The sequence below is a fragment of the Sinohyriopsis cumingii genome, chromosome 16 (genome assembly GCF_028554795.1).
Source record: "Sinohyriopsis cumingii isolate HCF-2022 chromosome 16, ASM2855479v2, whole genome shotgun sequence".
NCBI lineage: Eukaryota > Metazoa > Mollusca > Bivalvia > Unionida > Unionidae > Sinohyriopsis > Sinohyriopsis cumingii.
In genome coordinates, this window is record NC_142976.1 from 55,324,302 (window position 1) to 55,468,480 (window position 144,179).

The following is a 144,179-nucleotide window of genomic DNA, read 5'->3' on the forward strand; positions in this document are numbered from 1 at the left end:
ACATCACTACAAACTACTACAACATCGTAGCAATAAAACTGAAAAATTGTTAAAGCTACGTTAAAAATCCAACTCTCTCTCTCTCTCTCTCTCATACACACACGCACTCTCTCTCTCTCTCTCTCTCTCTCTCTCTCTCTCTCTCTCTCTCATACACACACGCACTCTCTCTCTCTCTCTCTCTCTCTCTCATACACACACGCACACACATTCTTCTAATACGATATTTGCCCCCACTAAAAGTAACTTTTTAAAAGAAAAACCAGACCAAGAGGCAGGGCCTGAAAGGAGATTAGTACGGATCTATAACCTCAATCAAAATCTTGTTTCTTAATTAAAATAATAAAGCCCTTGAGCATTTTAATGTCGGTAAAAGGTTCATGAGAGCTTATGCTAAAAAAATTTCTTTGAAATCATACCAACGTTAAATAACAGACAGACAACCACATATATACACAGATAGACAAACCTACAGCCAGGCAAGCAACATTGCAAATCTGGTAACATTCCAGAGGTATAAATGGAATATAAGAATACAATGGTAAGAACACGATAGAAGGAATGACTAACTGTATTTGTGATTAAGACGATAATTACAGTACGGGCCGAGCAATTTTTCGATTGCCGGTTTACCTTAATTCTAGCAAATTATATAGATTGAAAAAGTGTATTCATTTTATTTCTTTATATATGTCTGGGGTGGCTTGGAGTCGTTTTGTGGTGTTTCGAAGGTTTGGGGAGGCTCTGAGTAACTGGGTTGTGGTGTTTCCAAGGTTTGGGGAGGCTCTGAGTAACTGGGGTTGGGGTGTTTCGAATGTTTGGGGAGGCTCTGAGTAACTGGGGTTGGGGTGTTTCGAATGTTTGGGGAGGCTCTGAGTAACTGGGGTTGGGGTTTCTCGAAGGTTTGGGGAGGCTCGGAGTAACTGGGGTTAGGGTGTTTCGTAGTCCTACATGTAAGACATAGCACATTTTGATTTTGTTGAGGTGCCCACAACATAAATATCAGCGTCGGGTCTTACAGGTAGGACTAGGGTGTTTCGATGTTCTGAATGGAGGCGTATTTGGTTAGGCATGTGTATGACAGGGGAGATAATTTGCATAGTTTGACAGGTTTTCATATAAGAGGATAAACTTGCATGTGCAGTTTGACTACACGCGGCAAACTTCAGGATCTTCACGGGTTAGATACTTTCGTGTAATGACTATTGATCTTCAAAACCAACAGCATTAAAATCACACAAGGTAAGATAAAGATTGTGGTCAGCGGTGGTGGTCAGTCCGTTCCTGTAATTTGTAGATAAATATAGTGTAATATGTTTTCGGATCACAACTGAATTTATTTTCCAACTTGAGTTTTGACCTAGACATAAGAAATACATTTTTAGCATAGTTGTTCACTTGAGCTAAATGTAAGCTTTGTGTCTGTGAATAAAACCTGTAACGTCTAAGACATAAAGAAATAGAGCTTGTTAGTTGTGGACAACATTAATATCAAGGTCAATGTCTTAAAAATAGTACTGTTACCATAAAAAAGGTGGGTGTGTTTAATAATGTTACACTCTCAGGCATAGATAAGAAATTGAAAGTATCCTTATCATAATCATCTATAGTACAAGCCACATGGGTCATGTAGGCATTCAACACCGACTATTTCAGTAATGGGTGTCTTTTATTTTAGAAATTGATTCTACAAACCATTAAGTGGCAATTACTTAGTATTCACTTCATTTGGATTTGTAGACAACCATATTCCTTCGGAATCGGAAGTTCATTAATCAGACTCCTTGAGAGGTGCATGCGGCAAAGTCAATGCTAAAGTTGTTGTTGTTGTAGGGTTTAAAGTCATTTTCAGCACTCTATAGGCTATACTTGGCGGCCAGTATTAATGGTGGAGGAAGAACCCAGGAAAACCCTGGAAAAAACCACTGATGCACGAAAAGCTACTGGCAAGCTTTCTCACATACCCACATTGGCTGAATCCGAGACTTGAATTCATGCAGACAGGTGAGATGGCAGTGATCCGTAATGGACAGCACTTCAGACCACTCGGCCACTCGGGGCCCCGGTGTTGAAGTATATAGACATTTTGTGGACAAAATGAACTTAAAGGTGTGATCCAGTACAATCTGGATTGAACGTGATGTCACAATGAAAGCTACACATTGATTAACAAATTCTTACTACCCTCAATTGTGACGATTCCACTCAATGCACTCTTGTTTTGACCCAAGTTTAGTACATGGCCACTATTGTAAATGTCCATAGAGATAGATAATTTTCGTCTGGAAGTTTCTTGGTGACAGCTAAGGTGCAGAGCATTCAATAATCAGGATTGAATAGATTTTGGTTAAAGAAAATTAGTGTCAAATTTTGTTTATAAATGATGACATTATCAGGTCTCTGTTTATATTTGTAGTACAACTTTTTACCAACCACCTACACATTTCCTCTTAAATTGTATCGTGTGACAAAAAACAGTGAAAATAAGATCACCCCAGTTGCTTGACTGCCTAAAAGTGCTGAAGTACGTTATCATAGAATTTGCCATTAGGCAGTTTTTGTGGAATCTATCTTATAATCTTCAATGGATATTTGATGGACAAGGTACAAAATAAAGTGAATAAATGGCAATTAAAGGTATGTGCAGTCAAATTCCCCAAAATGAAACCTATAGCTGTAAAAAGTGACTTTGAGCGCATACATGAACTATGTAAGTTGTACTTTACTTTACTTAATTTATGCGCATGGTAAGTAAAAGCCCTCTTATTTTGACCCATGGCATTAAATCCTTCAGAATACTCCTTTTTTTTAAAGTATTTATTTCATCAGAACAAAACACCCATATAACCATTGGTAATTGACCTGGAATAATGTTTAAATTGCTGATGTATGCTTGGAGGCAAGTGGCCCAATAGTTCAGGAGAGCTAACGACTGAAAAAACCCCAGCACAAATAGTGCCAAGCAGTGTTGATCTCGGCCACCAGTACTGTCAGAAACAGAAAAGGTGGAGAATTATGTTTTGGTCTAAATTTCTAACCTGATTGTCACCAGTGGGACCCTAATACTGTCAACTTATTTTTTTAATCATGTCTTCATACTTAGTTGCTGATGACATCTGCAAATAGGAGATGTTCCAGACTTGTTCCCCGATTTATGTACTTTACAGATCATTTAACAGCCACTTTTGTGTCAAGTTTCTCTGTCACTTTGTATCAAATTCAGTCAGATTTGGATGTGATATGTTTGGTGTGTCTCTTAGTTACAAAAAAAGTAGTTCTGGTTTGTGGTGATTGTTTTACTTTGGACTTGAACAAACAACCACCAATCAGAATTTAACATATTTCCCTGTGTCACACACTGGAAGTGTATCCCTAATATTCAGTACAACTAGATAAGATGTAAAGCAACAGCAAAACTCTGCATCATAGTGGTTATTAAATGACCAGTAAATTATATACAATTATACATGGGGAACAATACACCTGTTTTTTTGTATCAATACTATTCATGATACATAGCCAGCGATATGATGTATATATCGATACACACATAAACTTGATGGTCTTTCCATCTCTAGAAGGTAGGTGGTGTCCTTTTATGTATGTTGACATACAAGGTGTATTTCCAATATGCAGATTATAGATAGACATATAGTTATCTTATATTTATATGCAGTTCTCATAGATGACAGGATAACAAAAATACTTTCAAACAGGTCTGCTCCAGTGACCTAAGTGGTTAGAGCATCCACCTCTGATGTGGGAGGTTGCTGGCTTAAACCCTGGCCGAGTCATACCAAAGACTTATAAAAATTTAGAAATACCGCTGAAAGGGAGATTGACTGTCATGTCATCTAACCATCTGACATTTACATCTAACTCACATTTAGCACCATTTTCAGGCTCATCAGTATCTCCATTAACACTTTCCCAGATCTAATAATCTGATATACTTCATGACTTTAAAACTATTGTCATTGTCACTATCATCAGCCAGTATCTGCTGAACAAAAACGTGTTGAACCATTCTGGGAATCAGACATTTTGGGTATTCTAGGTAGCCCGTATTTAAAGCATGTATTTGTAAAACATTCTTTATGGAATGTTCAAACTATGCCATGATGCTTATTCCAGGGCACAATGTACCACTCAGATGAACATGCCTGCTACAGCTAGCTCAGATGAATCCTCAGTTTAAAGAATAAAAAGCAAATCAAATGAATAATAAATGACTAATGAAGGTGAAAGTAACTTGTATAAGGTAAGTATAGTTTTGATTCTTCACCTGTTGTATGTATATGAAAACTGATATGGTAAAAATAATTATGCATCAAAACAGAGATTAATAATTTCACTCCTAATGTTTTGTGTACAACAGTTTTTAAATTTTGAAATAGATTCCCAAAATTATGAGATAAACTTGTTTGATAATTGACTTGTGTGGTGACTGACCCAAATGTCAACATATATTTTATGGTGTTTGAATGGACCTCAGGGTCATGTCCTGATGGTGTTTGAATGGACCTCAGTGTCATGTCCTGATGGTGTTTGAATGGACCTCAGGGTTCTGTCCTGATGGTGTCTGAAGGGCCCTCAGGGTCATGTCCTGATGGTGTTTGAATGGACCTCAGGGTCATGTCCTGATGGTGTTTGAATGGACCTCAGGGTTCTGTCCTGATGGTGTCTGAAGGGCCCTCAGGGTCATGTCCTGATGGTGTTTGAATGGACCTCAGGGTCATGTCCTGATGGTGTTATGAAGGGACCTCAGGGTCATGTCCTGATGGTGTTTTTTGTTGGATCTCAGGGTCATGTTCTGATGGTGTTTGAATGGACCTCAGGGTCATATCCTGATGGTGTTTGAATGGACCTTAGGGTCCTGTCCTGATGATGTTTGAATGGACCTCAGGGTTGTGTCCTGATGGTGTTTGAATGGACCCCAGGGTCATGTCCTTATGGTGTTTGAATGGACCTCAGGGTCATGCCCTGACAGTGTTTGAATGGACCTCAGGGTCATGTCCTGTGTGCATAGAACTTTTGCTACTGGTTACAACTTAGCTCTCACCCTATGACTACTGAAGTTAATATGCCACCAAGTATTTGTCCCTGGGTCTGTTCCTACCCTAAGGGACTGAGACCGTGGGTCATGATATTTAAGGCCCCCAATCTATTACATTATATGCACTTCCTGTGCATCTGATCATGTTTTAAGGATTTTTACATGTATTGCCTTTATCTGTTTTATATGTTGTACCTAATTTTATATCTTCAGTTTTATCATCTTGTACTGATTTTTGCATTTATTGGACGAGTTTAACTTCTTAAACTTTTGTGCAATTCATTTTGCATCTTCGAACATTACCTTTTGTTAACATTGCATAGATACATATATGTACATGCATATATGTATCTATGCAATGTTAACAAACAGTTATGTTCGAAGATGCAAAATGAATTGCACAAATAAAGAGCTTACGGGATGTACATGTATACATACACAAAAGCTTCTAATGCATACATATACACAAAAATCTTTATAGCTCTAATGGTCAGAAGAGCTTATGTCTTTTGTTGATCCAACATCTGTCCATCTGTCTGTCTGTTTGTTGTTACTACTCCAAAACTACTTGGACAATTGCCTTGAAGCTGTATATGCAGGTTCATCCCATAGTTGGTCCTAAATGAAAAGGGTGCTGCTTGGACATCCAACATGGCCACTACAGTGGCCATCTTGAAAATCTTGTTATGGCTGCTCCTCCTCAATGGATAGTCATATCAAAATCAGGTTTTCTCTAAAAGACTTGTGATCCTAAATGAAAATGGTGCCAATTTGATGTCAGATATGGTCGTAAGTGGAACCATCTTGAAAACTTCTTCTTACTATTTCTCCTGAATGGTTGGGGATATTATGATAGGGTTTTCACTTAAAGACATCTCCTGGTGTCTAGTTTGATGCTAATTGGAATAATGCCAATCTGAAGTCCAGTATAGCAGCCAGAAATCTTCTTATGGTGTCCTTTTTGGTCTTCAAGGAAAATAGTGCTATGCTTGCATACATTATGGCCACCACAGCAGCCATCTTGAAAGTCTTGTTATTGTTACTCCTGAATGGAAAGGCATGTCTTGAAAATATTGTCTCCACCCTCCACCCCACAAATGGACGGCAATATCAACATGGGATTTTCATCCATAGACTCATTACAATACCTAGTTGGTCCTAAATGAAAATGGTGCCAGACATAAATCCAATATGGCTGCCATGAGGACAATCTTTGTAATGTTGTCAGTACTGTCCCTGAATGGATGATCATTATGACATGTGGCTTTCACTGACAGACTATGAATTATGTCCACTTTATCCTAAATGAAAATGGTGCTGATCTGATATCCATTATGTATACCACAGTAGCCAATATAAATTCTTTTTCTTCGCTGAAAAGTATTACATGTAGATGGTTTGAACATTTGATAGTTAAAAAGAAGAAATGATATTGAACTCTTAGAACATCCTTTCACCCAGTAGAGTGTAAATCACTTTGAGGGACTCTTGTTTTTCATGCAACTGACATAAAGTGAGTAACCCTGGGTCATAACTCAGAAACTGTTAACATCTTCACCCTATTTCTGTTCAAAGAAATTATTTTTAATTCCATATGCCTCAAAAGTGTCTATTGCTGAATTCTGAGTTCACCTTTTAAAAGCATTTCCCTTTCATTTTTATTCTAATCTGTTTAATTCCATTCAGATAAATTTGAGAATATTCTTAAAAATAGGACTGCTGCATAAGAATGGAGTAAGAGTACAGTACTTTCCTTATTTGCTATTTATAGCAGCTGTATATGACCCATTTCCAAGAAAACAGTTTCTTCAATTGCCTCACAGATTCATTATATTTATACGCTAGTTAGTTAGTGGACCAGTCTATACTTTTACAGAAAATGATGCCATATGTTAACTTTGTTAAGCTAGACACTTTATGATGTGAGTTGTGGATGATATATGATGGAAATGTTAGATCAGATGGATCTCTTTAAACTTCAAAACATGTCATATTAGAAAAAAGGACAAATCAACTCCACTTTACAAACTTTAAACAAAAAATATGAGAGTAAAGTAATAAAGCACCTGGAACACATGATCATGCTTATTGCAGAATTCCAGTTCATGATCATTCAGTGAAAGTTAGAAACGTAGACTAGTGAAATGTGAGTATTGAATATATATATATATATATATATATATATATAACTTTTCAGTTTTATTTTGTGTTTGTATTCTGGTTCCTATCAGTCTGAATTTTGCCTTTGTGACAAGAAGTTTGATTACCAGTAGAACCAGGTTAGTACTTGCTATAACTGTGGGATGTGATATATAGATTACACTTTTTATGCCGGAATTAGTTGTTTTGCCACTTATGATAGCAACAAATACCTCTTGCAGGGTTGGCATCTATGATTATGTGAAGTAAGAACAGGCTTTTATTACAGATTCTAAGATAAACAGACTCTAATACTGCCATGGGATTATTTTCATCCAGTGTAAAAGATTCTAGGTTAATAATTAAAAATACTGTTGGTCATATATTTGGGGGTAATTAACAACAATTAGGACAGGTCTTTTCAGGTTTAAGCTTACTGTAGGATATATTTGATACTTTTGAAGAATTCTTAAATATTATCACTCTATTTCATACTTGCCTTTATACAGATTTTGGAGATCAAAACATTTAGATCAAGTCATCGACTATTCATATTTGAGAAGAAACAGAGACAATACGTTCTTGTATTCTTTTATTTACAGATTCTATCTTGAAAGATGCTGAGAACAAGTTACCAGCTATTTCGTTGTTTTAATAAAAGAGGATTGCTATGGAAACAGTCTCCTAGATACTTGACTGACGATGAGAAAAAAGACATACCTGCTGTTGGTAAATACAGGTAATTGTTGATGATTTCATTTGCTTCTTGCACTAAATATAATTGATTACAAAATTTCAAATGGGGATTCATGTTGTTCATGTGCTTTGAAGACCAACTGATAATTTCACATCATTGAATTTTCGTCTTTTTATATTTTCTTGTTTTGTATATATTTTAATGATATGTCTGTTTAAAAATACCAACAAAAGTACTTAGCAATATTTACCCACCTTGAAGAATGAAGTCTCTCAGCCCCTGTGACATTTTCTTCGTTGCCATTTGGAAGCAGAGTGTGATAGTTGCTTTAAAGAGATAACTATAAAAAATAAGCTATTCGGAAATTATAGAGCAGTTAAGAAAGTTTGACAGTAACCTGTTATGAACGACCTCTGATATGAGCGACCAACTGTCATTTCCAACCACAATCATAATACATGGATTGATTTTATTATATAAATGCAGTATCATGAGTGACCATTTGCTCAATGCTACCAGCGACCACAATATGTTGGCAAAGTATTTATTTCAACACTGCTTTCAATGAACGCATCGCAAAGCTGAGGATAACCTCCACCAACCTTTATTTAATCCGTGTAAAAAAACAGGCTGGCTACCAATATCTGAAATTTTGTAGATATGCTTTATAGTGTTTGATATTTTCTATTTTAAACCAGACTAAAGTAGATGCAGATTATTCCCTAATCTGGTTCCTTGCTTTGTATGCACCTTATTTATTCCCTAGTCTGGTTCCTTGCTTTGTATGCACCTTATTTATTGCCTAGTCTGGTTCCTTGCTTTTGTATGCACCTTATTTATTGCCTAGTCTGGTTCCTTGCTTTGTATGCACCTTATTTATTCCCTAGTCTGGCTCCTTGCTTTGTATACACCTTATTTATTCCCTAGTCTGGTTCCTTGCATTGTATGCACCTTATTTATTGCCTAGTCTGGTTCCTTGCTTTGTATGCACCTTATTTATTCCCTAGTCTGGCTCCTTGCTTTGTATACACCTTATTTATTCCCTAGACTGGTTCCTTGCATTGTATGCACCTTATTTATTCCCTAGTCTGGTTCCTTGCATCGTAATGTTCCCTGTGTTGTTTTCTGCCATTTGTATATGGGAGAACAATGCAGAAAGCATGTGAAGCAGGGAACCAGACTAATTATTCCCACACTTCACCTGTTTCCAGCCTTATTGTATGTGTAGGACCCAGCATCCCTTTGAACAACCATATTGCGAGAACAGAGACACCACTGATCTATATATAATCAATTCTTACAACAACCGTTTGATTAGTAATGAATGTTGTGATAAAAAACAACATAAAAGCAATAATAATGCCCCCAAACAAGGCTAATGTACATGTCATGAATTGCCATTGTAGTGCCAAAATTAATACAGTGGTAGCTTATATTGTTTGTCTTTAGACTTTATCCACATTGCTTGTGTATTAAACCAGCAAGAGAGAATCATTTGTGGGATTCGGTTGATAGTATTTAAGACTTGTGATGTTTTTTTCTTTTCTTTCCCCGATGTTAAGTGATTACGTCCCAATCACAAAGCTGTCATCTATTCAAGTTGGTGCAACTGGATAATCCCTGTATATCTTCTTTGAATGAAGCCGTTGACTTTTGTCTCTGAGTAAATGGTTCTGTTTCTGGATGAGATAATTGTTTCTTTTTATTTCATTAATTGTTAGATATGCAGTGAACATGTATAGATTTTCATCTTTTCCCAAAGCCCAGTCAAAACTGTTTTTATGTTCGATATTACAACTAAGCACTAATAATGTTAACGCCTAGAACCCTAATGACAATGGATGAATAACACCTGCAACTAAAGGGAGATAAATTTTAAGGCTGAAGAAAAAAGTTTGCAAAACATCAGGTTAGGTTGTTATAAATCAGAAACTATTTCATATGCTAGTACATGTTATCTTCACATATAAATGTGATTTCATGTTTAATGATAGAAGTATATCTTCATTGCTATATAATTCTGTTTTTATAGAAATGCATAGAATATTTTAGCAAGAACTATTAATAAAGATAGAATATATGTACAGTGATTGTGGTTATTTTTGTTTGACTTGTTTGGAAACTGGACTGTGGAAACTGGTCATTTTGTACAAACCTACTATGAAAGACGACCTGTCTTGAGAGACCACTTTTTGTTGACAGAAGGGGTGTCTCTCATAACAGGTTTTACTGTATTGACAAAGCAACTTGATATTTTGCCAGTGGAGTATTTCTTTTAAAAAAGTTAAGTTGCCTTTATAACTTCCTTGCTTTATTGGTTAAAAAAATAGTTTTTACTCTGGTCAGGCTTTTGTTGGTACAACATCATGAAGAATATTAATGCTTATTAAGTACTTGTCGAACTTGGACTAGACTTATATGTGAGTACATACATGCCATCCATTATGCTTTTGACATAATCATTAACATTTTATGCTGGCCTGCATATGGATTACACTTTTCTGGTACATTAAAAAATACAATTAAGTAATAAAAATTTGTTTTATCATTTTTATTATCATTTCTTTGATTCCAATCATAAATTTGAGAATTCTTATATGGATGACTGCTGCCTAAGAATAACATAAGAGTGATTTCCTTATTTGCTACATGTAGCAACTGTATATGATCCATTTCAAAGAATACAGATAGATTTCTTCAAGCATGAATATTGCCTGATAGTCATTATATTGCCAAGCTTGTTTGTTAGCAGACCAGTCTATACTCTTAAAGAAAATGGTGCCTGTTATTTAGCAAAACTTTTTATGGTGTGAGTTACGTATGTTATATAACAGAAAATGTTAAAGTGGATAGATCTGGATAGATCTTTAAAACTTCAAAATATGTCAGATCAGAAGAAAGGACATATCAACACGGCTTTACAAACTTTAAAGAAGAATAGGAGAGTAATGTAACACAGCACTTTAAGCACATGATCATTCTCATTGCAGAATTCCAGTTCACGATCATTCAACGAAAGTTATACACTTAAATTGAGTGCTGAACATAAATACTTTCTCATTATACACCACTCCCTCGATAACTCGTACCCTGATAACTTGTGAACCTGCTTATAACACAGGGTCAGGCGTGGATTCCATTTTTTTTTACCAGAAAATACCGAAAATGGTTTCCTATTTGTTGAATTTTAGGAAAATCACTATCAAAATTAGTAACTGAAACTTTTATATTTTGCTGGTTTTATTGTCAAGAATGGGAGATAGGACCTGAAAATTTTAATAAACATTGTGAAATTATCAGCTTTTAATAACAGTTGATATAATTTGTTATATGTTCTTTCCAAATGACATTCTTAGTAAACTATAAATAACAATATTCAGTGAATTTTGATCAATGAAAATATCACTTACGCCAAGTGGAGGCAGTACTTTAATAAATAAATACCATTTAAATAATTTTTTATCAAGTGAAGTTTTTGTTTTAGTTCTATCTTTATGTTCTGTTTAAGTGTAATTATCATAAATGCAATGTGTGCTCTTGTATTTAAATGTAAATTATGTCAGTCTAATGTAACAGCTATGTCCATGAGTGTTTTTCTGAGAACCTACTTAAGTGCCAGCCATGTTTTCTTATCTGACTTGTTGTATTATTACACTGAATTAAAAGCAGACCTCCTTTGTATTGTCATGTTTACTGCATTTTTTTATCAGATAAAGGAGGCTGAATAAAAGAAAAGTAAAAAGGAATGCAAATCCTACATGCTTAAGATCTATTGGCCCTGGTCATACGTTGTGTGTACTCATTTTAATTGATCAAACAAACACTGTTATAGATGTTATTGTGTATGTAATATAATTAAACTGCCTTAAATTAACTTACTCAATCATGTGATCAAACATGGCAAGGCAACTAAGAATATTTGTTAAAATAAAGAGCTTTGTTTCACAGATGTGTCACATTGTGGTAAAACAAGTTTCAGAGAAATTTTTGAATTGGCACTTTGGGATATCCTTAAGGATGATAAGAAGTGTCACAATTTGCAGTGAAATCATGGCATCAGTATTTTACTAATTTAACAATACAAAAATTGAGTTTTGACGTAGATGATTGTCTCATGAAATAAATGTCACTAGTTTATGAAAAAAGGAATCATCTTTGGTGGTGTATCAACAGTTAGTCTGGTTCCCAACTTTATAGACTCCCTGCTTCAGACTTTACTATTGCTTGTAACTCAGGGAACCAGGTCAATCAACAGAAAGCAGTGGTGTAATAAACAAATGCTTCTTTGTAAAGGTGATGGTTGTTTAATCCATTTGAAATAATGTTAACGATCTTTCAGAGGTTGTGTGTATTGAAAATAAATGTATGTCATTTATATAATAATGAACAACTTCTTAACAAAAAGTGCTTTATTGACAATTATTCTCAACATGATTATAAATTGAAGATTTATTCATTAAAAATGTACCCCCCCCCCCCCCGATGAGTAGTGGGGATGGCATTGCCTTGGTTTTTTTAGGTCCCTGGTAACTTGTGCCTTCATTTTTAGTATGGCCTGTGTACCCCATTTAGTGTGAGTTAACAAAGAAGGGTTGTATTTTGTGTTTGTAATATGGTTCTGATCTGTATGGATTTTACCCTTTGTAACAAGAATTTCGATCAACTGCAGAAATAAATGCATCTTTTTCATACATGCTTTAATTCTGGCATGTAATATATAGTTTACTATTTTTATGCCCCAGTTATGCTTTTTGCTTGGTTATTTGGTCTTACTGCATAATTGACGTGTTCACTTGCAGCATTGAATAAATTTAACAAATTGTTTGATAAAAGTGTTTCTTACAAAGATCAAGTCTCTACTAGACGACAGTGGAGGATTTCATAACTTTCTCAAACAATGAGAATGAATTCTTGGACTTTGTACAGGATGATATTAGATATTGATATTTATAGAATGCTGTGAATTAAAACAATGTGGACTTAAGAAGTAAATGTCTTTTACACATTTAATTCAGTTCATGTTTTTGCACATTTAATTCAATTTCCATTTGATCTGGTAACCGCTCCAGTGGTCTAGTGGTTAGAGAGTCTGCCTCGGATGTGGGAGGTTGCAGGTTCAAACCCCGGTCAAGTCATACCAAAGACTTGTAAAAATGGTACTAACAGCTGTCTCACTAGGTGCTCAGCATTAAGAGGTTAGTGTTAGGACTGGTTGGCTGGGTTTCAGGATAATGTGACTAGGTAGGACATGATGCTACATGTCTGCGCCATGATGTCCCAGTGCTAGACATCACTATAAAGTGCCACACTGCAGACATTGTAGCAATATGATTGAAAAAGTGTTAAAGCTATGTTAAAAATCCAAAACACACACACACTTTGATCAGGTACATGGGTTATCTGATCATTAGGTTTGATGGGTACCTGGTAGACGTTTTCTAAACTTTGACAGCTTTAGCAGCATAAGATTGGTTAAGGTCCTTTTCGTTTTCTCTCATTTCACATTTTTTAATATGATTTCGTATAAGACAAATGTTTTGCACATTTAAACTTTAAGCAAATGATATGAAAATGTCTGTAAAGTTTTTAATTGTAAAATTATACTTAATAATTATTCATGACAGGTCACCATGGAAAATGTTCAGAAAGGAAATGAAGGATTATTTTGATGGGAACATTACTTCGGTTGAGCCAGAGATTCCACTTGAGACAGAAGCACTAATTATTGGTGGAGGAGCTATAGGATCCTCAGTTGCCTACTGGCTGAAACAGCGAAATCCAAAGGGATTTAGGGTCACTGTGATAGAGAGAGATCCAGGAGTAAATTGATCTTGCAGTATATTCTTAGCAACATTAATCTTTAGTTTAGAGTTAGTGGATTGCAAATTTGTTCTTCTACTGCTTTCTTTAACGCATGAAATGCAGAAGGTCTGGATACCACAGTTGTAGTTTTCTCCCTTTACACTTCATCACCCTGGTTTGATCCTGAGGTTTGTCATATGCAGGCATACTTGATTGTCTGTACATAGATAGCATCGTTTTCTTCTGATCTTCCCCCCCCCCCAGCATCTAATAGGTAACAATATTTGCTGCTCATGTAAAACAAAGATGCTTAAGGTAGTTCACTTTTGTAAAATCAGTGTTTAGAGACTATAATTTTTAGGGAGAAAGGTATGGGATTTTTTTTACACCCCAAATATTAAGATCATCAAATAGTGTGAAAAAATATTCTTGCTCAGGATTTTTGGGAAAAAAGAATGTATTTTATCCATTATGCTAGTTGGAAAACAGAATTTTTACAGTAATAAAAATAATTCCAGTTTGAATGAAACTTCCAGGTCCCACTCCTCCAATGGCTGGTCCGTTACTGCTCAACTCGGAATAATCAGATTGATACATTATGATGTCATTGTTATGATTTTGCATATTACCTGAGTGTATCAGGTTGCAATGAATTCTGGGAGAGTTTGTAGTTAAATTGACTTGGTTGGATTATCTTGTTAAATAATGAAACTGACTTGTGCAATGTTAATAATTACACTTACAGTCCTGTGAAAGACATGATAAAGTCTTCAGATACTAGATGCAGTTTTAAGAAATCATTAGCGATTTGTGACCTGCCATATATTGGTCATGCAGGCTTTCTGTTGCAGAAAGTAATGCGATGTCAATAACTGTGTCATACTGGACAAATTAACTGACCAACAACCCATTTCTTTATGTATTGATGTAACCATCAACCTATCCATATTTTATGAGTTTCCAAAATACTTAATTAGCTTATGTTTTATGGGCAGTTAGTGAGTACAATATTTTTCCCTTGAATTTGGTATAGATATTTAACTTGTAGCCAAAGAAAATGCATACCAGCCTATAATTTTCTTTTGTCATTTTGGATTGTATATATCTTTAATGATGTAAAAATATGCATTTTTCAGAAAATTAAATATTGAAACATTTCTCATGTGATAATCCTTAATTGCTAACAGACATAGATTTCCCATTATGTAATTTGCTTTGTTTCAGGTAGCCCTAGTTTTCTTTAATTTGTCCAACTTTTTGTCAGACTTTTATATTTTCCTTCCTTTGTCCCAATGGCCCTACTATCCCGTCTTTTCAGATTTTATGCTGACATATGATGAAACTGTTATTTTACAAAACCAGTTGTTGAGAGCTTCTATTTTGCCTCACTGAACTTTTTGGGCAAAAGAATAGATGTGTACGTAAGAATATTGAAGAAACCTGAATTAAAGAGACAGCATAAGATTATGCTTTTGTTTATTTTGGCAAGTCAAGTAAAGGTTTTATTTCTTCATTAATTTAAATAAATTGCGTTCTTTATCAAATATCCCAGACGAGGTGTGCTTGTGGGATGGTCAGTTATCATTCCATTGTCTGCCCATCCATTAGCAAATGTTCTTGTTGGCACTATTCCTCAGCTGCTTGAAGGATCACCATGAAACTTGATACTCACATTCATCCTGTGTCCATTTGGTCCTAATGAAAATGGTACTGCTTGGAAATCCAATTTGGCCACCACATATCAAGATAGGGTTTTCACTAACAGGCTTTTTATGTAGTCTAGCTGGTCCTAAATGAAAATGGATCTGGTCTGATTTCCAATATGACCACCACCCTGGCCATCTTGAAAATATTGTTATTGCTAATCCTCCTGAACAAAAAGTAATATTGTCAGGGGGTTTTCACCAGAAGCCTTCTTATGTTGTCTAGATGATCCTAAGTGAAAATGGTGCCACTTGCAAATCCTGTATGGCCACTAAAGTGGCCATCTTGAAAATCATGTTATTGCGACTACTCCTGAAAGGATGATCATATTAGCATGGGGTTTTTACAGAACAAATTCTTAATGATGTCTTTTTGATCCTAAATAAAAATGGTGCCACTCACTTTAACTTGTAACTTGAAATTCTCATTATCACTACTTGTCATGAATGAATGGTCATATCAGGATGAGAATTTTGAGGTTGAGGTCGAGTTTGGATGCTCAGCATCCCCAATTCCTGTTAGTTATTCTCCAAGAAGACTTACCCAATCACATCACTTAATTAGTATCTCGGTCAGCTAAAAAACTAACAACACCTGTCGGAACCAAGGGGAGGTAATGGACAAAAGTTATTGCCCTTTTTCTATTTGAGATAGAAAAAGAGTTTTCATCTTTGAGTAGGGCTGGATTCACAAGCAGGCTAATATTTATTATGTAATGTGATTGGGTAAGTATTCTCTGAGATACATAATTTACTTAAAATTTGCTATATATGTACCATGTTTTCCAATGTATTATTAGACTGGGTCTCCGCTGTAGGGTATACATTATACAGAGACAGATGCATCTGAACCATTCAAGGCATGCACTTTTTTAGGTTATTTGAACTCTTTGAATGGTGAAGGGAAGATAAATAATTGTTTACATGGTTAGGGTTTTACAGCACATAAGCACATGAATGAGTCTTTATTTATGTTTTGAGGCAATCTGAGTAATTTGCTTTGCATGCAAACTATGGTGGCAACCTTTCTAATTGTAGGATTCAACACATAGATTTTTCCAACGTGACTGGAACACATTAACTGTGCTGTGAAAGTTTCTTTTTTGCAGGGAAAAAGTGTATGCTTATGAATGCTACCAATGGCAGCTTAAAATGCAAACTAACTTTTACAGACTTGTAACGTACTGAAAAGTAAATGTGCTTCATCATTCGTTACGTAATTATGCTATGTTTTTCCACTGAATTCTGACCAATATGACCTGTTACAAAATTATTGAAAATTTTTAAGCTGTGTATGTGCATATCTTCAATGGAAGCACATGTATTGTGAATTCAATGTATATGATGAGGTTCAGGGGTGAGTACTCAGTGTTGGTAGTCCATCTTATACATTAGACATTTATAAATAAACAGGATTCACCTATATGTACCAATTCATGGTTCTCTAAATAAAGTAAACTATTATATATGTCTTCTCTGTTTTCACTACATGTGTATTTCTCATTTAATATGCATCAATTTAAGATGGTAACTGTGCTGATGAAGGATGTATTTTACTGCCTGCATTTATTACCTATCCCCCCCCAATTGTTTTGGGGTACATTTTCTTCAGCTAACTGACCTGGTTGCTTATAACACAGTTATGTCTATAATGCAGTCAGGTTCTATGGCTCCCAACTACCGTGTTATAGCGGGGTCACACTGTATGTATACAACTTTAATAATCATGTGCTTGTCTGGAAAATTAATAAAGCAACAAAATATTTAACTTGTGAGCAAACAGCAAAATGATTTTATCTCAAAAACACATATTTTTGTTGTTGTGAAAACAGTGATTCAAAAATATTAGGATTCCCAGTCTTTAAATGTTGGTTAATTGTCAGTTTTCATTTTTTTCAGTATACACAGGCCTCCAGTATGTTGGCTGTTGGTGGAATTCGGCACCAGTTCTCAGTATCAGAAAATGTCCAGTTGTCCATGTTTACATCAGACTTTCTCAGAAACATCAAAGAATATCTTAGTGTATTAGGTAATTGTAGTCCTTGTACATCTAAGTGTCCCAACTAGGCATATACAGAGGGTTAGGTTGCCCTGACTCCAGAATTTACTATTTTTGGGCAGAATATAAATGGGTTAACTGGGGAAGAGGAGTGGGTAGCCACATATGGTTCCTGGAAGAACAAAATCGGCTTTACTTTCCTGAAGTGTTGAAGTAGAATTTCATCGCTCTGCCAGTAATAATGTTTTAAATAATTTCTTGCAATTGATTCCTTCCTGTGCCTGTTTAATGTCTTGAATGTGAAAAATATGCAACTTTATTTAAATAACTTCCATATTTCTTTTTTTATAAATGAGCATAGACACAGAATACAGCAGCAAGCCAATTTCTAAGTTATGTTATTTACTAAATGATTTGAAAAGAAAAACATAGACTCCAGATCTACATGCATCATGCATTGGTAGATACAAGTTTAGACCGATTTCATTTGGGTGCGTTACGGATCACTGCCATCTCACCTCTGTCTGCGGCAGTTCGAGTCTAGGATTCAGCCAATGTGGGTATGTAAGAAAGCTTGCCAGTAGCTTCTCGTGGGTCGGTGGTTCTTTCCGGGGTTTTCCCGGGTTCTTCCTCCACCATTAATACTGGCCGCCATGTATAGCCTATCGTGTGCTGAAAAATGGCGTTAATCCCCAAAACAACAACAAAACAACAAAAAAAAATCATTTGGGTGCACATAATACATGTAAAGTTATACCTTTCAACAGCAGTCAATGATGTGAAAAGGCAAAACTGGTCTTAGTGTACAGGTTACCTCTTTTCACAGGTTCACCTTTCAAAATTGTTTTTTTAAGAAATGCCATGTGCTAAATATCAGTTTTTGTTATTATTAATAATAATATTATTATTATCGTTAAAATATCAGGATTGTTTATGTGAACTATTCAACAAATATCTAAAATTCATGTTTATGTTCTCTCCAAAATTTATGTTCTTCAAAAATTTACTATATCCTCCTCACTTTAGTCCATCCTGTAAATAAAATCATCACTGATTTATTGAACTTAGTTTGCTTTGAGCACCATGATAAAACAGCAATTTTGCTACTGAATGACAGCTTATGTCTGTTTGACAGATGATTGACTCATTGGCCTGCTGAACTGCATTAGTTACACATGGAAATATCTACTAAGCAAGTTGCTCAACTTTCCGAGATCAAAAGCAGGCTACTTATGTGAGAAACCTGTGATGAATCAAAAGAAGCTGTATATGGCTATTCTTTGAGATTTCATCTGACTTTAGAGACAAAATTGAATATTTAAACGTTATGAATATTTGATTTAATTTAAATTTGATTTAATTGCTTGTAATTTTTATTTACAAAAATATTTTTAATTTCATTACATGTCAATGAAATGAAATTTTGTGTACTAGGAACCCAATAATTTTTTTCAGAAAATAGTTTGACTTGACTCTTCAGTTGTAAACACCTAAAGCTGACCTAGTTCTCAACCTTGATTTAGAATTCAGTGAGAGAAGTAAACAACTTTTCATTTTATTTTTTATTCTTGGCGTAAAATGATTGTTGTTTTAAATCAAGGTCATACTGGGGCAGTGTGATTTTTTAAAATGTAAACAGCCTCCGTTTCACAATTCTGGGCTTTCTGAAATTGTGCATTAGTTAGTTTGAATAGTGATTCTTAGAGAGAGAGATCTCAGTCTGGGCTTTTTCTTTACACTGGAAAGTGTGCATTTGTGACCAGTTTGGGAATTCACATTTTAATTTTTTTGTCGAATTATTGGATTCTAATAGATTAATTCTTTTTCCTGAAATATTTGAGTGCTCATACAGAACTCTTGGACAAAGACATTTATTTAAATTTTATTTGGAAATTCAAACACCAAAGTATTATTGACTGTGGAATCACAAAGGACTCAACTCAAAACATCAGCATTATACAGACTATATTATACGTCATCGCCTTCCATTTTGGATTTTTTGTTGGGACTGAAACTTGAATTCATTAGAACATTTCATTATTAGAACTTCTAAAATTTTATTCTTGGATTATTTTTGGATTTGATTATTAAAACCGTAAGTTCTTATTTTTCATTTTTACATTGTTTTATATCAGGGAAATAAACTATTTGTAAAATTTTTCAAAGTTTGTAGTTTTCACTCTTTCTTTTGTTACTGTTTATTCGAGCTGAAACACATAAGAAATGACTTCTGACCCTAACAAAAGTGGTTTAACTTGTAACTCTTCTCAAAGACAAAAGTTCCTTAAGATTTTTCATAGGCAAATAGATGAAGATAATGAATTATACCTACCACACTGACACAAAAGGTGACTTTTTTCTTCAATGTTAACACAAGTACTTTTCTCACCATCCAGTCAACATTACTTTGACCCTCTACCCTAATGATAAAATTGCATTTCTTCCGAATTTGACCTATATACACCTTTGAGTTTACATGACTGGAGTTCAAACAAGATAAGAAATGTGTATACATTGATTCACAATGCTTTCCTCTTGAAGCAAAAGTTTAGTTTGCATAAATTGATTGGTCACTATAGATACACACCATTGACTGGCAGGGAGAAACCATTGTTTGGTTAGGAAACACCTAGTCTGCTGTCTGTAGAAGGCAGGTGACCATTACCTAAAAGACATTTGTATTGGAAATTTGCCTGAGGAAAGTTAGAATGGCTGTTTTGAACAGGTAACCACTAAGTACAGGTGATTTTTAGGATAAGTTTACATCCGCAAAACAAACCAGATGTGAAAGCCAGGAGGAATTCTTAATTCCTGCATGTTTGTCTGACAGGGAAATATACAACAAAGGATTAATAGAAGAAGTAAAGAAGAAAAAAAAAAGAAATGGTCTTAAAATGGGCAAAACTAAAAATCTGTTTTTATGTTGCCTTCGGCCCAACAAAGTTGCATTACACGAATCAAAGAAAGGAGTATGCTTGTCACACAGGGAACCTAATTCCAATGTGTGGGTTTATGTGGGTGTGCTTTCTACAGAATATTTTCTCGATAAATTCTTGACATTAAATCTCAGCATAATTAGCACAAAATGACATTGTATTAAAATATGTTCCTGTAACCTGTATAAACTTACTGACATTGAACTAATATATATTCCGGTCGTCTGTATATACATATTGACATTGTACTAATATATATTCCGGTCATCTGTATGTACATATTGACATTGTACTAAAATATATTCGTGTCGCCTGTGTATACATATTGACATTGTACTAAAATATGTTTGTGTCACCTGTATATACATATTGACATTGTACTAAAATATGTTCATGTCACCTGTTTGTAAACATACTGAGATAGTATTAAAATATGTTCCTGTCATATGTATATACATACTGACATTGTACTAAAATATCTTCCTGTCATATGTATATACATATTGACATTGTACTAAAATATCTTCCTGTCATCTGTATATACATACTGACATTGTACTAAAATATCTTCCTGTCATCTGTATATACATATTGACATTGTACTAAAATATCTTCCTGTCATATGTATATACATATTGACATTGTACTAAAATATCTTCCTGTCATCTGTATATACATACTGACATTGTACTAAAATATCTTCCTGTCATCTGTATATACATACTGACATTGTACTAAAATATCTTCCTGTCATATGTATATACATATTGACATTGTACTAAAATATCTTCCTGTCATCTGTATATACATACTGACATTGTACTAAAATATCTTCCTGTCATCTGTATATACATATTGACATTGTACTAAAATATCTTCCTGTCATATGTATATACATACTGACATTGTACTAAAATATCTTCCTGTCATCTGTATATACATACTGACATTGTACTAAAATATCTTTCTGTCATTTGTATATACATATTGACATTGTACTAAAATATCTTCCTGTCATCTGTATATACATACTGACATTGTACTAAAATATCTTCATGTCATCTGTATATACATATTGACATTGTACTAAAATACCTTCCTGTCATCTGTATATACATACTGACATTGTACTAAAATATCTTCCTGTCATCTGTATATACATATTGACATTGTACTAAAATATCTTCCTGTCATCTGTTTATACATACTGACATTGTACTAAAATATTTTCCTGTCATCTGTATATACATACTGACATTGTACTAAAATATCTTCCTGTCATCTGTATATACATACTGACATTGCACTAAAATATCTTCCTGTCATATGTATATATATTTTGACATTGTACTAAAATATCTTCCTGTCATCTGTATATACATACTGACATTGTACTAAAATATCTTCCTGTCATCTGTATATACATATTGACATTGTACTAAAATATCTTCCTGTCATCTGTTTATACATACTGACATTGTACTAAAATATTTTCCTGTCATCTGTATATACATACTGACATTGTACTAAAATATCTTCCTGTCATCTGTATATACATATTGACATTGTACTAAAATATCTAACTGTCATCTGTATATACATATTGACATTGTACTAAAATATCTTCCTGTCATCTGTATATACATACTGACATTGTACTAAAATATCTTCCTGTCATTTGTATATACATATTGACATTGTACTAAAATATTTTCCTGTCATCTGTATATACATATTGACATTGTACTAAAATATCTTCCTGTCATCTGTATATACATACTGACATTGTACTAAAATATCTTCCTGTCATCTGTATATACATACTGACATTGTACTAGAATATATTCCCATCTCATTTATGTACATATTGGAGGAGTTTGCTCTCTTTGAGGTAAAATCCTCATTTTTGATGTTCAGTCTCTCTTCCAAAATGGTCACAATTCTTCCATGTTCATGGGTACCTGGCTAAAAAAATTGTATGCTAATATCATATACTGGTAACTACCAGTATTAAAACCTCCGTCTCCTGATTTGGTTAGTTAGTGATGTCATTTGGACAACAGTGACACCATTCCCTATGGTGGTTGATAGTTATCTATGGTCTTATGATGACAGGAAGTGTAATACTTTAGTCTCTGAACACTCACAGGTTGCATGCTGGAATTGAGACAGTTGTGCTAATGGGAATTTTTGATCAATGAAGGATGTTTGCACTTACTAAGCATGTGCATGCATAACATAGAAGAAATGCATTAGAAACTTGCTATTTATGATACAGATGTAGATTAGACTATTGTGTCTTTGGTTCAGATTATTGTTAAAATAACTTGATTATACAGATTAACAGTTTACTAATTGTGTATTTCAAAATTCCTTTTTGTGATTGGAAGGCAATATTTTCCTTATGACTTTTCAATGACCCAAATGATTTTTGGTTCAACCGCTCTGGTGGTCTAGTGGTTAGAGGGTGCTCCTCAGATGCAGGAGGTCACGGGATGGAACCCCAGCTGAGTCATAACAAAGACTTTAAAAAATGGTACTAGCAGCTGCCACGCTTGGTGCTCAGCATTAAGAGATTAGTGTTAGGACTGGTCGGCCTGGTGTCAGAATAATGTGACTGGGTGGGACATCATGCTACATGTCTGCAGTATGATGTCCATGTGCTAGACATCACTATAAACTGTCACACTGCAGACATCATAGTGATATGATTGAAAAAATTGTTAAAGCTTCATTAAAATCCAAATCGAACACACATTTTTGGTTTCATACATAAAGCCCTAATTAAGAGTGATATCTGTTTTGTAATAAATTGCACTTTGTCTCCAATCAGGATGCCATTTTAAAAATGCTGTTCTCCATTGATATGTGTAAGCAAATATGGGTAACCTTATTCTTTGTTAGCATCTGTCTGCTATTTGTAGGTGAAGTATGTTGGTAAATATGGGTAACATTGTCCTTTATTAACAGGTGTCCAGTGTAGAGGTGTAATACATTGTTAAATATGGATAAGTGTCCATTATGTAGCAGTGAAATATGTCAGTCAATATGTGTAATATTGTCGTTATGTTTACAAGTACCTGTGGTGTGGAGATGTTTACAAGTACCTGTGGTGTGGAGATGTTTACAAGTACCTGTGGTGTGGAGATGTTTACAAGTACCTCTTGTGTGGAGATGTTTACAAGTACCTGTGGTGTGGAGATGTTTACAAGTACCTGTTGTGTGGAGATGTTTACAAGTACCTGTGGTGTGGAGATGTTTCATAGGACATTTTTATTTGTTGAGTATAAAATCATAGTAAAATGCCAGACTTGTTCTTGTGCAGAAAACACATTTTTAGGTTACTGGTCATAGACCAATAGAACTTAAGGGATTTTCTGCCATCAGTCTTCAGGCATCTGTCATCAGGCATCTGTCTTCAGTCATCTTTCATCAGTCCATCCATTAGCACATATATGTTATTGTTACTCCTCTGATGCTCAGACAGCCAATATGGTTGCCACGACACCCGTGTTGCAAATCTTGTTATAGTTACTCCCCCTGAATGGATAGTTGTGTCAACATGGAGTTTTCACAAAAGAATACATCTTTTTGATGTCTAGTTAGTCCAAAAGTAAGATGATGCTGATCTGACAACCAATATGGCCACTATGGCAACCATCTGTCACTGCTTATCCAGAATAGAGAGTGACATGGGGTTTGTATGAGAAGACTTCTAGTTATTCCTAAAAGAAAATGATGAGTCTGATGTCTGATATGGCTGCCACAGTGACCAGCATGAGAATCTTGATATTCTGACTCCTTTAGAATGGGTGGTCATCTCAATATTGGGTTTTCACTGAAAGACTTCTTATAATATCTAGCTGTCCTAATTGAAAATGTTGCTGATCTGATGTATAATATGGCTGCCACATTGACTATCTTGATGACTGCCACATTGACTATCTTGATGGCTGCCACATTGACTATCTTGATGGCTGCCACATTGACTATTTTGATGACTGCCACATTGACTATCTTGATGGCTGCCACATTGACTATCTTGATGACTGCCACATTGACTATCTTGATGACTGCCACATTGACTATCTTGATGGCTGCCACATGGACTATCTTGAAAACCTTACTATTATTACTGTCTTCCTGAATGGATGGTCATATCAACACGGGATTTTAATAAAAGACTTCTTATAATGTCTAGTTAGTTGAGAAAGAAAATGGTGACAGTCTGACATTGATTATTGCCAGCATAGTTACCATCTTGAAAATATTGATAGTGCTACTTTTTCTGAACAAAAAGTATTAATGCCACAGAATTTATAATTTCTAGTTGGTCCTAAAGAAAAGAATTTTGCTTGTAAATTCAATATGGCCACCATAGTGGCCATCTTGAAAAATATTTTTCATGCTACTCCCCCTGAAAGGATGGTCATATGAAATGATTTTTTTTTTACTTGTGATGTCTGCTTGGACATAAATGAAAATGGTGCCAGTCTGATTTCCAATATGACCACCATAATGTCAATCTGAACATTCGTGTTGTAGCTGCATTTTCTTGATGTCTGGTCATATTGTGCTTTCAATAAAAGACTTCTTATAATGACTAGTTGGTCCTAAATGGAAATGGTGTATATCTGATATCCAATATAGCCACCATGGCAGCCATCTTGAAAATCATGTTATTGTTACTTTCTCAAAACAGAAGGTCATATAAACAAAGGATTTCTCTGAGAAGTATTTTTTATCCTAAATGATGTCTTGTTGGTCCTAAAATAAAATGTTGCCAATCTGACATTACCAAATGTAAATTTGAAAATCTTAGTATTGCTGAAGATTATTAGAGAAAGTTTCAACACTCAGCAGTTAAAGGGAATAAAGAGACTTATCTTGAGTTCCTGGAAGTTCTTTTTAGCTAGTGGAGCATCAGTCCCTTTGAGAGACTCCTGTTTTATAGTGTTTTTGCAAGAATCACCAGAGTTGGCATTCTTCTTTTCAGATTCTGATCCTCCTGATGTGCAATTTAACCATCAGGGTTACCTCTTCCTGGTTCCTGAAGAGAGGGCAGAATATCTGTCTAAATCTGTCGAGATGCAGAAGTAAGCCATTTAATTTACCATATGTTCTTTATAATAGTTGTCCATTTTTTATTATGTGTGAACAGCATTGACCCAGACCTATTGCCTCATTATGTGCAGGCAGATCGGAGTCTGTGTTGTATGTTCTACATGCAATTTATTCAACGTCAGATTCCTGAGCTACTGGCAGATTGTGAATTGTAGTTGACACTTTTCATTCTATTTACAATTTTCAGTAACAATCTCTGTCTTGAGATGTTGGCACATTATGGGATGTTATATATGTGTCTTTGTTGTTTGCAGTTCATTGAGTTTTATACAAGGGTTAGAACAGAAGCTGGAAAAGTCCTAAAGTTTTCTAATCAGCTTAAATGTTGATTTCCATGATGTTGCATGAAAATCCAGCAAAATTTGGCCTCATTATTTTGTACATAGCTAATTGTAGTTAAGTAACACAAGAATAATCTTTCCATGCAAAGTTTTTAGTATGGACTTGTCAGCCTAACAGTAGTGCCCTGTCATCCTGTTCTGTGGACCTAACAATATGGTTCTGTGGACCTCACCTAACAATATGGTTCTGTGGACCTCACTGGCTCTGTGGACCTAACAATATGACCCTGTCTGCCTAACACATATTTTAAACAGTTCTTTAAATTATCAGTAATGTATGAAATGATACCTGTGATTATTATACGTAGAGTTTTGCTAGAAACAATTTGTTTTTTCCAAGACATGAAGGAGCACAGCAGTAAATAATAATAAAAATAATAATAATAATGTTAGGATTTTGTACGCATTGTTCCTGATCAAAATTTACACAGTGATGGCAGATCTTCAGTATCATTACAGGACACAATATTGGAAAATTAAGTGAATAAAATGCAAATGTGTAATCATGTACATATAGATATTCATATCATCCTGCATGTCTGGCTTTGAATAGCAGGGATTTCTTTCAGTCAGTTTACGTAAACAGATACTATTTTGATATTGAAAGTAAAGTCATAACACTAACAAATATAATTTATGGTACATAGTGCCAAATCAGACTTTAGACCATATTAACACAATGCATTTTGTGCAATGAATCTAGTTATTTTTTCAAAACTGCGTTTTTAGAACCTAATGATGAATTCATGTCCGTTTTTCTGTTGCAGTTTCCACAATATCCCTTTTTAATGATATGAAGGTAGAACCATTAACATTGAACAAATTAATAATAAAATCTCATTCAATTCTTACTGGAGTGAAACAAAATCGCATAAGTTTGATGGAATAGCCTGTGGGTAGCATGAGGTATGCATGAGTTCTCATTAGTATAATGTACGATTACTTCTGATATCCAATGAGTATTTAAAACTTGAGAAAGCATAGTTCTGGCAGTTGTTGTATGAATATTCAGGAACAAAATTTATTGCTAAAGATACATTATTAAGATTATGTATCAAATGGAACTGAACTATTTTGTATTAATTTTCACATTAGTGGTTTGTTTCTTTTTTTCACATGTGGTCGCAAAATTTCATCCTAATTCCATGTAAGTTTACACATACACTTTTTAAAGATGAATGCTGATGTGCAACTAACAACCTAGCACAACAGAAACAATCAACACAGGTGTTTTATGCCTTTTTAATTTCATGTGAGCTGATAACCTAAAAGCACAATAGCAGCTCTTCTGCAAGTTTGTTTTTGTTGCCATTATGTTGACAATAAACAGTATATTTGGGGATAAGTGAATTATACTGCATAACCACAAGCTTTTCCATTGTTTGGTTCTTCTAAAAGAAAAATCAGTGATACACAGAAAGACATGTAAATAATCAGTATACCTAGTGTCAGATTTGTGCATTTATCTGTTTAGTGTCAGTGTTAAGTACAATGTTCCATGTCAGCTGGCTTTGATTGGCAGAAACACACCTTTCCTATGCTGAAATTGGCATCTTTTGATGCTGACCCTTGCCAATATTTGATTAGCGTTGACTGTGTCCACTGCCTTGATTTCTGTAGAATGTCTGCTGATGTCGGGTCTTTATTAGGGAGTATACATACAGTACACTTGATTTCTGTAGAACGTCTGCTGATGTCAGGTCTTTATTAGGGAGTGTACATACAGTACACTTGATTTCTGTAGAACGTCTGCTGATGTCAGGTCTTTATTAGGGAGTGAACTGCTCCAGTGGCCTAGTGGTTAGAGCGTCCGCCTCGGATGCGGGAGGTCGTGGGTTCGATCCCCGGCCGAGTCATACTAAAGACTTACAAAAATGGTACTAACAGCTGCCTCGCTTGGCGCTCAGCATTAAGAGGTTAGTGTTAGGACTGGTCGGCCCGGTGTCAGGATAATGTGACTGGGTGGGGCATCATGCTACATGTCTGCAGCATGATGCCCCAGTGCTAGACATCACTATAAACTGCCACATTGCAGACATCATAGCGATATGACTGAAAAATTGTTAAAGCTATGTTAAAAATCCCAATCACATCACATCACATTATTAGGGAGTGTACATAAGTACACTTAATTTCTGTAGAATGCCTGCTGATGTCAGGTCTTTATTAGGGAGTGTACATACAGTACACTTGATTTCTGTAGAACGTCTGCTGATGTCAGGTCTTTATTAGGGAGTGTACATACAGTACACTTGCAGCCATATTGGAACTAATTCAGAATTGTGTATATTCAGCATCATGACTGACATTACTGCTAAAGGATTATGCAGGTTGTTCTAATTTCGGTGTGAATTCGGTGTTTTCTGTTTGAAGTTTCAGAAACTTGTCCATTGCAGATCCCAATTACTGTTCTTATACAGCAATGATTCATATGCATTGCAGTAAGGGGTTATTTTCATCCCCATAATTTGGAAGATACTAAACTTATTACACTTCACTTTTGATCGCCATTTTGTATATACCCCCTCTTCATAAACAATTCATACAGTTTTCTCACTGTATGATGGTTTGGTTCATAATGCAGCTCACACTTTGATTAAATGTACATAAATGTAAATGAGATAGGGGAAAGTGACAAGTTAGGTATTTAGGTACTGTGCCTATCCAAGTATACATGGGTAGGGGATCAGGACATGTTGGATATTTAGGTACTGTGTATCTAAGTGTATTCAGGGTAGAGGATCAGGACATGTGGATATTTAGGTACTGTGTATCTAAGTGTATTCGGGGTAGGGGATCAGTACATGTTGGATATTTAGGTACTGTGTATCTAAGTGTATTTGGGGTAGAGGATCAGGACATGTTGGATATTTAGGTACTGTGTATCTAAGTGTATTTGGGGTAGAGGATCAGGACATGTTGGATATTTAGGTACTGTGTATCTAAGTGTATTTGGGGTAGAGGATCAGGACATGTTGGATATTTAGGTACTGTGTATCTAAGTGTATTTGGGGTAGAGGATCAGGACATGTTGGATATTTAGGTACTTTGTATCTAAGTGTATTTGGGGTAAGGGATCAGGACATGTTGTATATTTAGGTACTGTGTATCTAAGTGTATTTGGAGGTAGGGGATCAGGACATGTTGGATATTTAGGTTCTCTGTATCTAAGTGTATTTGGGGTAAGGGATCAGGACGTTGGATATTTAGGTACTGTGTATCTGAGTGTATTTGGAGGTAGGGGATCGGGACATGTTGGATATTTAGGTACTGTGTATCTGAGTGTACATGGTATAAAGGAGAGGTACTTGTTAGGTATTTTAGGAATGATATGACTATTCAGGTGAAGGTAAAAACAGCATGGATATTATTTTGCTGACACTTACTGAAAATTTTAAGCCTAGCTGAAGATAGTGTTTGTGCTTCAGAATTGGCCAGTATGTACTTTATCTGCAGTTACTGTGCTCTGGCAGAAGTTTAGGGGAAAAACCAGCAATTCCCAGAGTCTTGACTACCAGTAATTTATCATAAAACTCACTGACTCACATTACTTGCATCAGATAGGGCTGGTTGTTGTTGTTGTTGTAGGGTTTAACGCCATTTTTCAGCACACGATAGGCTATACATGGCGGCCAGTATTAATGGTGGAGGAAGAACCCAGAACCACCGATCCACGAGAAGCTATTGGCAAGCTTTCTCACATGCCCGCATTGGCTGAATCTTTGACTCGAACCGCCGCAGACAGAGGTGAGATGGCAGTGATCCGTAACGAAGAGCGCTTTAGACCACTCGGCCAGTCGGGGCCCCCAGATAGGGCTGGTATTTTTAATCAGCGTATTTTGGGTCAAAAGGTTGCATTTTGTTTTACACCTGATGGCAGAAAGACATCTGTACTCACTGGTCACATGATGGAACTGACAGCATCAATCAAGTGATATCTCTTTCATATTCAGCACCTATCTGTGAACTGTTACAAAATATCTAGCGATTAATGTCCTGTGAATAAAGTTAGTAAAATGTTGCAGATCAGTTCATCATTCTGTAGGTGAAACATTGCTGATCTTTTGATGACATGCTATATGACAGTTTAATCAAGAAGGAAACACCCATCCACACAATCTCCACATTCTCTCCATTTTTGAAAGATGGTTGGTTTGATTGGTTACAACAACTTTATAAATGGCAGCTCCCACTTTCTGCTAATAACTCCAGGTCAGTAGCAAAAACAAGAACAACTAAAAAAAGATCAGTATATACTTCTTGTTTATGAACTGCTATTATTGCAATGTACTTCAGAGATATTTACAAATAAATAGATCCAGGTATTTAAACTATGCACCAGAACAAAAATTGGCTTGTTTAAGAAGCGCTGTGGCAGTGAATATTAAAGTCAAACATCTAAATTTGAGGAATCCACCATGGTCTTAAAAAAAATCATTACATTTTTGCAGTCCATACCATGGAGCAATGTCAGGATGAAAAATTATTATACATACAAATAAGCTCTGTGTATCCATACAGAGTTTTAAATTTAGAATTCTACAATCCCAAGATACATACCAGCTTTATAGAAGCATGAAAAGTTTAGGTTTTTTCTGGAAGGGTCATATTTTCCCATCAGATGCAGAGTTAGTTTTAAAGACTGAATCTATTTTCCATGTGACATGATAAAGACCTACATGTCACTCAGAATTGAGTAAATTTTAGAGCTCCATCAAGGACTCCGGATTTTCAATGAACAAATCATTTAAGAATTGATGAGTGAAGCTTACAGTTAAATACCCTGGTGATATTATATTTCTTTGACTGATAGTGAACTCTATTTTTAGTTAAATATTATTATGTTTTTTAGACTGACTACTAAAAATAAGAAATGTTTAAATTACTTCTTCTCTAAAACCACTGAACAAATTTTTATCAAATTTGTCAGAGGGTATCCTGGCATAAAAACCTTTAAGATTTATACAAATGATATTGATCCATAGTAAAATTTTGCAAATGTGCTTAAAATTGAAAAACTGAAAAAACTTTAAAATATGGTTAAAAGAAGTTGACCAATTATGACAAAAAGCATATTGGCATAACATTTTTTAAGTTTAGATAAAATATGACGATCTGCTGTCCAGTATATCTGCCATTAATTAAAAATATTTTATGAACACCTTTAATTGTCAGCAAGCACCATACTAGCCCAGATTTCTTGGCCAACTGCCAGGTATTCGGCTTTGAGGTAGATATCAACCATGTGAGAAAATGAACGCCCACTTATACCTCTTGTTAGGCTAATAGTGCAACTACTAGAATGTAATTTTAAGGAAATCTATAGGAGAATATGTCTTTCCTATTTCAGTAACCTTGGTGCAAAGATCAGGTTAATGAACCGGGATATGTTGGCCCAGAAGTTCCAATGGTTAAATCTGGATGGAATAGCATTAGGATCATACGGTTTGTTTGGTTGCTTTTTATTTTTGCCCATTAGAGTTATCCACAATCTGCAGTCATCGACACATATTGTAATGCTTAAGTTGCACTCAGAATTCTAATATTCCTTAACATTAAGATGACCTCCTCCAGTGGACTAGAAAAGTAAGGTAAAGACTTTTCCCTTTACATTTTAAACTAAAAGAACACTCCATAAAACCAAAGCTCACTTGGAAATGTAATTTAGATACTAAATGCCCTAAAAAGTTGCTATTTATGGTCCAAAAATAGCCTTTGGTAGTTGTACTGAAAAGACATGCAAACTCTGACAGTAAATTATTAACTTAAGACTTGTTGAAAAGACTATTAACAAATATTATGTTCATATACTTAATTAATATTTAGTTATTGCTTATTATTTAATCTTGATTGGTATGAATGATCAATAGAACTTTCTTTTTCAAATTAAAAACCCAGGCTTTAATAACGAACCTCACTTTTTCAAATTAAATACCCAGGCTTTAATAACCGACCTCACTTTTTCAAATTAAATACCCAGGCTTTAATAACCGACCTCACTTTTTCAAATTAAATACCCAGGCTTTAATAACCGACCTCACTTTTTCAAATGAAATACCCAGGCTTTAATAACCAATCTCACTTTTGATACTTATACCAAGGTTAGGATTAGATTTAGTGAAAACACTGTCATTTTTGTGAATGAGATATTTATTTGTAATGAATGAATCTGACACCATGTTTGTGTGCATAAAGGTCAACAATGGATTTAGCAAAGTTCACTAATGGTTATAAGAAAATTATGTTGTTCCTACATGGAACTTCAATTAATAATCAAATAAGAATCAATTTGTGGAACTTATAAACATATATGATTGACATGTGGGCCTATGTATAGAACATAAAAGCAAATATAATTGATCACTCACCAGGGATAACCATTGTGTAGAATTTGAACAGTGCAAGTACGGTGCATGCATAATTGATTTTCATCCATATGGCGATATTTAAATATACTTTCCCCCATATAATGATGTTGAATTAGATTGATTTGAAAGTGGAACACACGACATTTATGTATCTCATGGTGCCTAGTCAACACTCACAAGATATTTCCGGTTTCATAACTCTAGTTAAATGATCAAGGAGCAGCTATGTATGACCTGCTCTTACCAGTTGGCCAGAGGATCCCTTGAGAAACCTTTTTACCCACAGACCTTCTGGTCCTGAACCATTGACCCCATACTGTGAGCCAACGTTAACATTGATCCAGGTTACATGAAACAACACAGGCTTCTGCAGCTCCCCATGAACAGCTAAAAATGCAATAAATGACCAAGTCATGTAGTAAATGAGACATGGTTAATTATGATTACATTAATTTACATTGTGCATTTGCATATGCGAGTTGGCTTCATTACACATTGAATTATTTAATCAGAACTGCTGTAGAAGATAACTGTTATAATAACCATGTTCTTATATGAATCTGTGTCCTAAAAGAATAATCCCATTGGATTATAAGATTTCAAATATTTTTGAATGCATGCAACATATAATTGAATACAAAATGGCTAATTTCAAACAGACTATATCTGACTGACAGTATGGCATTTTGTGACAAGGGTCTGACTGTAATATTTAGAATTAATTCTGAAACATCCAATTTATAAAACAATTTTATAACATGGAACGAAAAGCAAGAAAGAATGCAGTTTTATGTTTCACATACCTCTACAGCTGAAGATCGCTTCTGTAATATGGGCCGTTTCCTGTCAAATATAATCAGTTTTGTGATAATACAGACAGAATTTACTCTACACATAACCTGGTTCTACGTAAATCCATGGCTGTGTAATTGTGTTTCTCACTGCAGGCAAATTGTGCGTGCTGCATGTGAACCAAACCCTATAGTTTAAAATAGTTAGTGCTAAAAAAATGGCATGCTCAGGTAACACTGTATACACCAATGAAACCCATGTTAATTTTAGTTCATACATAATGCATAAACATTTTGTTACATCTGTGACAATGTGTTGCTGGATCAGACCCATAGTCTTATCATTTTCTTTAATCATAGAAAAAGCCTGGCATTGCTTGTGAGTGCATTCAGACATGACAAGTTAGGGTTCAAGCTGAACCCTAATATCTTGATGAATTTATCTCTAGCTAGATAGGCAATGTAGGCAACAACAGCCAAAAATGGTTTTACAAAGTTCAGAGTAGTTACTTTAAACTGATTTTTATGTGTGCTCATTATGTTATTGAAAATTTATAAAAATATTTTTCATACTTCACCACAGTTATTGTAAAACATAAAATGGCTTCATTGAAAATTGGTAACAGTCAAAGATCTGGGATATGTTTGATAGCAGGAGTCCTGTTATGTTAAGTTAAAATGATGGAAAATTGGATGAAATGATTGATTTTTTTATGTCCATGAAACCATAATTTATTTAGATTGGAAGAAAAAAAACAGTGGGATTGGGATGACCAAATGTGTTGCAGTATATTATATTTTTGACATTTTGTAAACAACGTGACAATTTGATCACAAAGCAAATCTGATTCATCAGTACATGACAGCAGGTTTATCACTATTGTCAAGTTAGAAAGGGGAAATAAATTTATAGAGACACAAATGGTAAAGAGTCAGATTTCTTCAGCAAAAATAATTTCCATATCTGAAAGGTAATGCTGTTTCCATATATTTGTTCTAGCTCACAAAGTGCTTAATTTGTTCTAGCTCACAAAGTGCTTAATTTGTTTTAGCTCACAAAGTGCTTAATTTTCTAGTAGCATGTATAATTTTGGTTGGCACATACAATCAAGTATCACATGATTTAGAAATCCTGTATTTTCACATGTGACTATATACTTATGAAGAAAATATGGAAAGTATTTCTTAAATAATTTTCTTTATTTGACTCTTGACTATATAATAAAAGTTGTTATTACTTACTATATATACTGGTTTGAACCCCAGTTGAGTCATACCAGTGACTTATAAAAATGGTACTAATAGCTGTTGTCAGGATAACGTGACTGGGCGGGGCATGATACTCTAAGTCTGTGGCATGATGCTTCAGTGCTGGACATCACTATAAGCTGCCACACTGCAGACATCGTAGTGATATGACTGAAATGTTTTTAAAGCTACGTTAAAAATCCAAATCACAACACAACAACTCATCCAGATCCAGCTGCAAAGAGTACAGACCCAAATCGACCATCAATGTATATGCAGATCACGGACCCTAATTGACCATCAATGTATGTGCAGATCACGGACCCTAATTGACCATCAATGTATGTGCAGATCACGGACCCAAATTGACCATCAATGTATGTGCAGATCATGGACCCTAATTGACCATCAGTGTATGTGCAGAGTACGGACCCTAATTGACCATCAGTGTATGTGCAGAGTACGGACCCTAATCGACCATCAATGTATGTGCAGATCACGGACCCAAATTGACCATCAATGTATGTGCAGATCATGGACCCTAATTGACCATCAGTGTATGTGCAGAGTACGGACCCTAATTGACCATCAGTGTATGTGCAGAGTACGGACCCTAATTGACCATCAATGTATGTGCAGAGTACGGACCCTAATTGACCATCAGTGTATGTGCAGAGTACGGACCCTAATTGACCATCAGTGTATGTGCAGAGTACGGACCCTAATTAACCATCAATGTATGTGCAGAGTATGGACCCTAATTGACCATCAAAGTATGTGCAGATCACAGCCTATTTTGTTCATTATGCTGATTAGTCATAACAACTGCATAGTCCCAGCTCTATCATTGTATAATGTGCAATCAGATCAGAGTCAGTTCTGTTTATTACACTGATTATCCTAACAATCTGCATAGACCCATCTCTATCATTGTATAATGTGCAATTAGATCAGAGTCAGTTCTGTTTATTACACTGGTTATCCTAACAATCTGCATAGATCCAGCTCTACCATTGTATAATGTGCAATCAGATCAGAGTCAGTTCTGTTTATTACACTGATTATCCTAACAATCTGCATAGAACCAGCTCTATCATTGTATAATGTGCAATCAGATCAGAGTCAGTTCTGTTTATTACACTGATTATCCTAACAATCTGCATAGAACCAGCTCTACCATTGTATAATGTGCAATCAGATCAGAGTCAGTTCTGTTTATTACACTGGTTATCCTAACAATCTGCATAGAACCAGCTCTACCACTGTATAATGTGCAATCAGATCACAGTAAATTCTGTTTATTACACTGATTATCCTAACAATCTACATAGAACTGGCTCTACCATTGTATAATGTGCAATCAGATCAGAGTCAGTTCTGTTTATTACACTGATTATCCTAACAATCTGCATAGAACCAGCTCTACCATTGTATAATGTGCAATCAGATCAGAGTCAGTTCTGTTTATTACACTGATTATCCTAACAATCTGCATAGAACCAGCTCTACCATTGTATAATGTGCAATCAGATCAGTCAGTTCTGTTTATTACACTGGTTATCCTAACAATTGCATAGAACCAGCTCTACCATTGTATAATGTGCAATCAGATCAGAGTCAGTTCTGTTTATTACACTGATTATCCTAACAATCAGCATAGACCCAGATTGCGTAGATACAGGAGACTTTCTTCATGACCACGCACAAAATGGGAAAGAGGTAAATTCTTTATCCCTGTCTGTCTCCCCTTTTATAGTTTGCAAATTTGTCAGTTTTTCTTAAACACTATAAGATTTAGGACCATGCAACTTCATGTTTGATGTTTGGATGTGTTGTAGTGAAAATAACATCCTGTCATAAACTCTGTCATTGTGGCCTACATTTAATGCATGGTTGACGGATTATTTATTTACACTTTGGTTGATTTTTCATGCATTGCTAGTGAGAGTCATACACCTTTGGAGGTGGCTATATCTTTGTGACCACATCTCTCTGCTAAAGTAGGTCATTATGACTTGCACTTCATACGCTTGATAGTTTGCTCAATTCTGTGCAGTGTTGGCTGAATATAAAAGTTGGGATGACAGTGCTTTTATTTTCCTTGAAGTCATGAACTTTAATGAAGGAGGGCTTTGTTGGTTTCTTTTTGATTGTTTTTTGTTTTCATATGCCTCAAAATAATGGAAAATTTGTTGTTATTATTGCAGTTGATATCAGCTACATGTTGCATTTAGTTTTACCAAGGGACATTGAAGAACTACATGTATTATGAGATCAAAAGTCAAGGTTCAGGAGAGGGTAAAGGAGACAGGACAACACAGGCAAGACTTTTAAATTAAAACTGTTGGCATGACTAAATATTTATTTATCTTTTTGCAGGTATGGAAGGTGAGGGTTGGTTTGACCCATGGCTATTAGTCCGGGCCCTAAAGGCCAAGAACATAAGTCTGGGAGTACATTATGTGAAAGGAGAGGTGGTAGACTTTGATCTTAAAGAAGTGGGAAGGCCAGGCAAGAAAGAGTTGCTTCTGGATTCTACTGTGGTGTGTCATTTTTAGTCTGTAACTCTAACAGTGAAGATATATCAATAGTAACATAATTCAAAAAAGTTCCTAATGTTTAGTTAGTTATCATCAGTGTCTTTAGAAGTTCTTGTAGTCTAAATTCCCAGCAGTTGTCCCATCCATAGTTCCATATTTCCTCATGTAATTCCCATATGCACCATTTATCATGATGTAAAGTTATCTATAATAATACATCTCATGAGATACAGGTCTCCTCTAAATCACTGGGCTGTGAGTTTTTTTCTCCTATTTTCATAAATACTTTGTTTCATGGCATAAAACATTCTAACTTCATTTGTGCCCCGTAACAAATGTGGAAAAGGCATACAGTGTTATGCATTTTCATCTGTCACAGCTTGGTTAAGTTCCATGGCCTTGCAGCTTTGTATGTAGAAATATTCAAGCAAGACTTTTGATGTTCTACTTTAAGCTTTGTGTTCAGGTCAGTTTCTCAGGCCTTGATTGTCTGAGAGATTTGATGTTTGATATGTGGGTGCATTTTGGTGAGTACAAGATCACCTTGGCACGACTTGGTTCCTGACCTAGTCTGTCCCAGAGATGTGCAGCATTGTACACAGATGGTGACTATTCATTATCCAAGTGATATATTACCTATATTTTATGCTTCATTGCATTTGATTTATGGCATGTTTTTAAAGTGATGGTAAAAAAAATAAAGACAGTGACAGAGTTAGTCTTTTTCAAAATGTCATTCTTACTGTTTATTCAGTAATCATATAGTTTAAACGTTTAAAATGTCTAATTATCTTTTGATACTAAATTAGACACTACTGAGGAATAAAATAGAAATATATGAAGACATGCACATGTAAACAGTTTCATGAACACAAAACTGCTAATTGTCATGCCTGATGACCAGGGTGTTGGAAACATTTTGAATTGAAAATGATAAAAAAGAAGTTATAATAATAACTCTTCTTACTCATTGGTTATGCTGGCATATTGACAGCTGATTGGGACTGACTGGTCCCTGGATACTATGAGGAAACTAATTACCATATTGTCTTCAGCTGATTACAATACATGAAGGGTGTGGACATCACAATAACATATAGGTTCAGGGTCAGCCTAATTTCTGGTAAAAATCAAACACTGTAGTCAACTCTGGATATTTTGCCATCTGTGATGTGTATGAAAATAACTCGAAAATTCTAACAAAATGCAACTATTTTGGTTTTGTGTTTTTCTTTTTTTTCAAGTTGATTTTTATTTGGGTGTAGGTCAACATGACTGCTGCCTCTGTTTATTAGTACATGTATGTACAGTATGGAGTTGAGCTCAGTCATTGCTATCATGAAAATGTGTATGTACAGTATGGAGTTGAGCTCAGTCATTGCTATCATGAAAATGTGTATGTACAGTATGGAGTTGAGCTCAGTCATTGCTATCATGAAAATGTGTATGTACAGTATGGAGTTGAGCTCAGTCATTGCTATCATGAAAATGTGTATCCTGCTGTTTTAAATTGCTGTGTTCAGGAATTCAGCTTTGGTGGTTTATGAAATTCTGGTTTGAACTTTACTTCATTTGTCTTTACTTACATTGAATACACAAAATCTAACCATTAAAGGGAAATGATTCCAGCTTTGTTATTTCATGAATTTGTTAGTGCTGTCTGTCAACTTGAGCTATATTAACAGTATTTTATCACTTTCTTGACTTTAGTGACATCTTAAAATCTAATATCCATGAATATTAAAATCAATTAGATGAATATTAACAGGACTATGGAAATCATAATTCTCAAATAAAAACAAGAGTTGCTAACAATGCCACCTTCCTTTCTGCAACTGTTACAAAAATTTAATTTCGTCTGGCAGTCTTGTGCAGCAGAAAATATTATTGACCCTGTCGATCATGAGTTATCAAAGAAAAGGTGCTAAAACAAAATCTGATAGCCTGATGCCCGGGGCCCCTCTATATCAGGCCTGGCCTGGCCTGTATTCTAAGTGAGGTGCCCATTGGGCTTGTTGAAAAAAAATTTATAATTTGCCTTAGAAAACTTTTAATTTGCTGATAAAATGTGTAAATCTAATTTCAAGCTGTTGACATACCTGCCATAAAACGTGCAATCTAAATCAGATCATGACTGTCATATGTGAAAATTGAGATCTGATTTTAATCAAATTGAAGTGTGATGTATCATGCTAAAATAATGATTTTATACTCCCAAACCCCTGACATAGTCATATTTTGAGTAAACACAATTTTCAGTAATCTTCAAAATTATGTCCCCCCCAACACCAAAAAAACCCCCCCACCACTTTCAGAATATGTAGCATGTATAATCAGTAAACAGTCATGATTGGAGCCGATGTCAGACTATCCCTTGGACAGTTTAAATAATGGCAATTAAAGGTAAAATGTCAGTATAAACCACCATTTCACATATTACTTAATTGGCTGACAATAGCTAGTGAGATGTATTTGAAGGCTGCAGTGGGTGAGCCCATTGTGCTAATTTGCATAGATAGGATCAGGAAGTAGAACAATCCATTATAGATAAATCATGAGATGCTAGATGTGTGTACAAGAACAAAAGTTATTACATATCATTACCTTGAATGAGAATGTTTAAGCCATATGTATATGTTGGAATGTGTTCAAGAGTAATTCATTTTTTAAGCCGATTTAGGAAGTAATTAGCTATCAGCAAAGCCCAACAAAAGTAAATTCAAGAACTCTCAGCTGACAGAATTTCACTCTGTGAAGTACACCAGCTAAAAACAAAACAAAAAAGGTAGGTGGTGGCTATTAATTTTTTTTCATATAGTACAAACAACACATTGAAATACATCAACTTGGTTCCGACCAGGAATCACACAGAGAATCCAGCAGAGAAGTTTGAACTCCAGGACCATCAAGTCCCTAGTGAGTGTAGTGATGAACACTAATGACACACCTTTAAAGCCCTTTGAACCCTTTATATTTGAATTGTTGGTATTGCAGCATTGTGTGACAATATTAAAAGGGAGGATATTTTTGGCATGTGGATATTGGAGTCTGGGCTTGTGGAATTTTAGTCAGAGCTTATGAGTTTATTTAGGTCACCAGCCCTGGGCCTGTGTCTAAAATAAATTTTCTTTGAGTGCTAATGTGTATTAATTACCTTAGTGTAATAAAAAAAAAATAAGACTTGCTTTCTACAGTCTGTAAACATGCACTGCATTCCAGATTAATAAATGGCTGCTCTCTAGTAGTGACTGCAATCATTCTAGCTTATTTATGTGTTATCTTGTCTAACTGACCCCTTAGATTTTCCCTTTTTTTCCTCTCTTACAGACTAGCCAGATGTCTTGTCCTCTATAATGCCATTCCTATACTAACCAAACCTTTGTATATTGAAGACCTTCCCAAAAGATTTTAGTTACAGTAAGATTCTTTTCATATAAAAATAACTATATTGTCTTTCCTTCTCAGATCAAGAATCCTGAAGGCCAGTTATTCAAATGTAAGATGTCATATGTTGTAAATTGTGCGGGACCCTGGGCAGGGCAGATTGCTCGGATGGCAGGCATAGGGGTCCGAAAAGAGGAAGGCCTAAATACTCCCCTGCCAGTGGAACCTAGGTGGGTGTAGAGAAGGGTGGTTGGGTGTGTGGGGATAAACACATTATACAGTGCATAATACAGCATTTAAAAAATCATCAGTGATATGATGAACTTGATAAGATAACAGAGTCATTGATCAGCCTGTCTCCTTGTGTAACTATTCTCAAAATCTATGATCAAATTCAGATGAGTGTGGCTTCCTCAAACTTTTAAAAGCAGACTTTTTTACCAAACAATTTTCAATCATGTTGTCGACTTGTTAAAATTGATGGAAAAGTGTCTGTAACTAAGATTGTACTGGATGATTGCCACAGAACTTGTCCTGTAACTAAGATTGTACTGGATGATTGCCACAGAAGTTGTCCTATAACTAAGATTGTACTGGATGATTGCCACAGAACTTGTCCTGTTTTGAAATACTGTTCTGTAATATAGCTGTGTAGATTAAAAATTAGAACTTTGATTATTTCCCAGGCAAGCCAGAAACACATCTCTTGCTAATTCATGAGATTTCCAAATTGATTTTAAATTATCTTTTTCATTTGATTATTTCATCAACTAATTTATGTTAGTAGAGGTGAGTTATGTAATTGTTGCATTGACTACAGTGAGACTACTGAAACCTTTGTAGAGGTGAGTTATGTAATTGTTGCATTGACTACTGTGAGACTACTGAAAGCTTTGTAGAGATGAGCTATGTAATTACTGCATTGACTGCTGTGAGACTACTGAAAGCTTTGTAGAGATGAGCTATGTAATTGTTGCATTGACTACTGTGAGACTACTGAAAGTTTTATAGAGGTGAGCTATGTAATTATTGCATTGACTACTGTGAGACTACTGAAAGCTTTGTAGAGATAAGCTATGTAATTGTTGCATTGACTACTGTGAGACTACTGAAAGCTTTGTAGAGGTGAGTTATGTAATTGTTGCATTGACTACTGTGAGACTACTGAAAGGTTTTTAGAGATGAGTTATGTTATTATTGCATTGACTACTGTGAGACTACTGAAAGCTTTGTAGAGGTGAGCTATGTAATTATTGCATTGACTACTGTGAGACTACTGAAAGCTTTGTAGAGGTGAGCTATGTAATTATTGATTCTGGTTTGAAAGTTGTATTTGTAATTCATATTTTATAGTGAGTATTCAATATGTGCTTGCTTACAGACAGAACTAGTTATGAATGTAAACCACCCAACCAGTATTTAACAACCAGGACTCAGATCTAGTAGTATATAATGTGTCAACAAGTCATGTTCTTTGTCATGTGCTTGAGATCATTAGAAGAAAAAACAATATTCAGGTCTCTGGATAAGATTTTATTGCCAACCAGACAGGCAGAATTTCCTACCAGACTTAATGTCAAATCAGATTTGTTGGTTTTATACTAATGGTTCTTTCTTCCATTGGTTTTAATTCAAATCTGTGCACACTGGGGTTGACCTCTCATAAACTGTTTGTGACCCAAACCGATCTTGATTTTATCAGACCAGATCTTAAAGCCTGATTTCCCATCTGAACTGGAATGGTGTCTCAGCATGCACTTTCCCCCCTCCCTTTGACTCAGAAGAGTTTCAGAAAGCTAGGGAATCAGTCTGATCCACAAATAGGAAAAATCGTGTTTCAGAAAGCTAGGGAATCAGTCTAATCCACAAATAGGAAAAATTATGGATCACTCTTCTGCTCATACAGTCATGAATGCAGGTCTTATGTCTGTAACCAGGAGATGCTGAAAGGGTTACTTGGTTGATGTCAACAAAGCCTTGCAAACAAAACAGCTCATGGTGACAGAATTGCTCAGGAATGGAGGCTGACCATTTCAATATCATATGTGGGTAAGTAGGGAGTTTTCATTCCTAGTGGTGTGAATAGAACACTCACACTCAGGAGCCTTGTTACCACAGATAGCAAACTTAAAAATTTGGGCTGTGTTGAGGAGAAGAGGTTAGCTTCCATCACTATCAAGGGCTACCATTCCACATTTCAAGACAGGTTCTGTCATTATGGAATGGAGGATATAGCCAACAATCTTTTCTAACCTTCCTGCCAACTTTGACTTGTCTTAATCAAAGATTTGGTCTCTCATGCAAGATGTAATTTTCCATTCCATGTACTCTGATATGGTTGAATAAATCAGCTTTTCAAATTGACGTTGAACTTCCCCAAATTATTTGTAATAGAAACTCGGCTTCATGGTCATACTCGTTATACCTGATAGGATCAGTGACATACTTGCCTTGTCATTTGATCTGAACTAAGAGCAGTTTCTTTCGAGTTCATGTATGACAACCATGGCTTTCATTGCTGAGAATCAGCTCCCGTTTGTGGGGAATCAGTCCTTTGTCGTGAAATCACTCTCTTCCTTGGAGCCTTTGTCCCGTGAAGGCTCAGAAGTGGGACCCAAGTGAACTGGACTGATCACAAGAGGGAGACCTTGCTTATTCATGCCATGCAGTGAAGGGGTGATTTTTTCTCTGCCTTTTCATCTCAGATGCACACCCAGCCTGATATGTGCTGCTGGTAAAAGTGCCACCACTTCAAAATGAGCCATTTATGATGAAAGGTTTCTGAAATAAATGCAATAGCATTTTGTCTCTGACATACATCTATCAGCATGGATGCCAGCTAGAAGACTGTTACATTTACATGCTATGATAATTGTGACAACTGTAAACCCTGTCAGCCAGTATGTGCTAGAAATGCAATGGTTCATCAATGGTGGCACTTTTACCATCAGCACATATCAGGCTACCATGCAGCAGCTTCATAGTCACACAAGTTACTGTATATACCAAAAACAATGATCCCGATCTGCCATAGCATAACGTGCCTTCAGATCAGGGTGTATGTTTGTGTTACTGATTACTCCTAACAAACTGCACAGACCTATATCTGTTGGTGTATTATGCGATCTGCAATGTGCAGTTGGACTCAAAAGCTAGTAAATGGTAATAAGACATTGATGGGATATAAATCCTTTTAAAATTTGTAGTTGTAAAATATGTTAATGATTTTGAGCTTTGAACATCAACCCTCACCTGCTAATGCATTATGGGACTGCAGGTTTGAGTCTACACTGCAGTTCTGTGTGCTTTGTACACAAGTAAATAGATGGATTAACATCATGGTATCATATATACTTGTAAGTTGAGTCATACTTCAAAATATGTACAGACCAAGGTCTGCCATTGCTTAAGGTGCCAGCAAAGCTGAATCTATGCAGTTGGTTAATACTAACAAACAGAAGAAATAATCTGTTGATGCATTATGCAAATGGCAGAGTAGGGTCTTTGTTGTTTGTTGCCGATTTTGACTTACCAGTGAGTATATGTGGTAATAAAGTCACATATGAAATCTTTTCTCCATCAAGTACATTGCCCATTCACATTAACATTAGAATTATTCTTTGCTACTTTCAAATCCCTCCCTCCCAGAATGACAAAAAAACGTCTTGCTACCTACATGTGGTCAGTGGGAAGCATCTCTTCTTTCCCGCTAGGTTACTACTAGTATTCTGGATATAACCAGTTTCAGCTTTTGCTTTCAATTGTAAACAGTGAATCCATTGAAATATTTACTTAATTTTGACCATCTGTCTTTTCTTTTTTAGTAGTAAAGTAAGTCGGATCATTGTTATAAACTGTGCACATAACTTTTTGTGATTTCATGTGGATTTTGTGGAATTTATTTTTCTTTCTTATATTAAATGTTGTCAGTATGATTTTGGTTGGTATACTCCAATTTCACTGGTGAAATTGCTGTGCACTGTATAGTTTTTGAATTTATTACACTCCTCAAGTTGTCTTGGTACCACAAGTTGGTCTTTATTTTCAACAATTTGTATATTTGTTGTATGCTTTTGTTTGCTTTTCTCTTTCATTAAATGGCAATGTGCAAGAATTTGCAGATGATTTAAGATCGTAGAGGACAGTTACATGACCTGTCCTTCCTATACCAGTTGCTTATTGTCACACATGTAATTTGTCTTCATTGATGATGAAAGAACACTGATGATGTCTTACAGAAAGAGCTTAAAGGCAGTGAAAAAGAAAAATGCTCAAAGTCATTTCAGCGTGGAATTTTAAGACTCCACCCGACTTTGGAACCTTAAATGAGTTTTCAAGATTCCTTTTCCCCCAACAAAGATACCAATAGCAACAATAGCAACTGGAACTGCAGACCAAATCAATGCCATGACTACTGATTCCTATCAAGTATTGGAGTTGATACATATTTTACAAGATTACCAGGGCAGTTCTCAACCTTTTTTGCACCTTGAATATGAGTTTTTAACATGTCAACTTGATGCTTATCTCCCAGACATATAAGTATCATTCTTGCATTGATAAAGGTGTCAACCAAAATGTTTATTTTGGTGATGTAGTTTCTTTGATTCGGCAGATGACCCTTCTGACACAGTGACAGGCAATGTCAGTTAAGATCACCATATTTCAATCTTGATCAAAATCAGTGCTCCCTTTGAAACAGTGGTTAGTGTAAGGGAATACCCTTACAAATTGCACAACTGGAAATAACGATCTGTTCAGATAGTCTGACATGATGGAGAGTGCATGTTACTGGTCTTTGTGATGGTCAGCTGCTAGTGGACACTTCATATCAGCCTCTTGGAAGTGAAGGCCATTCTCAAAGCCTCTCATGCTTGGGTGGAATGTATCGAAAGAAAGATGGCCCTGATAATGTCAGACAATTTGTCATAAAGATTGTTCTTTTTTTTGCCTCCAAGTGTGAGAATACCTTTATTGGTGTTTTTTTATATTAGATAAATTATCAAGTCCAACACAATCATGGTTAGCTCTTGTCTTGGCAGATGCATTATCAAGAAGAGGCCAACTGCATCAAAACCAAGTGATCTCTCCTCTATCAATCTGCCACATTATTATGATGTGGTGGAACAACAAACTGCCAACTACTCATCCATTTGGTCTGATAAAGAAAGAAAGCTTTATTTGAGAGTCCAACAAATGTTAAACAACATTTATTTACTTGTCATCACAGACAGGTATGATCAAATAATTGTATCAAACTCACTGTGACAGAAGATATAGCATTACCAAAGATCAGTGCCATTGAATAATGTAAAGTCCTTGATGTTATTTAATAATAGCATCTGAACTATGTCGTCCTTTGAGATAATTTATGAAACTTGTTGGATAATACAGTAATTCACTTGTATGTATTATTCAAGTCATTGCATAAATTCCATATCAAATGGAGGGAGCTGTGGTAGCTCATTTGGTAAGGCATAGGATTTGTAATACAAAGGTCTCAGGTTTGATACCTGACAAGGCCAGCCTAGGTTTGCTGCCTGTGTGTGTTCTTGGAAAATGCACTTGGCTTCTACTTCCTCCACATGATATAGTCATTAATTACAATTAAAACCAACAAAAACATAAACCATATCAAACAAATATTTTTGTAAGGAATGAATAGTATTGTTGTGTAACATCCTGTATAATCACACTTTGTAATATTTAAAAAAAGAATATAGAAATTTGGCACTGGAAAATACAATGTTATATATTGAGGTTCAAGCAATGCATGATAAATCAGTGTTTATCACAGAGTTCCAGTTACATAAGTACGGCCCCCAACTCTGCATGTTCTGTGTCTATTTGTGACCTGCCCCATTGTAACTTTTAAAACTGATGCCCCATCTTTTTTTCTGGTATTGTGTCTCCTTTGGGTTTGCTTGTTGTCTCTGGTCTCTACATCATGTTGAGAAAAGTCCAGACTCAACTTTCAGTACTGAGTATGTACCATTATGGCAAACTACTTTTGTTTGCCTGATATTAATGAAAAGAAATGTAAAAAAGTGTTATTTTAAGAAACATGCATTTTACATTTTCCAGAAAGAGGTTTGTGTATGTAGTCCACTGTCCTGATGGTCCAGGCTTGGAAACACCACTTACCATTGATACAACAGGTGTATATTTCCGTCGGGAAGGACTGGGAGGTTACTATCTTTGTGGAGCGTCACCCAATTCTGAGGTATTAGATCCCCATCTCCCTACTCCCTAGTGTATCTAGTTTCTGTCTTGGTATTAAATCCCCATCCCCTTACTCCCTAGTGTGTCTAGTTTCTGTTTTGGTATTAGATCCTCATCCCCCTACTCCCTAGTGTATCTAGTTATTGTCTTGGTATTAGATCCCCATCCCCCTACTCCTTAGTGTGTCTAGTTACTGTCTTGGTATTAAATCCCCATCCCCTTACTCCCTAGTATGTCTAGTTTCTGTCTTGGTATTAGATCCCCATCCCCTACTCCCTAGTGTTTCTAGTTTATGTCTTGGTATTAGATCCCCATCCCACTACTCCCTAGTTTATCTAGTTTCTGTCTTGGTATTAAATCCCCATCCCCCTACTCCCTAGTGTATCTAGTTACTGTCTTGGTATTAAATCCCCATCCCCTTACTCCTTGGTGTGTCTAGTTTCTGTCTTGGTATTAAATCCCCATCCCCCTACTCCCTAGTGTATCTAGTTTCTGTCTTTTCCTATTTCACATGCCTATATGCTTGCAGTGGGTCTAAGCATATAATGCTCTTAGGATGTTTTTCCGTCAGCCTGTCCATCTTTCCACAGCTCCCTTCAGTAGTATGTCTGTTTTTCAATATTTGAGTTTTACATTGTGTGATGCAGTTCTTTTATAGCTCCCTTCATTGTTATATGTTTTTTTATTATTTGAGTTTTACATTGTGTGAGTCTGTCCTTTTTGATAGTTCCCATCAGTAGTGTGTCTGTTTTTCAGATATACGAGTTTTCCATTCTTTGATATATCCCGATAGAACTGTCATAAGTTATATGGCTGCAATTCAGTATTTGAGTTTTACATTGTGTGATGCAGTCCTTCCACAGCTCTCTTCAGTAATATGGATTTTCAATATTTTAATTTTTCACTCAATGATGCAGTCAAAGCATTGGTAAATGGGAAGTTAGTTCAGAAGATCTGTTTGTACTGTTTTTCAGTAATTTAACAAAGAATTATACACTTTCTGCACCAATGTTGTATAGATATTTGGTCTGTAATTTGTTCAAAGTGAAGATAGGGCAGTATTTTTGGTTGCCATAAAACAGTTGTAGAAATTCCTAAATCATATAACCATTGTAATGGACTAATTTTCTTTTGATCCGACTTGTTGTAGGAAGAAGAACCAGATACAAGCAACCTGGATGTAGATTATGACTTTTATGAAAATCATGTCTGGCCTGCACTCGCGTACAGGGTTCCAAAATTTGAAGTTAGCAAGGTAAGAAGACATTTTTGTTTTCCGTATTTGTAATTATAGTGGACTCCGAGTTGATAGAAACAATCTTAGTGCAGAAATAAGAGTTATCTACCTTAAGGACAAGTTTATATATCATTTGTTTGATGTGCATCATGCTTAATGCAGGATTATTGATTGCAAAAGTTACAAGGATAGGAAATATATATAAATTCACTTTCACTTTCAAGAAAACATAGATGTGTACACTACATAAACTCCATTTTACATATCAACTTGTGATTTTTCAAATCTCATCAAGATGGAAACTGTTTCTACTTGAATGACCTCAGAACTTTGGTCCGCTTTGATTTGTTACCTAAATGACCTCAGAACTTTGGTCCTCTTTGATTTGTTACCTGAATGACCTCAGAACTTTGGTCCTCTTTGATTTGTTCAAAGAAAATCAACTTAGATTTTATTTTAATGGTGGTTTAAGTGTTGACTTGTAATGATATTAAGTCTCCAGCAACAACTGTGTATGCATTAATCTTCATCAGTTAGTTTCTGGTGGTTTTGTAAAATAAAAATCAAATATACATGTTCTTTGATATGCTACGAAAGGAGAAGGGTTAAATTTTCTACACAGATTGGTCCTTGATTAGTTGATCATTAAATCTGAGGTTTCTGTTACTGCAAAATCCATAAAAATTATACCCAACAAAAATAAATCTTCATCAGAAATGAAAGATAGTCCTTAGAATCTGATCCAATGCCTGGTATCTTTTTAATGTCAGTCTCTAGTAAAACATTTTGAACTGGTTCTTGTACCAGTTTGCCCAGTGGAATAGTGTCACAACTCAGTGAATGTTAAACATTTTGAACTGGTTCTTGTACCAGTTTGCCCTAGTGGAATAGCGTCAGAACTCAGTGAATGTTAAACATTTTGAACTGGTTCTTATACCAGTTTGCCCTAGTGGAATGGTGTCAGAACTCAGTGAATGTTAAACATTTTGAACTGGTTCTTGTACCAGTTTGCCCTAGTGGAATAGCGTCAGAACTCAGTGAATGTTAAACATTTTGAACTGTTTCTTATACCAGTTTGCCCTAGTGGAATAGTGTCAGAACTCAGTGAATGATAAACATTTTGAACTGGTTCTTATACCAGTTTGCCCTAGTGGAATGGTGTCAGAACTCAGTGAATGTTAAACATTTTGAACTGGTTCTTGTACCAGTTTGCCCTAGTGGAATAGCATCAGAACTCAGTGAATGTTAAACATTTTGAACTGTTTCTTATACCAGTTTGCCCTAGTGGAATGGTGTCAGAACTCAGTGAATGTTAAACATTTTGAACTGGTTCTTGTACTAGTTTGCCCTTGTGGAATAGTGTCAGAACTCAGTGAATGATAAACATTTTGAACTGGTTCTTATACCAGTTTGCCCTAGTGGAATGGTGTCAGAACTCAGTGAATGTTAAACATTTTGAACTGGTTCTTGTACTAGTTTGCCCTAGTGGAATAGTGTCAGAACTAAGTGAATGATAAACATTTTGAACTGGTTGTTGTACCAGTTTGCCCGAGTGGAAGGTGTCAGAACTCGGTGAATGTTAAACATTTTGAACTGGCTCTTGTAACAGTTTGCCCCAGTGGAATAGTGTCAGAACTCAGTGAATGTTATATGGTACACAGGTACTGTTGGTGATGATAAAGTGAATTAATTGCATTGTCACAGACCAGTAGAGCTCTTGAAGAAGCATTTATTAATATGATAGTGACAAATATTGAAGGGCTTGCCCACAACCTCTGTAAGTTCTGTAGGGATATTATGCAAGAATTAATTCTGGTAAATAATTATTAGTATAGATCAGGCCTGAATTATAAATAAATAATAAACAATATGTCATCAAGGTGGAAAGCTTTTTTTTCTTTTAAAGTGCATTCTTTCTCATTTCTTCACTCCAGAATTCCATAGCTGTTAAAATATGAAATAAAAGCTGTTCATAATTAAATCTGTGTGTAGCCATACTCATAAATATATTGTTTCTATTTTTAGCTCTTCTGACAATAGGTCAAGTGAGGTTATGATAAAAGCATTTGCAATTTAAACAAAGGATGCTGATCAATCAACAAATATGGCTGATATTATTTGAAATAGAAAAAAACATTAAATAACTTCTCAAAAATTGCTCAACCAAACTTGATAAAATTAAGGTCTGATCGTCCTTATGAGTTTCACACATGATCTGACTTTGCTAGCCAATATGGCTTTCATTACTAAAAAACAGGAAAGCCTAAAAGACCATATCTCAAAAGCCAGTGACGAGAATTTTTCCACTTTTAACAGACAGTATCCTGAGAAATGGCTTTCCAAATTCTTTCAAATTGAATTGATCCAAAAAGTCACTGCCATTATTGAAAATAGACAACATTTTAAATGACTTTTGAGCAGAATGTGACAAAATTTTGACATGGCATGAAGGCCTTTCAATTTATATAGAGGGTGCAGAATGGTTAAAGGGGAGACAACTTGTTTTGCATAACCAGTGGATAGAATTCAAAGAAAATTTGATGGCATCAAAGTAACCTGAAGTTTTGGCTAGGTGCCATTGTTTTTTGGTAGATGCCAGTCAGGTTAGCAATATGAGGTCAGCCAAGGCCTCGTGTTAGTGTGTTTCTAATCTGTTCTGCTCTATGTGCTTTTTTATCAACCTGAAACTGTACTTTCATTTTTAAAAGTGACACAAGCAGATTTCATTTTCTTAAGTTAGTTGACAGTTCATGCAAGATATGCAAAATTCTGGCATTGCATCTAAGTGATGTCATTTTTGATTTACAACCAGATCAGGGAGTTTTAAATTACTGTTATTGGGAATTCTGCATGATTTTAAAATATTTCACACTGGAACTTGGGCCCATTTAAACTGGTATTCAGGCCTGTTGGGGATGTGGGGATGGGGCATTGGGACTCCAGAAGTAACTTGCTGATATCATTATTTTCTTTTTAAGGAGGGAATCTTATCACTAAGCAGTTTACAAAAAAATGATTCAATCTTCAGAAATAAGATGCCAATATATTTTACATTTAGATCATGATGCACTGGTTCTACATTGGAATTGGCTGCAGAATTTATTATTGTTTGGCTTTTCTACATTGGAATTGGCTGCAGAATGTATTATTGTTTGGTTTTTCACAGCAGCGTTTTAAGAACAGCCTTTGGCTCAAAAGTACAAAAATTTAATTTTATTTTAAGTAGTTAATGATCTTCCTGTAGTTTTGAGTAAACATTTTCTTTCAGCAGATGCCTTTTCCATGTAACCCTTAAATCTGTTGTAGTCAAAAGAAAATAAAACTATACATATTTAATACAAAGTATCTGTGTTAGAACTCAAAATAAGGTATGTTTATTCTTTCTAATTAGCTTGTATATTCTGTTATTTAAAGCATAGCTGTTGTATTTATTGCTTCTATACATCTTGTTTTCACAGTTGAAGAGTGCCTGGGCTGGTTTCTATGACTACAACACATTTGACCAAAATCTTGTGATTGGTCATCATCCTTACCATACAAACATGCTCTTTGCTAATGGACTGAGTGGCCATGGAATCCAACATGCCATTCCAATTGGCCGTGCACTAATGGAGCTCCTAATTGATGGAGAGTATAAAACAATAGATCTGAGTCGCTTTGAGTTTCACAGATTTATTGACAATGAACCCATACAGGAGGTGGCCATTGTTTGATTTGTCAGAAATGAAGTCAGAAGGTTAAGAGTTAAGTAATATGGTAAAAGCTGCTTAGGGCTGCAATGGGTGCCAAATTTAGAACTCTACCTCATCTTGAGTGATCCTGTTTAAAGTTCAGAATATATTGATTATGATTGGATAAAGTTTCAGCTATTGTAGCTTGAAATATTATGGATAAAAAAAATAGGTTGTGAGGATGTATTCTTCCTTGTTTTTAAAATGATATTTTATATAGACCTCACCTGTATCCCAGAGAATGATCCTGTGTTGTTACTATCAAGCACAATTTTTATTGAGAGAAATCATAAATAACAGGTTCTTTAATTGCCAGTTAGAACCCTCTCCCTTTTTATGAGATCTAAAGTCCCTAGTTTAGTCTTGTGTCTGAAGTATATCCTAATTGTACTGGTGTACATGAAGACTAAAGTCTCCAGTTTAGATTAGTGTCTAAGGCATATCGAAATTGTTCTGGTGTGTTCAAGTACTCATTGCAGTACCACATTTGATGCATATCAGGTTCCCTGCTTAGACTTGTGTCTAAGGTATATCAGAAATGTTCTGGTCTACATGAGTACCGTATTTGCTGGACTTTAAGACGATACTTTTTGACCAGAAAATTGTAGCTTCGTCTTGTACTCCATATTGACTTAAATATCCAGATCACTTTATCTTATGTCACATCATTTTTCCTATAGAAAAAATCCTCCAAAAGTACAAAAAATGTGTAAAAACATATTTCATTTGGGGGAAAAGATCATGTATAAAAAGATATATGACTCCGCATTGAGGATTTGAAGCAATTACATGATCAAGATGTTATTACGCTAAAGCAGCATGCATTAGTAATATATGTTGTTTGTAATATACGTTGTTTAAATTTGATATGGGTGTGTTAGAATTGAAAAGTTAGAAGATGAATAATCATGACAGAGGCAGATATTGAATCACAGTTTTCTTACTGCATCTAATGATCAAATAAAAATTATGCCCCATTATGAGAGGGACAGTGAGAGAGAGAGAGAGAGATGTATTTACTATGATTGTACGGTATTCTTTTACTGTTCACTTACTTGATGATTGTGTTCATACTCATGTACAAAAGTGCAGTACTATATTCCATTATCAATTAATACCACTAGGTAAGCAATTCCTTCTAGTTTTAGTTATCACTTCCATTGTTCATGAATCAAGTGGCTTTGTAGTTGTATGTACATGCTAATTAAATATGCTATGGTTGTCAGGTTTCCAGAGTTAATACCTGTTTGGGGTTAACATTTGGCAGACCAGATCAGATTAGTGAGGCTACACATAGGGAAATGGGGCTGACCATGGGTATTATGAATATGGTACAATGAAAGGAAATGCCAGGTGTAAATTTCTCAACCAGTGACATCATTTGAATTTGCTGATAGGACTGACAGTAATTTAAAGTAACATATAGCATGAGCAAAGATTAAAAACAATTACTGCCTAAGTACAACAAGAGTACATACACTTGAAAAAAAGAATCTTGTTTGTTGGGAATAGCGAGGTCATTATACTTGCAAAGAAAATTATGAGAAATGGTCATTCTTGGGATTTAACCTAATAAATGGAGTCTGTATGGAAATAACTATTGCGAATATTCAAATCCTGAAGGAGTATGGTATGTATTTTCATACTTTACATAAATTTTACTATTTAATTTATTAATTTTATTCTCTCTTTGACAAAAGCTTCAGCTAAACAGGGGCAGTATGGTGAAGGAAAAAAATGCACAAAGACCTGGAATATCTCTCTCTCATATATATTGGTCCATATTTTTTGGTTTTTGATCACTAGTGCAAAAAGAAAATTGCGAGGGAATATATATGCATCTCTCCCCCCCCAAAAAAAAAAAAAGATGTGGAAAAAGCATATTTTTAGCAATGATGCAATTTCCCTATTACTGATAATCTGAAATAACATACATTGATATTTATGAAACCAGAAGTTATTATAGTTAACTCCACATAGCACCATGAGTTTTATCCTATCTGTAACTCAATAAATTTTCAGGTCAGCATCATTATATGTAGCTAAAAGTACATAATACATTTAAAATACTTCGTGTGAAACAAAGTACATAACACATTTAAAATACTTCGTGTGAAACAAAGTACATAACACATTTAAAATACTTCGTGTGAAACAAATTAGGTACTTTTAGTTACATTTATTGATCCAGATCAGAAAGGTTCATGAGTTACAGATAGGATAAAATTCATGATGCTGTGCGGAACAAAGTGAAAAGGCAAAGCTGAGGTGTTGATCTGGCCTTGTCTTATACTCAACATGAACTCATATATGGATGAAGAATGGAAAATTTGCCAAATCTGTTCATTTGTCTTATCCTTTGCATCGACTTAGAGGCTGGCAAATACGGTTCTAAAGTCCTCAGTTTAGCCTTGCTAGAATTAGAATTAGAATCAGAATTGTTCTTGTGTACATGTGTACTAAAGTCCCCAGTTTAGCTTTGAGTCTAAGGTATATCAGAATTGTTCTTGTGTACATGTATACCAAAGTCCCCAGTTTAGCCTTGAGTCTAAGGTATATCAGAATTGTTCTTGTGTACATGTATACCAAAGTCCCCAGTTTAGCCTTGAGTCTAAGGTATATCAGAATTGTTCTTCAGTACATGTATACTAAAGTCCCCAGTTTAGCCTTGAGTCTAAGGCATATCAGAATTGTTCTTGTGTACATGTGTACTAAAGTCCCCAGTTTAGCCTTGAGTCTAAGGTATATCAGAATTGTTCTTCTGTACATGTGTACTAAAGTCCCCAGTTTAGCCTTGAGTCTAAGGTATATCAGAATTGTGTTGTACTCATTGCAGCACCACACCAGATGGTCCGTAGCTACAATTAAAAGAAGTATAATCTTGTTGACCCATGGTAACAAGAGCCATATTCCATAAGTCATTGTGTGGCATTTAATCATGTTGGCATGATATTAGATTTGTAAAATTTGTTACATTAACCCTAGATATATACAATTTTATGTCATGTGTGAAAGCCCAGGATGATAATGTGAAAACATTTATGTCAGTCATGAAGACATTTACAATGAATGACAGAAATGATTCTTTCCATCCATCTAACAATACATCTCTGAACTATTTTTTCAGCTCAGATTCTCCATCATCTAGTTACCAAACTTGGCAATGAAATTCATAAGGGGTAAGGATGAAGTCTATTGATTCCAGGGCCAAAAGGTCAAAGTCACTATGATTGAAAGAAGAAAATAGTTTCTGAACAATAAAATTTTTGTACCACATAACTGGACCAAACTTTGTTGATGTGGGTTCAAAGGTCAAGGTCACTAACTGAAAGATGATAAATGATTTCTGCACATTAAGATTAGTTCTACCTACTGAACGAGACCAAACTGGATTGCTTGCACTTGAGGTATGAAACAAACATACAGACAAGCTCACTGTGACTTTAAGAAGCAAAATGGCTTGTGTGGTTTCTGCACAAAAGTGTTGATTTAAGTTTTGATGACTTACAGATGGGATAAAAAAAAGTTGATTGATTTTTTGGGTCAAAAGGCCAAATGTCAAGGTAACTGAATAGTTTTTGCTGATTTTTTATTGGAATGTCAGTCATTTGGCTTGAAGTAAAATGAGTTTTGCAGTACAACTGTTATTCAAGAACAGGTTTCTCTACCAAACTTTGTGGATAGCTTGAACATAGGATGCTGAAAAAGTTTTTAGATTCTGTGGCCTAAAGGTCAGGAATCATGTTTATGGCAAGTCTGGTCAGAAAATAATGGTTTCTGCATATAAAGTTTAATTTGGAACTGCATAATTTGAGCAAAGATCCAGGTCATTGAGAACCTTAGTTTAGTAATCACCAAGCAGCCATATTTACTAGTGCCAACATAGCAAACTATTAAAGACGAGTGGGCCTGTAAAATACTCTTATGGATCAAGGAGTTAAGATTTCACAAACTAGCAGTCTTAAAAGTAAATATAAATTTATAAGACCTATCCAAACTATGTGTAACAAGAGGCTTGAAGTCATAAATCCATGTTTACAGATGAAAACAAATATAACGTTCAGAGCTGGAAAATTTAAAATTATCAACCTAAATTGCGTACTAAATTAATAACCACTCAAAGCCAGCATAGGTTATCGGAAATGGTTCCCTGTCATCGTGGAATGTTTTACTCAAATATACAATATTTTATATCTGTGATAAAAGAATTTTAAAAAAATCATCTCCAGCATTTGTAAGCAAGAGATCTCCATAATTAGAAAAAAATTGAGAAATGAATGTTATGCTGGAAAAGATTTTTTCTATATATTCAACATTGATGTCATTAATTGTAGACTTGTGATGCAAAGCATGAAATTAAAAGCAGCCATGTTTGTGTGAACTTCAGATCTATATACTTATATTGGGGAAGGGAAATTGCATTGAATTCTTACATAGTTTATCATTATATACAGTTATAAGAAGCAAAAGAATCACGTGTACTATGAATTCACTATTTTTTGTTGGGTATCAGTTTTCAAGTACAATATATACCTGCTTATATTACACATAAAACTACGAATTGCATAGATCATGGTCTGGCCATGTATAATGTGCTGGCAGATATGGGTCTTTGCAGTTTGTAAGGAGTAATCAGTAGAATAAATGACATAGATCCTGATCTGCTAGTGCATTATACAACATCAGATCAGGGTTACCGGTATGTTATTGCCAGTAGGATCTGACTTGCAGGCAAATATATATACATTGATTTTTGTGGTTGCTACAAAACGTGAATTCAGAGACCAATGAACAATGGTCTTTCTCTAGAAACAATAAAACAGCTTTTTTAATCCATGAATTTAAATACCCATGAAAGTGTGGAAACGATAGAACCCCTTGTCTAGTCCATGAATTTAGATGCCCACAAAAACAAAAATATGTGAATTTGAAGTAATGATTGTATTTGTGTCATCTATATAATGAAGTATATACATGATCTGTATAATGAGAAATGTATTTAACAAGCCCAAAATATTCATGTTCCCTGGAGTTTATTTTGTAACGTTCATATCCCTGACATTTTTGACTTGCATGAGGTAGTCTTTAAATCTTGCAACATTTTACAAATCCAAACACTGTGTACATTTATATTATTTACTCAATTATTCAGGGGTAGAAAAGAAACTATTCTAAAATGCATGGCTGCCAACTGGACTGCAAAATATGATTGCCCAGCAACATCGTCTGTAATGAGCAGTCTTTTTGACTTATAAAATACTGATCGTATGAAGTGTTTTTTTTTATTAACAGCACTAGTTTAAGCAAATTAAATGTATCATCAGTGAATAAAGACAGTGTTCTAATATTGCATCGAAAACAAGAAATCTAGTCCCTTGTTTGACAGTGTAAGAAAAGGAGGGTTTTCTGCTTTACTTGTCTTATTTGCAGCCAGAAGCTGTGTATGCTTATATATATATATGTTTGATACTGTATATGTGTGATATGGTTGAGTATTAAGTAAACAATATTTTTTTGAATGTTTTAGTCTGTTGTGTTTTTCTCCATTAGAAAAGTTCAGTACACTAACAGTTCCATAAGTCAAATACTTGCCATCACAAGAATGACTTGTATCAAATACTTGTCATCACAAGAATGACTTGTATCAGTCAAATACTTGCCATCACAAGAATGACTTGTATCATTCAAATACTCGCCATCACAAGAATGACTTGTATCAGTCAAATACTTGCCATCACAAGAATGACTTGTATCAGTCAAATACTTGCCATCACAAGAATGACTTGTATCAGTCAAATACTTGTCATCACAAGAATGACTTGTATCAGTCAAATACTTGCCATCACAAGAATGACTTGTATCAGTCAAATACTTGCCATCACAAGAATGACTTGTATCAGTCAAATACTTGTCATCACAAGAATGACTTGTATCAGTCAAATACTTGCCATCATAAGAATGACTTGTATCAGTCAAATACTTGTCATCACAAGAATGACTTGTATCAGTCAAATACTTGTCATCACAAGAATGACTTGTATCAGTCAAATACTTGCCATCATAAGAATGACTTGTATCAGTCAAATACTTGTCATCACAAGAATGACTTGTATCAGTCAAATACTTGCCATCATAAGAATGACTTGTATCAGTCAAATACTTGTCATCACAAGAATGACTTGTATCAGTCAAATACTTGCCATCACAAGAATGACTTGTATCAGTCAAATACTTGCCATCATAAGAATGACTTGTATCAGTCAAATACTTGTCATCACAAGAATGACTTGTATCAGTCAAATACTCGCCATCACAAGAATGACTTGTATCAGTCAAATACTTGCCATCATAAGAATGACTTGTATCAGTCAAATACTTGTCATCACAAGAATGACTTGTATCAGTCAAATACTTGTCATCACAAGAATGACTTGTATCAGTCAAATACTTGCCATCATAAGAATGACTTGTATCAGTCAAATACTTGTCATCACAAGAATGACTTGTATCAGTCAAATACTTGCCATCATAAGAATGACTTGTATCAGTCAAATACTTGCCATCATAAGAATGACTTGTATCAGTCAAATACTTGCCATCATAAGAATGACTTGTATCAGTCAAATACTTGTCATCACAAGAATGACTTGTATCAGTCAAATACTTGCCATCACAAGAATGACTTGTATCAGTCAAATACTTGTCATCACAAGAATGACTTGTATCAGTCAAATACTTGTCATCACAAGAATGACTTGTATCAGTCAAATACTTGTCATCACAAGAATGACTTGTATCAGTCAAATACTTGCCATCACAAGAATGACTTGTATCAGTCAAATACTTGCCATCACAAGAATGACTTGTATCAGTCAAATACTTGCCATCATAAGAATGACTTGTATCAGTCAAATACTTGTCATCACAAGAATGACTTGTATCAGTCAAATACTTGCCATCATAAGAATGACTTGTATCAGTCAAATACTTGTCATCACAAGAATGACTTGTATCAGTCAAATACTTGCCATCATAAGAATGACTTGTATCAGTCAAATACTTGTCATCACAAGAATGACTTGTATCAGTCAAATACTTGTCATCACAAGAATGACTTGTATCAGTCAAATACTTGTCATCACAAGAATGACTTGTATCAGTCAAATACTTGTCATCACAAGAATGACTTGTATCAGTCAAATACTTGCCATCACAAGAATGACTTGTATCAGTCAAATACTTGCCATCACAAGAATGACTTGTATCAGTCAAATACTTGCCATCATAAGAATGACTTGTATCAGTCAAATACTTGTCATCACAAGAATGACTTGTATCAGTCAAATACTTGCCATCATAAGAATGACTTGTATCAGTCAAATACTTGTCATCACAAGAATGACTTGTATCAGTCAAATACTTGCCATCATAAGAATGACTTGTATCAGTCAAATACTTGTCATCACAAGAATGACTTGTATCAGTCAAATACTTGCCATCATAAGAATGACTTGTATCAGTCAAATACTTGTCATCACAAGAATGACTTGTATCAGTCAAATACTCGCCATCATAAGAATGACTTGTATCAGTCAAATACTCTTTCATCACTCAAATAACATGAGGAGAAATTGTTCTCTTTTCTACAGCTTGTGGTGGACACAAAACCACAGAAAACTTCATCTAAAAAGTTCGTTCCACTTTGGGTTTTTGAATTTTTATGTAGCCTACTCTGGAATGTATTTCAACTAGACAGCTGATGTGTTGCTGCATTCACTTTCTTAATCTTGGTTTACTTGCATTAACAATTAGGGTTTTACATATAACAATCATAAATTTCACTTGTATTCAATTACTTTTTAGAGCACTATATGCATTAAACTAAACTTGCAAGGTCAAATTTGATTTTCACCTTTTTTTTCGATCAACATTCGATTGAGATGTGATCTCCATTTATACTTAAAATTTTGCATTGGAATCATTTCTTTCTTTCTTGATGAATCTAACAGATTAAAGTCAGTTACGGTATATGGCTTTATAATGGATTGAAATCAACTAGATATACGGCTTTATAATGAATTGAAATCAATCAAGATACATTGCTTTATGATTGATTGAAATAACTGAGATACATGGCTTATAATGGATTAAAATCAATTAAGATACATGGCTCTTTGTAATGGACTGAAATCAATCAAGATACATGGCTCTTTGTAATGGACTGAAATCAATCAAGATACATGGCTCTTTGTAATGTACTGAAGTCAATCAAGATACATGGCTTTATAATGGAATGAAATCAATTAGGATACATAGCTTTATGATTGAAATCAATTGAGATTTATGGCTTTGTAATGGATTGAAATCAATTAAGATACATGACTTTGTAATGGATTGAAATCAATTAAGATACATGGCTCTTTGTAATAGACTGAAATCAATCAAGATACATGGCTTTATAATGGATTGAAATCAATTATGATACATGGCTTTATGATTGAAATCAATTGAAATTTATGGCTTTGTAATGGATTGAAATCAATTATGATACATGGCTTTATGATTGAAATCAATTGAGATTTATGGCTTTGTAATGGATTGAAATCAATTATGATACATGGCTTTATGACTGAAATCAATTGAGATTTATGGCTTTGTAATGGATTGAAATCAATTAAGATACATGGCTTTGTAATGGATTGAAATCAATTATGATACATGGCTTTAGAAGTGGAAGACTGGTTAAATTTCATTTTCACAAGGACCCACAATTGCTCAGTTGGTAGAGCATTTGATGCATAATTTTCAGCATTCATGGGTTTGATACCAACCAAGATAGGCCACCTTGACATGTACTTAGGAAAGGCACTTGGGTTTGATACCAACCAGATTTGTCTACCTTAACATATACTTAGGAAAGGTACTTGGGTTTGACACCAACCAGAATTGTCTACCTTAACATATACTTAGGAAAGGTACTTGGGTTTGATACCAACCAGAATTGTCTACCTTGACATATACTTAGGAAAGGTACTTGGGTTTGATACCAACCAAGATTGTCTACCTTGACATGTACTTAGGAAAGGCACTTAGGTTTGATACCAATCAGAATTGTCTACCTTGACATGTACTTAGCAAAGGCACTTAGGTTTGATACCAACCAGAATTGTCTACCTTGACATGTACTTAGGAAAGGTACTTGGGTTTGATACCAACCAGAATTGTCTACCTTGAAATGTACTTACGAAAGGCACTTGGTTATTTTCATAATATAACCAGTAATTATGCATATCTGGTATGCAGCCAATAAGATAAAACATTATCACTTTTCTGGCATATTGTTTTAATTATTTTTACAATAAGGATGACATGTCAATGGGTACATATTTCTGAATACAAATGTTTGTTGCACAAAATTTATCAATTTATTATTAGTAAGAAAAATATTCAAACATAAATGGTCTATTATCACGATATGAACTTCCAGTATTTCTGTCAACATTATTATTGTCTATTATCACGATATGAACTTCCACTATTTTTTTTAACATTATTCTTGCAGGGTGTAAGGTTATAACTAGATAATGTGCTTTACAAATGAGGTGCAAATCGCATGATAACTTGAATACACATTTGGGTAAAATAAACAGCAGACAGCCTTCACTTAAAATGTAAATATCTAATTTATGATCTAAATATATGAAATGGTTTTGAAATTTGAATTGAAATGTCTTACTGTGTGCTTTACTATCAGTAAAAATCCTATGCCCCCTCCCATCAGCAAAATTTTAATTAAATGATGCTGATTCATCAGCAATTCTGCAGAAGTTTTTGGCCAAAAGGAGGTATCTGCTTCAAACAGATTGCTGTTCATGGACGAAGGAAGTTTGGCTGAGATAGTTAATCATCAGGTAATACTTCATCTCTGTTTACCACATGGAACATTTGGCACAGACAAGAGTCAAAAGTACAAGAATATTAAGTGTAGTTGTTGTTGTTGTTGTAGGGTTTAATGCCATTTTTCAGCACATGATAGACTATACATGGCGGTCAGTATTAATGGTGGTTGGTTGTTGTGGGGTTTAACGCCATTTTTCAGCACACGATAGGTTATACATGGCGGCCAGTATTAATGGTGGAGGAAGAACCTGGGAAAACTCCGGAAAGAACCACCGACCCACGAGAAGCTACTGGCAAGCTTTCTCACATACCCACAATGGCTGAATCCTAGACTCGAACCCACGCAGAGGTGAGATGCAGTGATCCAGGAGAGTGCTTTAGACCACTCGGGACTGCAATATTAAGTGTAGAGTGAAAACAGTAGGCTTATGTCTTCTCTAATCCACAAGTCCTCTGATAGATACATTCTCTTAATATGTACATTATTGTCTTGAACCCTATAACCCCTTGTGTTCAGCACATCTATGGGGCTTAAGACAGTTAAGATGTTATCTATATACTATTTAACATGTAACTAATAGTCTCCATTTCAAAGCATAGACAAGACAAAATATTAATCTGACAGAATTTACCATTCTTGTTCACATCAACATTAAGGTTTTGCATTTAGCTGTGTCTTTCTAAGACTGTTGCATGTTTTCATTCTGCACTGAATGCACCGAGTTTTTGGATTATGTAACAGAGCACATAATTTCACAGAATTCTTCTCTGGTAATTTGTATGAATTCAATGACATTTCATCTTCAAGATAAAACTAGTTCTATGAAATATGTTTATGAAGGCACAAAATGGTATTTTAAAGAAGCAAAATAAAATGGTATTTTAAAAGAAACGTACAGAAAAAGAGTACAAAACAAAGTCTGTGCAACTTTCTTATGAATTTATAGACAGCTTTTTGGAGTTTGAGTGGTTGTGTGACACACAAAATACATATTCATTTTTCATGTGCACAGAAAGTCACTCTGATCTTTATTTTGGATTCTATTAGGCCCTTTAGCAAGTACTTTGCTAAAGAAACATAGTAAGTGGAACCAGTCTAACAAAATCTAGATCCTTGGACATCTGACAGATGTTGATACAAATTCTTGCCTGCTAACCTTTCAATTCACCAGTCAAAATACATCTTTCACATTTAACATGAAATGGAACATTTATTCTGATAGGTATTATATGTAAGTGGATCAGGAATTCCTAAAGTCGACATTTATTCAGATAGGTTATTACAAATAAGTGGATCTGGAATCCCAGAACTCAAAATTTATTTGGATTTGTTATCAAGAATAAGCAAATCAGGAATGCCAAAACTCAACACTGAGGTTACTAAAAAATGAATCAAGAATTCCAAAACTCAACAGAACATGAACACTTATGCACACCGGTGGGATCAATTATTGTAATTAAATCTTGATTTTAATGAGATCATGAATGACAATCAACTTTTTGCAAAATGCAAACTTCAATTCCATAGAAGTTTCTTTTGGATTTTTTTCTGCAGAAAAATATAATGTAGATAGTATTCAGACACATTAAGTCCTGTTCCATTTAAACATACATGGTACCCAGGCAAAGCACTTCACCCCCCCCCCCCCATAAGCCAGGGTAATCTGATTACTGACAGAATTCATATAAAAATAATACGGAATTTGAAACTACCTCTTTGGATGACCACTACACATTAATAGTGTCATCCCTGTATCTCTAGGAAGGCACTTTAAAAAAAAAGTATATTCCAGTGTACTTTTGTTACATAGAATTCATATGAAAATTACATAAAATTCTGAGTTACTATCACAGATGGCTACTCGATGGTGAAAGTGCCTTCGATGTGACCAAAGTATGTTTCACTGAAGTGGTCCTAATACTGGGATCAATCTAGACTCGAATTTTAGGAAGAAGTGACCTCCTCTTGGACAGAAGAGGGAGAAGTGAGAGCTATACAGGCAGATCTGGGAGCAATGCATTGCATATATATATATATATATATATATATATATATATATATATATATATATATATATATATATATATGTGTGTGTGTGTGTGTGTGTGTGTGTGTGTGTGTTGTTTTCATTCTCTTATTTGAATTATGTCCTCTATTTCCCAGCATGTATAGATTACAGTATTTTAATTGTAAATTAGTACAAATGCTTAATCAACTGCCCTTAATCAAGAATTTTTCATTTTACTTTCTAAAAGTTCACTATGAACTGGCAGTTGAAAAGATTTCTTAACTTGACTGAAACAACACCTGTATCATGTACATGAGAGAAAATGCACACGTCTTTGAGAACATACTGTTTGTCCTAATTTCTTTGTTGTGGGTAAAAGTTTACGGTAACTGTTCATACACAACACAATGAAGAATTAAAGTCAGAATGAACTAAAACCTTTTTTCAATTGAATCGACACAGCCAACATGTAAGTGCATCTATTTTTAGAAACGTGTTTTCTTAATGTAACCACTCACTTTCTAGCTTCATTAAAACAGTCCATTGATACGATTGCAAATATATGGTTTTATTATTTGTCTATGTACATGTAGTAACATTAGACACTGGATAAATAGTATTTTCTTTGCTACTTTTTATCTTCGTATTTTCACAAAAATGAGTGGTCATAATACAACATTGACCTTAGAGTGTCTCTCGAATTCCACTATACAGCTTTGTCCTGTATGTTTCTGAGCTACAAAATCAGCATTTAAAGCTAAAGCTTCAATAACGTAATATCTTGACTCTGCTTTCTATGAATTGTATATTTTCCGGAATATATTTGCCCAATGGTTTATGAAAAGAGACAATCTAATAAAGTGGTAAATCCCAGACTTAGCTATGACCGTCATTATGACTCCATGATGGGTTCACTTATGGTTCCAAACTGATCTTTATGAAGAAAATAATGTACACGCGGCAGTTAAAATAATTGCGGCATTTAAAATAATCACGATGCAGATTCTATTCTTAAAACACAAATTGCTATTTACATAAGCTTAAGTTTCAAAACACAAGTTTGTATGTTTTTGTCATCAAAGGATAACTTGGAAATCGGGCAGTAATAGTTGCTAACTTACTTGTGATCAATCAGCCATCAAAACACACTTGTGAATGTGCAATAGTTTGTGGGCACAATTGACATATCAACACCAACCATTTGATGGCTTGAAGTGTACATTTCAAAGTCAGCTATAACAAAACACTGAAATCAACCTGGTCAAGGCGAGGGAGCATCTCAAAAAGGACATACAGTGTTCTAAAAGAAAAATCACAGGGCAATGTCATTTTAGCTTTCATAATAAAAAAAGGTGAAGTTTACATTTTTTAGGTGACTTAGTCGCCCACTTCACCTGTTAGTGTGACCCCTGCTAATAGTGTGATTCCTCTTTCCATGCATCCTTCTGCATGATATGTGTTATATGTTTGAATGAAAAGCATTTGAATACTGAAAACCATGTGTAAAAGTAGTGAAGTTTATTTCCATTAATATTTGGATTTTCACTATGTTGAGCATAATTTCGAGTCGCAAATGGCATAGATGCCAATCCCCCGAGTACAAAAATACTGACTGCTTATGATCAAAATATTGATTTTCAGGAACAAATACTGAAACTTTAATGCATATATAACAATTTATAACACCTACAACCATCAGTAAAGAATGACAGTATCTTACTTAATTATTTAATGTCAACCATGCATGTATTGCACTCTTGCACCTTCTGAACGAGCACCCTTTTCCATTTCATTCAGAAGGTGCAAGAGTGCAACACACACTCAGACACAGGCAGTTTACAGGAGCCTTCTCTACACCTTGTTTTTTTTCTCATTTTTTTCAATTGATTCAAGTTAAACATCTTTCATTGATCATCTGAATTATGTGTGATTTTCTTACTGAACTGTTTTCGTTCTAGCACACGAGTAATTCAGCAGCGATTTTACTGTCTGGAATAAGTTTGTGAAATAAATTGCCAGCGACACTAGTTAATAAAAGAAGAAGGTTCGTTTCTAAAGAAGATTTAGTAAACCAAACCTCAATCAAATTACGTCGAGGTTCTCTCTGCTATTTATAAATATTGTTGGTTCAGGCTGTGTTGTAGTTGATGAAGCAGCAAGTTGATGTTTATTAGCTTTTTCATGGTGTTTTATGTCTTGGGCACCTCCATGCCCAATTGCAAAATCACATTAAACAATTTGCAAAATGCAAAGTTTTCTCCTTTACTAGCTGGTTTCACAAATCTAAACATGATAGCATAATAGTTCTGTTTAGTTTTTTGCTGGAAAAAATTCTCAATCTTCTGCTTTCCTTTTCGAAATGACTCGGAGGTCTCAGAAATGCTTAATCACATGTATCTGGATGCCAATTTTTGATCTCGTACACTAAGATGGGAGTCCTCCATACGCATGGCAGAAAAATTCAAAGACTTGCCAGTCCCACTTCAGCTGCTTGCTTAGTGGCAAAATGTGTTATCAATTAGCTGTACTGATATTTACAATGACAGAACATAGTGGATGCAAGACCCTTTAATGTACATGTTGCCATGATAAGAGTACACCAAAAGAACATGATGCAATAGCTGAGAGGCAAGTTAAAAGACTGGTGGCTGGGTGGGAAAATTTGCTGATATTTGCAATGACAGAATTCTGTGGCAGAAAGACCCACTGATGTACCTGTTGCCATGATAAGAGTACATCAAAAAAACATGATGCAAAAGCTTGGCAGCAAGTTCAAAGGCTTTGACTGGTGGCTGGTTGGGAAAAGTTGCTGATATTCACAGGGAGTTCAGAGGTAGCAAGACCCAGGGATGTACATGTGGTCATTTATAAGAGTACATCAAATAATAAACAACTTTAGCTTTCATTGTTGTGTTCATTTCCATGTGTAGCGGAATAAGCAGTGCACGTGACCTCAGAATCAAGACATGTTGAGACTTAGACAAATGCCATTTGCAAATTTGGCTAAGTATTTTTGTGTTAAATGGCAAACTGATGAAGATCGTAATGATTGTTTTGTTGTTGTTGTAGGGTTTAATGCTATTTTTCATAACAAGATAGGCTATACATGGCAGCCAGTATAAATGGTGGAGGAAGAACTCGGGAAAACTCAGAAAGAACCACCGACCCATGAGAAGCTACAGACAAGCTTTTTCACACTGGCTGAATCTGAGACTTGAACCCACGAAGACAGAGGTGAGATGGCAGTGATCAGTAACGGTTAGCGCTTTAGACCACTCAGCGACATAGAAGAGTGCTAAAGCTGCTCAAACTGACAGTTCTGATGGGACAGTAGCTAAGTGTAAGAAAGTGTGTGATGCCTAGCTTAGTGCTTGGAATAAAACCTTCCTTGGATTGACAAAATTCAGTCCCACTCTGATGGACTTCAAGAGCTTAGTCGATGTTATAAAGAATGCATAAACTAAACTCAATGGCAACTAATAGTTCTTCTAATTCGCATGTTTTTCAGGGGAGGGGACTGCAACTTTTGCTGGTGGGATTTTTACCAAAACAGGAGTCCTGGACTCCTAGTTTTAAAATCCATGCAAGACCTTTGTGACTAGAAGTTGAATATTACGAAGATGAGATACAGTGATAGCGCAATCAACATTTCTATCAGAATGGAACCGGGTGCCCATTCTAAACAGAAAATTAAAAGAAAATTTTAATTTTTAAATAAAATAATGGATTTTTAACAAGAAAAACATGCATCTCTATTTAGGTCTAAAATATGGGACAAATATCAGAAAAATGGGACACTTGGCAGCTAAGCGGAAGGTGTTTGGATTAGACTGGTTCCACTGTATCATGCAATTTATTATTTTTCAGGATGCAAGTGTTTTTCTGAATGTATCCGTCTAATAACTTGTATGGACACATTTGTTATTCAGTCTAATAACTTGTATGGATACATTTGTTATTCAGTCTAATAACTTGTATGGACACATTTGTTATTCAGTCTATTAACTTGTATGGACACATTTGTTATTCAGTCTAATAACTTGTATGGACACATTTGTTATTCAGTCTAATAACTTGTATGGACACGGTTATTCAGTCTAATAACTTGTATGGACACATTTGTTATTCAGTCTAATAACTTGTATGAATATATGTTATTCAGTCTAATAACTTGTATGGACACATCTGTTATTCAGTCTAATAACTTGTATGGATATATTTGTTATTCAGTCTAATAACTTGTATGGACACATTTGTTATTCAGTCTAATAACTTGTATGGACACATTTGTTATTCAGTCTAATAACTTGTATGGATACATTTGTTAATACATTTGTTATTCAGCTAAAACAATTTTATACAAATTCTGATTTTTTTAATGAATTTTGAACACGCATCAAGGCTAAACAAATTTCAGTTGGTTACTTATCCTAGTGTTGGCTTGTGACCTGAAACGTACCTGACCTGCATCAGTTTTACTTATATTACAGTGTACATGATAACGAAGTTTGGACATGAATCTTGGAAAAGTGACGTGTCCTTCCTCAGCCACCCACTCTTAAATACAAGCAGACAAGTGGAATTTTCAAGCCGTGTGCATGAAAATTCATGGCAATAGTGACATTGGATGAGTTACATAAATGATAAGTATTGCACTGAAAAATGCCAGAACTATTGTATTTATTTGCAATAATTCAGTAATGACAAAAATTATGAAAGATAATGGTAATCGCTTGTCAAAAGGTGGTCTTAAAAAAACAAGTGGCAATTAAAGATATAGCTTACCATTAAGATAGATTAATTACATATCAATAAATAGCATGATAATAAAGCCTAAGCCCCCTAACAACAACAAAAGTATATGTATGACAAAAATAGCAGTCCTATTGAAGAAGCGGAAGTCAAATGCTGCTATATCAAACATCGCCAAAAGTAAAGTAAACTTCAACTGAAAACGTAGAAAAAGTCGCATTGACACGTAAATAAAAATAACAATAATAGCTATAAGAAGAAATAAAACCATAGATAATATTGCTGAGATGAAATAGAGGGTAAATCTGTTGTGAAGATGACTAAGAGACTTTTTGGCGTAATTTTCGTTTAACATTCCTAACTTTGAACCACTGCTTCCCCTGTGACTTAAGCGTGAGTGTCGCACAAAAAATGTTTCTGCTGACATCATACATGTTGAATGAGGTCCCTGAAAAGTTCGGCATTTCCGATACAAAGGAAATATCATAATGGAATAGATAACTGCTTTAATTAGTTACTTTCTTCAAGACAATAAAAACTAGGTCAATTTAACTTTTCAACCAAGAGAACACTGCAACATTTTTAAATGTTTGGCATGCATTCTCTTTGTGTCTCTTTATATCCACAAAACTAACTTCAATCACTCAAGAAAGTTTTAAAAATCGTGTTAGATTTATTTGAAAACACTTGCAGCCTGTATACTAATAATCAGCAGATGATCATCACAAGTTTCATTTGGAATCAAGTTGTCTCTCTTTTTCTCATCAGTTGCTTGTTTCTGGTATCAATTTTCATGATTTTGGCTCTCTTTCTTGTGGCGCTTCAATTCTGTGATTTTTGGCTTTCTGGTGTCACATCAATTTTGTGATTTTTGGCTCTCTGGTGTCACATCAATTTCGTGACTTTTGGCTATCTGATGTCACATCAATTTCATGATTTTTGGCTCTCTGGTGTCACATCAAATTTGTGATTTTTGGCTCTCTTTCAGTTCATTGCCACAAACCTTATGTTGGATCATCATCACACTGCATATTGTTTCTGGAATGAGGGGAGAAAAAATCTTATATTCTGTTTTTTATTATGACAAAAACATTATGCTTACATGCAGTAACTTACTGTGGAAATAAAAATGCAGCAAAATGATTATTTTTGTATCAACAGCTTAACACTTATGTCTGTTGCCTGACAGATCTAATTGTCCATGCATCAGTCAGTTTTGTTTGTAACCTAACTACTCTGTCTGCACTGACAGATCTAATTGTCTATGCATCACTCAGTTTTGTTTGTAACCAGACTATTCTGTCTACGCTCACAGATCTTGTCTTTGTATCAGTCAGTCAGTTTTCTTTGTAGGGTAGTCAGATTACAAAGAAAACTGACTGATGCACAGAAATGTTTCTGTGTAGACCGGGTAGTTAGGTTACAAGGAAAACTGACTGATGCATTGACAAAGAGAGCTGTCTGATGCACAGACAATGAGAGCTGTCAGTGTGGACAAGGTTGTTGTTGTTGCTTTAGGGTTTAACGCCATTTTTCAGCACACGATAGGCTATACAGGGCGGCCAGTATTAATGGTGGAGGAAGAACCCGGGAAAACCCCGGAAAGAACCACTGACCCACGAGAAGCTACTGGCAAGCTTTCTCACATACCCACATAGGCTGAATCCGAGACTCGAACCCACGCAGACAGAGGTGAGATGGCAGTGATCTGTAACGGAGAGCGCTTTAGACCACTCGGCCACTCGGGGCCCCGTGGACAAGGTAGTCTGGTTACCAAGAAAACTGAATGATGCATAGAAATGTGCCAGTGTAGACATTGTGAATACAGAAATTCAATATTTACTGTAATATATTTGTGAATGAATATTTGCATTATTTTGATTTGGTACAGTACACTACAGTACTGAAAGAAATTTTATTAAGAATCGGAACTGCATCACATAATAAGAAACATTAGCTCATTTGAGCTATTTTACAGCATAAAAATGCTGTGGTTGGATAAATTTCTGCCATGTGGGAGACCAGCTGATATCCAAATTCTTCTATGTACAGAGGCAAGTATACATATCCCTATAAGTTAACATTTAAACCACACTTGTACATAGGGTATAGTCCACATTACATGTATACCACCCACTCCTCTCCCCAGCTGCTACCAGTTGAACAAAACCCTTTGTTTTATTTGCCGTTTTATTCTTGTATGTTTTTTCTTCATCATTTTTCAGCACATATGCTATGAGCCCCTGTGGAGGCCATATTCAGACAGATGTGACCATTCTCTCCCCCCCCCCATTCCCTTTGGGCAATCAATTAAAAAAATGACCACCAAAATGTTGATAGTATTAATGGAAACAAAAAGTTCCAGAAGTCAGGGTTAAGCAAATTCCCATGACTGCAGCCAATCAGAAAAGAGAATAATACTCAAAAATTTCATGGGCCTGTTTGGACCAATCAGTATCACATAAGTGATACGTTAACATATTGTCATATTAAAAATATTAAACTCCACAAAAGTGGACTGAATAACTGATACATCACATATACAAAATATTCGCTGGAGATGGTGAAGTAATGTATCATGGTCTACAATGTGTCAAATGCTGCAGATAAGCAGAGTGAGACCTGAAATCTTTCTGCCATGCAATGCAAAGAGAAGATCATTAAGTAGTTTCAGAATGGCAGTTTTGGTGCTGTGACAAGCCTGGTATGTGGACTGAAAATACTCAAATTGTGATAGAAATAAGACGAGACGAAACAACTTTATGATTTTTGACAAAAATGGGAGGTTTGAAATAGGGCGATATTTAGTTTTTATAATCATTACAGCCAAGTGTTTCTTTCCCTTCAAAATAAGGTTATACAATTGCACTTAAAAAAAAATGATGAGAATAATAATAATAATAATGAGAACTTTGTATAGCGCCTAATCTCAAGAAGCTCTAAGCGCCTTACAATATTAGACAACAGTGAACACCTATAAGATAAAAAAACATATATAATGATACGATTACAAACACAAACACCATGAAATTAGAAAACATAGAAAAAACATGCTGAGAATATTTAAGGTAGGAAACATTATTAGGTCTTTAACTTTGTTCTTGCAGTCGAAATAAGTGTTTTGAGAGCACTCTTGAATGTGATCACTGTGTCTAAGTTCAGTGGGCAATTCATTCCACGTTGCTGGGCCCTGGTATGCAAAAGAATGCTGTCCATTTGACTTTGTTTTCATAGTGGGAATAATGAGTATATGATTGTCAGAAGAGAAGCGTAAGTATCTTGCTGGTGTGTACACATGGGTGAGGTCAGATAGGTATGTTGGACTAGAGTCCATCATTGAAACGTAGCACAGAGAAAAAATTTTGTGTTTGATTCTGGATTGAAGGGATAGCCAGTGTAGGGTACAGAGCAACTGTGTTTTGAACTTTTTGGAGTAGATATTGAGATGAACCAGAGAGAATCGAGTTACAATAGTTGTCTTGAAAGTACTAATGAACACACAAGTGTTTTAGTGGCATCAACTAAAAGATACTTGAGAATGGAGCTGATGCGTCTCAGCTCAAGATATGCAGCCTTGCATATGTTCATGACATATTGGTGCAATGTGAGAGTACTGTCCACTGTAACTAGGTTTCGTACTGCCTATGTGAATTTAATGTTGGTGTTGCTGACATTTATTGTCTGAAGCAAAGGATGTGAATGAGAAAGTCTTTGTGTTTTAATCAGATTGGCCTCAGTTTTATCATCATTCATCTGCAGCTTGTTACATGTCATCCATGATTTCACATCAGAAATGCACCTCTCTACACCTTGGATGGTAGCATCAACTTCAGTCGAGTGGCTAGATTTGTATATTTGGGTGTCATCAGCGTACACTTGGTGACCAATGAAAGAGATATGTAGATAACACTAGTGGAGGAAATATAGAATCTAAGCACTGAAATAGCAGTGATGTAAGAACTGGATCGAGTTTACATGACGTCTGGGCACACTTTATTACGACTGTATGTAAGAGACGGGCTCAAATTATATATTATGATAGAGAGGGTCCTATATTCAGAACGGGTCATGGTGGTAATCTAATGTTTTTTTGTTACTCTGTATCATTTTTTTTCCTTCAGATTATTGTGGCTTTTTTTCCTCAACATCAAGCTCGCGCGCGTCAAGCACCTGTGCCTCCTGGTGGTTACAATTTCAGAATCATATGTTTGACGGTGTATGTTCTAACAGCTTTCTAAAACTGATGATAGTATTAAATATTTAAAAATCTGTTTTGCTAATATTTTTGTTGCAGACTGAACTCAATCATATTTCTTGCTTTTTAAAAAAAATACCTGAATACCTTTTCTGTCGAGACTTGCGTTCGGCTTTTTGGACCGTTGCCGTTTCGGACCAGGTTATTTTGTACCAAATTGCGGGCGGATTCGGACCAAATTACGGACGGATTCGGAACAAATTACGCACCAAATTACGGACGGATTCGGACCAAATTACGGATTGATTCGCACCAAAAGTCCGGCTATTATTATGTTTCGTCTTGGATTTAAATGTGACATTTACATTTGTTTAAATTATGATATTTTTCATTATTTCCAAGGTACATTCAATACTTCATTTATGGACAAAAGCCCCAATTAATAATTATAATAAGAAAATGAGAACGTAATCAATATAGAGAGCTGTTATCTGTTTAAAAATGATGATGAGCAGGCGTGTAAAGGAATGACTTTTTTTAATTATCAATGCCGCAATATATGTCTCGTCATATGATTACGCCTGTTTAATGTTCTGATTTATCATTGTTCCCTTAATTAATTGAATTGCAAACCATAATAAATGGATCATCTGACAATTTATAAAATCTGTTTAACCAATGTCGCTATATTTAAAGCACTTTTGTGGTCATTTTCCATTTTACTGAATTTAATACCATTCTACAACACAACATAAATATAATGCTGACTTTAAGGAAGTTTGCGATCTTTGATTACATAGAAGTGTTATTATATATGTGCGAACATAATAAAATCTCCATGAAGAAATAAAGCGTTTAATGGACTAATTAAATGTTTTAAATGAAATATTTTCGTTTATTAACATTTGCAACATTTTCAGAGGTTATAATGAAATTGAAATAAATTGGTTTACAGGATCGAGACTCTAATCGCAAGAAAAACATAAAACTATAACAGTACGGTAAGTTTTAATATTGTGTTACTCATTTATAACTCTTAACACAATATTTATTTGGAAGATATAAAGCGAAGGAAAAGCGACTTGTATTATAAATTAATGAAAGCCATGGGTCATTTTATATACTTGATGGTTTTGAAAGCCCAGCATATTAGCCTGATGTCTGAAAAGTTCCAAAATGTTTTTCAAAGATATCAGTAGTGAAAGGTGATCCTATAGCGACAACGGGACTTACCATTAAAACACCCCTGGGAACATATAGCGACTATGTAAATTTAACATGGAGAAAAACCCTGGGAACATATAGCGACAAGGGAAATTGAACATGGGAATATGGGACTGTTGAGCGTCAAGGGGAAATGGAACAGGGTCGGGACCCTATTTTAATAAGGTCCCGACCTGATGGGTCTCTATTTTTTTGTTTTTGTAAAAAATAAAAAAAAAATGGGGTAGGCAATTGAAAGTCGATCTCTTTTCGAGAGACTGGAGTGGCCCTGAAAAGGGCCTTTGGGTTTATATATGCCCTTAACATAAAGGGCATCTGTGACTTCTTATCCTTAGGTTTCGTCTAATGGTAGGACCATACACTAACACTCTTTTGAGGCATCCTTGCCTCTCCACGTAAATCCTACGTATCCATAGGCATGTGGCAGTCCTATGGACAACTGTCCATTTGGATCGCACATACATCGGTATGTCCGTCCTAAAAATCATTGTTGACACAAGGGTGGAAGATTCAACGTCAGTCCACATGCTGAGAGTAGTGAAGGGGGGCACTTTACGGACAATGGGAATTAGCATTAAAAACACCCTTGGGGCACTTTACGGACAATGGAAAATTAACATGGAGAAAAATCGTGGGGCACTTTACGGACAAGGGGATTTAACATGGGAATAAATCGTGGGTCACTTTACGGACAAGGGAATTTAACATGGGAATAAATCGTGGGTCACTCTACGGACAAGGGGAATTTAACATGGGATTTTTTTTTTTAAAAAAATTTTAAAAAAAATTTTTAAAATTTAAATTTAAATTTAGGCAATTCAAAGACTATCTCTTTTCGAGATATATGGCTGGCCCTGAAAAGGGCCTTTGGGTTTTTCTTCTTCTAATTTCTTCTTTTCCTCCACCAAGTTCTTATTTTATCTCCAACACTCTTTCTCTTCTTTTTTTTCTCCTTCTCTTCTTTCTTCTCTTCCTCCTCTTCTTCTTTCTTCCTCTTCTCATTTTCCTCTTCTTTTTCAATTTTTTCGTTCCATGTTCTTATTCTTATCTTTTCCTCTTCATCCTCCTTCTCCTCCTTTATTTCTTTCAACAGATCACTGATGATTACCTTCATTTTTCGTAAATTGTTTATCTCCATCTTCACTCGATGGGGACTATATGAATAGTGATCCTCGTTTAGGTTAACCAACATTTGCTCTATCATTCCTAAATTGTCGAGGACGTTTTGCAATTTTTCCATTTTGTCCATTTGGTTAGAAGCCATCTTCTTTGTATTCTTTGCAGAATGGTTTGAACAACGAGCACTGTGGGTTCTTATACGAAAAGCGCGAACGTGAAGGAAAACATCCCTCTAAAACATAAAATGGATCTTACCTAGATCATGACCCAACATCGCGCGTACGTGAAGGAAAACATCCCCCTACTTTCTCATTTCATATAATGAAACCCTAACTATACTCTTCACATACGCTAAGAAACCCATAATCTACTATTCACACTAACATACCTGAGCTCTTACAAACACAAACACACAAACACACAAACTCATACCCTCACACTATCTAAAATAAGAGTTAGTGTTTATATACACACTACTCTACCTACACATTGGCAAATTAATAGTTATTTCTTTTCTAGAGTATTGGGTAGCCCTGAAAAGGGCTGTTTTTGTTTGGAACTTCATGGACACCTGGTTAATGGTGGCACCTTCCAGGCCTGGCGCCACATACACATCTTATCCCCCAGTTACTTTTTACCTTTTGGGGGCAGAGAGCAGAGGCAGGATATGTCGCTTCAGAATCCCAATTTTCGCTCTCTGGGATTTTGAAATTTCTTCTTTCCTTTTCCTCCTCCTCTTCTTTGTTTCTTCTTTCCTCTTTATATCTTCTTTCTTCTTCTTCTTTATATCTTCTCTCCTCCTCTTCTTTCTTTCTTCTTTCCTCCTCTCTTACCCTTCCCTCCTCTACAATGGCTTCCGCGGCCAGTTCATTTAATATGCGCCTGGCATATTCCAGATGCACATGAAGCTCCAACAGTTTCTCAAGTCTCGTGTTCATTCTTCTGGCTGTGTTGATCAATCAACAAGGGTAGCTGGACTGCCGAACGAGTTTCAATTTATACTGAAAGCGCGTACGTGAAGGAAAACATCCCCCTAATAACATAAAATTCATCTTACCTAGATCATGACCAAAAAACAACAACGCACGGACCTAAAAGAAACACTCACTCACTTTTTTATGCTACCCATCACTTCAATAGACTATCCACATACGCAAAGCAATCCAATCTAACCCCAAATATACACCTCAAACAGCCCAAAAAAACTAACATCATTTTAATCTACTATCCACACCAACCTACTTTATCACTTATAAACACAAACACACAAACACATACACTTCCACTATTAATAAAGAGTTAGTGTTTATATTCACACTACTCTACCTACACACATTGGCAAATCGATCGTTATTTCTTTTCTTGAGTATTGGGTAGCCCTGAAAAGGGCTGTTTTTTTGTTTTGCTATGGCATTCTTTTAGTTTCTAAGAATGCGATGTCCTCTGAGGATAGACTTTCTGGCAATAGGTCTGCTTCTTCGGAAAGAGAAGAAGAATTCTTTGGTGTCGATACGACAATCGACAAAGCCTCTGTCAGCTTCAGGTTGCTGCTGCTGCTGCTCCTGTTGCTGTTGTTGCTGCTGCTGTTGCTGCTGTTGCTGTTGTCTCTGAAGTCTGTACTTCTCTGTCCATTCTTCTTTCTCCCTGTTCATTTCTTCTCTGAAGAGCTCTTCTATCAGGTCTTCAGTGATTTTTAACATTCTCACATTCTCTATTTCTTCTGGTTTCGGTATCAGACTGTGTCTGACCCTATGCAGATTCACGTAGGCTTCGTTGAGCTTAGCTAGTTTGGAGCACATCTTCTTAGGAGGATGAGTCGACAATGGATGGCTAGACTGGGAACAACCCGGTTCTTAAAGTGAAAGCGCGTACGTGAAGGAAAACATCCCCCACACGGTTTTCGAGCCGCAACGTTCATGAGAGGGATAGTAAGAAATGAAAGAGCATCAATCCAACATTCTTATAGCTAAACAAAAGACAAAGGCATTTTTTTCTAAACACAACATTTTTTATTCAAAAATCACTTAACACTAAACAACAACTCTAACATTTTTAACAATAATATAACACTATAACATCAAACATTTTTTTCAAATCACAAACATTTTTTTCTTCAAATACAATCTACTTTAAACAGGGCTGACAACGTTGTGAATGAAATTGTGATTTCCACTGTTGGAAATCATTAGGCCATTGATGGACACTACGTTTCCTAGCTTGAGACAAAAGATAAGCATAATGGTCACAAAACCATCGATCTACTTTCACATCGTTTCTAGCAGAAGAACGAGGATCAAAATGAGTCACTAAATGTTCTAAGGAATAGCCCAGGCTGCGATGATGCAGAAAATACACACAGTACTGTCCACACACCAAGGAATCTGTGCCTTGTAATTTCACATTATTGAATCGGGTGGTTTGAGCATTTCTTCTCATAAAGTCGATGATATCGTCTTCCAAAGGCGGCAATCCGTACGAATCGAAATATTCCACACAGCCTTCTTGAGGAAAGTAGACGGCTACCCAGTGGGTTCCTGGGAGATGACTGTCGTCCGTGTTGATCACGTAAGCTTGATGGTCTTTAGGTTTGCGATGAGGGAGTTCATCTTTAGCACAGACGACAGGATTCCAAGAAGACGTATACGAACTGTGGTTCAAAAGGTAATAAAGTTCCCAGGTATCCATTGATTTGTGTGTGTTTTTTTTCTTCTTCTTCACAGGTAATAATAAGTCGTCAATTCGATCCTGACTTTTTGCTTGAAAATGTCTGACGAATAAACGGTTATTCGTTCTGTTTCCTCACTCTGATTCAGGAGAGCTTCGATACGATGGATCTCTTGAGTGGTTAATGGTGGACAAGAATGTTCACGCAAGTCTTTATACCACTGGTGCAACACGTCTTTGTTCGAGATGAGACTCCAAGCTTCGTCCAGATACTCGTCCAATTTTTCTTCTTGACTTAACATCAGGCATTTATCGTGTTGAATTTGACTGGGATGATCGTTTTGACATCCATAGCAATTTTTCTTGATCAATTCCGTCATTTTGTCGACCAAGTGTTTGGCAAAACAGGAGACTAAATGGGCTTCTTGTTCTGGCCATCTCGACTTCATCATGATATCTTCTTTGTCTTGAGATTCTTCTCCTTCCACGGTCTCCTCACATTTCATCTCCAAAGTTTCTCCACTAGGTAAAGAGGGATAACAATCTTCCATGACTTCTAGTAATCTATAATGACTTCTCTCAAACTGTTGATTTCTATGGTATTATCGAATTCTGCATACAGGATGACGTTCACTGTCTCTGGCAGAGGATTTGCAAACTGAAGTTCCACACGAATCTGGCCGGATTTTATAGGGTGGAAATGTCCCTCGTCGCTGCCTTGGTCTGGAGTGAAATCAAACGCCCACAAAGCATAGCCTCCTGCATAATCTTCGTACGTAATACCGTGACTGGTGTTGGTTCCTAACTGACCGGTGGCTTCGTACAAGGACAAGTACGATCTCAAGTAATTCTTGTTTTTAAAGTCAGGTTCGAAAGGTCGGGTACACAAGGTCTTGCCATCGTGACTGACTTCGATCTTAGACACGTCAAAGTGTTCAAAGTTGAAAGGATTTTTAGCGAAGGCTCCGTTGAAGGCTGTATTCTCGACCATACCAACGATCAAACGTTTGGGTAGCTGTCCTTGAAACAGATGATCTTCGATCATGGATCGCTGTCCAGTGGGAATGGTGAAGGTTTTCACTTCCACGCGTCGTATGGGATATTTGGCGGTCGTTCTGCTCAACGTCTGACTGATGTCGTTTCCCACTTTAGGTAACACTTCCACACGGCGTACGTAGAGTCTGGCTTCTAGGATTTTGGTTTTGTACTCGTCAGCATTACCCAATAAATGGAAAGCGGTACTGCTCCGATTCAGTCTCAGGCGAACATTCACTCCGTTTAGCAAATATTTCTCTTGCAACCACATGTCCAAATGCAAACGGTCCATCAGTTCTAAACTCTGTCCATCTTTGATTCTGTCTCTTCGTTCTATAAATCCCGCATTGTTTTTTTTGGCTGTTGCATCTTTTTCGAATGTTTCAAACTCGCCTACTTCGTCAGCTTCCCATACTACACAGGAATTGAGATGAGTGTTCTTGGCATCTATTCCGTACGTCAAGAGATTTTCCAGGTAGGCACGATAAGGGTAAGTATCCATGCTGCTACTGACCAGTTTGTTATTCAAGTACAAGTCCACTCCACTGAACAAGGAATGCATGAAATTGTTGACGGGAGCTACTGCTTCATCGTCTATAGCACCTCCAGCCTTATCTAGAATTTTGACTTTCAGGTACAAGTAACTGCTATTCAGATCGATGTAATCTTCGGGCTGTCCTTTGATTTCAAACTCGATGGGAGCGGAATCGGTCAATGAGGAGACGGGGTGAAATTCCACCCACTGAGATTCTTGCATGGTCATCATTGTGGGGGGCATGGCAAACAGATCCAGTTCCGTCTTGGAACAAGCGCAAGACTCTCGGTGCATCATTTTTTTGTTCTGTGTCTCAATAATCGAAAACGTCTAAGTCTCGAACGGTTCTTCTTTTCTTGGCCTTTCTCGCTTGAAGTCTGGTGAAAGGGTGTTTTCTTCGTCGTCTCTTTCTGCCTTGTCCTTGCTGAATGCCTGACTCGGTAGCGTGCAGGGCATTTATAGGTGTGTCTCGTCGGCCCAAAATGTCTTTGCCCGTTTGCAGCAAGACATTTTTGCCTGCCCTCATGAAGGCTTCTTTAGGGTTTTGTTTGTCGATGATGACATTTTGGAGAAATTCTTTGCCTTGCGTCAGTGCCGCATCTTTCAAGGCGTGCAATCCGCGTGTCACCATCGGTTTCAACACCGGGGCCACCGAACGAAAGGCCGATTTTAACATATCTCCTAAACCGTGTCCTCGCTGTCGAGCCACCCCTCGGTACACTGGATACATGACTTGCTTACGAGTCGTGAGAGAACCGTTTTCGAAAATGGAGTTTCACCGTGACTTTTCCTTTGGTGAATGGAATATTTTGTCCCAGATCTCCTTTTATAGTAATGTTGACCGTGTCCAAATACGACTTGCTGACCGGCAAATAGTGAGGATGGACAAATTCGCGGTGGACGTGGTAAGTGTTTCCACCTTCCTCGTCAGCGTTTGCGGCAGAATCCACTTTGAAAGGAATGACACGCAGTAACGGCACGGAGGTGTGTCCCACCACGTTGTATTCCACCACATCGGAATACACGAACATCAAATTCTGTCCTTGGTTCAGTTCTACCGGGGTACGAAAATACTGGCCAAAAGTCTCGTTGTCGTAAATGATTGATAATTCGGGGGGTTTTTTTTGTTGTTCTACTCTCTTCCTCATCTCCATGTCACCGCCCAACATGTCAAACAATTCATCACAAAAATAGAAACCCATGATTTTATCCTCAGGAAATTTTATCAGGAAGCGACGAGCTGTTTTGTGGTATTCCAGGGTGACAGTTTTGTTCTTGACATTCTTAAAAGCTTCCCCAAACACGCCATTAAACCTGGTGGCTATGGTGTTGACCAAATGTTGACCACTAAAATAATACCCTTGGGGAACGAACAAGTGATAGATGGTGTACTTTAGATTTTTTGTGCTAGGGGTTTTATGCTTATATTTGCTATGGGTATCCATCCACTGTTGTATTTGTTCGTCATAAACTTCCACATCAAAAACATTTTGATTGGCAACGACATTGAGGACTTGGGTCGGGTGAATCATTTCTACTAAAGCCACTTCCCAATGGGCTTCGTGATCTAAGGGGATGGCTTGAGGTAATTTGGCCGTGTAACAGCACAACGTGTTGTTGGGAAACACCTCCATGGAACTGTCACTGGGTAAGGTTAAGTAAAATTGGTTTTGGTGACTCATAATTCCAGAGTTCTGTGGTTGTCCGAGGGAATATTAGTGGATGTCAGAGGTGTGTCTCCGCCCAAAATGGGGTTCTGGTTGTGGTTGTTGGAGTGGTGACTGGCACTGGCACTGGACACAACGTTCCCGTTCGAGGAGAATTTCAGGGAGGGATTGGGAAGCAGGTAACCGATGCAACTGCTCAATAAAATGGTCCACAATTGTTTGTCTCCTTGTTGCAAACTCAAATTGGCGATGGCTGCCCCGATGACACAATACACCACGAAGATTTGGCAGAAAAAGACGATTTGCGTTTTAGGCACACGTTCTCCACACCACACCCACAAGGGTTGTTTTTGTAAATCTTGCACAGAAGAACTAGGGGAAGAAGGACTGGTCGACGTAGCTGCGTCTGATGTGTGAAAGGGCATGATGGTCACTTCTTCTTTTTATAGTCGATGACTTGCGAAGCGTCGATCCAAGAATCAAAACTGGGTGGATATCCTTTCCAACGTACTTTGACTTCTTTGACACGTCGTTTGCCCACTTTACGGGTTCTGCGTTCGAGAATGCTTTCGATGTCGTACACGTCGTCTTCTTTTTTGGTGACACGTTGTAACTCGGGCAAATAAAACGTTCCTTTGAGCACTTCTCCGTTCATGTCTTCCAATTTATAGACGGCAGGATGACGGCCATGTACTCGTCCAGTGACGCGAAACAGTTCGGTCGTCCAGTTAGGTAAGTAACCTTTGTCGAAAGTGCGTTTGGTTTTGCCAATGCGCACCCAATCTCCTACGGTCAACTCTCCACTTTTCTTGAGGACAGCCCTCGTCGGGGACGTACCGAACAGGCGCTCGAACACCATCACTTCGTTGTCGGGAGTCACGTCTTGCGGGGCACGTCCGATGCTTCGATGGTAAGATTGGTTGTACGCTTGCACCAGGTGCGGTAAGATGTCGATGTACTTCAGAGTGTGGTGATGCGTAAAATATTTCCACATGCGTTCTTTCAAAGTGCTTTGAAAACGTTCCACGATGCTGGCTTTGGTTTCGGGATTCTCGGTGGTAAAAAAATGAATGTCACGTTTCTTTAATTCTTTTTGGAAAGCTTGGTTCAGAAATTCGGTGCCTTTGTCCGTTTGCCATCGAAGAGGGCGACGACCGCTTTTTTTCAACACCCGTTGCAGGGCTCGCACTAACTCGCTGCTGGATTTGGAAGTCAAGGGTACGACCCAGGCAAATTTGGAAAAGACGTCGATGACACAAAACAAATATTTGTAACCACGATTGTAGCTGGCCAAATGAGAGACATCGGCTAAATCGGCTTGCCATTGATGATCGATGCCTTCCACTCGGGTGCGACTTCTGGCAAACTTGCGTCGAATGGGTTTGTGTAAAGTGTAGGTAGCTTGTTCTTGTAACCATCGTTGCACTTGAGGTAAACGGAGACTTTTCAGTCGCGTTTTGGCAGCACGATACAATTTTTGAACTCCTGCGTAACCTGCAGGATGGGAGGGATCGTAGTAAATGCTAGCTAAGACTTTTTCCATTTTTTTGTGTTGATTGGTGTCTTAATAAGGCACCCACTCTTGGAAGAGGCTACTCTTTTTCTCTTGGGGTATTTTCTTGGATTGCAAGGCTTTGCGTGTGCGGCCAGCAATAGGTGTCGAAGAGGAGGAGGATGTCTGAGCAGGGGATATCGGTTCTTGTTTCACTTCTGTCTTCACTTCTGTCTTCACTTTCTTTTTCTCTTGTGAGGAAGAAGGGGTGGCCATCATCTTTTTAATCCATCCAATTCTGGAGGTAGGTGGTGTTGTTAACTTGCGTACTTTTTCTGGTGGAGTTTGAAACCCTTCTTCTTCTTCTTCTTTTCCTTTTTCTGTCTTGGTCACGGGTACTGGTGGTACTGGTACTGGTACTGGTGATGGTGCTGGACTTTTCATCAAGGTCTTAAAATCTTTCAGAGTGGGTAAAGCTGTTTCGTCTAAAGCTTTCTGGTGAAAGAGTTGCAGTGTTTGCAAGAGTTGACCGTACTTTTGAGATTTTTCTGTTTCGGACAAATCTTGGCGATCCAGCAAGGATTGCAATTCGTGTTGTAACTGGGACATCTCGCTCAAATTGGGATTGGGAGGTAAATGCGGGGTGCGTTGTTCTTGCCACCGATGGTATTCCATCCATCGTTTGTAAGGCACTAAAGCTAGTTTTCGTCCTTCCATGGGGTTGTCAGGGGTGAATTCTGAGATCTTGGGACTTCCGAAGGCCTTTTTATCTTGCTCCCACCAGTCCTCCCAACATGGTTCCCAAGACTCCTTTCAGTATGGGGCCTAACAAGAGAGGTAAAATGCCTCCACGTTGGACCAACATCTTCTTTTTTTGACGAATGGGAATTTTCTTTTGAACCATTTTCCGAAGAACGTGACGATGTTTGCCTAAGCATTGTTTCTGGTGTTTGGACAAAGGGATCGTGCCTTTCAAAACGTTCAAACAACATTCGCACACGGTATCGATGACCTCTTTGGAGGCCGTTTGAATGAGTTTTTTTCGTAGGGGTGGAGAAGCTTTGGACAGGACAGATAACAGGTCCCCATGTTTGGCTAAACGTGGTGGTAGTCCTTTCCTTTTCTTTCCTTGGGGTTTTCTGGAGGGTGACATCTTTGAGTCTTTAGGAGCACCTAAAAACACTGATACCCTACTCGGTCACAGGCCTTTTTTATACTGGAACGCGTCGCCACTGATTGTCTTTACGTTTTATCAGTTTGAGGACAGGCATGACACGTCGTGCAGGGGTACGTAACGGACTAAATCGAGCCAGTTCTTGCTTGGACAAATCCAGTAAACTTTGTAACATGCCCGATCTTTCTTGAACTTTGATTTTGGGAGAAGGTACTTTGTGAGCAGCAGCCACTGCTGCTAAATTGGAAGGTCCTGCCACTGGGGAAGTTCTTTTGGGGGTCATCAACGGAGAAGTTCTTGGTGTGATCAACGTCTCCAAGTACTCTTCAGTTCCTGGTGACATCAACGGAGAAGTGGACAAACGTGAGGCTGCCGGAGACGTTGTGGCAGGTCGTGGCTTGCGAGTGTAAGGTTGCGTCCTGGCCGAAGTGCCTCTCTTGCGACTAGTTTTCTTCTTCTTCTGTGGACTTTTCTTTTTCTGGGGACTTTTTCTCTGTTTCTTTTTCTGGGGGCTTCTTTTCTTTTTCCGGGGTGATGGTGGTGGTGTCTGGTAAGAGGAGGGTCCTGCCACTGGAGAAGTTATTCTTCTTGGGGACCTGGTCTTTTTCTTTTTCTTCTTGGGGCTTCGTTGGACTTTTGTCTTGGGGATAACTTTGGGGGCATTAGGATCCCATCTTAAGAGTGAGCGAATGATGACCCCTCCTAGAGTACCGCTCCCTCCAGGTTTCAAAATGATTTGTTTTTTGGTTTGAGTGTCGATGCGGGGATCAGCCAGTTGGACCAAAGCGACTTTGTTTCGATCGAAAAAGCGTTGGGTTTGATGAGGAATCTGAATGATTCCTTGGAGTAATTGACGTGCCGTCACCGTGAACCATCGTAAGACTTCTTTGAGACTAGCTTCTAAGACACGGGCTCGTGTTTGTGGATCTTTTTCTCGGCTGATGCCATACAAGGCACGAATCAATTTGACGGGAAGATGCGACTGAAGGGACGTCATGTTCACACTGTGTGAGACAGACGAAAAAGGGTCTGAGGTTTTTATAGATTTTTTTCATGGGGAGTGAAATGAAGTCGAGGACGGAGACGTGTACAGGACAGGCCCTCCGTCTTGGCACCAGTGGTGAAACAAGTGGGTACGAAATCGCAAATCCTCGGGGGTCGTAGGTTTCAAATCGACGAGTAAATAGGCGTGTGGCGTTTGAGTGGCATCGTCGTACGCCTGAGTCAGCCAAGGCGTTCCTAACTGTTTGGCTAAGACTTGCACTTGCGATTTATCTCGAGGGCTTTTAAACAAGACCACGTAATGCGCATTGAGACTGATGGTGCGATGGGCTTTACTTTGTTGAAACAAATTTTGGGTGATGTAAACGACACTGGCATTACGGTGATGCCCTTTGCGCGTAAACCACAATTTAATTTCTTCTTCGTCTTCTCCTAACATGTCGTCGAAAATGACCAAATGGGTTAGACGGGAGTCAGAGACGATGCCGTCGTCTTCTTTAGGAATGCCTTCCACAAACACGATGGAATCGCCTTGACTTTCTCGCAAGAGGCTGTACGCCGATTGCCACTCTTTGTAACACCACACGATCCGTTGAGGGGGCCGATCGATCAAATGATGTTTATGTTCGATCAAACGTTTGACGAATTCGGTTTTGCCTGAACCGCTAGATCCAGCAATGAGCATGTTAAAGGGATGGCGAAGATACAAAGCCTCCCAACTGGCACGATCTAAGTGTTCGTCGATGACTTTGACAGTAGAGGAAGAGGGAGCAGAGACAGCAGAGGTAGCCATGGTATGAGAAATGTCACTTGTGACACAAAAAACAAACAAGACAAGAGTTTATATACTTTTTCAGAACACGTTTATTGAATGTTTTTTTCAAATATGAACACGAAAGACAAAAATACATACAACCCAAATAGTGATGTACAGGAATATAAAACACAGCAAAGCGATCAAAGTGAAATATAAACAAGTGTCTGTACAACATGTTTTGGTTAACCAAGATGTCCTAGGGACAGTGTGTAATGTTCTTACAGTCTCTACATGAGGTATTGTCACACAAGTGTCCTCCCGGAATGACCTTTCAGGCATGTCCATGACAGTCCTGTCCTGAAGCGAGTGGTTGTTCTCGGTGACGGGTTCTTCTGGCACCGTCACTAACACAGGTTGAAAAGTAACTTTTTTCCTTGAACAACTCTTGTGCATACTGGGCCACTTCTTGGGTCCAAGGCTCAAAACCCCTCTTTTTCCAATCACGAACATCTGTCCAATGAGGGTGTAAGTCACAAGCTACACACACATCGTCATACACGTCTTGGGTCGCTAAAAGTTGACGAATCTTTTTTTCCTGTTGAGGTCGAGAAGTATCCAGATGAAAACGCAAGGCTTTGAGCAAAAGGAGTTTTTCGTGACCATTTAAGGCCATGGAGGTGGTAAGTACTGATCGTAAAGAGTCCACAAAGAATCGGCTGGTAAACGAAATCCCAGAAAACAAGTCACTAAGACACACACCACTTGTCGTCCAAAATTGAATGGATACAGTTCTTGTAATAATTGATGGTAATGATCCACGGTTTGAATATGGTCATTGAGTTCCTTCCACGGAATCTGTTGGATGACATGTGACATAAACCGTGGCATGGCAGCCTCTTTTTATATTCTCTTTTTTTCGGATGCAATAGACGTACTTTCTAGCCAGAGATCTTCGTTCTCCAGTAGGGAATCTAAATCTTGCATACTGTAACCGAAACGTCAGAGTTCGTTTAGGTGTTTCCTCTTCCTCTAAGTAGATTCCACGTAAAATATGTTGGTAATCCTTTACCTCGTCTTCCTCAATGTATTGCTGTAGGTGAATCTCGAAGTAACCATAATTATGAACATGTCGATCATTAGCGACCTCAAAGTGTTGAACAATGTCTGACCATTGAAAGAATTTCTGACGAATCAGTTCTCTTATACCATTCAAGTACCAGTGGTTAAAGATCTGGTGACGTATCGGATGCAATTGTTCTTTACGTTTCACTTGTATTTTCACCAGCTCTCGGTAAATGCGTTCTCTCAACTCCACAGGCAAAGCACGAATGTTCTCTTGTAAAGTATCCATGAATAGGTCATACTAAATCCTCTTTGGTCTGACACAAGAAATGTACTCTTTGCACAAACATGGTTTCACTTCAGTGTCGAATTTAAATCGTTGAGTCACTAATCTACACATTACAATTCGTTCAGAAGTTTCCTCTTTCACCAAGTTGACATTGTGTGAAAGATGTTGGTAATTCGTTAACTCTTCCTCTGGAATTCGATGCAATACGTTTACAATGTAGTAGATAGAATCGTCAATACCAAACCATTCCTTTTTATAACCAGGAGGTCGTTGATCAATGTCTGTCCAATGGAACACTTTCAATTGAATCAGTCCTTGTATAGCCTTCAGGTACCAGTGGTTCAAACACCGGTGACGTATCGGATGCAATTGTTCTTTACGTTTCACTTGTATTTTGACCAGTTCTCGGTAAATGCGTTCTCTCAACTCCACAGGCAAAGCACAAATGTTCTCTTGTAAAGTATCCATGAACAGATGATTATGGTAAGAAGTTACTTCAATGTCTCGGTCCCACTAAAGGTAAGTAATGACAATTCGGTGACCATCGAGCATGTTCTACGTAGGCCGAATCTTGCGGTTCCCAGTGGTGAAGTGACACACCGCAACTGAAGCACTTGACTTTATCTCCTTCGCCCAAGTAGAAAAATCCGGCTCTGGCTAATTCTTCGGGGGTCGGTCCTCCCAGATACTTTGGCCATTTTCCTTTGAACGATTGAAGACGATTTTCAAAGTCGCAGTATTCCGACAAACGCACAGGAAACGAATATTCGTTTTTCACAGGTTCGTTTCGATGAGGGTTGAGTGACATGGGTAGGAGTTTGCTCAGGGCTGGATGACATCCGTAGGGGGGTAGACGTGAAGGTGGACATTCCCCTTTAAAACGAAACCCAGTAAAATGTCCAAGAGGACGAGCAGCATCGCTTTCGCATCCCACAGGTTTGACACGCACAGCATCACTTTCCATGACAGGGGTAGGGGCACTAAAGTTCCCATGATGCTTTACGGCATCGCTCAGGTCACAAGGTACAGCATCGGTCCCATCGCAAGGCTCACAATCGCACTCGTCTGCAAACTCCGTTACGCAATTACAATGGTAACCACATGGACAATCGCAGTTTCCTTCCGGACATTTTCCGTCGCAATGCATGGGTCTTATCCATCCAGTATTAGTCACACTAGAGGAAGATACAACTTTTTTACAATCCCCAAACTGAAACGATGTCTTTTTCAAAGTATTCATCTTGTTCGCTCGGTCTTGGTAGTCACAATGAACTATCGATCTTGCCTAGGGTTCCTTTTTTATATACAGACCAATACCGACGTGACCGTACGGTAAGGTGAAATGATTGGGAAGTCGAACTCGCTTCTGGTATACAATTTGATAGACTTTTTCCAAGGGCCGACTGACGATGTGGTGAGTGGGTAAACGTACAATTTTGTTCGGTTGGTAGGTGGTCACTTTAAAGTTTCCATCCTCTCCCGATTGCAAGGCTTCTTTCAATACCCCAAAGTTGACCACTCGACTGGTACGATAATTCAGAGTCAGTCCTTTCACTTTGCACGTCGTGTGCACTTCTCCTTGTTTGTCCCGGTATTCGTAGCCGTAATTTTTGGGACCGCCACTGACGAAACTTAGAATCTTGTCGTCGGGATGCTCGTCTGTCCAGGCTCCTAAACGGTCTCCTTCGATGTCAGGGTGATGTTGAATCGGGTGATGGATGTAAATGCAACTGTCCGTGTCAAAGTACAGGACGCGTTCTTCTAACAGTTCTAAAGCTTCGTACAATTTTAAGCGAGCATGGGCTGTCACGTAAGCCGCAATGATGACATTTCCAAAAGGGTCGTCTTGTACAAAGTCCAGATCTTCTTCGTAATTGACCAAGATCAAATTCTCTCGAACGACGTCCACGTGTTTCATGTATTTGGTTTTGTCGTGAATCATCTGGAAGTAGCGGGAAGGTTCTGTCAAATATTCCGTCTTGGGTAAACACGGTCGTTGTGCCATTTTACCCCACAAGCAATTTAACATCACTTTGGCAAACGATCGCCTGCCTTCGTTTTTCTCGATGTGGTCTAAAGTGATGCCTTCTTGTTCGTAGTATTTCTCTTTGAATTGTATTTGGTCTTCGGGAGTGTGACACCAGGAAGGATAGCCGCTGGCTTCTTGCTTCAGTTTCAAAAAGGCATCCACGTAGTCAGCGAAAATGCCTTTCTGAGTAGGGTCACCCTTGTGGTACTGTTGTGTCTTGGGAAAGTGGCAAATTTCGTACACTTCTAACAGTTGGTATCCCATGTCTAGAGCTTTGAACAATTCTACGCTGACCCAGGTTCCCGTCAAGGCCCGTTCTTCCTGGCTGTGCTGACAAGGTTGGTCCTGGTTGCACGTTTCGGCACAAGTACGGCACAAGGGAAACATCAATTTGCCTTGACAATGGTGAGGTAAGACGGGATGGTATAGGTTGGTGGGAGGCAAAACTTTGCACTTGATCAAGCCTTCGTATTGTCGAATGTTTTTCAGGTCGATGTGTTCCGTGAACAATTGTGGGTGCCCTACAGGAAAGCGACAATATTTGCACACGTAGGGATACAGCGAACACACGTCCAAGTATTTGATTTCTTCTCCTTTCTTTTCATCGGCTTGGTACAGCAAACAGGTGGCATTGGTCCTTCCTCCGTACAAACTATCCCTCGGGTTCAGCGGGTCCATGAACTGGTAACTTTCCACGAGGCGTTTAAACTCGGGATCGGTTTTCATACGGTGATCGTACTCGTGTTCCCACATTTCCACCACTTGGTATCCTTGCTGTTCCAACTTTAGGCGTCGCTGACAAGTGTCCTGGTACAAGTCTTCCATGGTTCGTTGCAAAAACTGATTTTTAGTGCCACGGTCAGGGTAACAGACGGGACATCCGTGAAATAAGCAACCGTTAAACTCGTACACGATCTTGGGGTTTTCTAAGTCCCAGCCATCGACCGAATACGTTCCGATGGTCTTTTCGCCTCCTCCGTTGCGGGCATGCTGAATCCACTTGTCTTCCTTGTCGCACAAGTAATGTAACCAGCGTAGGGCTTTGACCGAGTATTGACGTTTGACAAAGTGGGTCGTTTGAGGACTGATGACAGCCACGGTCTTTTCAGGCATGAATCGTTGTCGATACACTAAGGAACACGCTTTGGCAATGGTGCAAGCTTCTTTCAAAGGATCGACCCCTCCGTGTTCCATGAACAGTTCTCGAAATTTTCCACAGCAACGCCGTAAAATGTCCACGTCGGAACGACAATACTTTAACATTTCTTCCTGAAAGTCGAAAGGGTCCGAGGCGTGAGCCTGGTACCAAGCGTAGAAAGCTTCTCGTTGTTCGGTACGCATGTTGTCGGGGTCGTAATAGTGAGCCTCGGGCAAATGGGGTAGAACGGCGTGTTGATTGGCTTCCGTATTGAAAAAGTGTGGAAAGTACCCTTTAGCCATTTCTGTCATTCCAAACGTTTTAGGCATTCGACTCAAAGGCATGGCCAAGTAACTCATCGAATCTTTAAACTGCACTTGTCCCACTTGCATGAAAATGATTTTGGCTCCGTTCAAAGTCACTTTAGGACGCTCGGTGCCTTGTTCCGTATAGTATCTCAAAAGAAACTGTCCATCGTATCCGGAGAAATTGTGAGCCATCACCGTGGCATGACGATGACAATCTCCGTAACGTTCGATGTCCTCTTGGCTCCACGTCTTGTCAACGGGGTCTAAGACCCATTGGGCAAAATCGGCTAACGTGTTTGGTCCTCGAAAGATTTTTTCACGTCCTCCAGGAATCTTGCTGCAGTGAGGGCAATGACTGAAGATAGGTTCTTGAATGCACTTCTCGCACGCTCGATGAGCCACGCAGAAATTAGGAATGTGAATGCCAGTTTCTTGCATGCATTCGAAATCGAAAAAGATGAAATTGCCTTTCTTCTTGTGACCGTCCTCTTTCTCTGGTGGGGGTTGGTATTTTTGCACGTAACATTGGTGTTCCAAGTCCACGATGTGGTGACAAATGTGACATTTTTTCTTTCCTCGACATACGTGTGCCTTGGTATTATTGGTACGTATGACTTGTTCACACGTAGAGCACAATCTCAGCAGTTGACAAGCGCATTTCTTCTGTGAACCTTGCGTTTTCAGATGTTGTTGGTAACAGGTAGGGCTGACAAACGTGCGCAGACAAGTGGAACAAGGCACTGGTTCTTCGCTCAGACAGGGTGAAGAGGCCAAACATCCTGTGCATTTCGATCCACAATGCTTGTGTTGCTCTCGATTGTTATAACCATGGTCACATTTCTCACAGTAATAACTGTATTTCAGGAATCCGGTGATACTGGTAATGGTATCGAAATGTTCATCGTGATAATAGACATGAATGTATTTTCCGTCCTTAAAGTCTTGCCCTCGAAACAATAGAGGTCCGCGCACTTCTTGAGGGTGCACTTTCAAGGTATATCGTGGAGCTAGGACATCTTGCAATTTTTGCATCTCAGGAATGCCACAGGGTTTGTCTTTGGACAGGCCAGCTTGTTGCAACAGGAGTTCTGCTTCGTTTCCTTGTTTGGCTCGATGGGAACGTTGAATAGTGTCCCAGGTTCTTTTCCATTCTACCGTGTCGTTCTTGTTGGCATAGGTTCGTCCCACCACGATGGCACGGGCTAAACACATCTGGTCATGAGGGTTGCTAATTCGGACGAGACTCTTTTTGGTGTTGCGAAGGTCGTCCACCAATAACATCTTTTTGCGTCCTGTCCCTTGAGGAGGAGAGACGTGGGTCATGTCCAGTGTGGCTTTACCATCGGTGATGTCAAACTGATCATTAGATTGTTGTACGTGTTGAATCTTGTCCATGACTTTGGAAGCAGTTAATTCTGCAGGGGTGCTAAACTCGATCCAAACAGGGGATTTCAAACCGTCGTGTTGTATGGAAAGTCTCAAGCGATCGTCTTCTTTGGGTTGACATTGTCGCTTGAGTGCAGTGAGCAAAGAATCCCACACCTCAGTGATGAACACTTCTGCTTTCTCTAACGGTACTTCGGACTTGAAATCTTTAAACTTCACCGTGTATTTGTAAGCCGTGGTTCTAAATTTTCTAGAGGAGCGCTTTTCCGTCTCTCGAATGGAATAGTACTTTTCAGGGTTGACAAAGGGTGGTGAACTTGGTTTAGAGGGTTTGGATTCTGGTTCACTCATGTCCTCTTCAAAATCACTGGCATGAATTTGTGCCAAGATTTCAGCCCTGGTACGAGGCGATAGATCACGTTTCTGCCTCTTACTTTCTTCTTCTTCTTTCTTCTCGAATGAATGGGATCGTTTCATCTTGAAAGCAAAAAGTCAAATGACTCAAGTTCAAACACCATAAACTACTTTATAGTCCTGGCAGACCAGCGTATATAAAAGGGTGTGTGTCTTGTCCTTTCACTATTCATTTCACTCTCAAGCCGAGCACAACGATGGAAGAGACTGACCAGATGGAACGTTTCGTCAGAGCTTTGCGAGGGGTCATTAGAAAATTCTCTTCAGACCAGCCTACGGACTACTCTCCTTCCTTTAGAGATAAAAGTCAAGATACTTGCTATATCTGTCAGAAGAAAGGGCATTGGTCTTCAGAGTGTCCAGACCGTCAAAAAAGAAAAAAAACAGGGACTAAAAGAGACAAAAGTGAAGATACCTGTTATTATTGTCAAGAAAAAGGACATTGGTCTCCAGATTGCCCCAAAAAGAAACAAGAGGAGTCAGAAGAAAAGAGGAATTCTTCAGAAGAAGAGAGGGATTCTTCAGAGGAAGAGAGGGATTCTTCTGAGGAAGAAAGAAGACAGGTGAAGAAAAAGAAACAGGAGAAAAAAAGAAGAAGGGAAGAAAACGAGGAGGAAGAAGAGGAAAAGAGTGTGACGGTGAAGAAATTCAAAAAACAGAGAGACTAAAAAAGGAGAAAAGAAGAAATTAATGAACTTATTATTAAAGTGTTGAGTTATAAATTGTGAATTGGATTGTAAAAAATGGAGAAAAGAATAAATGAATGATATAAGGTAAGTGTCTTTGAGTTGTGATTTTAAAATAAGAAGCTACACTCACACACTCATACACAGACACGTACTATAAGGGTAACATGGGTGAGTTTTTTTGAGTTATTGGCAAATTGAAATTGTATTTCTTTTCGAGAAATGTGGGTGGCCCTGAAAAGGGCCTTTTTTCTTCATGGTGTAGGGGTGAGTTTAAGCAATCAATTTTAACTGCCTTAAGCCTTTGCCACGGCCAAGGCCTACTTCTGGACTGCGTAATGTTGATGATGATGATAATGATTGGGTTGAAATCACTAAGGGTGGTACGGTAGGCTTAGTCACAGGGTTGACATGTTTGGCTCGGGAAGGTCGTATTCTCTTCGGTCGTGATAAAGAAGTCTGATACATTTGTTTCAGACTTCTTAACTCCGCTAAAATGTCCAACAGTACCGTGACCGTTTGATTTTCACCCTCTTGTTTCTTTGCTGCTACTTCTTCTTGCTGTTGTTGCTGTTGTTTTTTTCTTACCTCTTCTTCTTGTTGCTGTTGCTGTAGGAGAAAAGTCTGTTCCGCTTCCTTTTGTCGTTGTATAAATTTCTCCAATTCTTCTTTCTGTCTCTGTCTAAAATTCTCCACTTGCGGTAATGAAGAAAGTAACGAAGGTTCCGGAACAAATTCTTGCGAGGAGAGAAAATCCACAAAATCCCAATTCACCTCTTCTGAAAGTAAGTCCGGGTTCCCTTGGGCAGTCTCCCCTGCTGGTGCACCCCACTGAATCGTTTTCTGAGTTTCCGTCATGTTGAATCACTGTCGCATAGATTGACTGCACACAAGCGCTAGCGAATCTATATTGACTACGTGACGTCACAGACTGCTCTCTTCGGATTGGATGCGAGCTGACTGAATTCTGTAACGCGTGTTAGGATTGGTAAATGAACTCAATCCGTTTCAATCCTTCCTCCGCCTATAAATAAGCGCCGTTCACTGCATTGATTCACCTGTTCTCGTCGCTTCAAGATGTGGACCACAGTTGAGTCATCCACCCTTGTGTCTTCCATGATGTTCCGGACGGACATGCTCATGTATGTCCGAGCCAAGTGGACCGTTGTCCACAGGACAAACACCAGCCTGTGGATACGTAGGATCTACGTCGAAAGACAAGGATGCCTGAAAAGAGTGCTGATGTACGGACCAACAGTAAGACGCAGCCTAAGGACAAGAAGAAGACCAATGCGGTGCCATTTATGTTAATGAATACATTAACATAAAACCCAAAGGCCCTTTTCAGGGCCAGCCATATATCTCGAAAAGAGATAGTCTTTGAATTGCCTAAATTTAAATTTAAATTTTAAAAATTTTTTTAAAAATTTTTTAAAAAAAAAAAATCCCATGTTAAATTCCCCTTGTCCGTAGAGTGACCCACGATTTATTCCCATGTTAAATTCCCTTGTCCGTAAAGTGACCCACGATTTATTCCCATGTTAAATCCCCTTGTCCGTAAAGTGCCCCACGATTTTTCTCCATGTTAATTTTCCATTGTCCGTAAAGTGCCCCAAGGGTGTTTTTAATGCTAATTCCCATTGTCCGTAAAGTGCCCCCCTTCACTACTGCTGAGGCGCCGAGAACAGGTGAATCAGTGCAGTGAACTGCGCTTATTTATAGGTAGAGGAAGGATTGAAACGATTGAGTTCATTGACCAATCCAAACACGCGTTACAAAATTTAGTCAGCCCGCATCCAATCTGAAGAGAGCAGTCTGTGACGTCACGTGGCCAATACAGATTCTCTAGCGCCTGTTCGCAGTCAATTCATGCGACAGTTATTCAACATGACGGAAACTCAGAAAACGATCCATTGGGGTGCACCAGCAGTGGAGACCGCCCAAGGGGACCCGGGTTTACTTTCAGAAGAGGTAAATTGGGATTTTGTGGATTTTCTTACCTCGCAAGAATTTGTTCCGGAACCTTCGTCACCTTCTTTATTACAGCACGTGGAGAATTTTAGACAGAGACAGAAAGAAGAATTGGAGAAATTTATACAACAGCAAAAGGAAGCGGAACAAGCTTTTCTCCTACAGCAGCAAGAAGAAGAGGTAAGAAAAAAACAACAGCAACAACAGCAAGAAGAAGTAGCAGCAAAGAAACAAGAGGGTGAAAATCAAACGGTCACGGTACTGTTGGACATTTTAGCGGAGTTAAGAAGTCTGAAACAAATGTATCAGACTTCTTTATTACGACCGAAGAGAATACGACCTTCCCGAGCTAAACACGTCAACCCTGTGACTAAGCCTACCGTACCACCCTTAGTGATTTCAACCCAATCATCATCAACATTACACAGTTCAGAAGTAGGCCTTGGCCGTGGCAAAGGCTTAAGGCAGTTAAAGTTGATTGCTTGAACTCACCCCTACACAAAAATAAAAAGGTCCTTTTCAGGGCCACCCACATTTCTCGAAAAGAAATACAATTTCACTTTGCCAATAACTCAAAAAAACCCCAGCCCATTTTACCCCTACAGTACGTGTCTTTATATGAGTGCGTGAGTGTAGCTTCTTATTTTAAAATCAAAACTCAAAGACACTTACCTTATATCATTAATTTATTCTTTTATCCATTGTTACAATCCAATTCACAATTCATAACATAACACTTTAATAAAAAGTTCATTGACTTCTTCTGTTTCCTTGTTTAGTCTCTCTGCTTTTGAATTTCTTCACCGTCACACTCTTTTCCTCTTCTTCTTCCTCCTCGCTTTCTTCCCTTCTTCTTTTCTTCTCCTGTTTCTTTTTCTTCACCTGTCTGCTTTCTTCCTCTGAAGAATCCCTCTCTTCCTCTGAAGAATTCCTCTTTTCTTCTGACTCCTCTTGTTTCTTTTTTGGGCAGTCTGGAGACCAATGTCCTTTTTCTTGACAATAATAACAGGTATCTTTACTTTTGTCTTTTTTAGTCCCTGTTTTTTTTCTTTTTTGACGGTCTGGACACTCTGAAGACCAATGCCCTTTCTTCTGACAGATATAGCAAGTATCTTGACTTTTATCTCAAAGGATGGAGAGTAGTCAGTGGGCTGGTCTGAAGAAAATTTTCTAATGACCCCTCGCAAAGCTCTGATGAAACGTTCGATTTGGCTAGTCTCTTCCATCGTTGTGCTCGGCTTGAGAGTGAAATGAATAGTGAAAGGACAAGACACATACCCTTTTATATACGCTGGTCTGCCATGACTATAAATTAGTCTATGGTGTTTAAACTTGAGTCATTTGACGTTTTGCACTCAAGATGAAACGATCCTATTCATTCGAGAAGAAAGATGAAGAAGAAAGTAAGAGGCAGAAACGTGATCTATCGCCTCGTACCAGGGCTGAAATCTTGGCACAAATTCATGCCAGTGATTTTGAAGAGGACATGAGTGAACCAGAAATCGAACCCTCTAAACCAAGTTTACCACCCTTAGTCAACCCTGAAAAATGCTATTCCATTCGAGAGACGGAAAAGCGCTCCTCTAGAAAATTTAGAACCACGGCTTACACCTACACGGTGAAGTTTAAAGATTTCAAGTCCGACGTACCATTGGAGAAAGCAGAAGGGTTTATCACTGGTGTGTGGGATTCTTTGCTCACCGCACTCAAGCGACAATGTCAACCCAAAGAAGACGATCGCTTGACACTATCCATAGATCACGACGGTTTGAAATCCCCTGTTTGGATCGAGTTTAGCAGACCCGCAGAATTGACCGCTTCCAAAGTCATGGACAAGATTCAACACGTACAACAATCTAATGATCAGTTTGACATCACCGATGGTAAAGCCACACTGAAAATGGCCCACGTCTCTCCTCCTCAAGGGACCGGACGCAAAAAGATGTTATTGGTGAACGAGCTTCGCAGCATTAAGCGTAGCCTTGTCCAAATTCACAATCCTCAAGACCAGATGTGTTTAGCTCGAGCCATCGTGGTGGGACGAACCTATGCCAACAAGAACGACACAGCAGAATGGAAAAGAGCCTGGAAAACTATTCGACAATCGGACCGAGCCAAACAACGAAACGAAGCAGAACTCCTGTTGCAACAAGCTGGCCTGTCCAAAGACACACCCTGTGGCATTCCTGAGATGCAAAAATTGCAAGATGCCCTAGCTCCACGCTACACCTTGAAAGTGCACCCTCAAGAAGTGCGCGGACCTCTGTTGTTTCGAGGCCAAAATTTTAAGGACGGAAAATACATTCACCTTTATCATCACGATGACCATTTCGATACCATTACCACTATCACCGGATTCCTGGGATACAGATATTACTGTGAGAAATGTGACCGTGGTTATAATAATCGAGAGCAACACAAACATTGTGGAATGAAATGCCCAGGATGTTTGGCCTCTCCACCCTGTCTGAGCGAAGGACCAGTGCCTTGTTCAACTTGTCTGCGCACGTTTGTCAGCCCTACCTGTTACCAACAGCATTTGAAAACACAAGGTTCACAGAAGAAATGTGCTTGTCAGCTGCTGAGATTGTGCCCTACCTGTGGACAAGGCATACGTACCAATAGTACCAAGGCACACGTATGTTCAGGAAAAAAAAAATGTCACATTTGTCATCACATCGTGGACTTGAAACACCAATGCTACGTGCAAAAATACCAACTCCCACCAGAGAAAGAGGACGGTCACAAGAAGAAAAGCAATTTCATCTTTTTTGATTTCGAATGCATGCAAGAGACTGGTATTCACATTCCTAATTTCTGCGTGGCTCATCGAGCGTGCGAGAAGTGCATTCAAGAACCTATCTTCAGCCATTGCCCTCACTGCAGCAAGATTCCTGGAGGACGTGAAAAAATCTTTCGGGGACCGAACACGTTAGCCGATTTTGCACAATGGGTCTTAGACCCCATCGACAAGACGTGGAGCCAAGAGGACATCGAACGTTACGGAGATTGTCATCGTCATGCCACGGTGATGGCTCACAATTTCTCCGGATACGATGGACAGTTTCTTTTGAGATACTATACGGAACAAGGCACCGAGCGTCCTAAAGTGACTTTGAACGGAGCCAAAATCATTTTCATGCAAGTGGGACAAGTGCAGTTTAAAGATTCGATGAGCTATTTGGCCATGCCTTTGAGTCGAATGCCTAAAACGTTTGGAATGACAGAAATGGCTAAAGGGTACTTTCCACACTTTTTCAATACGGAAGCCAATCAACACGCCGTTCTACCCCATTTACCTGAGGCTCACTATTACGACCCCGACAACATGCGTACCGAACAACGAGAAGCTTTCTACGCTTGGTACCAGGCTCACGCCTCGGACCCTTTCGACTTTCAGGAAGAAATGCCAAAGTATTGTCGTTCCGACGTGGACATTTTACGGCGTTGCTGTGGAAAATTTCGAGAACTGTTCATGGAACACGGAGGGGTCGATCCTTTGAAAGAAGCTTGCACCATTGCCAAAGCGTGTTCCTTAGAGTATCGACAACGATTCATGCCTGAAAAGACTGTGGCTGTCATCAGTCCTCAAACGACCCACTATGTCAAACGTCAATACTCGGTCAAAGCCCTACGCTGGTTACGTTACTTGTGCGACAAGGAAGACAAGTGGATTCAGCATGCCAGCAACGGAGGGGGTGAAAAGACCATCGGAACGCATTCGGTCGATGGCTGGGACTTAGAAAACCCAAAGATCGTGTACGAGTTTAACAGTTGCTTATTTCACGGATGTCCCGTCTGTTACCCTGACCGCGGCACTAAAAATCAGTTTTTACAACGAACCATGGAAGACTTGTACCAGGACACTTGTCAGCGACGCCTAATGTTGGAACAGGAAGGATACCAAGTGGTGGAAATGTGGGAACACGAGTACGATCACCGTATTAAATCCTATCCCGAGTTTAAACGACTCGTGGAAAGTTACCAGTTCATTGACCCCCTGAACCCGAGGGATAGTTTGTACTGAGGAAGGACCAATGCCACCTGTTTGCTGTACCAAGCCGACGAAGAGAAAGGAGAAGAAATCAAATACTTGGACGTGTGTTCGCTATATCCCTACGTGTGCAAATGTTGTCGCTTTCCTGTAGGGCACCCGCAATTGTTAACGGAACACATCGACCTGAAAAACATTCGACAATACGAAGGCTTGATCAAGTGCAAAGTTTTGCCTCCCACGAACCTATACCATCCCGTCTTACCTCACCATTGTCAAGGCAAACTGATGTTTCCATTGTGCCGTACTTGTGCCGAAACGTGCAACCAAGACCAACCTTGTCAGCACACCCAGGAAGAACGGGCCTTGACGGGGACGTGGGTCAGCGTAGAATTGTTCAAAGCTCTGGACATGGAATACCAACTGTTAGAAGTGTACGAACTTTGCCACTTTCCCAAGACAGAACAATACCACAAGGGTGACCCCACGCAGAAAGGCATTTTCGCAGACTACGTGGATGCCTTTTTGAAACTGAAACAAGAAGCCAGCGGCTATCCGTCTTGGAAGACCAAATACAATTCAAAGAGAAATACTATGAACAAGAAGGCATCTCTTTAGACCACATCGAGAAAAACGAAGGCAAGCGATCGTTTGCCAAAGTGATGTTAAATTGCTTGTGGGGTAAAATGGCACAACGACCGTGTTTACCCAAGACGGAATATTTGACAGAACTTTCCCGTTACTTCCAGATGATTCACGACAAAACCAAATACATGAAACACGTGGACGTCGTTCACGAAAATTTGATCTTAGTGAATTACGAAGAAGATCTGGACTTTGTACAAGACGACCCTTTTGGAAATGTCATCATTGCGGCTTACGTAACAGCTCATGCTCGCTTAAAATTGTACGAAGCTTTAGAACTGTTAGGAGAACGCGTCCTGTACTTTGACACGGACAGTTGCATTGACATCGATCACCCGAGTCAACAGCACCCTGACATCGAAGGAAACCGTTTAGGAGCCTGGACAGACTAGCACCCCGACGACAAGATTCTAAGTTTCGTCAGTGGCGGTCCCAAAAATTACGGCTACGAATACCGTGACAAACAAGGAGAAGTGCACACGACGTGCAAAGTGAAAGGACTGACTCTGAATTATCGTACCAGTCGTGTGGTGAACTTTGGGGTATTGAAAGAAGCCTTGCAATCGGGAGAGGATGAACACTTTAAAGTGACCACCTATCAACCCAACAAGATTGTACGTTTACCCACTCACCACATCGTCAGTCGGCCCTTGGAAAAAGTCTATCAAATCGTGTACCAGAAGCGAGTTCGACTTCCCAATCATTTCACCTTACCGTATGGACACGTCGGTATTGGTCTGTATATGAAAAGGAACCCTAGGCAAGACCGATAGTTCATTGTGACTACCAAGACTAAGCGAACAAGATGAATACTTTCAGAGAAACACAAAACAAGTTGTTTAGAAAGGCACAAGTCAAGTGTGAGGCTTCTGAAGTGGAATGCGATTGTGAGATTTGCGATGGGTACGATGCTGTACGTTGTGACCTGAGCGATGCCGTAAAGCATCATGGGAACTTTGTTCTTATGACCCCTATCATGGAAAGTGATGCTGTGCGTGTCAAACCTGAGGGATGCGAAAGTGATGCCGCTCGTCCTCTTGGACATTTTATTGGGTTTCGTTTTAAAGGGGGATGTTCACCTTCACGTCTACCCCCCTACGGATGTCATCCAGCCCTGAGCAAACTCCTGCCCATGTCACTCAACCCTCATCGAAACGAACCTGTGAAAGACGAATATTCGTTTCCTGTGCGTTTGTCGGAATACTGCGACTTTGAAAATCGTCTTCAATCGTTCAAAGGAAAATGGCCTAAGTATCTGGGAGGACCGACCCCCGAAGAATTAGCCAGAGCCGGATTTTTCTACTTGGGCGAAGGAGATAAAGTCAAGTGCTTCAGTTGCGGTGTGTCACTTCACCACTGGGAACCACAAGATTCGGCCTACGTAGAACATTCTCGATGGTCACCGAATTGTCATTACTTACCCTTAGTGGGACCGAGACATTAAAGTAACTTACCATGTCGTTGACGAAGAAGAAACCAGATTGGCTAGGAGTCAAATGTTGGACATCACCGAGACCAGTATTTAAACTTCATTTCAAAAACGATATTGAATCATTACCTAAAGAACTGCAAGAGAAGATTTACAAGGAAGTTTGGCAGGGACTTGCCAGAGTGAAATCTCAATGGGTCACTGTAGAACTTTTGTGTCGAGAAATTCATAAGAGGAAAGTGAAAAAAGTCAACCACTGTGTTAGATTTCTTTGGGTCAAGGGTGCATTCATCCTATTATATCGCTTTAGACCGTTTACATCAAAAGAGTTCAGTGACATTCTTGGACGTTACCCTGCATGGCAGTGGTCAGAAATTACTCACTATGTGGATTACTTTTGCTCTAGGAGAAGATTGTGAATTGTACGGACTGACCTATTCATGAATACTTTACAAGAGAACATTCGTACTTTGCCTGTGGAATTGAGAGAACGCATTTATCGAGAGCTGGTCAAAATACAAGTCAAACGTAAAGAACAGCTGCATCCGTTACGTCACCAGATCTTTAACCACTGGTACCTGAATGGTATAAGAGGACTGATTCGTCAGAAATTTTTTCAGTGGTCAGACCTTGTTGAACGCTTTCAGTTTGTGAATGATGATGAACTAGACGTTCGTAATTTTGGATGCTTCGAGATTCACTTACTGCAACGTATTGAGGAAGACGAGTTAAAGGATTACCAACATTTGTTACATGGAATCTGCTTAGAGAAAGACGAAACATCTAGACAAACTCTGACGTTTCAGTTACAGTATGTAACATTTAAATTCCCTACTGGAGAGCGAACATGTCTAGTTAGAAATTACCTTTATTGCTTCCGAAATAAAGAGACTATAAAATCAAGTTGCCATGCCACGGATTATGTCACATATTATTGAACAGATTCCGTGGAAGGAACTCAATGACCATATTCAAACCGTGGATCATTACCATCGATTATTACAAGGACTGTATCCATTCAATTTGGGTCGACAAGTGGTGTGTGTCTTAGTGACTTGTTTTCTGGGATTTCGTTTACGAGCCGATTCCTCGTGGACTCTTTACGAACAGTACTTACCACCCCAATGGCCTTAAATGGTCACGAAAGACTCCTTTTGCTCAAAGCCTTGCGTTTTCATCTGGATACTTCTCGACCTCAACAGAAAAAAAGATTCGTGAACTTTTAGCTACCGAAGACGTGTATGACGATGTGTGTGTAGCTTGTGACTTACACCCCCACTGGACAGACGTTCGTGACTGGAAAAAGGGGGGTTTTGAGGCTTGGACCCAAGAAGTGGCTCAGTATGCACGAGAGTTGTTCAAGGAAAAAAGTTACTTTTCAACCTGTGTTAGTGACAGTACCAGAAGAACCCGTCACCCAGGACAGGACTGTCGTGGACAGGCCTGAAAGACCCTTTCGGGAGGACACTTGTGTGACCTTACCCCCTACTATAGAACTGGTTAGAACTTTACCCAAAACATGTTGTTGTACAGACACTTGTGTTTATTCCACGTTCATGGTTATCATGTGCCTTTTATCCTTGTACTTAAGCCTTTGGCTTTTATGTATTTTTGTCTTTCGTATTCATGTTTGAAAAAACATTCAATAAACGTGTTCTGAAAAAAGTATATAAACTCTTGTCTTGTTTGTTTTCGTGTCACAAGTGACATTTCTCACACTATGGCTACCTCTGCTGTCTCTGCTCCCTCTTCCTCTACTGTCAAAGTCATCGACGAACACTTAGATCGTGCCAGTTGGGAGGCTTTGTATCCTCGCCATCCTTTTAACATGCTCATTGCTGGACCTAGCGGTTCAGGCAAAACCGAATTCGTCAAACGTTTGATCGAACATAAACATCATTTGATCGATCGGCCCCCTCAACGGATCGTGTGGTGTTACAAAGAGTGGCAATCGGCGTACAGCCTCTTGCGAGAAAGTCAAGGCGATTCCATCGTGTTTGTAGAAGGCATTCCTAAAGAAGACGACGGCATCGTCTCTGACTCCCGTCAAACCCATTTGGTCATTTTCGACGACATGTTAGGAGAAGATGAAGAAGAAATTAAACTGTGGTTCACGCGCAAAGGGCATCACCGTAATGCCAGTGTCGTTTACATCACCCAAAATTTGTTTCAACAAAGTAAAGCCCATCGCACCATCAGTCTCAATGCGCATTACGTGGTCTTGTTTAAAAGCCCTCGAGATAAATCGCAAGTGCAAGTCTTAGCCAAACGCCTTGGCTGACTCAGGCGTACGACGATGCCACTCAAACGCCACACGCCTATTTACTCGTCGATTTGAAACCTACGACCCCGGAGGATTTGCGATTTCGTACCCACTTGTTTCACCACTGGTGCCAAGACGGAGGGCCTGTCCTGTACACGTCTCCGTCCTCGACTTAACTTCACTCTACTAAAAAAATCTATAAAAACGTCAGACCCTTTTTCGTCTGTCTCACACAGCGTCAACATGACGTCCCTTCAGTCGCATCTTCCCGTCAAATTGATTCGTGCCTTGTATGGCATCAGTCGAGAAAAAAATCCACAAATACGAGCTCGTGTCTTAGAAGCTAGTCTCAAAGAAGTCTTACGATGGTTCACGGTGACGGCACGTCAATTACTCCAAGGAATCATTCAGATTCCTCATCAAACCAAACGCTTTTTCGATCGAAACAAAGTCGCTTTGGTCCAACTGGCCGATCCCCGCGTCGACACTCAAACCAAAAAACAAATAATTTTGAAACCTGGAGGGAGCGGTACTCTAGGAGGGGTCATCATTCCCTCACTCTTAAGATGGGATCCTAATGCCCCCAAAGTTCTCCCCAAGAAAAAAGTCCAACGAAGCCCCAAGAAGATAAAGACCAGGTCCCCAAGAAGAATAACTTCTCCAGTGGCAGGACCCTCCTCTGACCAGACACCACCCCGGAAAAAGAAAAGAAGCCCCCAGAAAAAGAAACAGAGAAAAAGTCCCCAGAAAAAGAAAAGCCCACAGAAGAAAACTAGTCGCAAGAGAGGCACTTCGGCCAGGACGCAACCTTACACTCGCAAACCACGACCTGCCACGGCGTTGACTGCGTCTCCGGCATCCTCACGTTCATCCACTTCTCCGTTGATGACACCAAGAACTGAAGAGTACTTGGAGACGTTGATTACACCAAGAACTTCTCCGTTGATGACCCCAAAAAGAACTTCCCCAGTGGCAGGACCCTCCAATTTAGTGACAATGGCTGCTGCTCACAAAGTACCTTCTCCCAAAATCAAAGTCCAAGAAAGATCGGGCATGTTACAAAGTTTACTGGATTTGTCCAAGCAAGAACTGGCTCGATTTAGTCCGTTACGTACCCCTGCACGACGTGTCATGCCTGTCCTCAAACTAATACGACGTAAAGACAATCAGTGGCGACGCGTTCCAGTATAAAAATGGCCTGTGACCAAGTCGGGGGTATCAGTGTTTTTTGGTGCTCCAGAAGACTCAAAGATGTCACCCTCCAGAAAACCCCAAGGAAAGAAAAGGAAAGGACTACCACCACGTTTAGTCAAACATGGGGACATGTTATCTGTCCTGTCCAAAGCTTCTCCACCTCTACGAACAAAACTCATTGAATCGGCCTCCAAAGAGGTCATCGATACCGTGTGCGAATGTTGTTTGAACGTCTTGAAAGGCTTCTCCATGGAGGTGTTTCCCAAGAACACGTTGTGCTGTTACACGGCCAAATTACCTCAGACCATCAGCAGCAGGGAAGTTTAACAGACCTTAGTTTCCAGACCAAATAAAGCTTCCTACGCGAACTTTCTCCGTAGAAGCCTCGGAATTCAAAAATAAAGCCTTCTACGGGAGCTAATTTTCATGCATTTCAGACCGGGTGCATCGGGTGGTCGCGCCGTGTGTGTTAGTAAATATAGCGTTCGAGACAGGAAAAATAAAAGTCAGGGAATAATTTTTTGTGTTAATTTTTTTGTTGCAACGTGGGGCTGCTTTTTCATGAATAAATTTGATCGAGACCAATTCGATACCGACTGCGTGGATCGTGAAGATTTATCGTGATGAAACCATGCGGTGTTGCCTGGGCGCGACTGAACAAATTTTTAAATTTATTTATATCCATGTCGCCGTTGCACCAGGTCTGATGGATATTTCTCAGCGTGTGCGTGTCCACGCCATTGAACACCGATAAAATATTGCAATTGTCCCTAATCACCTTTGGAATTTGCGTATATCTCTGTGTCACGTAAATAACATCGGTATTCTTGTGTCTGCCACGCGAGAATATTCTGGCCGGATTAGTTTGCTTGTCCAGCATAACGTCATCGAATACAACAAGATTATTAACATCGCCGTCCAAATTTTCCACAGATGGAGCTTCATTGATGTCTGTGATGAATTCGATTGTGCCTTCGTCGGTATTGTCACTAAATTCCTTTAACACTTGATAACAACGTTGATCGTCCACGGATGGTGCAACCAAATACAATTTGTCCCATTTCAGCCATCGCATAATCAAATTCAATAACAATTGCGTCTTACCAGATCCTGACGGGCCGATGATTATCATTCTAATCGAATTCGGTAATACCGCGTGATGTTTTACCTGCTCGCGTCGTTTCGTGGCTGAAAAATCAATTACATTCATGTTAATAAAATACATGGATCTATATTGTGTTAAGTGCCGCACGCACACAGCTACGATAAATCCAACCGAAATCGTTACACGCAACAACAGGAATGCGATTGCAGGAGAATGCGAAGTTTGCAAGACACGCAAGTTTAGATTTGTAAAAAAAAAACTAGAACCGGAGGAGACATTGCCGCCTCCATGAAAAATCTACCTGGGCTGCCCTGGGCGAAATATCCCGGAGAGAAGCATCTACCAGGGTACAATTATTGTTGACCCGGAACGAGGCTCGATATCAGACTCGACGATAATAACCAACCCAAACAAGATGAAGATCCAGTAAACGCCATCGATAACGCTTGTTATGATCACGATCTCGCATATCGCAGCGGAGATTTACAACAAAGGCATCTCGCTGATATCAAGCTAATTGACGCACTAGACGCGATTCCTGATAAAAATTTCAAAGAAAAATTGGCATCCTGGTTGATAAAAGGCGCGATGAAAGGCAAATTAGTATTCGGTGCTGGTAAATAATATGGAGCAGATATATTATTCTCCGCGAGGATTTTAGCGAGGAAAATCAGCGATCGCCAAACTCGCCAAAGCCGCTAAAGTAAAACAATCAATCGCTGAATCGTGGCTATCGAAACAGGCAATTTGGCAATTATATCTTCCTCCACCTAAGAAAATACCGTACGCAAGTTTCACCGTCAGTGTCCCTAATGAGGTCCATCAAGCGGATCTAATGTTTCTTCCTCACGATACCGTTGACGGAGTCACGTACAAATATGTCCTGACAATCGTTGATATCGCTAGCAGGTATAAAGAAGCCGAGCCATTATCGAATAAAACAGCAACGGAAATTGCCAAGGCATTTAGCGAAATTTACTCACGATCCCCGTTGACATGGCCAAATCTTCTCCAGGTTGATCCAGGTCGAGAATTTCTTGGCGCGGTTACTTCATTGATGAAAAAAAATAATGTGAAAATCCGACGCGGTATCGTAGGTGTTCATCGCAATCAAGCTATCGTTGAAAGATTTAATAAAACGCTCGCAGAACGATTATTTGGATATCAGTACGCGCGCGAGTTTATTCAAGATAATAGATCTCACGATTGGGTATCAAGATTGCCTCATGTGATTAACGCGTTAAATAACGAAGTAACTCGAACAATAGCAATGAAGCCTGCAATTGCAATCACAAAATCGAATATACCCCTAGAGCGAGATTCCACAATTCAACCTGTACTAGGTAGTGTCACAGTCAGATATTTATATAAAGAAGGCGAGGCTGAAGGAGGCAGAAAAAGAGCAACCGACCCAACCTGGAGCGTCACAACTCACAAAATATCCGCCGTAACAAGATCGTCAGGAAGACCAGCTATTTATATCCTAGATTCGTCAGCGCCTCAACGCGGATTTACCAAAGAAGAATTACAAATAGTACCAGAAGATACTCAACTACCACCAGCGTCATTGATGTAATTTACTCGAATTCTACCTAGTTGAGATAATTTTCTTACTCTCGACACGGCCAAATATACCAAATTTGACCAAGAAATTCTATCATCGACGATCCAAACTTGTCCATCTACGGTCAATCCTTGCGACGAGTGTATCGTTGTTGCGTAGCCTAATTTCCACGGTGATTTTTCTGCATTTATCGCGTCATTAACAAGATTAATATCAACAAAGATAATATCGTTCAGAACCAAAATCTTTTCCTTTCCACATGGCAAAATAATATTAATATTTTGTCGCCTAGTATTAGTGGGCCTGTAGCATAACGGTACCTGTAGCGTTGGAAATTTCTCACAATGCAGCTTGAATAACATTTCCTGAATAATATCACGAATAATTTTTCTACTAGCGACAATCAAATGATCGGGACGCCACAAATTTAGAAAACCGCTCATCGGGGTCTCGTCGATTATTTGCCTCATGACATCACACTGAATCTTATTCGGTTGTAATCGAATCAATTTTTTGAATTCGGTCAACAAAATATCAGTCGATCTATAATCAGCGTCGATTTCCTCGTAATAATCAACGAAGTTTCTGAGCCATTCGTGAGGCGATTCGCCATCAATAGGATTAGGTTGGCCGTGATCGCCGCACATTATCACAGCGGTATTTTTCCCTTCCAGCCAAGTCAAGATCGATTTTAATATATCTAAATTCACCGTGCAAATTTCATCGAATATAATAATCTTGTTGATATGTTTATTGCCCATACGAGCCGAGTCCCATGATCCGCCACTGTATTTGAAATAACTGTGATACGTGCATGAATTAACGCCACGCTGCTTTATTTCTCGCGCTAATCTATGTGTCGGAGTCAACACAATCATATCGGAGTTCGCAAATAAATTTATTACTCGCGTTGTTTTACCGCTACCTCCAGGCCCATTTAGGCAAACAAATTTGCTGCGTGAAATTGGATCGAACGCAGATGCTGCTGCCGAAGATTCTTCAAATTTACCTTGATGAAATTCATCGCAATCTTCGACATCGGCGTCTTCACAATAATCTAGGATATCTTCATTTTTTATCCTCCAAGTTCCCCATGAACTACCGTCGGTGATTAAATTTTCCAGCCTATCTTGGTATTTTTTATCGATATAGAACGAATCCGTTGCGACTCTTACTGCGATATCAGAAAATTTGTTTATCATCGAGAGTAAATTTATACTAACATAGGCGAGCATCGACGATCGTAAATGCGTATATTGCGCTGATTCTCCGTCAAGGTAACTAATCACGGTACCTAACTTTGCTCCATCAATAATAATATTCTCCCTATTACAAAATATTCCTCGTGATACTGTATCGGCGATTATAAAATCCATCTCCGCATCGTTGATAAATAATCTAGCGTGTCGATGCTTGTGATCAACAGATCCACCTTGAGTAAATTTACCAATTATTTTTCTTCCTATATCTTTCGCGTTGTCACAGTCCGTCGGTAGCCACACATCGGTCTGTTTTCTGTAGGATATAATCACCTCACTCACCGTCAACGACACTAACATCGATGAATCTAGCATATATCTCAATAACACTGTAGGGACCCAACGACGCTGGGAGAAATGCCTTCCGAACCAAATATAACAAATTTTATGTAAATTTTCAGCAAACTCGAACGACGTAACACAAGCGAATCCGGTCATGACAAAATCAGGCAACGGTCCGTTAATCGCTACTCTTGTCATCTCGCTGGTAGGATGACCGAATTTAGCAAAATAATCTGCACAATCGCCATATCCAAGAAAACTTCCAGGATAACACGCGCTCATGTCAACGGAAATCATATCTTCGAAATCGTACCTGGTATTCCACAGTCCGCCATGGCCGTATTCGATACAACTAAGTTGAATATCAGCGAGGAATTCGTTTCTTGTAGGCTTCCACGAGTTTCTCTCTCTAGCGGCATGAGCGGCCACAGACGGAACTGTAAAGCAATTCGTTAGTAACTGATCGGGATTCGACGAATATTTCACCGCAAGATTTCTCATCGACTCGTGTAATATTTCGTCCCTGTAAATATCACCGCATGGCAAAATAAACCGATCGTATCTTTCCTCGCTCGAAAATAACCATATCGATATCGGATCGGATGCGCTTAATTTTTTGATAAATCTGAACATGGGATCGGAATTATTATTCTCCGCATCTATAGGATAAAATTTAACCATACGATCCCGCGGAAATATCATTACCGATTGCGACCACGCGTGGGAATTATGATCGACAATCTCGATTGGTGCTCCTCGGGATCTATACGGCGACGAGTATAATATTTCTCCCGATAACGTCTTCACTGTGATAGGAAATTTAAGTTTTTTGCTCAACGCAGCTACATCGTCCACCGATGCACCATCAGCGACAGTCTTCGCCCACGCGTTAATTTTATCCAGCCTCAACTGGGTCAAACCAGATCCACGTCGAGCGTTTTTCATATGCTCGATGACACGCTCAGCCACGCAATTTATCATCGGTGATTCTTTCATCGCAGGTAGGTTTTTCACATCTGGGTTGTTATTTAGCCGATAAATTCCATAAACAACTGCGCTGGCTGGATAGGATCTAGCATAATAAGGGCCATCGATTCCCAATAACAATCCAGGCTTAGAGTTTTTATCAAGAATAACATTTTTCTTACCACCACGCACTGGATCTCGTTTGTCACGAATAATCCAAGTATCCAGAATCAACAATGACATGCGAATTCAAATCTCATCCAACGATCACTGAGTACGAATCATCATCGGATGGTGTTGTCAGAAATACCAGAACGAAATATCAAGTTGGTAATGTTGATAAATTTGGTTATCTCAAATTTACGATCTGTAAAAACAAAAAAAGATGCGTGGCTTATCTTAATCATCGTTTTGTATTCGAATGTTTCAACGGAAAAATCGGTCTTGTTATCGATCATATTGACGGAAATAAACTCAACAACAAGATATCTAATCTTCGCGCTGTAACTCAGAGGGAAAATACTAAATTTGGTAATAACGGCGGTGAATGTCGACCAGCCAAGGCGGTCAAATCGATAAATCGAGAAACAAACGAAGAAATCGTGTTCACATCGATGAACGCCGCTGCAAAATATTTCGGTATTCATCCGAATTCCGTGCGATTTGCAGCAGAAAAAATACATAGCGCAACATTCTCCTACAAATTCTGTGTATGGATTGAGTTTTATTATGTTCCGATAATATCCGACTCAAAAAAAATAATATTCGAAAATTATAAATTTTGATAATTAAATATTACAAAATTTATATAATGAACGAGGAAAACGTAAATAATATCATCGAAGCCATCGAGGATTTAAAAAACAAAAATATAAATTTACCCTTGGATTTGGACGCAGGTAAAATCCGGTCCGAATTTGAGACGATTTTCCAGGGCAAGCTCGAATACAGATACACGCTACCATCTGAATATAAATTCATAAAGAAAATCCAGATTGCGATGTACCAATCGCTTGCGTCCGTCAGCGATGATCAAATCGAGGATTTCGTTAAATTATCGACGCTGGTAGAAAAAGTTAGGTCGAATTTGTCCGACGAATATGAGTCAAGAAAAATTACAAGTTCGCGCGTTAGGCAACTAAAAAAGCTAGTCGATGAAAGTAAAATTAGAATCGAAGATTCTTAAGAATCTTAAAAATCTTTGATTTTCATTCTTGCCACAAAAAAAACCAAAAATTAAAAATTTTATTAATTTTGAAAAATTTCCCTGATTTTTATTTATTTTTTTTGGCCGTTTTTTTCTGGCGGAAAGATTTAAAAATCCCCGAGAGTGAAAATCGAAGATTTTTAAGATTCTTTATTTTCACGATCTTACCAGGAAATTGATACTCAGTGTTTCCTCGCGTATATCAAGCAAATTTCCATTTTGATCCGTCAGTTTGAAATTTATCCTTGATAATAATCGACTGTGACATCGCAGGTAAAATGGATTTACCGGCTCTTTTATTATAAAAAATCCCGGAGAGACGCTAGGTGAAAACGAATATAAGATAAATCCCTGGTGTGCTTGTTTTGACACAGACGAATCAACGTTGTAGCAATCTTCGACGACATCCGCGTGAAGATTAATCGCGATGACCTCCGTTATATTAACGATGCCCGGTGAGATTTGCCGTCCCTGTTTGGCTGGATCATTATCATGCTGGAGAATTGATTTTGATTGTAATTTTTTAGTCAACCACGCGGCATGTAATTTCGGGAATAAATCATCGATGGTATCAGTGACCGATTTTCTCATTTCATCGACGTTATAATCAGGAAATTTGAAATTTGGTAATGTTTCCTCGGTTAATTTGAATAACGTCATAAATTTTTGTTTCTCTCCTGAATTTCTAATCAGCTTGAAGCTACTGGCGGGGGGAATATAATCAGCGACTGATATATCGTCGATTATCGCCTGAATGAACATGCCGTGATAATATTCAACATCAAACGCGAGTTGGTTCAGAATCTTCACACGTTCGATAATAATTTTGTTGCATGAGTCTGATTCGTCCAAGATACACTCATGAAAATATTTTTTTAGTAAATTTAATTGCAATTTATGTTCCTGATTAAAATCATCGATGGTTCTTCTTACCAACGTACCGTCTATGGGTTTTATCTTGCTATGTTGGAAAAAAATCGACGATTCCGGCAGGAGGGGACATTAGGGAAAGAGGCAACCATGAGAAAATCTTATCCTTAAGAGTGAAAGCATAAAATAACGAGTTGGATTTGTGATTGTTCATGAGGATGATGGCATCTTCGACAAGATCTTTATGTTTAATGGCGGTTTCGTAATATCCTTCGTTGGTGGTAAAGTCAGATTTTTTTGGCTCAGGTGGATCTGGAGGAGCTTCCTCGTGCCAACCTGGAATAAAAACATCTGGTTTTTTTTTGGTTTTACCGGAGGTACGTTTTCAGGCCAACCTAGCACTGTCCTAATCGATGATTGGTAAATATCGACCATATACGGCGATTTTACTTCGATTATCGATGACAACGTTGGTTCGTGTGCTAATATTTTTATTCCTGGTTCAGCATCGCCGGTTATATTTGATATCCTATATGTTATTTCCTTGTTGATTTGCTCAATTTCGTAGCTGCCTGTTGGTATATTAACGGGGGTCCAATCGGGATCTCCATCGGGTTTGTTTTTATTGGCAAAAATAAGCGAATTGTTTGATAATAATCTACCGAACGATTTCGATCTAATATTGGGCCAACTATTATAAACACGCAACTGCGATAATGCAATTTCCTTGACGCCAATTGGCGTTAGAAAATCGATACTAAATTCTGGTTTGGTTGAGCTTACCCATATCAGCGTCGTTGTCGGCGGTGTCGTGTTTGTCACGATTTGAGCTAGTTCGGACATTATTTATATTTATTTGTTCAATCTCGGAGTAGATATTTATCATCGCTGAAAATTCCAGATCAGATATAACGCCGTCGTTGAGACTCTCAGAAAGCAACGATGATAATTTCGAATACGCCTCGTTGACCTGGGATAGTTTACCCGTGTACAGGGACAATTTCTCATTCGTGCACGAGGATATTTTTTTTGCGATGATATTGAGAACACCAGCGATTGTTGTTGTCGATGATATTACTATTGTTGCAACGATTGGCGCGATTGTTGTTATCGCGGATAAGATTATAACTGCACCGGCGACTATTGCACTTACCGCGTATACGGCAACATCGATGGTAACTAACCTACGCTGGTATTTCTTTATTTTTATCTGATACTCGTCGAGGAGCTTTTTTAGTGAATCTTGCCACGAACGCGCCTGATTGTATCGGTAGTCCGATGCGGTCATTTATATTAACCATGTGTGGTTATATCAACAATTGCAGTCGATTCGGATTTACCAACTGTGTCCCATACCGATAAATATTCGAAAATTGCAAAATATACAACTGGTCCTGTGACGGTTCTATCTGGTGGTTCTAGTTTAAAAGTTTCTGTGTTATCTTCACCTATAGAAATAACAAAAAACCCGGGATAATATTGATAAATTTCGTGATGGTCGGCCGTTACAACGAATTTTATCGATCCCGAGATAAGATATATTCGATATACGCCCTGAATTGGCGAAGTAAAGCTAAATGTGTTATTCTCGGGCGTCCAGGTAAGATTCTGTGTCCTTAACACAAATGTTATATTGCAGGGAAGATTTTTTGCTGCCACTTGATCTGGCACGTAAAAACGCGCCAATTTTGGAAGATTCGCTAAAATTACCTGATCGTTAATTTCTCAAATTTTTTGTGCAGAATACTCAAGTTTTGTAGTTGCGGCGAGAAGTTTCGCGTTAAAATCTCGAATTTCTCCGTCGTACACCGATGTATCGACTTTTTGACGCGACAAATCACGTACTACGTTAATATCCTCGTTAATTTTAGCAATATCCTCGTTGTTTTTTTTTTATTTTCTCGTCAAGGTCGTCGTGTAGTGTTTTATCGACCTTTTCACTTGCGATTTGACGTATCTCGGAAGTTTCCTTGTTAATTTTAGTAATATCCTCGCTGATTTTTTTTGTTTTTTCGCTGAGATCGTCGTGTGATGTTTTATCGACTTTTTCACTCGCCAATTCACGTACCGCGTTAATATCATCGCTGATTTTTTTTGTTTTTTCGCTGAGATCGTCGTGCTATGTTTTATCGACTTTTTCACTCGCCAATTTACGTACCGCGTCAATATCTTCGCTGATTTTTTTTGTTTTCTCGCTGAGATCATCGTGTGATGTTTTATCGACTTTTTGACGCATCAATTCACGTACCGCGTTAATATCATCGCTGATTTTTTTTGTTTTCTCGTCGTGTAATGTTTTATCGACTTTTTGACGCACCAATTCACGTACCGCGTTAATATCCTCGTTGATTTGGTCAATATCATCGTTTATTTTTTTTGTTTTTCCGCTAAGATCGTTGTGTGATGTTTTATCGACCTTTTGATGCGCCAATTCACGTACTGCGTTAATATCCTCGTTGATTTGGGTAATATCCTCGTTGATTTTTTTTGTTTTCTCGTCGAGGTCGTCGTACAATGACATATCGACCTTTTGACGCGCCAGTTCACGTACTACGTCAATATCCTTGTTAATTTTGGCAATATCCTCATTTATTTTTTTTGTTTTCTCGCTGAGATCGTCGTGTAGTGTTTTATCGCTTTTCTGACCCATTACGGTTTTTATTTCGTTAACATCGGTAAAAATCTTAGTAACATCCTCGTTGATTTTTTCTACCTTATCGCTAAGATCATCGTGCGATTCTTGATCAACTTTTTTCTTTACTAGTTCGTCTGCGGCGAAGGAAGTATCGATGGATTTTTTTATGTCCTCGTCAACTTTTTTACTAAGTTTACCTAAGGTATCGTCGAGTTTTTTAAGATCGCTACTTAGCCTGTTAAGTCTTCTCGTCAATTTTTCCCGAGTATCATCGTATAATGTTCTATCGACCTTTAGAAGCAACGTCGCTGATAATTTGTTGTCTTTTTTTTCCACATCCGCGATATCGGCCTTTGATGGCAACTTCGCAACAAGATCGGCAATATCAGCAATGGATTTTGATACAGACTCTGATAGGCTGGTAAATTGATTGATACGATCGTTATATTCGTCTCTCTTGATTATATCAGTTATTTTGACATTGCTTGTTTGTAATCTTCCTTCACGGCTCTGAAAAATAGCAACTTCGCCAGGATCTATCTCTGACAGCGATAGAAGATTATTAATATCATCCCTGGTTGCAAATTTTGATGTATCAGCGTCAGTCACTACTGCTTCCTTCTTCCTGTAGAGGAATCTACCGTAAATATCAACCATGATATTTATCTACGGTGTATTTAAATACGATCCTGTGATATGGATCGGATGATTTTGAAATCGCATCGAGAACGTTAATTGATTCTGGACCACATATTGGTGGATCCATTACCGTCTGCGTCGGAAGTGTCGAGTACCAAATTGGAATATTTAGCTTTGACACGTAATTGATGAATTCTTTGGGTGGCGCTAGTCCGTATGAATCAAAATAAACGACTTCGCGAGGATTAATCGCGTAGGCGACCCAGTGTGTACCAGGGCCGGTACTTGAATCGAGATTTATTATTCCCGTCTCGGTGGTGTTTGGTTTTTCTGGTAGTTGGTTTCGCATAAATACGCCTCTGAAAAATTTTATTTTTTTCTTTTTGGCTTCGTTAAGTAAATCTAAATTTGAATAGGGCGTGCTAATCTCAGGCCGGATCCGTACATGGGAGGTCGTCCCAATCTTAGGCCGGATCCGTACAGAGGTCGTCTTGGATAAAGCTTTTTTTTACCGTACCGTCCTCCTGTAATTTTTTCTAATAATTTTTTACCTGCGAATCCGGCCGCGGCTGATGCTAGACCGGTTGCTACTGTCGGAGCAAGTGAGGCTAGTAATCCAGGAATAGCGGCTAGTAGAGGGAAAAATCCACCTACTTTGACCATGTCTCTGATGGCGCCTATACTAAGATTCACATGAACGCCGGAATTTGCTGATTTAGCTTTGGTGAAACGTTCACGTTGACCCCTAGTTAGCGATAGTTTGTTAGGACCACCATGAATTTGGTCATTTTTCAAGGTTAATTTCATACCGCATCGCTTTGATATCGCTGATTGGAGCTTTTTCATCTGACCCTGGGTCAGAGTTACGCTGACGTGTTCGTATGGCATATTAATATTATTTTAATCTAAATTTAGAAATCTTCAATTTTGTTACATTTTTTCGACAGGAGCGTCGATGACTCTCATTCTGCCACTGATGCCTTCCAAGATCATTGTTCTATCGCTGAGAATCACCGCGATTGCCCTAGCTGCTCCAGCTGTGTTAATTCTGGCTTTGAAATGGATATCAACGACAGATTGTTTTACCAAATCGAGATGCTCCAGGGAAAAGTAATAGATGGGATAAAGTTTGTTAAAATCCAGCTGCGATATTTGCAATCCGGTATCGATATTTTGATCGCGACCCATAAAACACAACAAGCGATGATATGCGCGGGCCGTCGAATTATTGGCAAAATCAATCGATATTTCCTCCGATGGTTCTTGTTGCCCGTTTATCCTCAACGACACGTTTGTTGCGTTAAATGCATCGAATATCATGTGACTGTGAGTATGATCGTATCTATTTGCGGCATGAAGAGCAACAAAGATGTGTCTGGGCGCCGAGACACCTTGTTGTGACGCAATTCGCCAGGTAAATATTCCGTTAATATTAACGTCGATAGAGTCGGTCGTAGTTGTCAGCCAGGACATAACAGACTTACCACCCTGATTCATGAATGACAATAATTTTTCCTCCTCAAGCATCGACGGAACTATCGCTGGCATCCACAAGGTAAATTTGGTTAGTAATATTTTGCCTTTATCACCATCCACACCTACTTCTCGCCAGATGGCTCTGTCATTGCCTGTGTCATCTCGAACGAAAGAAATCGTGTGTTTTGCTCCGTAAATGACTTTCCTGAAGTGCCTGCAAAATCCAAAAATGTGAGATAGCGGAATTGCACAGGAAAATCTTCGATCATTTCCCTTTAACATAAGTCTTCGCGTGGCAAATCCGAGGTTGTAATTGCGATTGGTGTCAATAATCATGTTTTCGATATTTGCAAATGCAACAGGAGGATCAGCGCGATTATTCGGTTGTCTGAAAACATATGGGAAATGATCAGCGTGATCAGAATTATCCTTGGCAAACATCATGCTAGGACCGGCTGATCTGGTAAAATCATCCGAGTATCTAGCTAGGCCTATAATCGTCGTTGCTATATCAACGTTGCCCGTAATTGACTCGATTTCTCTTCCATCGATCATGTAAGTGGCGCTCTTGAATAATGCCATGATGCCGTTGTTGACGAATCCGACTTTAAAATCTGCGTCATAGTTGGTACCATCCGTCTTCTTAATTTCTCCAACAAATTCGATATACGCCTCAGATGGAAGAAAATATCTTGTCGTGTCGTGAACTTGAATTTCAACGCGATTAGTCGCGTTTGGTGTCACTGTGTCGTACGAGAAATACTGGAAATCACGCACGGATGTGTCTCTACCTACAGGCTCGTCCATGTCGAACACTTCGTTTGACACTTGTGCGAACATTTATTATTAAGAATTTCATCTAAAACGAAGACCGCTGCCCGATATGAAACTTGTGTTCGCTACTTCCTTTACTAGATTTGTGTTAGCAACTTCCTGTGCTAGCTCATTTATTTTTTTATTTGCTGCGTCGTTTATAGCTTTACTGACCTCGGGGGGCATTTCGCTGGTGCTAGGTAATTTGACGGGCTGCTTTTTTTTACGCACCAAATTTGATATTTTACCTTTGACAAAATCGAAGCCTTTACTGGCTAAATTACCAATACCAGAGATGACGGTCTCGCCGATCTTTCCTATTGCCTTTGATGCAATTTGTTTGGCTGCGGGTCCGATTTTAGGGACTACCCGCGTGACGAGGCTTTTAACGATGTCGCCGAATCCATTGCCGTGAATATATTTATATACGGGCAATCGAGAGTTAGCTATGCGGACCTGTCTAGGTCTGCGCTGATGTTTGTGAACAATCATGTTATTTCAATTATGTTGTTTTAATCGATGAGTTCGTCAACGAGCTCTTTGTAAATGTGAGAATCAATGACGCCACCGCGAAACAATCGCCGACAAATATCTGAGGCCTCGTTGATTATTTCAGAAGAATTATTTCCGGCTCGCTTTCCTCCGATTGATATTTCAAGGCGAGATACATCGTTGACAACGCTGTCAGGGCAAATAGTATATCCGCTTCCTGTTTTTGGTTTTGGAAACATTTGCGTATGTAACAACGATACTAAATCTTCATCTTCCTCTTCTGGCTCTTTTTCTTTTTCTTGTTTTATTTTTTCTTCTTTTTTCTCTTTCTCTCTTTGTTTTACTCTTTCAGTAAATTCTTTAAATTCAGAATCATACTCGTATGGGGGCTTTCTGAAGGCAAAATATATCCACTCAGTCCACTTTGGTTTTTTAATAGTTTTTCCACTAAAATTTGCCCTCAAATATTTTTCTCTTTCATCATAATCTGCGGCAATATCGACTAAATTACGCTCATCTTTGAGTAATTCAAGGGAATCGTCGCTAAAAATAGTATTGAGAAGTTGCCTAAGTTGCTCAGTTTCAGTCATTGTTTTTTTCTCTGGTTGAGTTTCTTGTGGCTTCTCCGGAGATATTTTCTCAACTTCACCTTTTGCAGAATTCCAAAAACTAACAAATTTCGGATCATCAGACCTAGCCTGAGATTTAGTATATTTTATCCGATATATTGCTTTGTACCATTCATCTCGTGAAGAATATCTATTTGCTCCATCTTCCGTTAAATAACTAAGTCTTCTATTGAAACTACGTCTCGCAAATTCTCCAAGTTCATCAAGATTTTCGCTAAGAATTTCCTTTAAATCTAAATTTACCGTCGTCCACCCCCCCCACAGTAAAATAGTTTTCTATTAAATTCTCGAGAGGATATTTCATTATTACGTCTTCTTCTTTTCTTTCTTCTTCTTTCTTTTCTTCTTCTTCTTGTTGTTCTTTTTTCAGTTGTTCTTCTTTTTGTGCTTGTAACTGTGCTTGTGCTTGTGCTTGTGCTTGTGCTTGTTGTGCTTGTGCTTGTGCTTGTGGCGCTTGTTGTGCTTGTGCTTGTGCTTGTGCCGCTTGTTGTGCTTGCCGCGCTCGTTGTGCTTTTTGCAATCGTTGTACTTGTGCTAGTCGCAATTGTTCCATTCGATCTGGCAATAATCGAATATGTTCCTCAATGTCTCTCACCATGGGAAAAATTCCACGTTTCCTGATATCCGGATCTTTTACGTCACCAAATACGACTCGCTCAGTTGTTTCGGTAACTGGCCTTAACAATTGTGATGATAAATCGGTAAGTTGATACTTCGCGTCTTCGTAATCACGAACTTTTTTCTTAAATAATTCTTTTGCCGGGATAAGTTTCTTTATTGCCGCTAATTGTTCTCGCGCTAATCTAGCAGAATGAGGCTCTCCAACTGTGTTAGTTTTCCGACTCATATTATTTTCAAGTATATTATTTTAATGCGACGTAAAATTGGCCAAAGCAGCCCACGTTGCAACAAAAAAATTAACACAAAAAATTATTCCCTGACTTTTATTTTTCCTGTCTCGAACGCTATATTTACTAACACACACGGCGCGACCACCCGATGCAGCCGGTCTGAAATGCATGAAAATTAGCTCCCGTAGAAGGCTTTATTTTTGAATTCCGAGGCTTCTACGGAGAAAGTTCGCGTAGGAAGCTTTATTTGGTCTGGAAACTAAGGTCTGTTAAACTTCCCTGCTGCTGACCATCCCATTAGATCACGAAGCCCATTGGGAAGTGGCTTTAGTAGAAATCATTCACCCGACCCAAGTCCTCAATGTCCTTTCCAATCAAAATTATTTTGATGTGGAAGTTTATGACGAACAATTGCAACTGTACTTGGATACCCATGGCAAATATAACATAAAAACCCCTGGCACACAAAATCAAAAGTACACCACCTATCACTTGTTCGTTCCGCCAGGCTATTATTTTAGTGGTCAACATTTGGTGAGCACCATAGCCTCCAGGTTTAATGTCGTGTTTTTGAAAGCTTTGGAAAGTGCCAAACAAAGTTTACCATGGAATACCACAAAGCAGCTCGTCGCTTCTTGATGAAATTTGACGGGAGTAAGATCGTGTCCATTTTATTTTGTCCTGAATTGTTTGACATGTTGGGCGGAGACATGGACATGAGAATGGCCATGCTCAAGAAAAACGAAATACCAATCATTTACGACAACGAGTCTTTTAGCAAGTTATTTCGTTCCCCAGTAGAACTGAACCAAGGACTGAATTTGATGTTTGTGTACTACGATGTGGTGGAGTACAACGTGGTGGGACACACCTCCGTGTCATTACTGCGTGTCATTCCTTTCAAAGTGGATTCTGCCACGTCCGCTGACGAGGAAGGTGGAAACACTTACCACGTTCACCGCAAATTTGTACATCCTCACTATTTGCCTGTCAGCAAGTCGTATTTGGACACGGTCAACATTGCTATAAAAGGAGATCTGGGACAAAATATTCCATTCACCAAAGGAAAAGTCACGGTGAAACTCCATTTTCGAAAACGGTTCTCTCACGACTCGTAAGTCATGTATCCAGTGTACCGAGGGATTGCTCGACAGCGAGGACACGGTTTAGGAGATATGTTAAAATCGGCCTTTCGTTCGGTGGCCCCGGTGTTGAAACCGATGGTGACACGCGGATTGCACGCCTTGAAAGATGCGTCACTGACGCAAGGCAAAGAATTTCTCCAAAATGTCATCATCGACAAACAAAATCCTAAAGAAGCCTTCATGAGGGCAGGCAAAAATGTCTTGCTGCAAACGGGTAAAGACCTTTTGGGCCGACGAGAAACACCTATAAATGCCCTGCACGCTGCCTAGTCAGGCATTCAGCAAGGACAAGGCAGAAAGAGACGACGAAGAAAACACCCTTTCACCAGACTTCACACGTCTGAAGCTGGAAAGGCAAAGAAAAGAAGAACCGTTCGAGACTGAGACGTTTTCGATTATTGAGAAAGAGAAAAAAATGATGCACCGAGAGTCTTGCGCCTGTTCCAAGTCGGAACTGGATGTGTTTGCCATGCCCCCCACCATGATGACCATACAAGAATCCCAGTGGGTGGAATTTCATCCCGTTTCCTCTTTGACGGATTCCGCTCCCATCGAGTTTGAAATCAAAGGACAACCCGAAGATTACATCGATCTGAATAGCAGTTACCTGTATTTGAAAGTGAAAGTGATCAAAACGGACAACACCAATCTAGGAGGCGATGCTAGAGTAGCTCCTGTCAACAATTTCATGCATTCCTTGTTCAGCGAAGTGGACTTGTACTTGAATAACAAACTGGTCAGCAGCAGCATGGATACTTACCCATATCGTGCCTACCTGGAAAATCTCTTGACGTACGGAAAATAAGCGAAGAATACTCATCTGGATGCTTGCGTGGTATGGAAACCTGACACGGCAGGTGTAGCCACGTTTAGCGACACAATCCTGACAGAAGATGACAATCCTCACAATGTGGGGTTTAACGACCGTCGTAAGAAAATTCTTCAAGGGCGAAGTTTAGAACTGATGGATCGTTTGCATTTGGACACGTGGTTACAAGAAAAGTATTTGCTGAACGGGTTGGATATCCGTCTGAGACTGAATCGTAGCAGTGCCGCTTTCCATCTGATGGCCCATGCCAATAAATACAAAACTATCATTCAAGAAGCCCGACTTTACGTGCGTCGTGTGGAAGTGTTACCTAAAGTGGGAAACGACGTCAGTCAGACGTTGAGCAGAACGACCGCCAAGTATCCGATACGACGCGTAGAAGTGAAAACGTTCACCATTCCCGCTGGACAGCGATCTATGATCGAAGATCATCTGTTCCAAGGACAGTTACCCAAACGTTTGATTGTTGGTATCGTCAGGAATTCAGCCTTCAACGGAACCCACGATCAAAATCCTTTTGAGTTTCAACATTACAATGTGTCCAAGATCGAAGTCATTCGCGACGGCAAGAACTTGTGTACCCGACCCTTTGAGCCCAACTTTGGTGTCGCGAAGAATTATCTGAGATCGTATTTGTCCCTGTACGAAGCCACGGGACAGTTAGGAACCAACACCAGTCACGGTATTTCGTACGACGATTATGCAGGAGGCTATGCTTTGTGGGGTTTTGATTTCACTCCAGACCAAGGCAGCGACGAGGGACATTTCCACCCTATAAAATCGGGTCAGATTCGTGTGGATTTTCAGTTTGCAAATCCACCTCCAGATCACACAGTGAACGTCATCCTGTATGAATTTGACAATACCATATAAATCAACAGTTTGAGAGAAGTCATTCTAGACTATTAGAAGCCATGGAAGACTGTTATCCCTCTTTACCTAGTGGAGAAACTTTGAAGATGGAATGTGAGGAGACCGGGGAAGAAGAAGAATCCCAAGACGAAGAAGTTATCATGATGAAGTCAAGATGGCCAGAACAAGAAGCCCATTTAGTCTCCTGTTTTGCTACAGTCCTGGCAGATATAATGAAAGAATTGATCAAGGAAGAGTGCTATGGATGTCACAACGATCATCCCAGTCAAATTCAACACGACAAATGTCTGATGTTAAGTCAAGAAGAAAAATTGGACGAATATCTGGACAGAGCTTGGGATCACATCGAAATAGAATTCGTGTTGAACGAGTGGTATAAAGGCTTGGATAAACATTCTTCTGCTCCATCAACCAGAGTAAGAAGTCGGATCTAAACGCCTTTTACTTGTCAGACATTTTCAAGCAAAAAGTCTGGATCGAATTGATCACTTATCATTACCTGTGAAGAAGCAAAAAAGAAAAAAACCACACAAAACATGGATACCTGGGAACTTTATTACCTTTTTGAACCACAGTTCGTACACGGCTTCTTGGAATCCTGTCGTCTGTGTTAAAGATGAACTCCCTCATCGTAAACCTCAAGACCATCTAACTTATGTGATCAACACGGACGACAGTCATCTCCCAGGAACCCACTGGGTAGCCGTCTACTTTCCTCAAGAAGGATGTGTGGAATATTTCGATTCGTATGGATTGCCCCCTTTGGAAGACGATATCATCGACTTTATGAGAAGATATGCTCAGACCACCCGATTCAATAATGTGAAATTACAAGGCACAGATTCCTTGGTGTGTGGACAATATTGTGTGTATTTTCTGCATCGTCGCAGCCTGGGTTATTCCTTGGAACATTTAGTGACTCATTTTGATCCTCGTTCTTCTTCTAGAAACGATGTGAAAGTAGATCAATGGTTCTGTGACCATTATGCTTATCTTTTGTCTCAAGCTAGGAAACGTAGTGTCCATCAATGGCCTAATGACTTCCAACAGTGGAAATCACAATTTCATTCACAACGTTGTCAGCACTGTCCAAAATAATGTGTGAGTTGCAAAAAAAAGTGTTTGTCATTTGAAAAAATGTTTGATGTTACATTGTTGGATTATTGTTAAAAATGTTAGAGTTGTTTGTTAGTGTTAAGTGATTTTGAATAAAAAAATGTTGTGTTTTGAAAAAAATGCCTTTGTCTTTTGTTTGGCTATAGGAATTTTGATTCATGCTCTTTGACTTCTTACTATCCCTCTCATGACACTCATTGAACGGTCCGACTCGAAAGCCGTGTGGGGATGTTTTCCTTCACGTCCGCGCTTTGACTTTAAAAACCGGGGTAGTTTCCAGTCTAACCATCCATTGTCGACTCATCCTCCTACAAAGATGTGCTCCAAACTAGCTAAGCTAAACGAAACCTACGTGAATTTGCATAGGGTCAGACACAGTCTGATACCGAAGCCAGAAGAGACAGAGAATGTGAGAATGTTAAAAGTCACTGAAGACCTGATAGAAGAGCTCTTCAGAGAAGAAGTGAACAGGGAGAAAGAAGAATGGACAGAGAAGTACAGATTTCAGAAACAGCAGAGAGAGCAGCAACAGCAGCAGCAGCCTGAACCTGACAGAGGCTTTGTCGATTGTCGTATCGACACCAAAGAATCTTCTTCTCTTTCCGAAGAAGCAGACCTATCGCCAGAAAGTCTATCGTCAGAGGACATCGCATTCTTAGAAACTAAATGATTGCCATAGCAAAAAAAAAAACCAAAAAAAAAACCCAGCCCTTTTTAGGGCTACCCAATACTCTAGAAAAGAAATAGTAATCCATTTGCCAATGTGTGTATGTAGAGTAGTGTGAATATAAACAATGACTCTTTTGTGGTGTGAGTGTATGTGTTTGTGTATATGATTGTGTGTTTGTAAGCACTCACGTACGTCTCTGTGGATAGTAGATTATGATCATTTTTTTGCTGTTTGACGTGAATGGAGAGTAGATTTGGGATTTGATTTGATTGCTTTGAGTATGTGGATAGTATATTGAAATGATTAATGAAAATTTTTAAATTAGTAATGGGTAATATAAAAAAGTGAGTGAGTGTTTCTTTTATGTCCGTGCGTTTGTTTGGTCATGATCTAGATAAGATCAATTTTGTTTTAGGGGGATGTTTTCCTTCAGGTCCGCACTTTTAGTATAAATTGAAACTCGCTCGGCAGTCTAGCTACCCTTGTTGATTGATCAACACTTGAGAATGAGCAGAAGGCTAGCAAAACTGTTGGAACTTCATGTGCATCTGGAATATGCCAGGCACATACTAAATGAACTGGCCGCGGAAGCCATTGTAGAAGAGGGAAGGATGAAAGAGGAGGAGAGAAGAAACAAACAAGAGGAGGAGAGAAGTAAAAAAGAAGAGGAGGAAAAGGAGAGAGGAATGGCTGTACCACAACCACAAGAAGAAAATTTCAGAATCCCAGAGACAGAAAATTGGGATTCTGAAGCCACTTATCCCGCCTCTGCTCTCCCCCAAATAAGAGTGAAAAGAGACTGGGGAAGAAGATGTGTGTGTGGTTCCAGGCCTGGAAGGTGCCATCATTAACCAGGTGCCATGGAGTTAAAAAAACAGCCCTTTTCAGGGCTATCCAAACCTTTAGAAAAGAAATAGTAATCGATTTGCCAATGTGTGTAGGTAGAGTAGTGTGAATATAAACACTGACTCTTTTTTCCTTTTGTGTGTGTGTGTGTGTGTGTGTGTGTGTGTATGTGTGTGTGTTTGTAAGCGCTCAAGTACGTTTGTGTGGATAGTAGATTTGGGGTTTCATTTTAATGCTTTACGTGTGTGGATAGTAGATTTTGGGTTTGTTTATTGCTGCTTCACGAATGTGAATAGTAGATGATATGAAATGAGAAAAGTAGGGGGATGTTTTCCTTCACGTCCGTACGTTTTAAGTGATAATCGAGGTAATATAACTTTTGTCTTGGGGATGTTTTCCATCACGTCCGCGCTTTTCGTATAAGAACCCACAGAATTCGTCGTGCAAACCATTCTACAGAGAATAAAAAAAGATGGCTTCAAACCAACTTGATAAAATGAAAACATTGCAAGACGTCCTGGACAATTTGGGTATGATGGAGCAAATGTTAGTTAGGTTAAACGAGGATCACTATTCTTATAGTCCCCATCGAGTGAAGATGGAGATCAACAATTTAAGAAAAGTAAAGGACATGATCAGTGCTCTGATGAAAGAAATAAAGGAGGAGAAGGAGGATGGAGAGGAAATGATAAGGATGAGAGAATGGAATGAAAAAAATGAAAAAGAAGAAGAAAATGAGAAGAGGAAGAAAGAAGAGGAGGAGAAGCAGAAAGAGGAGAAAAAGAAGAAAAAGGAGGAAGAAAAGAAAGAAAAGAAGAGAAAAAGAAATAGAAGAAATTAGAAGAAGAAGAAAACCAAAGGCCCTTTTCAGGGCCACTCCAATCTCTCGAAAAGAGATAGACTTTCAATTGCCTACCCCATTTTTTGTATTTTTTTTTTGTTTTTTAAAAAAAATAGTGACCCCTCCCTGTTTCAGTTTTCACCTATTCCCTTTCCATAGACCCATCAGGTCGGGACCATATTAAAATAGGATCCCGACCCTGTTCCATGTCCCCTTGACGCTCAACAGTCCCATATTCCCATGTTAAATTTACATAGTCGCTATATTGTCCCAGGGTTTTTCTCCATGTTAAATTTACATAGTCGCTATATTGTCCCAGGGGTGTTTTTAATGGTAAGTCCCCTTGTCGCTATAGTATCCCTATTCACTACTCACTGTGTAGTATTCATCCATAATCTCTGCACTTAGTGAGTTTTTGGTGCACCTACAATGTTTCGTTCGTCATGTCTTTGTATGAACTGGTGATACATATGACAAAGAAAATCTGCTGTTAAACGAAATTCAGGAAATTCACTCACACACATGACACGTAATTATAAAATCTTGTGGGATCAATTCATTTAATGTTGCTGGTAGTTCAATGTGTCTTGAACGGTGTCACTAACTTCCTCCTATCGAAACCGACGTCACACTAATGATTGAAGTACTGACATGGAGAGTCTTATAACGAGGTCTTATCATTTGTTTCTCACAAGACAAGCTCTCTTTCCGACTGCTACAACAATCTTCAATCTCATTCTTGTTATAGGGACCAAATACCTTTAGTATCCTCCGGAATAAATAGTAAAATGGATCTTTACATTTTGTTTGAATTTGTACAAAGTCTCTGTTTATGTATTCTCGCAGCTGATGAGGTAAACCTATAATCGTGTCTTTGTCTAAACTATCTATGAGGATAATAATCTGGACGACAGGCGGAAGGTAGTGAAAGAACGGAAACCATCTGTCATGTTCAAGGTACGCTGTACCTGTATACTCCCATTCGTGGAGTTCACAAGACTACTCAAACACTTGTTACGATTCTCAGCAGCAGAGGGGGCGAATCGGACATTTTGTCCAATCGTTATTTTGCTTAATTATTACTTTCTGCACTCAACGATCTAGTGTCGTCAGCGCCTGGTAAAAAAAAAACGACGTCGGTCCATCTTACACGATGGTGACGTCATTTGGTTTAATTAACACCTTCTGCGCGTCGATCCCCAGCGTCGTCAGCGTCCGGTAAGCACATCGACGACCGCGTCGATGTCATCGCCCCCTCTGCTGCTAAGTGGTTATTTACAATGATCTTACAAACAGAGTGATCACTAACTCCTCCTCCTGTAGATCAATTAGGTTATTTGACTGATCGGTAATTCTAAAATTAATTCTCGTTAAAAACCGATTATGGCATCTCATATAGACTGGATTAATCGGACTCTCAACGATTAAAAATCCGGGAGGGGCTGTTGGTGAAAACGAATAAAGGATATACCCCTGTTGAGCTTGATTTGATTGCTTGGTATTTACCTGGTAACTCCCTTCGATAACATCACACACTAGATTAATCGCTATCACCGATGCGATATTTACGTTGTACGGGGCGATATGCCTACCACCATCTCCGTTATCGTGTTTGAGGATATTAGTTGATGGACCGAGAAAATCATTAAGAGATTTTCTTAGTTCTGGTGCGTTGTATCCTGAAAACTTTAAATCGGGTAAATCGGCTTCTGTGATATTATACTCGGTTAGGAGTTTTTGTTTATTACCATCGCTGTTATCGGATATTGTTTTAACGATTCGTTCATTGATATATTCCATGTCTGATATGAGTTGATTTAACACCTCAACGTGTTTTCGTGCTTTTGTTTGCCGTAGCTGTTCTAGTTGTGAATGGTAAATATAATTAATCTCGGCAAACGCATTAGTGATATCATCTAAATTAACTGTTAATACGACGATCGATTCAGGGGTTTTGTCATACTGAAAATACCACTGCATGGTGTCCATGTCTTGAAATATAAACCTGCTGGGTAATGACGTGTTTTTCATAATAGACAAATTATCTCGATACCCGGGATTAATCTCATGATACGATTTCTCATTCGTGTGCAAGTCCGCGGGTGGATTCTCAGGCCAACCTAGTATGGTTCTTATTGAACTGTTATAAATATCAACCATATACCCCGGTGTGTTTATTTCAATCGTTGACGATAACGTCGGTTCATGAACCGTAATAGCGATTTTTGATTCTTTTCCTGTGATCGATTTTATCCTGCGTTGAAATTCTTTATTGATTTGTTCTATTTGGTATGACCCAGTTGGTATTGTAACCTCATTCCAGTCTGGGGTCCCATCGGGCTTATTTGTCCATGCAAAAACCAGCGAGTTATTAGGTTGTTGTCCGTTAAATGCGTCCGCTCGGATATTAGGCCAACTGTGATATACTCGCAATTTTGCCAGCGCTATTTCCTTCACTGGAACCGGCGATGGGAAGTTCACACTGAATTCGGGTTTCGTTGACGTTATCGATATCATATTTGTTTGTACCGGAGTGGTATTCTCCGCGATCCGTTGAAGTAATTGAGACCCTTCGGGGTTCAGCGACATTATTATTATTCGTTGTCTTTAGTGTCTAATTTCAACAACCAGGTGGTTCCGGCTTCCAGTTGAAAATCCTCGATTTTTGACATCGCGGAGCTATACAACTGGACCATCGTGGAGAATTCAACATCGGATACGAACAAATTATCAATCGATAACGAGATCAACCCGGATAATTTCGAGTACGCGTCGGATACTATTTGATGTTTTACTGTATACTCGTTGAGTTTTTTCTGAAAACACGATGATATCTTCCTAGTGATTGCGTTGGCGACTCCAGCAATTGTTGTCATCGCGGAGATAGCGATTGGAACAGCGATCGGGGTTATCGTGGTCACCGTGGATAAAATAACACCGGCGCCAGCTACTATACCCGATACCGAGTACACGACCGCGTCGATGGCGGTTATTTTTCTGCGGTATTTTTTTATTTTTGCACGGTATTGTTCGGAAAGCGTTTTCAAATTCGCGGAAAATTCTTTTGCGGTATCGAATCGATATTGATGTGACGTCGGTGATACCTCTGATTCAATTTCCTTGGTGGTCATTTTTATTTTAAAAGAGCTAGTGTTTTTAATTACTTAGATTCGCTACAAATTCCACATACCATGTAATGTCTGCCCTAAATATATTGCTATCAACGGTCTTAATCACAAACCGTTCAGTTGCGTCCTTGTCTATAATTGTTGATATTGTATTGTTAAACCCGGATGAACTCGACGATGATATACTAAACTTCGTATTTGAAATCAATGTCAATCGATAAATACCCTTAACAGTTGCGGTGATATATACTGTATTCTGTGTAGGAGTCCAATCGAATGATCCATGCTGAATTGTGTATACTGTGTTGATGATATTCTCATGAGAGATTTTTATTCTTTCGGATTGATCTGTTTTCAATAGTGATTGTCTAAACGCTTCAGCAATAATTTTGATTTTTTCTATTTCCTGTCCATACGCAGTGATATCATTTATAGTTATTGTGATTTCATCCGGTTTGATATTTTTTTTACCAAAGAATTTATCAACGGCGCTATCAATCTTGTTAACATTTTTTCGTAACGAGGATAAATTGGCCGACAGTATCGTAAACTCCAAAATAGTATTCTTTATTGTTGTAATATTTGGTTCGGTTACCGGCGGGGTCCCGAAAAAACTAGCGGTAGTGAGCTGTATATCGGTGATAGATTTTTTCACCTGCGCGTCAAGTTCGGTCACCGATTTATCCAACCTTGTAAAACCGTCTCGGATTAATGTTATCGTCGATAGATGTTCACCCGGTTTGAGTCGTCCGTCGCTGGTATACAGCGCGATAGTGTCCTCGGCGGCATCACGCTGTCGTATTAAAACGTCATTCAGTGACACATTACTGGATTTCAATTTACCCTGGCGGTCTTGAAATACAACTATTTCGCCCGGGTCAACACTGGTTAAATTCAACGTATCAGCGATTTCATCCTCAATTAGTTTTTTTATGTCATCGGTGGCGGGCGTTTCCGTGGGTTTTTTCAGCGCCGAAACCGGTCGTCCCCAAATATCAATCATTATTATTGTAAATGTTATTCTCTAAAATCCGTTGAGCTTCTACGACCCCACTAGTATATTCGTTTACAACCATATGAGGTGGTTTTCGCGATGATGAAATCGCCGCAAGTACGTTCAATACCTCACGGCCACATATCGGTGGGTCGCTTAATCGCTGTGTTGGCAGCGTGGAATAAAAAACCCGGGCTGAACACTCCCGGATATACCGCATGAACTCTTTCGGCGGGGCTAACCCGTATGAATCAAAATAGACGATCGCACGCGGATCAATCGCGTATGCAACCCAATGAGTTCCCGCTCCGGAGGACCCATCGAGGTTAATTATGCCGGTTTCAATATTCCTTGGTGCCGCCGGTAATTGATCCCTCATAAAAACACCTCTGAAGTTTTTTATCGCTAGCGCGTTTGCGGCGTCTATTAAATCAAAATTAGACATGGGAGTCATTAAACGGTTCCCGGTAGTCTTAGACCCTTTCCCGAGTACCATGAATACGGGGTTCCCGGTAGTCTTAGACCCTTTCCGGCCACGGGTCGTTTTTTTTTGTAGCCTTTCCCGGTTGCCTTCTTTAATGCCATTCCCGCCGCGGTACCAACGGCTCCTAACGCCGCCGCCTTAGCCACTGCTGGTGCGGCCGCGGCAATCAACGCTGGAATCGCAGCTAACAGCGGAAATATCCCACCGGTCTTTTCCATGTTTTTAATTGCTGCGGCCGAAAAATCTACTTGAACTCCCTTTTTATTCTTCATCGCATCATTGAAATGTTTTATTTGACGCGCCGTCAACGATATCTTATGATTACCACCTGCCATCTGTGACGGCTTCAGCGTTATTGTGGTTCCGCATTGTTTAGCCGACTTTGATCGTAATTTCTTGACTTGACCATCAGTCAACTCTACACTGACGACACTATACGACATTTTATTGTAAACGCGTTTATGCTTTCAATTACATGTTTTCCACTGGCGCATCAACGATTCTCATTCGTCCACCAACGCCTTCTAGCAGCATTGATTTATCGCTGAGGATGACAGCAACCGCTCTATAATTAACACCACCCGGGGCTATACGAGCTCGGAAGTGTATATCAACGACGGATTGTCTCGTTAAATCAAGATGTTCCAACGAAAAGTAATAAATCGGATACAGGTTTTTAAAATCAAGTTGTGATATTTGCAAACCAGTGTCGACGTTTTGATCACGACCCATATACGACAGCAATCGATGGTACACACGTGCGATATGGTTGTCGCCGTAATTAAGCTGTATATCCTCGGATGGTTCCTGTTGTCCGTTTATTCTCAGCGAAACATCCCTGACTCCTAATTGATCAAATATCATATGGCTGCGTTCTTGATTACCCAATCGTTCCCTATTCTGTAGCGCTATGAATATATGACGCGGGGCTGAAACACCCTGTTTTGATGCTAGGTGCCATGTAAACGTATCGGCGACGTTATCCTCTTTAGCATCAGTTGTTACCGCTAGCCAACTCAACAACGATTTTCCCCCCTGTTCCATAAATGCTAACAATCGTGCTTCCGTGGTAACTGATGGAGTCAGCACCGGCATCCACAATGCCATTTTAGTTAAAATGACTTTACCGGCAGCGACGCCAGCAGCATGCCATATTGCATTGTTATCATCACCCCTTCGCGTCAGCGCGATTGTATGCTTAGCCCCATAGATGACTTTTCTAACATTTCTGCAGAATCCAAATATGTGATGGAGTGGAATCGCGCATGAAAACTGTCGGCGTGGTCCTTGCAACATTCCTACTCGTGCTGCGAATCCTAGATTGTAATCATTGTTGGTGCTTTTTATAATATTAAAATTAGCACCTGGTCTTGCTCTGCGGTCTGGATTGGCTGCTTCAGCCTGTGGGTCAGTTGCGGTATCTCTTTCCGCCAGCACGTTGATGTACTGAATATGGTCAGCGTTATTGGTGGTGTCCTTCGCAAACATCATAGATGGGCCCGCCGATCTTGTATAATCATCCGAGTATCTCGCCAACCCAATTATCGTCGTTGCAACATCAACCTCGCGTTCTATTGATTCAATTTCTCGCCCGTCAATAAGATATCTGGCGCTCTCAAATAACGCCATGATACCGTTGTTGACAAAGCCAACTCGAACACGATGGTCATCTGCGTATGGTGCATTATCGGCGGCATTTGTCACGAGTTCTCCCTCGATTTCGATAAACGCTTCACACGGTAAAAAGTATTTACTGGTATCTTGGACCTGAAGTTCAATTCGCGATCGTAGGTCGGGTTGCGCTGCATAATAAGAATAATATTGATAATCACGGACAGAATCATCCCTGCGCACTGGGGCGTCCATATCAAACGCGGGATCAGCGGTACGCGCAAACATTTTATTATTTATCATGTTGATGTTTTCAATTGCGATTTTTTCGTCGTAAATTCTTTGAATTTAAACCACTACCCGCTATCGCGTTCATGAGCGCGTTGGTTGCCGCATCGGCGGATGGCTGAGCCGCCAACGACTCTAATTTTTCTTCCACGGCGTTATTTATTACTTTACTGACATTTGCAGGCATCACTGTCGTTGATGGCATTACCGGTGGTTTCTGTTTTTTTCTCCTGGATTTCACCAATGACATTAGTTTGTCCCGCGCGGCAGAAAACGCCCTTCCGGCAACATCTCCAATAGCACTAATACCCTTATCACGAATAACATCAATAGCCTTCATTCCTAATTGTTTGGCTAACGGCGCTACTTTTGGAGCCATTCTTGTAAATAACCCCGCAATGGTGCTACCGAGACCATCTCCATAGTACGCGCGGTAAACAGGCAATCGCGAGTTTACCACGTAGACGAGTACTGGTTTATCATGGTTGTAGTGTATGATCATCCTTATTAAAAACACCAGTTTTCCAATTAATCATCCACGAGCTCGTCTATGAGCGTTCGATATGCATTAATGTCCATAATACCGCCTGCAAATAAACGCTTGCAAATATCAGCGGCCTCATTGATTATTTCCGTAGAGTTATTTCCGGCTCGTTTTCCTCCAATTAGTACTTCCAGCCGTGATATATCACTGAGAACACTACCAGGACAGGTAACGCCGTAGGATTCTTTACCAACAGAGTATCCTTTTCCTTTTTTTGGTGTTATACTCTTAACTTCCTTGTGGAATTCATCGTAATCGGATTTACTACGATGTGGTAATGCATCTTTATGTTTACTTGCTAAATACACTATTCTTGCCCAGTCTTTTAACGACTTTATATTTTTCTCGTAACCGCTATTGATATGCTTCTTATCTCGTATGTTCTTAGCAAAATTGTTGGCAGTAAAATTAATTAATTCTTCCCTGTTGCTGAAGCCTCTAATTTGATCTATTGTGCTCTTCTTGAGTACAATACGGGGTATATTCCCCTCTTTTTCTTCCGGTATTTCTTCTTCTGGTGTTTCTTCGGGTATTTCTTCTTCTGGTTCTTTCGCAGTAGCGCCTAGTTCTTCTTCGTCGGCCATTGTAACATAAGGTTCTTGTGGTTCGGTTATAGCGAGTGGTGGTGGCCTCCGTGTTGTAGCAGCCGCTATTTTTGCAGGGAGTGTTTCTAAAGACCTTTTTGTTTGTTCGGTCTGAGTTGCTATCTTTTCAAGCGCACCAAGAACGGGTACAGTTGCCGCCGTAACATCCTTAGTCGCTTTAGTTACCGGGGCAAAGAGTTGTTCGCTTCCAACAGTAAAATCGGTTTGTAGTTGCTGCCGCGTTTGAAGTTGCTCTCGGACCCTGTCTCGTAACGGTATGAACTTTCTAAGCGCTGCTAGCCGCTCTCTGGCTAGCCGAGTAGTGAGTGATTCACCTATCATTATTGCAATTGCGAAGCAATTTCTAATTTCTCGCCGGAGTTTTCGTCTATAATCCTTCTAATGTTTTTGATCTTGCTAGAAATCTCCCGGCGTCGTTCATAAACACGTCCGAGTTTTTTTCGTATTATTTCAACGGCAGTAAATAGTCCAATGAATGCATTTGCGTCATTGTGGTACAAGTTTTCATTAATCGTATGTTGTAATCGTTTTACAAAAAAATACTCGCGGGCCAGGGTAAAACGCCCCCGTTTCGACTGTTCGTTAATAATTTCATAATCGGATAATATTTTTTCACTGTCGAGACCATCAGATAATTCAATTCCTTGATTTTTTAATTTTGAAATCTCGGCTAATATATTATTGATGTCTTCGATATTCATTATTCTTATAAAACATCTTGTTTTTAAATAAAAAAAATGAAAACCCCGTGTATCAATTCCGAGGTGTTCATACTTTGTTTTCTTCCGGAACAGACAATAACGTTTCACACTGTCATGGTGGCCTTGTCAGCGCCATAGGCGCTGGTGACCTTGTCACTCGCTAATTTCTGTTATATATGAAAATCGAATTCTGTGACCCGTCTTTTTTGAGATCGCTGTTTGATATACTCGTTCTGCAACAAATCGCACTGCGGGCATACAAATATCAAAATATTTTCCTGCCGCATTCATGGAGTGAAATGTTTTTTCCTCGTGCGTTGTTGTATCAAACGATTTGACACTCTTTGCTTTCTTTGGGTATTTACCGGTTTGGCCTTTTTTGGTGTTTTCACTCTGAGAGATGGCTTGCAGGTTTGTAAGAGAATTATCAGTCTTATTATTATTAATATGATCAATCACAAGCCCATTTTCGATTAATCCGTTGAATGCTTCAAATACCACCCTGTGAACAAGATAAATTTTTCCCCCGGCACTAAACATCAAGTATCCATGATTACTTACGGTACCAACCGGCTTCTTCAGTTTGCGGTTTCTAACAATGCCGTCGCGAGATGCCTCGTAATTGACGAGCACAGGATGCGGCTGAAATTCTTGGTCCATTTGTATAATAATACTATTTGTCTAATTTATTATTTGGTTTAATTATGAATCTTTCAACGTAGTCTTGGGGGGTTTTGATGACGGAGTCAGCGGTGGGGTCAATGACGGCGTTTTTAATTCGTTTGTCATAATAGCGTTTTAGTTCCCTGTATCGCTTTCCGCCACAATTAATACACAACTGGGATTTTCCTCTTACACCGACGTGACAAACCAAGCACGGGAGGGGGCCAAGAGAACCATTACGAACGCTTTGTAAATGATATCCGCAGAATTCACCTCTACATGATTTATTGCACGGGGTTGTCGACCCAATCATCAACCATTTGCAGTGATTCATTATGCTATATTCTTTCATTTAAATACTTGTTTTAATTATATGGATGAGTTCGAGAGATTAGCAGCAATTAAGCCCCGGAAAAATATTAGGTTTAATCTCGATAGAGTCCTCAAGGACACACCAAAAGCGTTAATAAACGATAAAACCCTGTTGAGTAAAATACGCGATTGTATCAATGAATTCAAGCGTGATGGTGCATCTCATAGTTGGTCAACATTTCGAATTGATGGCATTGTTGATGCTACCATGAACGACAACCGCGCAGCAACGATAATATCACAACTTGACGGTAAAAGATATTTCTTCAGAGTAAAATTTATTGTCCGGGTGGAATCAGGCGATTGGATCATGCGTGATAAATTTGAACCAGTTCTCAGCGACAAGAAAACAGTCACTGTCAGCCGCGACTCCAAGCCGGGGTTGTTAACCGGAATTGACAGACCATACTATGAACGAGCGTATCCTGAAACAGCAGTTGTTTATGGAATATACCCGTTAAATAAGAAACCTGATATCGGAAAACTGAAACCGATGAAACAGTCAACTGGGATAAATTGTGTAGCAGAACGAATAATAGAGCATTTTACAAATGCATGTCGAGGAAACAAATTGACTGATTTACGACGTAGCAAAATCAACCAGTGGGAACTAACCGTAAAAGAGCGTGGAGCAACCATCAGCGACATAGCGAGATTAGAAACATTGTTGAGATTTCCAATAACCGTTACAACGATAACCGGTGAAGTATTATACGAATCGAAGTATAAATCGAAGGGAGCCCCAATCAAAATTATTGATCATAACGAACACGCATGGACGCCCGTGATCACAATATTTCCACGGGATAGAACAGTAAAGTATATACCCGAAGAATTCCTGGGAGAACAATTCTCCAGGGATGGTTTTCTCGCGGAGAGGAAACTATTTGATGCTATCGCTTATTTGTGTAAAAACGACCCTGTATCAGTGTGGTTACTTCGCAGCGCTGAAAACGATGCGGATACCTTTGATCAGTTTGTAAGACCAAACGGTGAATTATATCGCACTGAAGCATTTCACAACAGGATGAAAAAAACCGCCATAGAATTTGAAGAGCATGATGAACAACTGCTAACAAATTGTTTTACGATTCCATCGGTTGTAGCTCATGTTGCAGCAAGGAAAAATGCGTGGAGACCAACGCGCAAGGAATTTTTACCAGATGTACAATCCAGTTGTTTGGAATACTATCACGGTGGACTATGGAACACTGAATACAACCGCGACGCTATGATCTCGGTTGATATGGTTGCCTGTTATCCAGCGAGTTTTCTCGGGTATGGATCCGCCGCTGAGTATTTCAAACGATTTGGACACCCCAGTCATGAAATGACTCGTGTTGCTATTAATGGACCACTGCCTGATTTTGATTTAACCGGATTCGCTCGCATAGTATCATTTGAATTCGCGGCAGGACTCCATCGCTGTTGCTATATTTGGATCGGTAGACACATGAATGAAAAGAAGTGGCTGCCAATAGCGCTGCTACGGTATATGATTGATTGTAGCATGCTAGTTTCGTTGATTGTCAGTGACGCGATTATATCATACCGGGCACAGACTGAAGTCTGGTTACCAGAACCGGAGCGTCTAGATAGCATAATTGACGAGTCCAGAAAAAACATTGATGCCGACGAGGAATATATCATCGAATGGTCCAGGAGGATATTTAACCAACGAAACCGCGAGGCAAAAGATCTCGGTAGAAGAATAATTGGTAAGTTCACACAAGGTGGAAAAAACCACGACTACAAACGATATTGCTCACGGCTGATTATAGATGACGCAGAATATGATTTCGTAATCAAGGACACAGTGGCAAAAAATAGATACGTGAACTGCAAAACAGCTTTCTTGTCCAATGGAACGAGGTTGGGTACAGTTGTTACCTACAGCGATGGAGACAGCCCGGCGTATCCACATTTGAGGGCGTCTATGCTGGGATATGCCGCTATCAATTTATTCTCGATGATAAATAGATTCCCCGATACCGCGGTTAGAGTAGCCGTTGATTCGTTTTATGTTGACGTAGCGTATAAGGGAAACGTAGCCGAGTTTACTAGTCCGGACGAGAGTTGGGGTACATGGAGAATTAAAAATGAAATACGACGCGATTATTCCCCGTCAGCAGATGTCACCGTTGAGAACAACTACTTACGCGGTGATAAATTGTCAGAATGGTCTAATGCACCATCGTGTTCTGATCCAATTTGTAGACACAAGACGGTTTATTTAAGCGGCTGTGGCGGGTCAGGAAAGACGACTCGGGCAATTGAATTATTTCGAACGCGGGCAAGTATAATCGTGCTTACACCGACTCATAGACTAGCGCGAGAGATAAAACAACGAAATGTTGACGCCGTTACTTATCACAGCTTCTTTCGATACAGCGGCGGTGAGTGGACTCCTGATCGAATGGGTGAAAAATTTATTCCCGACATTATCATCTGGGATGAGATATGTACTGTTTCGTTAGATACTTTACAAATGTTTCTTGAGTGGTTGCTGCGCGCGAATACAGCGGTAATCATGTGTGGTGACCATGGCCAACCACCACCATTTGTCGGCGAGGGTCCACATAATTGGTTGAGCGGGTTCGTGGACTATTATGAAGAAACCGATACTGATTACCGAGCACTTGATGAACAACTGCGCGAGGTTAAAAAATTAATCAGATTACAGCCGGATAGAATTCAATGTGAAATAATTCGCGAGGTGATTCCGGAAACGCCGTTAAATGAATTCTGGGAAACATGGAGACCAAACGATTTAATTGTAGCGAGTAGAAAGATAGTCAGAGACACACTTCAGCGGAGGTTGTTTACGTTGCATAAGGAAAAGTTTCCAACGCGTCCAGTGCCGTTATGTTATAGACCCGCGGACACACGGCGGCAGAACATTGAAGTTGAAATTCCAGCCCCGACAGCGTCGGGGACAAAAAAACAAATTCTCGTGCTGAATGATATCGTGCTCGTTGATATCAGCGTCGTCGAGGACGCGCTACGTGCTGATAAATCCCCGTGGACGCTAGGATACGCAACAACAATACATTCCTCGCAGGGACTAACCATCACGGACACAATTGTTTGGATAGTTGATAATCGCATCGAATGGTCGAATCTAGTCTATCTTGCAGTGTCCAGAGTACGAAGGATAAATCAGCTTCGAAGAATTGTTATTGACGGAGCCGGTGACGGAGTCACTGACGAAGCCGGCGACAAAGTCACCATCGATGCAAGCGTCATTGATAGAAAACTCTCGGGTTACCGCCAACAGGATAAAAAAAAACAGCGGCGTTTTGATATTGATGCCGAATTAATAATCTCGCTACGACAACAACAGAATAATCACTGCGCGAGTTGCAATTGTATAATGAGTTGGCGTTATTCGGATAAAGACACTCGCCAATTTACCGTGGATAGGATCGATAACAGTCTCGGTCATGTCAAAAACAATGTGAGGTTGACCTGTCTTGAGTGCAATAGACGCAACGGCGCTAGTTAAGACCACGTGGGGGTAATTGAGTATCGTTAGGTATCACTTGTAGTTGCTCGCGTGTAAATCCGCGCTGAGGAGCAGTTGAATCCAGTCTGTAGATCGGTGGTCTACCAGTTGATCGTGTTATCGTTGATATGTTATGTGTGGTAACACTCCAAATAGGATCGGTAGCCCTTTTTTTACCGCCTTCAAGCTCTCCTGGTTCATATAGATATCTAACAGTGACATCGCCGAGAATCGGCTTGGAAACGCTATTTATTTTTGATCTTCCGGGTATATACTCGTATTTAATCGCGTCGCTGGGCTTCATGTTGATTGCTCGGGTAATCTCGTTATTTAACGCTGCAATTACACCTGGCAACCTTTTAACCCATTCACGAGATCGTTTTTCTTGGATGAATTCCTTCGCGTATTGATATCCAAATAACCGTTCAGCGAGAGTCCGATTGAATCGTTCAACAATTGCCTGATCACGATGTAGCGCAGTATGACCTCGTCGTATCGCGACGCTATGATGTTTCAGCGTTGATAAAACAGCGCCGCGAAATTCACTACCGGGATCAACTTGTAATAGATTTGGCCAGCGCAGAGGGCCTCTTCGATAAATTCTTTCAAACGCAGCGGTTACTTCAGTTGCCGACTTTGTTTTTAACGGCTCCGCTTGTTTGTATCGACTCGCAACATCAACTACGGTTAGCGCGTATTTGTAACCGTTGTCATGCGGCAAAAATAGTATATCAGCCTGATGAACTTCATTTGGTACGCTGACATCAAAGCGCGAGAAGTTGATTTGTTTAGGCGGTGGTAGATAGATTTGCCATATAGCCTGTTTGGATAACCAATTAGCCGCAGTGGTCTTTGTTACCTTTGCAGCGCTTGCAAGCTTACCAATTGCGGCCTTCCCCTTCCAGTATCCTCTCGGAGAATAATAGATGGATTCCATGTTGTTATTAATTACCAGCGCCCATCATTAATTTACCTTTCATAGCCGATTTTACCAACCATGAGGCCAATTTTTCTTTGACGGATTTATCAGGAATAGCATTTAGCGCGTGAATTAATTTTACATCCGCGATATGACGCTGTTGCAGATCGCTACTTTTGTAAGCAACATCATGAGCATGACACGCCTTATCGATAGCGTTTATTGGATACTCACCGGGTTTGGGCTGATTTTGATCATCGAGTCTAATATCTAATCGTGTTCCGGGGCCACAGTAGTTATATCCTGGGAGGTGTTTTTCTCCTGGATACTTTGCCCACGGTGTTCCGGGGAGTTTTGCCAATTTGGCTGCGATGTCACCTCCTCGCTTTTTTTTAAAACATCTCCGGGTCTAATAGAAATAAATCTAAATTTCTTTGTACCGCATTGTACACACTTACCAGTAAGCGCCGATCTGTTATTTCTTGTCGTAACGGTTGTCATATCATTTGTGCCAGTACGCACTCTACACTTCACACAATATAGATCCATAATTTATGTATAGAGATATGAATATAATTGATTTTTCGGCGACTAAAACAAGAGAACCAGTTAAGCATGTTGCAGCGTTACCAAACTCGATCCGGATGATTATCATCGGACCATCTGGATCCGGCAAGACGCAATTGTTACTCAATTTAATAATGAGATGGATGAAGTGGGATAAGTTGTATTTGGTTGCTCCTAGCGTAGATGATCAACGATGCTACGAGGTGTTGAAAGATTTCAACGAGAATGCATCAGCGATCGCTAAAAAAAATGTTATTGAGTTTATTACGGATATCAATGATGCACCGGGTATTGATGATATTGATGGCGACGTTAACAATCTAGTCGTGTACGATGATGTTATGTTAGACAATCAAAAAAACCCAGCTAGGATATTTTCCAGAGGCAGGCATAAAAACACTGACGTGATATATGTCACTCAACGATACACTCAGATTCCAAAAGTAATTAGAGACAACTGTAATATTCTTGCTGTGTTCAACGGCGTTGATACACACACGCTACGAAATATTTGGCAGACATGGTGCGGCGGTGACATGGACTTTAATGTTTTTCGAAACTTTTTTAGTCATGCTCAGTCGACCCCACATGGATTCATAACGATAAATTTACATGATCCTCGGACACGATATCGTATCGGACTTGACCAAATATTCGGTTAGTTGTAAATAATTTTCATTGTAAATAACTTCTTAGCAGCAGAGGGGGCGATGACATCGACGCGGTCGTCGATGTGCTTACCGGACGCTGACGACGCTGGGGATCGACGCGCAGAAGGTGTTAATTAAACCAAATGACGTCACCATCGTGTAAGATGGACCGACGTCGTTTTTTTTTTACCAGGCGCTGACGACACTAGATCGTTGAGTGCAGAAAGTAATAATTAAGCAAAATAACGATTGGACAAAATGTCCGATTCGCCCCCTCTGCTGCTTTCTCTGGTCATAAACTAAGAAACATAAGGTAGCAAGAACTAGTTTTGTGAAAACCTTAAACAAAAAATAATGGGAAACAACACCAAACTTGTAATCATGTTTATTACCAATATTATTATTATTAACCGTAAACGTGTACGTAAGCATCTATTTATAGATCCTACGCAATCTCACATTATTAATATCTTAAAACAGAACCTATGCACGTACATGAACTTTAGCTATCGATAATCACTACAATTTATAATCGTAAATAAACATTACAAAAATTATAGATATACATAACACATTGTTCTTAGACTCCTTGACGCAAGTAGAAAAATCCTGCTCTCACTACAGATTTGGGAGTGGGGTCTTCTAATTGTTAGGCCATTTTTCTTTGAACATCTGAAATGGAGCAGAATCTCATTAGCCAGACAAAGCCACAAGATTGTATATTCCCTATTGATTCATGATTGTCTATGAGCTTGTAGTGTCCAGAGTGGTTTGTGAGTGCATGGATGACATGAAATGACGAGTACACGGATATAATCTCTTTAGATAGTAGAGGAATGTTACTAGTCAATACATCACTCCTGTCGCAGGGCACAGCAACGCACTTGACTTATGTAACTATGAGTAAATTGGTGCATCGCATGGTTTCAGTTTGGAATTCATCTTTCTCGGTAATCTCTGTACTCAAATTATCTTTATTTTTTACTTGTAACTTTTAACATTGAAAGGCGGTACCATACGGTACCGAAATGTGACCGGGAAGTCGCTCTCGCTTATCATGGATCTGATACATTTTCTGCAAGGGTAGACCAGCGATTTAATAATCTTGTGGGGGTGGACCTGTTTGACACGAAATTCTCAATTCTTACCTGACATTAAGGTTTCTTTAAATACATCAGAGTTCACCAAGGTCTTTTTGAAACCTCGTACGTAGTCGTGTTCTCACTTTTATATAACTTGGTATCGATGACTTTCCTAACTCTGGCGCCATCTGTACGTTTCTTTCGTACCCAACTATTCCGTGGTGGACCATGTCAAGGGACATTTTTGGTTCTTGGTGAAGATAACACCCAGGCAACCATGAAATAAACATCCCTGAAATTTGTATATGGTCCGTGGGCTTTCTAAATCTCGACCACCCACGGGATAAGATTCAATCGTTTGTCTCCACCGTTTCTAGCATGTTTTGTTCCCCATATTGTCTTGAGTTTTACACAAGTAATGTAACCAACACAAAGCTTTGACTGAATATCGACGGTGAAATAATAATAGGATAGAGGTGGTAGGATGGCCAGTTTGTTCTCGGGTATGAATGTCTTGCATCACGGTCGTGGAAAGAACGTCAGGTATTTCATGATGATTTGAAAAAGTGTCGAAATTTAACCTTTAGCCATTTTCGGCGTTCCAAACGTTCAGGCATTCTACTCAGAGGGATAGACAGTTAATGCATGGAGTAACTCGTAGAGTCTTTAAACTGTACGTTTAGCACTTTCATTTAAATGACTTTGAATCCGTTCATGGCGACTTGCCTAAATTATGTTTCTTGTCTTAGAAACGTTTCAGAAAAACTCCGTAATAAATTGCAAGTAATGACTGTAAGGTGTCGATAACAGCTGCGCTAATGATACACCGCCTCTTCGTTCCTGGTGTTTTCCATGGAGTCTAAAACCCACTCAGGAAAATCAGTTAGAGTTTGGAAGTCAATAAGTATCTGTTCACGTCCTCACGAAATCAAGCTACAATATCAACAATTATGAATTGAAGGTTGCTGATATCAGCTGTGCCAAGCGCAAAGAGCCACATAAAAGTTAGGAATGCGAACCCCAATGTCTTGAAACATTCCTTTTCTTCTCCGCGTAATTCAATAATTCTTCAGTTTCGTTGTCATCATTCCTATCAGAACATTATTGATCCAACTCCACGACTTTATCACAACTACTGCACATTTCTTTTTCTGGACAAAAAGTGTGACCCTTAGTTATTGGTATTGTCCGCCAGTTAGAAAGACTCAGTAGTTTGCAAGCACTTTTCTGCTGTTGGAAATGTTTATACAAACAAGATAGACTTACGAATATCCGTTTGCTGTCCTTCAGGATCACAATTCAAGACGCCGCACACCTACATATGTTGCTTTCGATTGTTAAATTATTGAATATATTTGGCACAACAGCATCAGAGAAATACCCTGATACTAGTAATGGAATCAAAATGATTGTGGTAATGATAAAGATGAAACAAGAAATGTCCACGAGCGTTTTATAGGTAAACATTGAATGTATGACAAGTGACTAGTACGCCTCGACGTTTCTGCATTTATCTGCATAAGGAATCGGTTCACAATTAATACTTCCAGTTCAGTACCCACGAATGTAGTTCTAGTCTATTTTTAGAACATTTTTTCCTCTCTCATTTTGGTGGTGATAGAAGAGTTTTATTTATGCATTTTTGGTAGGGATTTAAAGGTAACTGTTTATTCTTGATATTATGAGCTCAGGGTGTTGTTGTATGTGTGTATTTCGGCGACAGTGCACAGTGAGTAATAAGGCCTTGGTGATGATCCGGAAGTGAAATCTGTGTTCTGTTTACATGCTGCTATGTTGACAGTTCAGCATCTAAAAAAAGAGCAGATCAACCTTTGACGAGAACTTCACCATGAAGTCATCTTTAAAGGTATTTTAGATTAACATATGATTTGTATTGATTGTCACACAGTGGAAAGGTCTGTACTGAGAAACAAATGTAGAGAATATATAGTAAAATTAATTGTGTCCTATGTCCATAAGCTGAAGACACCACAATGGCGCGTATGTACATCGTTATTAGTCTTAACTATACGTAACGGTAATTTGTTTGGTTGATGGAAGCTGATTCGCCAATAAAACTTCGTGTTTTCCTCTGCATGAAAGAGATGTAACACGTGTCATAAAAAGGGTAACATTTCTACCTGTTAAGGCAAACTCATCATTGGATTTTTGGACTGTGAATTTTGTCCAAGAATTTGGAAGACATTAAATCATTCTGTGTTCCAATTCGATTCAAACAGGAGATATAAAACTGTCATGAGTAATTGACAATCGCAACCGATCTTGATTTTTACCTTGTCACTTGTCGCTTCAACTCCTCTACCATTGACTACAGTAAGTTAGAATTAAAGACAGTTCCTTTCTCTGTAAGGACTTTAAACTAGAACTCTTGAAATTTGACAGTGTACGTGTTTGCTGTTTAAACCGTCACTTTGTGAAAAGCTCGAATCTGAAAGTATCCTTATAGGGGTTGTGGAAGAGGTGGTGGATGGTGCTGGATAGGGAGCCACCATGTCCTCTTCTAAATCGCCAGAGTGAACGTTTGTCATCGCCGCGGCCAGGATGTGAAGTGTCAGGATATGAAGTAATACAGAACGTCGAATTCGCTTGGTTTCTGGATGCTCCTTGAAATGGTGTGGTCTTTTCATGACGGTAGATTTTTCAAGTGTGATTGAAATATGGTACGCTAATTCCCCCTATATACAGGGCTCACTTTACATTAGAGAAGCCACTGATTCAGTTTCGAGCTTTGAAGATGGAAGAATCACAAAAGATCACACCTCTAGTCATTCAAACAAGACTATTGGAGAAAAAAAACTACTCCTCTCGAGGTATAGGTGAACATACCTCATATCTGTTAGAGGTGTGTGTGTGTGTGTTGATTTGGATATTTAAAATAGCTTGAACGAATTTTCAGTCATATCACTACGGTGTCCGCAGTGTGGCAATGATGTCTAGCGCTGGGACATCATGACGCAGTCATATAGCATCATGTCCCACCCAGTCATATTATCCTGACACCAAATCCAAGTCATTCTCTGGAACAATACTTCTTACATTTATCTTTCAAACTCTAAGGTTTTATGTTCTTTGCAACATTCATCCATGTTCTCTCCGTCAGTTATCTCTGAAGGAGAAGTGTCATCTACATAATGTGATAATATTATTGTCCCTTTTCTGCTGTTAAAAATGATTAATCATATACTTTCCACTAACCGAATACTTATGGTTTTAGTTCCATCGATTTCATTTTTAAGATATGTTAACATATGTATATATCATCATGTTTATGGCATATAAATAACTC

General features: G+C 38.6%; 1 protein-coding gene and 1 long non-coding RNA gene across 4 annotated transcripts; one reads left to right on the forward strand and one right to left on the reverse strand.

Moving 5' to 3' along the window:
• The first annotated feature begins 480 nt into the window (after positions 1-480).
• Positions 481-56,837, forward strand: LOC149780450 (FAD-dependent oxidoreductase domain-containing protein 1-like). 2 transcript variants are annotated; one of them, XM_089937391.1, is made up of 11 exons: positions 481-541; positions 7,798-7,934; positions 13,517-13,712; positions 17,297-17,426; positions 25,329-25,428; positions 31,148-31,242; positions 36,584-36,747; positions 40,210-40,358; positions 46,213-46,351; positions 47,501-47,605; positions 51,046-56,837. In XM_089937391.1, the coding sequence occupies exons 2-11, from the start codon at positions 7,813-7,815 to the stop codon at positions 51,298-51,300; spliced, it is 1,455 nt and encodes a 484-aa protein (XP_089793517.1). In that variant the 5' UTR covers positions 481-541; positions 7,798-7,812; the 3' UTR covers positions 51,301-56,837. The 2 variants fall into 2 exon arrangements, with proteins under 2 accessions (XP_089793517.1, XP_089793516.1); XM_089937390.1 differs by lacking the exon at positions 481-541 and adding an exon at positions 972-1,242.
• An 11,053-nt stretch (positions 56,838-67,890) lies between these two features.
• LOC149780451 (uncharacterized) lies at positions 67,891-72,418 on the reverse strand. Of its 2 annotated transcripts, none has more exons than XR_016415090.1 (2): positions 72,322-72,418; positions 67,891-69,017 (listed from the first exon to the last, which is right to left on the reverse strand). It is a non-coding gene; the product is annotated as an uncharacterized LOC149780451 (long non-coding RNA). The 2 variants fall into 2 exon arrangements; XR_016415091.1 differs by having other exon boundaries at positions 72,314-72,409.
• Between the last annotated feature and the right edge of the window lie 71,761 nt (positions 72,419-144,179).

Bases quoted from the DNA above. Each gene is read 5' to 3' on its own strand.
- LOC149780450 (XM_089937391.1), top strand. From the start codon at position 7,813: ATGCTGAGAACAAGTTACCAGCTATTTCGTTGTTTTAATAAAAGAGGA. The intron at 36,748-40,209 runs GTGTGTCATTTT...TTTCCTTCTCAG, and splicing joins TGCTTCTGGATTCTACTGTG to ATCAAGAATCCTGAAGGCCA. The intron at 40,359-46,212 runs GTGGGTGTAGAG...TACATTTTCCAG, and splicing joins CCCCTGCCAGTGGAACCTAG to AAAGAGGTTTGTGTATGTAG.